The sequence below is a fragment of the Leopardus geoffroyi genome, chromosome C1 (genome assembly GCF_018350155.1).
Source record: "Leopardus geoffroyi isolate Oge1 chromosome C1, O.geoffroyi_Oge1_pat1.0, whole genome shotgun sequence".
Taxonomy (NCBI): Eukaryota; Metazoa; Chordata; class Mammalia; order Carnivora; family Felidae; genus Leopardus; species Leopardus geoffroyi.
This window is the reverse complement of record NC_059328.1, coordinates 129,802,735-129,946,913: the sequence shown is the minus strand read 5'-3', so window position 1 is coordinate 129,946,913 and position 144,179 is coordinate 129,802,735.

Sequence of the window (144,179 nt, the reverse complement as noted above, 5' to 3'; positions counted from 1 at the left end):
TGTTCATTTATGTATAGTGTATAGGTTAAGAAAACAAAACCTTCCTTAGGTGTTTTTTCAGTTAAGGGCAAGAGAAGAGTAAATAGTGAGGAGAAGATTTATCACATCCATTAAAAATACTGAGCTTATAGCAAGTGACCTCTGGACTATGGAGAAGAATATAAGGTTGTTTTACCCGATGGAACAAAGTTGCAGGTTTTTGATTGATTTTTATCATTACTGAAGTATATCTGTCTCCTGTAAAATGTGTCTTGTCTCCAGGATGGGTTATTTTTAAAAAATTCTATCTTTTGGAAAAAGGCAGAGCACAAAAGCAGTATGAGCTGTTTGCAGCAGAGACTCTGTAAATTGGCCATTAGCCAGGTTTCCTCATAGAGATAGGCAGCATGCCTTTGGCCCACCTTGTGTGGGGAATAAGAAAATGAATTAACTTGGACATGCTTTGGATGATTTTCAGCATGAAAACTGATATCCATAGGCTTGAAATGAACTTACTCTCTAAATATTAGCACTCAAAAAAGTTTAAATGAAAATACTCTGTGACAATTCAAAGATAGAACACTGAGAAATAATAAAATTAGAATCATTTCAGAGAATTTAAAAAGACATGTTGAACAAAATAACCTTGGTTGGAAGTGGGCATAGCTATGACTGTGGCAGCTTGAATATACATCTGAGAGACTTTAGCTTATAAAGAAAATTTCCATGTTTGGGGAGAAGTTAGTTTGTTTGTTTTTAATATGCTCATATAGTATAATTTACTTTTTTTGTTCTCTCAAATCAGGAAGAATAAGCATCAAGGAAAAATTTGAAAACTAATATTTCCTAACTTACTAGTAGCAAAAAAAGCCTTAATGCCTTTTACCATTCTGAGTATTGAATACTAAAAAATATAATAAAGACATGAAATCAAGTTCTATATGATTGCAGAGGAGTAGACACACTTTTATTTCTTCTTGGTTTATAACTTGGGTTTAAAACCAAGAAAGAGAGGGGTGCCTGGGTGACTTAGTGGGTTAAGCACCTGACCTTTGATTTTGGCTCAGGTCATCATCTCATGGTTTGTGAGATCAAGCTCTGCATCAGGCTCTGTGCTGACAGTGGGGAGCCTGCTTGGGATTCTCTCTCTCCCTCTTTCTCTCTGCCCCTCCCCAGCTCTCTCTCTCTCTCAAAATAAATAAGCTTTAAAAAAAAACAAAAAAGAGAAAGAGAAAGAAGAGAAGGAGGAGGGAGGAAGGGGAAAGAGGAAGATTTTGATAGAGTTTTCTAATTTTTTTGAAGATTTTCTCTTTTCATTAATTTAGAGAACACGGGCACAATTTATTCTGTGTTGTTCTACTGTGATTCTGATTTTACCTCTATAGGGATACACTGTATCAACTACTATTAGTTTTATCTAGAAGTCTGTTTTTCTCATAATGGGACATTATGTTGATATAACTAATAATGCCCATAAAAGAAACAAATTGTTCCCATAGTAAATGAGATAAAAGTAACTTATCAAATGTTTATACAGTAGTAAGTGTTACAGTTTGTAAAAAACTTTTTATATTTTTAATTATTGATATTTATTTATGAGAATAATTTTCCATTTACCAATTGTCATTAATTCTGACAGCCTTATGGTTTATGTGCTCACTTAGGCATGAGATAATGACTTTAGTTAACAAATTGTAGTATTCCTACTGAATTTTCTAGATTTACCTCAGAAATTTGGCATTATGCAAAGTTATGAACTAGAGGAAAGGATTTTCCTGAGAACATAACTCTTTTTATCCTTTAAAATTTTTTTTTATTTTAATTCCTATACTGGAATTAAACAGTGTTATATTAGTTTCAGGTGTGCAGTATAATGATTCAACAGTTCCATATTTCACCTGGTGCTCATCATGACAAGTGCAATCCTTAATCCCCATCACCCATTTAACCCATCCCCCCACTCTCCTCCTCTTTGGTAACCATCAGTTTGTTCTCTGGGTTTAAGAGTCTGTTTCTTGATTTGTCTGTGGAGAAGAGAACTCTCAACAGCCTAACAGAACTATGACCAAATCATGCATGATCATAAGCCTGTAGACTTGCCATCACTGAGTAGGTAAGTGGGAACCTCAGAGATACAGCTTAAAGGAGTGCTGAGCAGACCATTAGTGAGGACTTTGTTGTCTGGGAGTTTGCAGTTCTAAAGGATAATTAATGTATCTCTTCACTTCACCATAGCCCAGAGCCCTAATCACTAGTGAAAATAATATACTCTATGGATTTGCCAATATTTAACAATATTTCTTAGAATAAGTTTATATGTTTATCAAGAAATACCCATGGGTGCTGCTTAAAAGTACTTATAGTTCTCTTATGAAGTCACTCGGCAAAGACTTGTCATGCTCTGATTAGCTTATTAGTTCATTCTGGATCTGATAGAGAGTTTTGGGGCATTGTCTGTCAACTTGCTAGGAATTAGGACAGCAAATGCCTTTGAATTGTCTTTGCTCATTTAACCATATCTCTACAGATGTTCACTATTTTAATATGTGTTTTATTTGGAAAGGGCACTATTTGTGTAATCAATTAGAGATGTACAATTCTGAATAAATAGAGAAGTTTGTAAGTAGATTAAAATGCTAAAGAAACATACTTCCCCCTCAAATGAGTGTTGACTTGCATATCAACATATGATTAATTCTGAGTGTCAAAAGATCATTTCAGGCTCCCTAGTTAGTTCATGCAGTGATAATAAAAAATTACACAGTGTAGTTTCTGAAGGCAGCCCATAATAATAATTTAGCTAGTACTTAGGTTATGTAAGAATGGAAATATGACAGAGCTGCTTTAAGGTTTGAATTATTTAAAATAATTATGTAGGAACATTAGTGGTACTTTCAAGAAGTGTAATCCAAAACTCAACTTTCATTATTTGTTTTCCCTAACTCCTGTCTACTCTTGTTACTCTTGTTACTTAATGAGTTAGTGAGATACCAATAGACTGCAATAAAAAGACACTACACTTTTGAGATAGATATAGGGCTGCAGCACTGGGTAGCTACAAGTGGTGCCATTCATAAAATAGGTTCTGTGAATGACATTCCCTGGAGCTGTGCAATATACAACATGGGTGACCATACGTAGTAGCTCTGAGGTAGACTAATGTTGGAGACCTGATTAAATAGGGTTGGGCAAAGTTCCTGAGTCTCTTTGAGCCTTTACTTCCTTCTTTATAAAATGTAGATTATTTTACTTACCAGATATAGTTATTTTGTCAATTACAAAAGAATTTACTACCAGGGGGACCTGGGTGGCTCAGTCAGTTAAGCATTCGACTCTTGATTTTGGCTCAGGTCATGATCTCACAGTTGTGAGGTGGAGCCCTTTGTCAGCATGGAGCCTCCTTAAGACTCTCTCCCTCTGCCCCTCCCCATCTTGCACTCCCTCTCTCAAAAAATAAAAAAATTAAATTTAAAAAAATTAAAAGAATTCCCTACCAGACACAGCTCTTTTGTGAAGATGGTGTTTTATAAGGGTTTATTACCATAACAGTACTTAACATAGTACCACTGCATAGTAGGTGCTTAACAACTGTGAACCCAGAAAGTAGGTAAATGAGACAAGGTAAACGTACTTGGCTGTAACATCTCAACAAGTTAATAAGAAGAGTGAAAAAGATGGTATTCACTTAGCGTCTAAAACTTAAAAGAAAGGAAAAATGAAATCAATCTGGAAAAGATGGCATAAGCATTTGTGTGGTACCTGAGGTTTGTTTCAGGTACTGACTGCAGGCCTTAAGAAGGCAAGTGACAGAGAATGGAAATATGCATATTATCAGATGTTTGAAGCCTTCAAATATTTTAAATTAGTTCTGTTTATGTTTCATGGCAAATAGCAAAAGTAAATCAGGGAGTGGTTGGTGCTTTCCATTTTGGGCTTAAAATTCTCTCAGAGTGGGGCACCTGGGTGGCGCAGTCGGTTAAGCGTCCGACTTCAGCCAGGTCACGATCTCGCGGTCCGGGAGTTCGAGCCCCGCGTCAGGCTCTGGGCTGATGGCTCAGAGCCTGGAGCCTGTTTCCGATTCTGTGTCTCCCTCTCTCTCTGCCCCTCCCCCGTTCATGCTCTGTCTCTCTCTGTCCCAAAAATAAATAAACGTTGAAAAAAAAAAATTAAAAAAAAAAAAAATTCTCTCAGAGTAATACACTTTAATATTTCTGTACCAAGCTATTTTTTCTAAATGCTTTAGAAAATACTTTTTAATAATTAGCAATGCCATACACATATGCACATGCATTCACGCACATAAATACGTGTACACACACAGCTTACAAATTTTGGTTACTTAATTGAATAGTGTTAATTTCCATCATATAAATTTTAGACTCTTACAAGAAAATAGAAAGCAGAGATTGGAAATTGTTTTCTAGAAAAACAAAAGACATCACAACAAAGAAAAAAGGTACAAGAAAGTTTGTATAATTCAATATAATAAAAATAAAAGTATAGTAACAATTACTACAGCTATCAATCTTCAATAATTTGTGAAGAATCCAGCCTCAAATGCAATGAAGCTTTATAAGATTTGTGATTACAGAGTGTAAAATATAACAGATGCTACAATATTTAGATGCCTGCTGGCATTTACCTTTTTCTCTGCACAGTTCATTTCAACTATATGAAAATTTTATGTGCTATATAACAGGAGAGAAAAAGATATTTATTTGTAAAATAACCACAAGAGAATTTATAATGTTTCAGCAATGTGGTATTTGATTCTCTTTGACCAGATGAACTATGTGAGAAACTGGAGAACTTGACGATACAGTATTATTTTAAGTTTTCATATAGTGGAAGATGCATGAGTCAAAAAATAACACTGATGTTGAATTCAGTTACTCTCTCTGGGTGTTTGGAGTTGAGTTTTTAAGATGGGAACTTTGCTTTTCTCTGGAAAAATGGTTTTGCTCTGAGGATTGCAGTGGAAGGGTACTGACATTGGCGACTTTAGAGAAATGGACAATAATATTTCCGAGGCAAGAGACTCAGAGTGCAGCATCTTGTTTTTATGTACTTTTGTTTTGGTTTGTTAAATGCTTATACTTATTTATTTAGAGAGTGAGAGACAGAAAGAGAGCATGCACATAAGCTGGGGAAGGCCAGAGAAAGAGAGAGAGAGACAGAAACAGAGACAGAGAGAGGGAGAGAATTCCAAGCAGGCTCCACACTGTCAGCGCAGAGCCCACTGTGAGATCATGACCTGAGCTGAAATCAAGAGCTAGAGGCTTAACTGACTGAGCCACCCACACGTCCTTTGTTTTATTTTTTTATTTAAAATCCAAGTTAGTTAACATATAACGTAGTATTGGTTTCAGGAGTAGAATTTAGTGATTCATCACTTACATAAAACACCCAGTGCTCATCCTAACAAGTGCCCTCCTTAATGCCCATCACCCATTTTAACACTTCCCCACACCTAACACCCCACCAGCAACCACCAGTTTGTTCTCTGTATTTTGCAGATTATCACATTGTCAGTCTTGTTCTTTAAAAAACCTTTTTTTACTATTTTATCTATGATCACGTTGTAAACATGATTTTAAATTCCAGAGAATCTAAAATAAGTTAAAAACCCAATGGCTACTTTTGAAGATTCATGTTCCATCTTTCAAAGGGTTTAATTTTTATTTCCTATTACATCATATATATGAATTTCAGAAAAATATTGAGAAAGTAATGATAGTTTTCTAGACCTGCAAACTAGAAACCTAGAAGTCACTTCTGGACATCTTCATCTCCATTTTTCCCACATCCAATAAATCACCAGTTTCTATCAATTTGATCTTCTAAGTATTCCTTAAATCTATCCACTTCTCTCTGCTACCACTTCTACTTCTCTTACCTGGCCTCTCCCCTGGAATGATGAAAACGTCTTTTAATTATTTTCCTTGGCACCTACACTTTTCAAGCAAATTCATTTTGCATGTTTCAAAATATAAATCAACCTTGTCCTACCTTTATTTACTTCAAGAGATTCCCAGTGATCTTAGAACAAAGGCCTTACATTCTCAGTAGAGTGTGTGAGCACTGAGTGGGCCTTGAAATGATCTACTCAGTTGCATCCCCTGCTCTCCCCTGGTTCCATGGGGTTTGGAGTCCACTTCCAGGTCCAGAAAGCTTTTTTCTTCTTTTTTTAATTAGGAACTTTTCTGACATCAGTGGGACCTTAAACAGAAATGCACATACCGTGGATGTGCATAAAGGTGTGCTGTGCATACTGATAATTTTAAAGGTGAATTTCCAGGGGTGTCTGGGTGGCTCAGTCAGCTGAGTGTATGACTTTGGCTCAGGTCATGAACTTGTGGATTGTGGTTTTGAGCCCCGCATCGGGCTCTGTGCTAACAGCTCAGAGCCTGGAGCCTGTTTCGAATCCAGTGTTTCCTTCTCTCTTTGTTGTTCTCCTGCTTTCTCTCTCTCTCTCTCTCTGTCTCTCTCTCTCTCTCTGTCTCAAAAATAACATAAAGATTAAAAAATTTTTTTTAAAGAGCGAATTTCCAGATCCACTATGTCCATATGGATTTTTCCTGCAAATGATCTGCCTCAAGACCCTTCCTGCAGGTGAAGCATCCTGCTGCTGCTTCCCTCTGTTTTCAAGTTTGCAATCACTCTTTTGCTTTACAAACAAACAAAAGAATGGACTTTTCATTCATTCTCATTCTTACTGTGGAACCCCATTCATCAGATGTTAGATTCTCTGGGGCACCAAAAGAGGAGCAATTCAAAACTATCAGCATCAATGAAGGTTTCTTTAGTTAGGGCAAAGTACCCATTGGATACATATTTCTGTTAAGGGAAAGTGGGTTATTAGAAATGAGGTATTTTGGGGCACCTGGGTGGCTCAGTCAGTTAAGCATCTGACTTCAGCTCAGGCCATGGTCTTACAGTTCATGAGTTCAAGCCCCACATCAGGCTCTGTGCTGACAACCCAGGACCTGGAGGCCTGCTTCAGATTCTGTGTTTCTCTCTCTCTCTCTCTCTCTCTCTCTCTCTCTCTGCCCCTCCCCCACTTGCACTGTGTCTCTCTCTCTCTCAAAAATAAATAAACATTAAAAAAATTTTTTTGGACACAGAACAGATGAACATAAGGGAAGGGAAGCAAAAATAATATAAAAATAGTGAGGGAGACAAAACATAAGAGACTCTTAAATATGGAGAACAAACAGAGGGTTACTGGAGGGGTTGTGGGAGGGGGAATGGGCTAAATGGGTAAGGGTCATTAAGGAATCTATTCCTGAAATCATTGTTGCACTATATGCTAATTTGGATGCAAGTTAAAAAAAATTAAAAGAAAAAATTTTTAAATAAGGTATTTTGGAATTCTGTATTGGAATGTACTGAATTCAGATTTTTGTGGAGTGGGACAGCAGGAGTACTGACTGTTTAATTTTTAACCACCTCACTTATTTTACCCCCAACAGTTGTCAAGAAACATTGCTCTTGAGGGAGGGAGCGTAAAGCCAAGTGAGGGTTGGTAGAGATATCGAAGACATTAGTACTTATTTCATACAGATGGCAAACTAGGGGTGCTTTATGCTTTATCTGTTCATCTTAATTCCTTTCTGATATTATTATCTATCTATGTATCTTAGAATATTCAAATTTTGTAAAAAAGCAGTCTGGGAAATGATCAATTTGCTCTGGATTTCATTTTTTACCAACTTCATTAATAAGAAAGACCCTGGGGATTATTCTTATTCATCTTTTTCGTGGTTTGTGTCTCAATTACACAAATATCTCAACAAGATCCTGTGTTTAGTTCTTTTGGATATATACTCCAAAGTGGAATTTCTGGATCATGTAGTCATTCTATTTTTAACTTTTTGGAGGAGAAAGTCTATACCATTTTCCATAATGGCTGCAACATTTTACAGTCCCACTGGTAGTGCATAAAGGTTCTTTTTTTTTTTTAAGTTTATTTATTTATTTTGAGAGAGACAGAGACAGAGACAGCATGAGCAGGAGAGGGGCAGAAAGAGAGGGGACAGCAAATCTCAAGCAGGCTCCACTGTCAGCACAGAGCCCAATGTGGGGATCAAATTTACGAAACTGAGATTATGATCTGAGCTGATACCGAGAGTCACACACTCAACCGACTGAGCCACCCAGCACCTCAGTGCACAAGGGTTCTAATTTCTCCACATCCTTGCCAACATATGCTATTTAAATTTTTTTCTTATAACTGCCATCCTAACAGGGGTAAGCTGATACCTCATTGTAGTTTTTATTTGCATTTCCCTGATGATTAGTGATACTGAGGATCTTTTCATATTCTCATTGTTATATGTAGATCTTCTTAGAGAAATGTCTACTCAGGTTCTTTTCCCATTTCTTTATTGGGTTATTTGTCTTTTGTGATTGAGCTGTAGGAGTGCCTAATAACCCCTTATCAGATTTAGGGTTTACAAATATTTCTTCCCATTCAACACATCACCTTTTGACTCCATTAGATTGTTTCCTTTGCTACACAGAAACTTTTGAGTTTGATATAGTTCCACTTACATATTTTTGCTTTTGTTTCCTGTGCCTTTGCCTATCTCTGGGAATATTGACGATAGTTTGTGTTTATAAAGTTGTTTTTTTTCTTTTTGCATGGTCTGTTGCTTCAAAGTTGTGTTGTTAGTTCTTTCATTTTAGTCTTTATCTTTCCTATCAAAGGATTTCCTCCACTTGATTATTTGTTCCTATATATATGTGTGTGTGTGTGTGTGTGTGTGTGTGTGTATACATATATGTATATATACATACATACATACATCTTCTTTTAAGATAAGAAAAGTACATTGCCTATCCCCCCTTCTCTCTCATCCTCCCCATCCTTGTGAAAATAAACAAATTAAAAAATATATATCTTTCTGGTACTCTGTGAAGGTTTCAGGTGATGATATAATTATGTATGTGTATGATGAATCTCCTGTCTTTATTTGGAACATAACTGGTCTTTAAAATTCTTGTTTCTGTCATTTTTCAGTGAATAAAAGCATATGTGTGTGTGTACCCAAAATCTGTCACTTTTAAAATATATTTCTGACATTTTTTTAAGAAGACCTTCTTTATACCAAGGTTAAAACAATTCTATTTTTTCTTAAGTCTTTACTCCTTCTGGGACTATAAAATGAGAATTCTAATTTTATTATTTTCATATCAACTGTTTATTAAATAGCTAAGCATCTTCCAACTGATTTATGACATTTGTATGTTAGAAAATTTAAATATATTACATAGATCCATTTTTCGATTTTGTAGCCTAATTTTCTGTTCTTCTGCCCAATAACACTGTTTTTAGTTATTATGGTTTTATGGTATATTTTGATATCTACCCATTTCCAATGGTTGCATAATTGCGTGTTTCTATTAGAGTCGTCCTGCATTGGCTTTGAAATTATAGATTATTTGGTCAAACATGAAAATTTATAACCCAGAATTATTATGAGTTTTTCTTTTATAATTTCATGTCATGATTTGTTTGGTTGTATAAGACCCTCTCCAAAAGTTTTTTGTTTTATTTTTACATATTTTATCCTTCCACTACTGTTGTGAATATGCTAGAACATGGCATAGGAAGAGCTAGAACTTTGCTTTGTCTTTTCTTCAAAGCTTGGGCTCTTTCTCACATATGTCCCAGCCTCATCTATACCAGCAGTTCTTAAACTGGGCTGCTCATAAAAATCATAGGAGATATTTTTAAAATATCCTTGTGTCTAGTCCCATGCCTCAGAAATTCTCATTTGATTAGCCTGGTCTGGGCTGGAGTATTAGTATATTTTTAAAACTCCCCTGCAAAGTCTAATGTTTGAACAAATTTGAGAATCACTGCTCTGTACTAGTAATTCTCAAACTTTGCATACACTGGAATCATTTGGAAAGCTCTTTAAAAATAAAACAAAGAAACAAATGCATGGGCTGCATTCCACAGAAATTAATTTCATATCTTTGGTGTGAGTCCCAGGCAGCAGTATTATAAAAGATCCTTAGTTGATCCCAATGGGCAGCCAAGTGTAAGAACCATTGATCTATATCCTTGCCACTCAGTAGTGGTACATGGACCAGTAAAATCATCATAGCTTGTGAGCTTGTTAGACATGTAGAAGCTCAGTCCCAACCCCAAGTGATTAGTATGCACCCTCAAGTTGATGCACTCTACCCTTCACAACACTATTGATAAATGTGTTCCCAAATTTGTCTGCACATTCAACTTCATTCAGGAGTTTAAAAAAAGTACTGTTGCTAAGCCTTAGACTAGACTAATTGAATTGGTATCTCCAGGAGATGGGGCTCAGGGATAGTTGCATTTTAAGAGTTTAAAATTTTGCATTTAAAAATCACATTTAAAGGTGATTCTAATGTGCAGCCAAGTTACAGCCATTGACGTATATATGAAGACTATCACTTTTCATGTCTTCTCTCATTTAATAAAAGTAACATATAGGTGACTCTTGTCTGAGCAATCAGTCATTTGAAAAGGGTTACTGTGTCCTTAACGTAGTTTCAAATTATTTTTGAACAACGTATCTTTTAAAAAATGAAACGTGGTAGCTTTATCTAGCACACATTCCAAAACTAGGCTTGCTTTACTTCTAGGAGACACAGGCAAATTGAATTAGATTACATGTGACACACATGGAAATAATTCATGAAAGTAACATCTGAAACTCGACTAATGCATGCTGAGATGATTTGCATTTTGAAGGAGTCTACAGGCCACCTTGTGGACTCATATGACCTACTGGAGATCTCATTTTGAGGCGCCCCATGCTAGATTATAGATGCTTCACAAGCAGAAATACTTATTTGATTGCTGTATTTTAATTCATAGAATGGCATTGTTGATTGAGTGCCCTAAGCCAAGTAAATGAGCCACTTATGTTAGGCACTTGTTCACATTCATAAAAACAACAAATAATATTATCTTGATCAAGACCTTCTTAAGAAATAGTGATTAAATGATATTTGGTGTTTGGGTGCATTTCTTTCCAAGAGGTGGAGAAAACTGATTTGCTTTTGATGAACCTGTATTGCCTACAAATTGATGGCCACAAATTTCCTATTTTATTAATTGTCCCAGCAATTTTAGCCAGCAGTGATTTATATGAAATATTCCCTCTTGTTGCAGGCTCTACAGTCAGCTAATTGATTGCTGTATGAATTATGCATCCTAAGCCAAATGCAAGGGTGCATGAAAGATGCAGCCAAGGTCATTTTCCACCAAAGAGAACTACAGTGACTAAATCCTTTTTAAAGACAGGCTTTATGGCTCTAATTTTGCCACTTTTTTCATGTATACATCAAGTCCAGAGTAATGTGCAAACTCTAAAGTTACACTTTTAATTTATAAAAAGATGCAAGCACCTACAGTTCAATGTTCTGCAGCCTGACAAGGGCTGTAATTGAATTAATTTGGTAGAGCTCAGGAAAGAACCAGAAATGGCATACAGGTGCTTTTCATCTGATTCCAAAATATGCCAAGTCCCAACGGATTTTCCTATATAGTTTATTAACGCTCAAAAGTGACTGTTCCAAAAATAAGCACTTTGATTAGATAAGGACATGTTGGGACTAAGTACAAAATATTTGGCATTTCAGCAGATGATGGACAGTTTTGAAAAATTACAATCAGTTGTCATTTATTCATACTAAGAGACATAAATGATGTATACATTCTAGAGGATGTATAAAGGAGAAAGGTGACACTTTACTAAAGCTTTCAGAACTAAGGCAATCAAATCAGAATAATGAAAAGATGTTGATTTCTGATGTCTCACTGGCTTAGTCTGAATTATTGTTTAGCCATTTATTAGTTGTGTGACTTTAGGCTAAAATTTAACTAACCCTTCTAGACCTAGGTATCCTTATGCAAAAATGGGCATAAGACTATTTGCACAGCCATTATAGAGTGTAAAAGTAAGTGAAATCAATAACTTAGCCTTAGACAGTAACTTGTATGCTTATACAATAGAGTGGACTATTGGTTATAGTATTGCCTGAATTAGGAGTTGCATGTGAGGTTTGTAAAGAGATCTTCCAATTTACTACTATAATCATCCCCAAATGGCCATGGGATCACATCACATTGTATGCCCCCTAAACCAAACAAACAGCTTCTGATATGAATGCTTTTATATGCTCAGAGAACTCTTCTCGGGCATTAACAATCCACATAATCACATAAAGTACATGTTTCAGGACAAGCTATAGGTACCAAACCACACTCAGGCTGTCCTGAATAAAATGTGCACTGTGATTACACATTAGGGGTACATGAACCTCACAAGAGAGGAATCAATCACAAACCCTTCAGACCAGTGCTTCATGCCCCAATGCACATAGCAATCAGCTGAGGGTCTTGTTAAAATGCTAATTCTGGTTCAGTAGGTTTGGGTTGGGGCCTGAGATTCTGCAGTTCTAAGAAGCTTTCTGGTGACATAGCACATTTAGTTCATGGACCATAATTTGAGTTGCAAAGCTGAGTGCTTTTTAAACCTGCCTTTACATGAGATTCACCTGAAGATTTTTTTTTAGTTTAAATAGTGATGCCTGGAGTTGTCCTCAGACTAGTAATCTCTGGGGTTGAATCCCTGGTTTAGGAAATTTTTTAAAGCTCCTGAGTGATCTTTATTTGTAGAGCCATAATGAAGAACTAGCATTTTATTTTATTATTATTTTTTAATTATTTATTTTTAAATTCTTTATTTGTAGAGCCAGAGTTAAGAGCTAGTATTTTAGATGTAAGGGCAAGTGCACCTGTCAATTGTATCAGGTGATCTTTTTAAAATCACATGTTGTTAAATCCCATGCTGTAGTACATAAAGAGCCCAAGACCCATGCTTCAGAATGAAACAGAATGTATAGCAAGGCTCCTCCGGGTCACAAGGGCACAGTGGAGTCCTCTGCACATTTTCTACATCCTCAATCAGGAAGAGTGTAGTCATGACAGCTTCTCACCAGGTCATGGGACAGAGTCAACACCCCATCCCTTCCTTTTAAAAATTGCATCACACTGTCCTGTGATTCTGGAGCTGTGCTTTGAAAATGGAGTGGAAAGAAATGCTATATATCATTGAAGGATTATAATAGTCACAGGTTTTACTTACAGAGTAAAAGGTACACCATGATAAGGAAATTTGTTGATATGGAGGATATCAGTTCTACTCATAACTACCACTAATATCATTCCTTTAAATTTGGTAACCACCAGGGCACCTGGGTGGCTCAGTCAGTTAAGTGTCAGACTTCGGCTCAGGTCATGATTTCACGATTTGTGAGTTTGAGCCCCACGTTGGGCTCTGTGCTGACAGCTGAGAGCCTGACACCTGCTTCGGATTCTATGTCTCCCTCTTCCTCTGTACTTGCCTTGCTCACTCTGTCTCTCAAAAAAGGAATAAATGTTAAAAAAAAATTAATTTGGTAACTATCTATATGTTGTCTGCAAGTGAACTGTAGTTTCTGTAAGTTCCCATAGGTTTCCCTTCTTGCTTGCTATAGCTCCAACATTGTAATTTCTATTCAGTATCTGGTTTCTCTGTTTTAGTGGTATCTGCATCAGATCACCTGGACTTTTTTTAAAGACCATATTGTTGTGGCTGTATCTCCCATAGTTCCTCGTTCAGTAGGTCTGAGGTGGGAGCCAAGAAATGGCATTTCTAACACATTCCTTGGACATACTCTTAGATATTGGTCCAGGACTCTCCATCTTCTGAGAACTACCACTTTATTATTTCACAAGCTCAATGGGAGGAAGTATTGTACCTGTATATTCTCCATTCTACCATCATGCCTAGTATGTAGTGGCATGAACAAATATCTTTTGAATAAAAACTGATGACTAAGCCCTATCTCAATCGTAGTGAAAATGCATATGGAATACTGGAAAATGTCATCCTGCCCATTAAGATTAATGCTTGCCAAAGAAACTCAAAAATTAACATTGAATTAGGAATCTCTGCTACTCTGGACTCTAGAGTGCTGGGGGCACTTCCTCTGAAAGTTTTTTCCTGAACCACTACTTTATGGTAATGAAATTGGCATGACATCAACAGGTTGGTTGGCTGTTTGGGCTTCCATTTGAGGTGCCTTGACACAGCAGAACCAACAGAGGCTTCTCCTCCAGGGCCATCTGCTTTCAATTTTGCAGCTGAACATCTTGAAGACTCACCAGGTGCCACAAGAGAAGGAGATTAAAAGTAAAATGTACCATGACAGCAATAATGTTCTTGTTATTATCAAAGTACTATAGGAATTATTCAATATTAGCATTTTCGTACAGCCTAAAATATTAGTGTTTTGGCTCAATATTAATGTTTTGTAATTAAAATATTTTCTTAATATATATTCACACTAATGTTTTAAAGCAGATTTTCTCAGAATAGCTTTTGAAGCAATAAAGAGCTGATATACTAATAACTTACTGTTTTTGACTCTTTGGAACACACATTTATTTAGTTATCATTATTAAATAACTGCTTTTCTGGAGGTTCTCTGATGAGAAAGCTTGATTCTTGCCCTCTGAGAACTCAGTTTTCCTCTAACCTTGGAAAAACTACATGTGAATGTAAGGGCTAGAGAACCATAAAAAATGAAGCCTTGCCATTTGCAACAACATGGATAGATCTTGAGGGCATTATGCTGTGAAATTAGGCAGAGAAGATCAAATGCTGTATAATCTCACTTATATATGGAGTCTAACAAACAAACAAAAACACCTGAGCTCATAGATACAGACTGTTGTTTTGGTGGTTACCAGAAGAGGGGGGAAAAGGGACACCAAAATGGGTGAAGGGGGTTAAAATGTACAAATTTCCATTTATAAAATGGGACTGTAATGTACAGCATGGTGGTTATAGTTAATACTATTGCACCGTATGTTTGAAAGTTACTAAGAGGGTACATCTTAAAAATACTCATTCCAAGAAAAAAAGTTACAACTGTTTGGTGATGGATGTTAACTAGACTTATTGTGGTGATCATTTTGCAGTATACACAAATATTGAATCATTATGTTATATACTTAAAACTGATACAATGTTATATGTCAATTATATCTCTGTTTTAAAAATTAAAAAAAAATCATTGTGAAGTGAATCAGCAAAAAAGTCAACAAACGTGTATTTTGCCTAGGCCTCAACTGACCTGAAGAAAGTATGGATATTAGAGGTTTGGTAACTTTCTGCCTGAAGAAAAGAAAGCCTGGAAGACCAAGAGTGGAAATGTAGAATGTTTTATATAGTAAATTTTAGATTCAGAGCTAGAACTGAAGAGTGGAAGGTATGGGGAGATGGATTTGGTTTAATATATGAAATAATTATCTAAAAAATATTATTTCCTTTATGCCAATAGCTATTCTAAATATTTTGATCATTATTTACTCTGTGTTTTAATACATATTAACTAATTTATAGAAACCCACTTTATACATCACAGGTACATGGCAGAGGAGATTTCTTAGTTTGATATTGTACTAGATGATCATTGATGTCTGTTCTCTTATATCCTATAACCAAATAATCTGGATTTTATGAGTTTTCATCTATTGAACTGTTGATATTATTGTGTTGCTACTTATTTGAGTTTTCCTATATTGTAAACCATGATGCAGCAAATTAAGTTTTAACCTGTTGCTAGAATCCACATTTATGAAGAATACACACTGATTTGATAATATGGAAAATGATTATAGAAACTCTAGTCTTTACAATGGCTATAGTTTCTCCAGGTTGTCATGTATAATCAGAGAAATAGCTTTAGGGAAACCTGAAATCATATTTATAACTAAATTACTTTGTATAATGAAGTCTGGTACTGTCAAACATGATTTGACCAACAATGGGGCAATTTAAAAAGTGTAAGTGAAATAGATTTGCCAATTAGATATAGCACTTTATAAATGTGGGTAACTGATCCTGAGGAACTAATAAGTATCTGGAGAACTCAATAATCACTTTAAAAAGTAATCAAGCCATGTAATTCCATCTGAGTTTTCATATCATGAGGAAAATTGTCTGAATCAAGAGAAAGAACATAGAGATTTCAATTCATCTTTGATATTACTTAATTAAGTTTGTTACCACGTTGCTATAAATATCATACAATTTTCTATAGCCTGTTGATTATCATAATCTTGAAATGTAATCCAGGATTAGGTAAGAGAAATAAGAATAACTTATAGTTTTTTCTTTTAATATAATGCAACTTAAGAATAATTACAAAGGAGTTGAGAAGTTTAACTTATTTGATGTTTTAAATTAGGAGTATAAGAAAGATTATGTGAGCCTGGGTGGTCTTTTGTTAGTAATTCTCGTTATTAACTTGAGAAATCAATCCATAATCCCAACCACAATGACATGCATTCTGTAAGGAACACTACAACAGTGCGAACTAATTAAAACGAAAACTTTTTCTATGAAAGAAGGAATTTATAGTGAATATTTAACCAAGTGTCAAGTAGCGCTAGTGATATGTCTTCGGGCTAATTCTGGTAGCTACAGAGTTAAGTGGGGCCACATTTTCAATCCAAATGAGTCATAAAGTTTAGAATTCAATTTACAAAACTTAAGTTGGTTTTTTATTCTTTCACATGTATCTTTTCTAAACTCAGAATTACCTTACAGTTATCTTGTCTTAGTCTAATAGTTGTACCTTACTACATTTCTGAGGGAAATGAGTATGAAAATAGGTATCCTGATAGAATTCTTAGGGACACATTAGAAAATCATTAAGAGATCTTGTATGCCAATATATATCTTGAAATCATATCTACTCAAGATTTTTTTAGGTTGCTTTTAGTGTCAACCTGAAAATAGAAAAATCAGGTTAGAGCCAAAAATAGAGTTATTGTTGGCCTTTTGATCTTTTTAACAGGTAGTATGTTACAATTTATAGAAGATGCCAAATGGTTTTATAAAAGGATAAAGTGCTATTTAGCAGCTAAAAATTGGGAATATTAGATGCATAAAAAATAGTAAGAATAAATTATCATAGGGGCATCTGGGTGGCTCAGTCAGTTGACTATCCAACTTTTGGTTTCAGCTCAGGTCATGATTCCAGGGTTGTGTATTGAGCCCCACATTGGGCTCTGCACTGACCATAGAGGCTGCTCAAGATTCTCTCTCTCTCTCTCTCTCTCTCTCTCTCTCTCTCTCTCTCTCCTCCTCCTCCTCTACCCCTCTCCCCTGTTCATGCTTTCTGTATATAATTTTTTTTAATTTTTTTAACGTTTATTTATTTTTGAGACAGAGAGAGACAGAGCATTAATGGGGGAGGGTCAGAGAGAGGTAGACACAGAATCTGAAACAGGCTCCAGGCTCTGACCTGTCAGCACAGAGTGCATATAAAATTTAAAAAAAGAATAAATTATCATAAACATAAATGGCCGTATCTTCCAAAATCTGTAGTTCTTAATTTTTAAGAACTTTTTCTAAATGCATGCTGTGTAACAGCAGTCCTTGGAGATGCTACAGTACAAAATAAATTTTGTGGTAAAATAACTTCTAAAGGCACAGCAAAATATATATCTCTCCTTTATATGGGAATGCATATTAGACAAAGTTCAGAGAAATCCTGTCCCCCAAAAATGTTTATTACAGCATTTGCAAAATTTATTTGGTTACAAACTATTCCCCTTCTTTTTTCTTTCACCATACACTCTGTAGAAAAAGGTTAAAGATATTTTAAGTTAAAATATTTAATTATTCTTATCAGTTGTTAATACAACAAATAGGTAGATTTGTTCAAAGGTTGTATGTTGTATCAGAGAATTGGGTAACTTAAAACTTAGTTTCAGGAAACAATATTAAGCTAGATTATTTGAAAACTTCCTCCCTTGAAAACTAACTTAAAACCCTAAATAAAATATTTTTATATATACAGAGAGACATAAAAAAATACCAAAACTGCTTTGGCTTGCTTTTATGTTTCTCCTAAGTTTAGTGTGATGGTCTGGGGGGACAAATGGGAAAAAAATTAAAGCCCAGGTCTGGTAGTAGTTGGGGCATCTTAGAGGAAACACTATTCACAATAAGCTGTGATATCAAAGAACTATAGGCTCAAAGAAAAAGTCAACCTGAAGTAGACCAGGGTTTTTCTGGAATTGCAACAGTCTTCTTCATAGCCCAGGAAACCTTATGCCTTGACATTGTCTCAAGTAAGTCTGTGATTAGTGTAAAGTCCCCCAAGGGCCTGGCAGAGGCAAAGGTAACATCTTTCTAGAGCAAGATGTCTTTATCCAAGGTCACAGATTATTTCCACATTTTTTTCCCTCCAAATGACATGTCCAGCCCTTAATCAAAGATAATTGGGCACAAAAACAAATATATATACCAGAAGAATGTTTTCAGAAAAAAAAATTCGGAATCATGATAAGTCCCAGAAAAATTCTAGGTATTGTAATTGTCATATTGACTAAAAAGCATCTATGCTTATGCTGGTAAAAGGAACAAAAGATGATCATGAAGATACTTTGGAGCCAGTAAACTATGAAAAGTGATTTGAAATAGTAGAATGGAATAGTAGATTTGAAGAATAAGTAAATAAAATATTTATAAATGAAATTTAAATTATCTGGAGTTAAATACAATGGATGCTTTACAGGCAGATTAGCATCTGGGTGGCTCAGTTGTTTAAGCATCCAACTTTCACTCAGGTCATGATCTCATGGTTTGTGGATTCAAGGCCTGGGTCAGGCTGTGTGCTGACAGCTCAGAGCCTGGAGCCTGCTTCAGATTCTGTGTCTCCCTCTCTCTCTGTTCCTCCCCGGCTCATGCTCTGTCTCTCAAAAATAAATAAATGTTAAAAATTTTTTTTAAGAAGCCAGGTATGAAATGGAAAGAGAAAATATTATTTTCAAGGAGTGACAGACTGACAATTGAGTTCTCAAAAAGAATAATGGAAACCAACAAAACGAATCAAAAACAAAAACCCTGTAGGGTGGTATCTTTGAGTAAAAGAAGAAACCATGGCCAATCTAAAATTTAATTCTAAACCTAGATAAAGTAGCTTTCATGAATGAAAATTAACTAAGAGATTCTTAGACAAATACTAAAACAATTCAAAGGAATATAATTCAAGGAGAAGGAATAACGTTTTAAAAACACAGGTCATTAGAATGTCAAAAACAAATCTAAATGCTATTTACAAGAGGCAGAACTAAAACATAATGATACAAGACAATAAAAGTAGAGGATCGGGGTACCTAGGTACCTCGGTTGGTTAAGTGTCCGACTTCAGCTTAGGTCATGATCTCACGGTTCCTGGGTTCAAGCCCCACGTCAGACTCCATACTCTGTCTGCCCCCCCCCCCACTTGTGGTATCTCTCTCTCTCTCTCCCTCTTCTATCTCAAAATAAATAAATAAACTTAAAAAAATAAAAGAAAAGAAAATAATGGAAATATATATACCATGCAAATACTAGCACAAAGGATGCCTAGCAGATCTATATTAATATCACAAATAATAAGGCAAAATCATTACTTTAAGGCAAAATCATTACTATGGATAAAGAATGTTATTTCAGAATGACAAAAAATTTAATTCTTCAAGAATATACACAGATTTTATTTCTGCACTTAGTATCAACATGCATATGAATTTATAGAATTACATGAAGAATTAAGTAGATCCAAAATAAGAGTGAAATATTTTATTATGACTTTCAGTCACTAATAGAACAGGCACATAATAAGATTTGTTTTCAAATACCCACCATCATATTTGAGCATATAGTGAGCAATAAAACAAATCTCAACAAATTTCAAAAGGACTTATATAGAGTATGTTCTCTGATTATAATATAATCAAGGCAGAAGTTGATAAATTGAAAAATAACTAGGAAAAATATCTTTGGAAATTAAGAATTCGCTTTTTAACAGCCCAAGTATTTAAAAAAACTCATACTGAAAAATAGGAATTATATTAACTGAATAATGAAAATACTAATGGTTAAGACTTGCTGGATACAGCTAAGTCAATATTTAGAAGGAAACTTAACCTTTAAGCGAAAGTTTGAAAAATGAATAAAGAATGAAAATTAATGAGCTAAGCATACTTCTAGAGAAACTAGAAATAGAACAACAAAAGAGACTCAAATAAATTAGAAGAATAATAGCAAATGTGAATGAGGAAAAAAGTAAGCATATATTATAGTTAGCAAAGATGCAAGTAGAGTTCTTTGAAAAGCTAACATAAATGATAAATGCATGATGAGAGTGATCAAGGGGGTGAGAAGGAAGAGAGACAGAAAAGGATAGTAAGGAAGAATCTTCCCTGATATCACAGAAAAAGAACATCAACTTAGATACTATTTATGTTAAAAATTAATATTCAGTTACAAAAATTTTATGATAGTAGATAATGTAAACTCACATAGAGAGTATAGGGTGTACTCATGGATAATTGGAAAACACAAGTAGATCTGTACCTTTGAAGAAATTGAATAGTAGGAAAAATTATTGCACAAAGAAATCTGGTGCAGATCATTTCAAGAGACCTCTACAAATACTCATAGGTGAATTAATTCTTTTTTTTTTTAAGTTTTTGTTTTAATTCCAGTTAGTTAACATGTAGTGCAATATTAGTTTCAGGTATACAATATAGTGATTCAACAACTCCATACATCACCTGGTGCTCACCACAAGTGCACTCCTTAATCCCTATCATCTATTTAATCCATCCCCCCACTCCCCAACACACACCTCCCCTCTGGTAACCATCAGTTTATTCTCTATAGTTAAGAATCTGTTTCTTATTTTTTTTCTCTCTCTCTTTTTATTTTTCCCTTTGCTCATTTGTTTTGTTTCTTAACTTCCATATATGAGTGAAATCATGTGGTATTTGTCTTTCTCTGACTGACTTATTTCACTTAGAATTGTACTCTCTAGCTCCATCCATGTTGTTGCAAATGACAAGATTTCATTCTTTCTTATGGAGGAATAATATTCATATATATATATATATATATATATATATATATATATATATATATTAGATATGTGTATATGTATATGTGTATAGATTATATGTGTATGTATATGTGTATACATATACTGGTGTATGTATACATACTGGTGCCCACCAGGTGTGTGTGTGTGTGTGTGTATATATATATATATATATATATATATATATATATATATATATATACACACATATAGATATATGTACACACATACCCATCTTCTTTATCTATTCATCATTCAATGGATACTTAGGCTGCTTCCATAATTTGACTGTTATAATTGCTGCTCTAAACATAGAAGTGAATGTATCTCTTTGTATTAGTGTTTTTATATTGTTTGGGTAAGCACCCAGCAGTGTGATTGCTAGAGACTAGGGTAGTTCTATTTTTAACTTTTTGAAGAACCTCTATACTACTTTCCACAGTGGCTGCACCAGTTTGCATTCTCACCTACAGTACACAAGTGTTTCTTTTTCTCCATATCCTTGCCAGCACCTATTGTTTTTGTGCTGTTCATTTTAGCCATTCTGACAGGTGTAAGGTAATATCTCATTGTAGTTTTGATTTGCATTTTCCTGATGATCAGTGATGATGAGCATCTTTTCATGTATCTGTTGGCCATCTGTATTTCTTCTTTGGGGAAATATCTGTTCATGCCTTCTGTCCATTTTTTTTTAAATGGGTTATTTATTTATTTAGGTGTTGAGTTTTAGAAGTTCTTTATATATTTTGTGTACTAACCCTTTACCAGATATGTCATTTGCAAATATATCTTCCCATTCCATAGTTTGCCTTTTAATTTTGTTGATTGTCTCATTTGCTGTACAGAAGATTTTTATTTTGATGTAGTTCCAATAGTGTATTTTTGTTTTTGTGTCCCTTGCCTCAGGAGACATATCTGGGAAAAAGTTGCAATAACCAATGTCAAAGAAGTTACTGCCTGTGTTCTCTCCTAGGATTTTTATAGTGTCAGGTCTCACATTTAGGTCTTCAACCCATTTTGAATTTATATTTTTGTATGGTGTAAAAAAGTGGTCCAGGTTCTTTTTCATGTTGCTGTCCAGTTTTCCCAACACCATCTGGGGAAGAAGCAACATTTTCCCCACTGGATATTCTTTCTTGCTTTGTCAATGATTAATTGACCATATAGCTGTGCATTTATTTCGAAGTTTTCTTTCCTTTTTAATTAATTTATTTATTTTGAGAGAGAGAGAGAAAGAGAATGTGAGCAGGGGAGGGGCAGAAAGAGAGGGAGAGAGACTCTCCCAAGCAGGCCCTGTGCTGTCAGCGCAGAGCCTGTTGCAGGGCTCAATCCCACAAACTATGAGATCATGACCTGAGCCAAGATCAAGAGTCAGAAGCTCAACCAACTGAGCCACCTAGGCACCCTCTTTCTGGGTTTTCTATTCTGTTCTGTTGATCTATGGGTCTATTTTTGTGCCGGTACCATATTGTTTTGATTACTACAGCTTTATAATATAACTTGAAGTCTGGAATTGTGATGCCTCCAGCTTTGCTTTCATTTTCAACATTGCTTTGGCTACTGGGGATCTCTTGTGGTTCCACACAAATTTTAGGATTATTTGTTCTAGTTCTGTGAAAAATTCTGTGGGCATTTTGATAGGGACTGCATTAAACGTGTAGATTGCTTTGAGTAGTACAGACATTTTAATAGTACTTGTTCCTCCAATCCATGAGCATGGATTTCTTTGTGTCATCTTCAATTTTATTCATCAGTGTTTTATAGTCTTTCACCTATTTGGTTATGTTTATCCCTAGGCGCCTCATAGTTTTTGGTGCAATTATAAATGAGATTGTTTTCTTAATTTCTCTTTCTGCTGCTTCATTATTGATGTATAGAAATGCAGCACATTTCTGTACATTGATTTTGTATCTTATGACTTTACTGAACTCATTTATCAGTTCTAGCAATTTTCTGGTGGTCTTTTGTGTTTCTTATATATAGTACCATGTTATCTGCAAATAGAGTTTTGCTTCTTCCTTACTGATTTGGATAATTTTAGTTCCTTTTGTTGTCAGATTGCTATGGTTAGGACTTCCAACACTATGTTGAATGAAAGTGGTGAGAATGGACATCCTTGCCTTGTTCCTGACCTTAGGGAAATGCTCTCAGTTTTTCCCCATTAAGGATAATGTTAGCCACAGGTTTTTCATAGATGGACTTTATTATATTGAGGTATGTCCGCTCTAAACCTATTTTGTTGAGGGTTTTTGACATGAATAGATGTTCTCCTTCGCCAAATGCTTTTTCTGCATCTACTGAAATGGTCATACGGTTCTTATCCTTTCTCTTAATGATGTGATGTAAACTGTTGATTGATTTGTGAATATTGAACCACCCTTAAAAGCCAGGAATAAGTACACCTTGATCATGGTGAATGGTTGTTTTATATGTATTGTTGGATTCAGCTTGCTAGTATTTTGTGGAGGATTTTTGCATCCATGTTCATCAGGCATATTGGCCTGTAGTTCTCTTTTTTAGTGGAGTCTTTATCTGGTTTTGGTATCAGGATAATGCTGGCCTCAGAATGAATTTGGAAGTTTTCCATACTTTTCTATTTTTTGGAATAGTTTGAGAGGAGTAAGTATTAACTCTTATTTAAATGGTTAGTAGAATTCACTTGTGAAATCATCTGATCTTGATCTTCTGGGTTTTGGGAGTTGTTTTTGTTTGTTTGTTTGTTTTGTTTTTATTACTGATTCAATTTCTTTGCTGGTTATTGGTTGGTTTAAGTTGTATATTTCTTCCTGTTCCAGTTTTGGCAGCCTATGTTATATGTTTCTAGGTATTTATATGTTTGGTAGTTGATGGTATATGTTTCTAGGTATTTATTCATTTCTTCTCAGTTGTCTAATTTGTTGCATATAGTTTTTCATAATATTCTCTTATATTTTTTGTATTTCTGTGGTGTTGGTTGTTATTTCTCCTCTCTCGTTTGTGATTTTATTTATTTGAGTCCTTTCTCTTTTCTTCTTGGTAAGTCTGGCTACAGGTTTATCAATTTTATTAGCTTTTTTCAAAAACCTACCTCCTGGTTTCATTGATATGTCCTATTGTTTTTTTTAGTTTCTGTATCATTTATTTCTGCCTTTACCTTTATTATTTTTTCCTTCTGTTGGCTTTAGGTTATGCGTGGTGTTCTCTTTTAGGTCCTTTAGGTGTAAGGTTAAATTATTTATTTGAGATTTTTCTTGCTTCTTGATGTAGGCTTGGATTACTGCAACCTTTCTTCTTAGGACAACTTTTGCTGCACCCAAAAGGTTTTGGACCATGGTGTTTTCATTTTCATTTGTTTCCATGTACTGTTTTATTTCTTCTTTGATTTCCTGGTGACTCATTCATTGTTTAGTAGCATGTTATTTAACGTCCATGTATTTGTGGTCTTTCCACACTTTTTCTTGTGTTTGAGTTCAAATTTTATGGCATTGTAGTCAGAAAAGATGCATGTTATGGCTTTGATCTTCTTGAATTTGTTGAGACTTGTTTTGTGGTCTACTATCTGATCTGTTCTCAAGACTGTCCCATGTGTACTTGAAGAATGTGTATTTTTCTGTTTTAGAATGGAATGTTCTGGATATATCTATTAAGTCCATCTGGCCCAATGTATCATTCAAAGCCATTGTTTTCTTGTTGATTTTCTGTTTACATGATCTGTCCATTGCTGTAAGTGGGAGTGTTAAAGTCCCCTACTATTATTATATTACTATCAATTGGTTCCTTTATGTTTGTTATTAACTGTTTTATGTATTGGTGCTCACATGTTGGGTGCATAAATAGTTGCAATTATTATATCTTGTTGGATTGTCCCATTTCTTATTATATAGTGTCCTTCTTTGTGTCTTGCTACAGTCTTTGTTTTAAAGTATAATTTTGTTTGATATAGGTATTGTTACTCTGGCTTTCTTTTGACATCCATTTGCATGATACGGTTTCTGTACCCCCTAGGCAATATATCAATGGGTCTTGTTTGTTTGTTTTTTTTTTAATCCATGCTGTCACCCTATGACTTTTGATTCCTGTATTTAGTCCATTTACATTTGAAGCAAGTATTGAGAGATATGTATCATCATTTTAATATTTGTTTTGTGGTTGTTTATGAAGATTTTCTCTGATCCTTTCTTGTCTTTCTCTCTTTCATAGTGTGTTGATTTTCTTTAGTTATATATTTGGATTTCTTTTTCTTTTTTTTTTTATTTAAAAAAAATTTTTTTAACGTTTATTTATTTTTGAGACAGAGAGAGACAGAGCACGAACGGGGGAGGGGCAGAAAGAGAGGGAGACACAGAATCTGAAACAAACTCCAGGCTCTGAGCTGTCAGCACAGAGTCTGACGCGGGACTCGAACTCATGGACTCATGGACCGTGAGATCGTGACCTGAGCTGAAGTCGGACGCTTAACCGACTGAGCCATCCAGGCGCCCCGGATTTCTTTTTCTTTATTCTTTGCATATTTATTAGTGGTTTTGATATGTGGTTACCATTAGGTTTGTACATAATTTCTTTTACATATAGCAGTCTCTATTAAATTAGTAGTCATTTACATTTGAGCCCATTCTTTGTTCCTTTCTTCCCCACATTTTAGGTATATGTTGTCATATTTTACATCCTTTTATTTTATGAGTTCTTTGACTGATGTTTTACAGAAATATTCATTTTTACTGATTTTGTTTTTCCTACCTTCATATTGTCACTTTTTGTTTTTCCTTTCCACTCAGAGAATCCCCTTTAATATTTTTTGCAGGGCTGGTTTAGTGGTCATAAACTCCTTTAGTTTTTGTTGTCTGGGAAACTCTTTATCTCTCCTGTTCTGAATGTTAACTTTGCTGGGTAGAATATTCTTGGCTGTAGATTTTTCCCATCAGCACTTTAAGTATATCATGCCACTCTCTTCTGGCTGATAAAGTTTCTGCAGAAAAATCCCCCTGCTAGCATTTTGAGATTCCTTTATATGTTACTGTCTTCTCTTGTTTTGCTGCTTTAAAATTTTTCTTTATCACTATATTTTGCAAACTCAGTTATAATATGTCATGGTGTGGGTCTCCTTTTGTTGATTTATTTGAGTGTTCTCTGTTCCTCCTGGATATCTGTTTTCATCCCCAGAATAGGGAAGTTTTCAGTTTTTGTTTCTTCAAATAAATCTGCCCTCTTTTCTTTCTCTTCTTCTGAGACTCCTATAATATGAATGTTATTATGTTTGATGGAGTCACTGAATTCCCTAAGTCTATTCTCATTTTCCATATTTCTTTTTTCTCTCTTTTTGTTCAGCTTGATTACTTTCTATTACTCTGTCTTCTGGGTCATTAATTAATTCCTCTGCTTCTTCCAATCCTCTGTTCATTCCATCAAGTTTGTTTCTCATTTTGTTTACTGAGCCCTTTATCCCTCCCATGTTATGCCTTATCTCTGTGTTAAGGGTCTCAGTCGTCTCTTCCTTTTTTTTCTCAAGTCCAGTGAATATCCTTAGGATTATTACTTTAAATTCTGTACTGGGTTGTTACTTATAACTGGTTCACTTAGATCTCTGGCTGTGGCTTTGTCCTGTTCTTTAATTTGGGATAAATTTCTTTGTCTTTTCATTTTGTCTATGTCTCTGTGCCTATTTCTCTGTGTTAGGGAAGTCAGCTACATCTCCTGTTCTTGAGGGTAATGGATTTATGAAGAGGTCCTGTAGTGCCCTGCCATGTGGTATCCCCTGTTCTCTAGGGCCTGGCAATTCCAGGAGTGTTTCCAATATTTGTTGCTTGTGCTTTATTGTTCTGTGCTGACTGCTTTATCCTTCAGGCCAGTCATCTGCCAGATATGCTCTTTGCCTGTTGTAGTAAGTGGTCTCTGGCCTGAACATGGAGTGTTTTGACTGGGTGTGCTTTTGTTGGCTTATGAAATGAGACTGGTTGCCACTGCCACCAGAACTAAAGCCCTACAAAACTCCCAAGTCAAAAGGCATAGTATGAGCATGGGTTTGCCAGGCTTCTGAGGGACAGGGCCTACTGCACTGGGACTGATGCAAGTGAGACCGGTCAGGGTGGTTCCACCAGATCAAGGTGGCATGTGGGGCAGGGCTTGGTAGAAGCAAGTAGATAGTGAATATAGGTGCTGCACTGGTTCCCACGGATGGCACTGTACTTATGCTGAAGGGAAGGGGAGGGAAATGGCACCTGCTAGTTCGTTTGTTCCTGGAGAGGTCTCTCTATGAATGCTGCCTCTCTGGCAAACACTTTGAGATGAACAAATAACCTCCCCACTGTGTGTCCCAGGCACTCTTCATATCGCTGTTTCCACACTGTATGTCCAAAGGTTGTTTACCTGATTTCTGTCCAAGAGCATCACAATACCTTCTTGGCTGTATCCCAGCCAAGACATCTGACCTTCAAAACTACAGGCTTTAAGTTCTGCTGGTTGCCAGAAGTCACAAAATTCATCCCCCTCACTTCCTAAGACAATTACTATGGGGATTCATTTTCCTTATGTGCTCCTCTGTGTGTCAGTCTATATGTTGCTTTTCTCTGCAACTGCGCTTCTTCCCCACCACAGTGGTCAGGAGCTGTTTTTCTCCCAAACCACATCTGCATACTTCTTACCTTCTTTGATGTGGCCTCTTCTCTTCCTTTAGCTATGGAATTTGTTCTGTCAGTCTTTGGATCAATTTTGGGTTATTTAGGATGATTTGATAGTTTCCAAGTTGTATTCTTAGAAGGAAGTGAACTTAGGGTCCTCCTACCCTGCTGCTATCTTCCCCACTTACTCAGATGAATTAATTCTAATTATAACTAACTCTTCCAAAGGAAATAAAATCATGGGATATTCCACATCTCATTTTATAAAGCTAGCATATCTTCAAAACACATAAAGACAGTGTAAGAAAGGATAATTACAAGACAATCATATAGATAGTTAGATATTTACTTAAAACAATTTTAGCAGACTAAATCGAAAAACATTTCATAAAAAGTGGCTTTTATTCCAGGAATGAAAAAATGGCTCAGCATTTGAAAATAAATCAAAATAATTTATTACATTAATTGACTATCCTAATAAATGCAGAATAATGTTTGACAGAACTTAACATGCATTCATGATTAAAGCTCTTTGCAAAGTAGGAATACAAAGAAACTCCTTTAATTTGATAGGAATATCTAAAAAAGGGGGGACAGAGGGTGTTTCAAAATAAATAAAGCAATATTATTCTTTATAATAAACATTGTTAACTTTCTATTTGATAGTGTTCATGAGAAAAGAATTTCCACTATAACCAATTCTATGCTGTTTCTTACTGAATGTCTTACCCAGAATATTAAGTCATAAAATGGAACTAAATTATTGAATAGAAAGAAAAAAACCAGAATTCATGGAATGCAGTATATATAGAAAATCAAAGTTTTTAGAATTATTAACATTAATATGTTATTTTGCAACAAAGCTGCTCTATTAAAAGTATAGAAAAAAATTTATTTTTATATAACCACAACCAGAATATATAATTTTAAAATGTCTCCTTTTATAATATCTTCAGAAACATCATATTCATAGGAATAAGTCAAATGTAAGTTATGCAAGATCTGTATATAGAAATGTGTTGAACGACTTTAAAGAAGACCTAAATAAATAGAGCTATGTACCATAATAATGGATGGAATGATGTCAATGCTTCCCAAAAAATGAGGTCTTTATAGAAAAAAAAACAGTGAGTGTAAATGAATAAACTAGGGTTCCTATGTGTAAGAGCTCCTGAGTAAAGTATAGAGTTGTCTCAAGCCACTGGTTTGGTAGTAAACAGAATATATCATGTGTGTGCTTACAAATCCACATTTACTCATGATCTACTTGAGTCCATTGCTGCATGGAAAGAGTATTTAAGCATAAAAAATGCACAAATATTTTGAAAGTAAGTATAAAGGATAAGTACAGAAATTGTTTACAGATGCAATATACCTAACAAAGTTTGAATTTAGTTTTGTTTCAGCGTTTCAAATGATATTCTGATTACTTTGACACCAAAAATGTTTTTATGCTAATGGAAAGGAAAACAATCATTTTAACTTGACTATTTGGAAACCTCTGATTTAACAAAATATCGTTCCATTTTGTTAATGTAACCAGATATTAAAACCAAACTGCCTTATTATTAGTTTTAGCTGAATCTCTAAGATTTCAGAATCTCTAAGATTTCAGAACACTTTTACATTCAAAAGTGAGAATTCTCTGTATAGAACTTGGAAAAAGATGGTTGAAAACTATATTTTCATCTCTTAAATGCTTAGCCACATGAAGGGTCTAGAGTACCAAAAGGTCCGAGGAAAGAGTACACTTTTTGGAGAGCACTGCTGGTATCTTGTGAGACCCAACACATCTTCATTAGAGAGTGATAGGGAAATTGTTCCTAAATTAAATACAAGAGAAGGGAACCTCATGAGTCAACTCCAGGAGCTCAATATACGTTCCTGGGGAGCTTAGAAGGTGTAGTAAGCTGGTATCTCACTTAGGTCTCTCAAATCTGGTAGATAGAGGCTATGCCTAACTAGCCGCTCTAAACAGAGTACAGTTAGTGTACTGCATCTTGCAAAGGATTGCACAGAGTTTATGAGAGTATTGATGCCTGAATATTTTCCAAGAACCAGATGTGGGAAAATGTGAGAGAAAGAACCAGAACCATGGATGACCCTGTTCAAAAGGACTGCCTGGAAGAATGTGGTTTCCACAATAAAGATAGTGGACCAGCTTGTTCCCAGGAGCTGAGAAAGGAGATGCTGGTCAAGGGAAGACAGTTGAGAGAACCCAGGGTGAGAGTGGGAGGTATCTATAAAGAATGTACAAAAGCATCCCTTGAGAGGAAGATCCTTGAAGCCCAGGGAGTGCTATTACCAGCTCATGGCAGTATCAATGTGCTAGGCTAGGACCTGGAGGAGAAGTAGGCACTTTCCCTTTGTATTACAGCCAGCCAGCCCAAGTCCAGCCTGAGCTGATTGAGAGACGAAGCCTTAACTTTGTATGGACTTGGATGTTTGGACAATTTGAAATCTTGAAAGAAGACTATTTTGTGGCTTGAAATGACCCGAGAATTTATTTTCTAGGATATAGCAGAAGAATCATAACTACTACTCTTATAATCATCCAAGGAACTGGGGAAGAATTATCCACTTGCTAATTTTACCTGTCACTTGGCTGGACTATAGTGCCCAGTTGTTTGACCAAACACCTAGATGTTGCTGTGAAGGTACTTTTTAGATGTGATTAACATTTAAATCAGCAAATTTCCCTCCACATGTGGGTGGGCCTCATTCAATCAGTAAAAGGCCTTAAGACCAAAGACAGGTTTCCTAAAGAAAGAATTTGGCCTCAAAGCTGCAGAATAGAAACCGTGTCTGAATTTGGAGCCTGCCTAGCCTGTCCTGAGGATTTCAGAGTCAAGAATCTTATCTGAATTCCAGCCTGCTGGCTTTTCCTATGGATTTTGGACTCACCAGTCCGCACAGTCACATGAATCAGTTCCTTAAAATAAATCTCCCTCCTTCCTTCCTTCTTCCCTCTGCCTTTCTCCTTCTCTCTCAACCTCTCTGTATACAGACATAGATATATAAATATATACATATATTTCTCTTTATATACAGAAGGGGGTTAAATCAACAATGGGAGGAAAAAAGTTAAATTGTTTTATGATTATAAACTTCATCTTGTTTAACATTTCCGTTTTAGTATCTTTTTATCCTAGTGAGTGCTTTTGAATGGGTGGATACATTTAGAAATCTACAGGCCATTAGTTTTTGTTAAAATTTAATGTTACATGCTGCCCCTACCCCTTTCCTGTTCTTGCTCTGAAATAAGCCCATGTAAACTCCTACATGTGAGCTCTAGCACTCACATGTTTATTGATTCATTAAGAGGTCATCTGACATCTGATTCTTTAGCCCTGTCTGGTTGTGAGTTCAGTATACATTGACCCAGTGGAAATAATATCTCAGTTGCCTAGTATTTATATTCTTGGTTTTAGTTAACTGATGTGTATATGTATGCATATGTGTGTGTGCATGTGTGTGTTTTCCCCCAGATAGTTTATTTTTTTATTTTTATTTTTTAATATGAAATTTATTGTCAAACTGGTTTCCATACAACACCCAGTGCTCATCCCAACAGGTGCCCTCAATGCCCATCACCCATTCTCCCCTCCCTCCCACCCCCCAACAACACTCAGTTTATTCTGTTTTTAAGAGTCTCTTATGGTTTAGCTCCCTCCCTCTGTAACTTTTTTTTTCCTTCCCCTCCCCCCATGGTCTTCTGTTAAGTTTCTTAGGATCCACATAAGAGTGAAAACATATGGTATCTGTCTTTCTCTGTATGACTTATTTCACTTAGCATCACACTCTCCAGTTCCATCCACGTTGCTACAAAGGGCTGTATTTCATTCTTTCTCATTGCCAAGTAGTATTCCATTGTCTATATAAACCACAACTTCTTTATCCATTTATCAGTTGATGGACATTTAGGCTCTTTCCATAATTTGGCTATTGTTGAAAGTGCTGTTATAAACATTGGGGTACAAGTGCCCCTATGCATCAACACTCCTATATTCCTTGGGTAAATTCCTAGCAGTGCTATTGCTGGGTCATAGGGTAGATCTATTTTTAATTTTTTGAGGAATCTCCACAGTTTTCCAGAGCGGCTGCACCAGTTTGCATTCCCACCAACAGTGCAAGAGGTTTCCTGTTTCTCCACATCCTCTCCAGCATCTATAGTCTCTTGATTTGCTCCTTTTAGCCACTCTGACTGGTGTGAGGTGGTATCTCAGTGTGGTTTTGATTTGTATTTCCCTGATGGGGAGTGACATTGAGCATCTTTTCATGTGCCTGTTGGCCATCTGGAGGTCTTCTTTAGAGAAGTGTCTATTCATGTTTTCTGCCCATTTCTTCATTGGATTATTTGTTTTTCCAGTGTGGAGTTTGGTAGTTCTTTATAGATTTTGGATACTAGCCCTTTGTCCTATATGTCATTTGCAACTATCGTTTCCCATTCTGTCAGTTGCCTTTTAGTTTTGTTCGTTGTTTTCTTTGCAGTGCAGATGCTTTTTATCTTCATGAGGTTCCAATAGTTCATTTTTTATTTTAATTCCTTTGCCTTTGGGGATGTGTCAAGTAAGAAATTGCTACAGCTGAAGTCAGAGAGGTCTTTTCCTGCTTTTTCATCTATAGTTTTGATGGTTTCCTGTCTCACATTCAGGTCCTTCATCCATTTTGAGTTTACTTTTGTGAATAGTGTAAGAAAGTGGTCTAGTTTCATTCTTCTGCATGTTGCTGTCCAGTTCTGCCAGCACCATTTGTTAAAGAGACTGTCTTTTTTCCATTGGATATTCTTTCCTGCTTTGTCAAAGATTAGTTGGCCATACTTTTGTGGGTCCAATTCTGGAGTCTCTATTCTATTCCACTGATCTATGTGTCTGTTTTTGTGCCAATAGCATGCTGTCTTGATGATGACAGCTTTGTAGTAGAGGCTAAAGTCTGGGATTGTGATGCTTCCCACTTTGGTCTTCTTCTTCAATATTACTTTGGCTATTCGGGGTCTTTTGTGGTTCCATACAAATTTTAGAATTGCTTGTTCTAGCTTCGAGGAGAATGCTGGTGCAATTTTGATTGGGATGGCATTGAATGTGTAGATTGTTTTGGGTAGTATTGACATTTTAACAATATTTATTCTTCCAATCCATGAGCACAGAATGTTTTTTTTTTAATGTTTATGTATTTTTGACAAAGAGAGAGCGCGAGAGAGAGCATGAGTGGGGGAGGGTCAGAGAGAGAGGGAGACACAGAATCTGAAACAGGCTCCAGGCTCTAAGCGGTCAGCAGAGAGCTCGACGTGGGGCTCGAAATCACGGAGTGTGAGCTCATGACCTGAGCTGAAGTTGGACGCTAAACCCACTGAGCCACCCAGGCGCCCCTAGCACGGAATGTTTTTCATATCTTTGTATCTTCTTCAATTTCCTTCATAAGCTTTCTATAGTTTTCAGCATACAGATCTTTTACATCTTTGGTTAGGTTTATTCCTGGGTATTTTATGATTCTTGGTGAAATTGTGAATGGGATCATTTTCTTTATTTGCCTTTCTGCTGCTTCATTATTAGTGTATAAGAATGCAACTGAGGGAGGGAGGGAAGATGGCAGCTTAGGAGGATGCTGGGCTCACCGCGCGTCCTGCTGATCACTTAGATTCCACCTACACCTGCCTAAATAACCCAGAAGACCGCCAGAGGATTAGCAGAACGGAGTCTCCGGAACAAAGCGCAGACCAGAGGCCCACAGAAGAGGGTAGGAAGGGCAGAGAGGCGGTGCACGCTCCACAGACTGGCGGGAGGGAGCCGGGGAGGAGGGGCAGCCTGCCAGCCAAGCAGAGCCCCCGAGTCTGGCTTGCAAAAGTGGAGGGGCCGGTGGAGTGTGTTCCGACAGCAAGTGGGACTTAGCATCTGGGAGGTCATAAGTTAACAGCTCTGCTCGGAAAGTGGGAAGGCTGGAGGACAACGGGAGGGAGAGTTGTTGAGCCCCGGACAACAGAGCTCAGCTTGGCGGGGAACAAAGGCGCTCGCCAGCGCCATCTCCCTCGCCCATCCCCCAGCCAAAATCCCAAAGGGAACCAGTTCCTGCCAGGGAACTTGCTCACTCCGCGCAAACACCCAACGCTGTGCTTCTGCGGAGCCAACCCTCTGGCAGTGGTTCTGACTCTCTCCCGCTGCCACAGAGCCCCTCCTGAAGTGGATCACCTAAGGAGAAGCAAGCTAAGCCTGTCCCTCCTGCCCCCGTGCACCTTGCCTACCCACCCCAGCTAATACTCCAGATCCCCAGCACCACAAGCCTGGCAGTGTGCAAGTACCCCAGACGGGCCACACTACCCCACAGTGAATCCCACCCCTAGGAGAGGGGAAGAGAAGGCACACACCAGTCTGACTGTGGCCCCAGCGGTGGGCTGGGGGCAGACATCAGGTCTGACTGCAGCTCCGCCCACCAACTCCAGTTATACACCACAGCACAGGGGAAGTGCCCTGCAGGTCTGCACGACTCCAGGCACTATCCAAAATGACCAAACGGAAGAATTCCCCTCAAAAGAATCTCCAGGAAATAACAACAGCTAATGAATTGATCAAAAAGGATTTAAATAATATAACAGAAAGTGAATTTAGAATAATAGTCATAAAATTAATCGCCGGGCTTGAAAACAGTATAGAGGACAGCAGAGAATCTCTTGCTACAGAGATCAAGGGACTAAGGAACAGTCAGGAGGAGCTGAAAAACGCTTTAAACGAAATGCAAAACAAAATGGAAATGAGGATGGCTCGGACTGAAGAGGAGAGGAGAGAATAGGTGAACTAGAAAATAAAGTTATGGAAAAAGAGGAAGCTGAGAAAAAGAGAGATAAAAAAATCCAGGAGTATGAGGGGAAAATTAGAGAACTAAGTGATACACTAAAAAGAAATAATATACGCATAATTGGTATCCCAGAGGAGGAAGAGAGAGGGAAAGGTGCTGAAGGGGTACTTGAAGAAATAATAGCTGAGAACTTCCCTGAACTGGGGAAGGAAAAAGGCATTGAAATCCAAGAGGCACAGTGAACTCCCTTCAGACGTAACTTGAATCGATCTTCTGCACGACATACCATAGTGAAACTGGCAAAATACAAGGACAAAGAGAAAATTCTGAAAGCAGCAAGGGATAAACGTGCCCTAACATATAAAGGGAGAACTATAAGACTCGTGACTGATCTCTCTTTCGAAACTTGGCAACCCAGAAAGGATTGGCACGAGATCTTCAATGTGCTGAACAGAAAAAAATATGCAGCCGAGAATCCTTTATCCAGCAAGTCTGTCATTTAGAATAGAAGGAGAGATAAAGGTCTTCCCAAACAAACAAAAACTGAAGGAATTTGTCACTACTAAACCAGCCCTACAAGAGATCCTAAGGGGGATCCTGTGAGACAAAGTACCAGAGACATCACTACAAGCATAAATCATACAGACATCACAATGACTCTAAACCTGTATCTTTCTATAATAACACTGAATGTAAATGGATTAAATGTGCCAACCAAAAGACATAGGGTATCAGAATGGATAAAAAAACAAGACCCATCTATTTGCTGTCTACAAGAGACTGATTTTAGATCTGAGGATACCTTTAGATTGAGAGTGAGGGGATGGAGAACTATTTATCATGCTACTGGAAGCCAAAAGAAAGCTGGAGTAGCCATACTTATATCAGACAAACTAGACTTTAAATTAAAGTCTGTTAACAAGAGATGAAGAAGGGCATTATATAATAGTTACAGGGTCTATACACCAGGAAGAGCTAACAATTATAAATGTCTATGCACCGAATATCGGAGCCCCCAAATATATAAAACAATTACTCATAAACATAAGCAACCTTATTGATAAGAATGTGGTAATTGCAGGGGACTTTAACACCCCACTTACAGAAATGGATAGATCATCTAGACACATGGTCAATAAAGAAACAAGGGCCCTGAATGATACATTGGATCAGATGGACTTGACAGATATATTTAGAACTCTGCATCCCGAAGCAACAGAATATACTTTCTTCTCGAGTGCACATGGAACATTCTCCAAGATAGATCATATACTGGGTCACAAAACAGCCCTTCATAAATATACAAGAATTGAAATTATACCATGCATACTTTCAGACCACAGTGCTATGAAGCTTGAAATCAACCACAGGAAAAAGTCTGGAAAACCTCCAAAAGCATGGAGGTTAAAGAACACCCTACTAACGAATGAGTGGGTCAACCAGGCAATTAGAGAAGAAATTAAAAAATATATGGAAACAAACGAAAATGAAAATACAACAATCCAAACACTTTGGGATGCAGCGAAGGCAGTCCTGAGAGGAAAGTACATCGCAATCCAGGCCTATCTCAAGAAACAAGAAAAATCCCAAATACAAAATCTAACAGCACACCTAAAGGAAATTGAAGCAGAACAGCCAAGGCAGCCTAAACCCAGCAGAAGAAGAGAAATAATAAAGATCAGAGCAGAAATAAACAATATAGAATCTAAAAAAACTGTAGAGCAGATCAACGAAACCAAGAGTTGGTTTTTTGAAAAAATAAACAAAATCGACAAACCTCTAGCCAGGCTTCTCAAAAAGAAAAGGGAGATGACCCAAATAGATAAAATCATGAATGAAAATGGAATTATTACAACCAATCCCTCAGAGATGCAAACAATTATCAAGGAATACTATGAAAAATTATATGCCAACAAATTGGACAACCTAGAAGAAATGGAAAAATTTCTAAACACCCACAATCTTCCAAAACCCAATCAAGAGGAAATAGAAAGCTTGAACAGACCCATAACCAGCGAAGAAATTGAATCGGTTATCAAAAATCTCCCAACAAATAAGAGTCCAGGACCAGATGGCTTTCCAGGGGAGTTCTACCAGACGTTTAAAGCAGAGATAATACCTATCCTTCTCAAGCTATTCCAAGAAATAGAAAGGGAAGGAAAACTTCCAGACTCATTCTATGAAGCCAGTATTACTTTGATTCCTAAACCAGACAGAGACCCAGTAAAAAACGTGAACTACAGGCCAATATCCCTGATGAATATGGATGCAAAAATTCTCAATAAGATACTAGCAAATCGAATTCAACAGCATATAAAAAGAATTATTCACCATGATCAAGTGGGATTCATTCCTGGGATGCAGGGCTGGTTCAACATTCGCAAATCAATCAACATGATACATCACATTAATAAAAGAAAAGAGAAGAACCATATGATCCTGTCAATCGATGCAGAAAAGGCCTTTGACAAAATCCAGCACCCTTTCTTAATAAAAACCCTTGAGAAAGTCGGGATAGAAGGAACATACTTAAACATCATAAAAGCCATTTATGAAAAGCCTACAGCTAACATCATCTTCAATGGGGAAAAACTGAGAGCTTTTTCCCTGAGATCAGGAACACGACAGGGATGCCCACTCTCACCGCTGTTGTTTAACATAGTGTTGGAAGTTCTGGCATCAGCAATCAGACAACAAAAGGAAATCAAAGGCATCAAAATTGGCAAAGATGAAGTCAAGCTTTCGCTTTTTGCAGATGACATGATATTATACATGGAAAATCCAATAGACTCCACCAAAAGTCTGCTAGAACTGATACATGAATTCAGCAAAGTTGCAGGATACAAAATCAATGTACAGAAATCAGTTGCATTCTTATACACTAACAATGAAGCAACAGAAAGACAAATAAAGAAACTGATCCCATTCACAATTGCACCAAGAAGCATAAAATACCTAGGAATAAATCTAACCAAAGATGTAAAAGATCTGTAAGCTGAAAACTATAGAAAGCGTATGAAGGTAATTGAAGAAGATACAAAGAAATGGAAAGACATTCCTTGCTCATGGATTGGAAGAATAAATATTGTCAAAATGTCAATACTACCCAAAGCTATCTACACATTCAATGCAATCCCAATCAAAATTGCACCAGCATTCTTCTCGAAACTAGAACAAGCAATTCTAAAATTTGTATGGAACCACAAAAGACCCCGAATAACCAAAGTAATTTTGAAGAAGAAGACCAAAGCAGGAGGCATCACAATCCCAGACTTTAGCCTCTACTACAAAGCCGTCATCATCAAGAAAGCATGCTATTGGCACAAAAACAGACACATAGATCAATGGAATAGAATAGAAACCCCAGAACTAGACCCACAAAAGTATGGCCAACTAATCTTTGACAAAGCAGGAAAGAATATCCAATGGAAAAAAGACAGTCTCTTTAACAAATGGTGCTGGCAGAACTTGACAGCCACATGCAGAAGGTTGAAACTAGACCACTTTCTCACACCATTCACAAAAATAAACTCAAAACGGATAAAGGACCTGAATGTGAGAAAGGAAACCATCAAAACCCTAGAGGAAAAAGCAGGAAAAGACCTCTCTGAACTCAGCCGTAGCAATCTCTTACTCGACACATCCCCAAAGGCAAGGGAATTAAAAGCAAAAGTGAATTACTGGGACCTTATGAAGATAAAAAGCATCTGCACAGCAAAGGAAACAACCAACAAAACTAAAAGGCAACCAACGGAATGGGAAAAGATAGTTGCAAATGACATATCGGACAAAGGGCTAGTATCCAAAATCTATAAAGAGCTCACCAAACTCCACACCTGAAAAACAAATAACCCAGTGAAGAAATGGGCAGAAAACATGAATAGACACTTCTCTAAAGAAGACATCCGGATGGCCTACAGGCACATGTAAAGATGCTCAACGTCGCTCCTTATCAGGGAAATACAAATCAAAACCACACTCAGATATCACCTCACGCCAGTCAGAGTGGCCAAAATGAACAAATCAGGGGACTATAGATGTTGGAGAGGATGTGGAGAAACGGGAACCCTCTTGCACTGTTGGTGGGAATGCAAATTGGTGCAGCCACTCTGGAAAGCAGTGTGGAGGTTCCTCAGAAAATTAAAAATAGATCTACCCTATGACCCAGCGATAGCACTGCTACGAATTTATCCAAGGGATACAGGAGTACTGATGCATAGGGGCACTTGTACCCCAATGTTTATAACAGCACTCTCAACAATAGCCAAATAATGGAAAGAGCCTAAATGTCCATCAACTGATGAATGGATAAAGAAATTGTGGTTTATATACACAATGGAGTACTACATGGCAATGAGAAAGATCGAAATATGGCCCTTTGTAGCAACGTGGATGGAACTGGAGAGTATTATGCTAAGTGAAATAAGCCATACAGAGAAAGACAGATACCATATGTTTTCACTCTTATGTGGATCCTGAGAAACTTAACAGAAACCCATGGAGGAGGGGAAGGAAAAAAAAAAGAGGTTAGAGTGGGAGAGAGCCAAATCATAAGAGACTCTTAAAAACTGAGAACAAACTGAGGGTTGATGGGGGGTGGGAGGGAGGGGAGGGTGGGTGATGGGTATTGAGGAGGGCACCTTTTGGGATGAGCACTGGGTGTTGTATGGAAACCAATTTGACAATAAATTTCATATATTGAAAAGTAAAAAAAAAAAGAATGCAACTGATTTCTGTACATTAATTTTGTATCCTGCGACTTTGCTGAATTCATGTATCAGTTCTAGCAGACTCTAGGAGTCTATCGGGTTTTCCGTGTATAATATCATGTCATCTGCAAAAAGTGAAAGCTTGACTTCATCTTTGCCAATTTTTATGCCTTTGATTTCCTTTTGTTGTCTGATTGCTGATGCTAGAACTTCCAACCCTATGTTAAACAACAGCGGTGAGAGTGGGCATCCCTGTTGTGTTCCTGATCTTGAGCTTCATAGGTCAGGAAACTTGCACTCAGAAAAGTTAGGTATTTGCTCAAGATCTCATAATGGGAGTTTGTGTTTCTAATTGTTCTTTGTGGTATATAGTATATATGAATTTAATTTTTCTGTATACCTTGTGCCTATGACCTTACGTAATTCATTTATTATTTCTAGTAGTATTTTTGTAGATTCATTAGAATTTATAAGATAATGTCATATGCAAATAAAAAGTTTTACCTCTTCCTTCCCAGTCTAGATGGCTTCTATTTTTCTTGCCATATTGTCCTAACTAGAGCTTCCAATACAATGTTGAATAGAAGTGGCAAAAGTAGATATCTTGTCTTATTCCTTTATGATCTTATAGAAAAAGTCTTTAGTCTTTCACCCTCGTCTTTGGTGTTAGTGGTAAGTTTTTGGTAGATATTCTTTTTCAGATTGAGGAAATTCTCTTATATTCCTATTTCTTAGAGTTTTTATAATGTTTGTGTGTTTATCAAATTCATTTTCTGCATCTATATTCTCCCTTTTTTCTGTTAATGTGGTAATGTAACAATTTTTTTAAATTAGTGTTTATTTTTGAGAGAGAGAGACAGAGTGATAGCAGGGGAGGGCCAGAGAGAGAGGGAGACACAGAACCTGAAGCAGACTTCAGGCTCTGAGCTATCAGCACAGAGCCCTACATGGGGCTTGAACCCATGAACCACAAGATCATGACCCGAGCAGAAGTCAGACGCCAACCGACTGAGCCACCCAGGCACCCCAGCATTTTTAAAAATATTAAGCTAACCTAGTATTCCTGAAATAAATTCACTTGGTGCTGATGTGTAGTGATTTCTGTACCTTAGAACTGGTTGAGTGTTTAATATCTAGAATCCCCTGGGGTATGATTGATTGGCCCAGCCCCAATTGAGGGTATTCTGATGGTCATCTCTGATGATGTCCTCATTTCTTCTGATGACTGGGCAGTCATTAGCTCTTGTTGGATGCAGATTCTTCTGAGTCTCTGCCATGTTGATCATATTGTTCATGGACCAAGCAGTCCATTTCTTGACTTAAATAAATTTTTTTATGTTAATTTATTTTCTTTGAGAGAGAAAGAGGGGGAAAGAGAGAGCGGGAGCAGGGGAGGAGCAGAGAGAGAAGGAGATGCAGAACTGAAAGCAGGCTTCAGGGTCTGAGCTGTCAGCACAGCATAGACCATGAGATCATGACCTGAGCAGAAGTGGGATGCTCAACTGACTGAGCCACCCAGGTGCCCCTATTTCTTGACTTTAGTATTAATACCAGCCCTATTGCTAGTCTGACAGACGTTAAACTCACATTTCCCACCAAATGAAACCAAGTGTCTAAAATTTTTGTTCTGCATGTTGATGCTGAGAGGAGGCAAGAAAATATGTCTGAATAGAGATAAAATTGGTCTATTATCTACCTTATCTACATACACTCAGCTTTCTTTCCCCCCATAATGCTCCAAGGCCAGGAAACTTTTCTTCTTTCTTATAAATTAAGCAATGAATGATCTCTCTATATATCTTTCTTCATCAGTCCTACACAATACCATAACCAAGTAGACATTTCTTGTTAAATGTTTGATATTTATCATTCCAGACTTTTGTCTGTTTTTAAACATATCTGTTTATCTATCTACTTCTCCATCTATCCATCTTTCTTCCTATTTATATTTGGTGTATTTGCTGTTGATCTTTGTAATTAGAAATTAGATGGCATGGACGTTGTTTGGCAAATTGCTTATTTGTATATTTTATGCCAAAATACTGTTTTATTACCTTTCCAAGTGAACTTAGAATTTGCTTTTAAGCCTTTCCATCTGCTATCTAGAAATAATTGCTTGGAAACTTCAACATTTATTTAGTTCATGGTTTTGCTTATATCAATAATTTGTTCCTTTTTATTGTTGAGTGATATTCCATTATATGTATATACAACAAATTGTTGATCCATTTACCAGTTGACAGACATTTGGGTTCTTTGCACATTTTGGCTAATATAAAGTTGCTATGAAGATGCATGTATATGTCTGTTTTGGATGGACATATGTTCATAGTTCACTTAGGTACTTGCCTTGAAGCATAAGTACTCAGCTGTATGGTAAGTATACTTTATAATGAAATGTTAAACATTTCACCAAAGCAATTATACTAGTGTAATACCAACAATGTATGAGAGTTCCAGTTACTCCACATTTCCAGCAGTACTTGGTATTGTCAATCTCAGAAATTTTAGCCATTTTAGTGCATATGCAGTATTATGTTACTGTTTTTAGTTTCATTTCCCTGATGACTCACTGTTTTGTGAACATAAACACATGTTTATGAAAATGCATTATTTAGAACTTTATCAAGAGAATTATTGGAAGGCTTTTCTTTTTTTAAGATTTTCATTTGCTTCTGCCAATTAGCTTGGGGCTCTATTGATTTCAACCACTTTTAATTTTCCACTTGATGATTCTCAAGTGAAACAGGTATTGTAAATTCAAGCCACAAAATGATGAGCAAATAAAACATTTCAGGCAACATGTTTTGCCCCCTCCATTAGCACCAATGTCAAGTCAGGCAAGTGTCTTCCTGTGAAGTCTGTGAAGTAAGCTGATTTCTTGTTCACAGTGATCCATTTAGATTTTCAGCTTTATGCAGAGGCCTATTGCATTACCTATCTTTCATAAGTCCAGGGATCAGATGCCTTCTCCAGTAGCTTGTTTGATCATCAAAACAGAAATTCAGGTTAACTAGTATTTATCATTTTCCCTCAGAGCAAAAGCTGTGTCCAATTCTTTGTATCTCTAGAGTTCTATTTTCAGTCTTTTTCAAAGTCCTTCTGGGTTTTTTTAAACCAGCTTGGTTATTTATTTAAAAGCAAATTTTTGGAATTTTTTTTTTAAAGAGGGTAATCATTCAGGCTATCTGATCCATCATATTGCCATACATGGAAATCTTTTTCTATTTATTAAAACATATTGATATTACTCATCATAATTTTAAGTATTTCTTTAATATATAATTTCTGTATATTAAATGCCAATCTTTTGTCAATGCATTTCAACCATTTTGTTGCTACTAATAATAAGATCTTTTCTTTATTGTATATATTTTATATATAGGAAAATTGTTGACATTTTTGTAAACTAGTGATTATCTTGATGCTATATGTAATGAAATGTAATCTTAAAATAATTTTTATTTTTCACTCATCCTTTCAAGAGTTCACACTTCTCATTTACTTGTATTATCTAATCAACATTGGATAGAACTTCCAGAATATTGTAAAGTAGTGACTTTAGTGCAAATGACTCCAATATGTTATCATAAGACATGATGCTGCTATTACCATTTATTTCTACTTTGAAAGTTTAAAAATTATGGTAAGATGTTAAAATTTGGTAAACACAGTTCTGGCTTCAGTTGAGGTACTCACTATTTTATTTTCTCCTTTGATTTAGTAATGGTGATTTCCTGTATTTGCTTGTACTAAACGGTCTGTTATTAAAACATAATTTCAGTGAGATCCATTCTAGTAATATCCTACTTTTAGGGGTGGCTGGGTGGCTCAGTCAGTTGAGCATCTGACTCTTGGTTTCAGCTCAGGTCATGAGTTCAGAGTTTGTGAGTTTGAGATGCACTGTGGGCTCTATGCTCTTGAGATTCTCTCTCTCCCCCCTCTCTCTGCCCCTAGTCTACTTGTGCTCTCTCTCTCTCTCAAAATAAATAAACTTAAAAAAATTAAAACAAAACCAAAAAGCTTACACTTAAAAAAATTCTACTTTTATATTCTCTAAAATTTTTCGTTAGCATTTATAAAAGTGTATATTAATATATCATCATTGTTTCTACTATTGTTACTTTATTGTTAGATTATTTTTGCTATAATAATTGAATAAGTTTTTTCTATCTCTACCAAATTTTACTATCATATAATTAATTCAGTTGTGGAATTATTACTTAAAGGTCTAAAACTTTGAAATGTGAAATTTCTGAACCCAACATCATGACAAGAAGCATAAGGAGTGGGCAAGGGCAAGAGAGTGGGCAAGTTTCTTCCATGGTTGCTGTTCTGTTTATATTTTTAAATTTATTTTACTTATTAAAGATAGCTTGTATTTGAGTATAAAAAGAATCTGCTGGAATGACTAATTTATTTTTCCCAAAAAGACCAACACTAAGAAATTGAAGACAAAATATTTTAATGCTTTCCCTTAAGAAAGAAAATTTATGCCACACATGTAGTGGAGAGTTATAAATAAAATGAATTGATAGATAACAAGGTAATCACAGTATTAGTGTGAACATTGCAACAGGGATGATGCATTAGTTTCATAGGGCTGCCATAACACATCACTACAAGCTAAGTGTCTTAAAATAACACAAATTTATTCTTTTACAGTTCTGGAGTTCAGAAGTCCAAAATTCAGCAGAGCTTGTGATCCCTCCAAAGGCTCTAGGGAAGAATCTTTCCCTTTCTCTTCTAGCTTCTTATGAAGATAATTGTCAGTGAATTTAGAGGGTCAATGCATTTAATCTAGGATGACCTCATCTCAGAATCCATCATTTAATTACATCTATAAAGCCCCTTCTGCCAACTGAGGTCACATATATGCATTTGGGGTGTTAGGACATGGACGTATCTTTCAGGGGGCACCATTTAACCCACTACAAGTGATATAATTAAATTTTGTACGATCATCATATTCAAACTAATACAATTTATTATAACAAGAAGGAAAATCAAACCTTACAATAATTATAATCCCCAGGTTAAGGATAGTATACAAAAGCTTTGGCAATAAATTGTTTATAGTTAAAAACTAGAATATCAAAACCTTGCTCTTCTAAAAGTTAATGTAGGCATGTACTCAATCTTGTGATGCCAAGATACAGAATATATAGAAATATAACTTAAATAGATAAAATATTCTCTCTTCTTTTTCATATATATTCTCACTTTTAATTTATCATTGCTTTTGACTGCATTGCTTTTGATTGTGTCTTTATCATAGCTGGTTTTATTATACTTATAATAAAAAATAAAGACTATTCTAGACTTTATATTCTAAGAAGCAAGTGAGTTAGCAATTTCCTTTTCTTCCCAAGGCTTTTATTGAATAAAATTGTGATGTCTGTCCTATGTTTTTAATTAACATTTTAAATAAGCTTGAGCAAAATTTTTAAAGTTTTAGGCTTTTATTTTCACATAAGGTCATTTTTGATCATTTAAATTCTATTAGAGAACTCCTCTATTTCAACCACATAGTCAAATTTATTTGCAAAAAAAAAAAAAAAAAAAAAGAGAGAGAGCGAAAACGAAGTACTGACATATGACTCCTTTATTTTTCTCTGTATTTTTGGATATTTCCCCAGTATCATTGCTATTGTGAGGTATTTGTATGGGTTTTTTCTTTTCTTGTGTGGTTTGAATCATTTAGCCAATGATTTATGTAAATTCACTAATTTTCAAAAAAAACCCCACTTCTTTAGCAATGTTATTGTTTTTACTTTACATTTATTTCTGCTTTTGCTTTAGTTTTATTCTTCTGAGTTTACTTGTTTTTTAATTTTAATTTATATTTGGTAGCTGCAGGTGGCTAGTCCCTACTACTTTTGATACTGCTGCTTAGATAAAAGCAACATTGCTATAGCATTAATGGGTTGAATTGTCAAAAATCTCTATTACAATAGAATATCAGGAAAAGTCCTAAGAGTCTAAGTAAAACCACTGCAAATAATAAATGAATTTTTAAAAATCACAATATATAGGGAGACTTGGGTGGCTCAGTTGGTTCAGGGGCTGACTTTAGCTCGGGTTATGATTTCACAGTTGGTGGGTTCGAGCCCCGCATGGGGTTCTGTGCTGATGGCTCAGAGCCTGGAGCCTCCGTCGGATTCTGTGTCTCCCTCTCTCTCCGCTCCTCTCCTGCTTGTGCTGTGTCTCTCTCTGTCTCAAATAATTAAATGTTAAAAATTTTTAAAGGAAAAAAATAAAAATCACAATATATAAAACTAACAGTCAAAAATTAGTCACTTCAAATATGTAAACAAATGTTAGAAGATATAAAGGAAGAGAAGATTCCATTTAAAATAGGAAAATATGAAATAAATAATTTAAGCATAAATATACAAAAATTTATTGACAAACATTTAAAAGTTTCATCATATAATGTGCTATTAAGTGAGGAAATAAGCACACATATATTTCGTATCCACTGAGTCAAATTTAGCAATATCTAGTAAAATTTCACATCCTTTTACCCTTTGACCCATCCATCACACTTCTAGAAACCTATCCCCAAAGAACCGGCAAAGATATTAAATGGCCTATGTGTATAGGTCACTATCTTTTCATAATCCCCCAAAGCAACTTGTTTTATAACAAAGCTAGAATTCTTTCTTAAAGCCAAATTCATTCTGAGGGTTTTTCCTAAGCTATTACCTTAATTTGGTTATCAGAGGTCTTTAAACAATTTCAAAAACTCACCGACTAAAATGAATCCATGTAATACTACAGTTTGTAGACCTGCTATGTCCAGGTCCAGATATAGATCTATAATATTACCTACAGGAGTTGTTTAACTTGGGTCTTTATGAAAACAACAAAAATAATTCATTAGAAATGGCTAACAATTAATAATGGACATAAAATTAATTTACCTTAATGTGAAAAAATTGTAAATGCCCAGTGTTCTTATACTAATTTTAATTTCTTTATCCTTAAGGGAATGGTAGGAACTTTTAGCTAACAGAACCAATTCTCTGCTCCTGTGCTGTCTATAATCTTCATCCTTTTTTTCCATTTTAATGTCCACTGACTTACCCTTTGTGTGCCATTCTATCCTTACACTAGTCTGTTGTTATTTGGACACTAATTCTTTGTGTAAGAGTCCTTATGACTATTCCAAATGGTCTCTCTGTGAATGCTCAAAGTTCACTTTAAAATACCAGAGTTGTCCTATGAAGATTTGCTGTCTCCAATGCTCTGCAAAATGTCTGTGGCTAATAATGTGGTTACATTATGTTTTAAGTGTTACACCAGGATATAATTGATAAGAAATTCTGATGTAAGGTGCTCAACCAAATTGAGTTGAGAAATCTAAAGAATGAGTTTGTGAAACTTTTAGAGAATACAAAAAAAAAAAAAAAAAAAAAAAAAAAAGGAGAGTGGATATCGAAGGGAATGATCTGAGAAGTTTCTCCGGTATGGGTTGATCAGAAGTAGCAAATGAATATACAGGATACCCTGTTACATTTGAGTAGCAGAAAAACAACAAATACTCAATATATGTCCCCAATACAGCGCTTGCGTAGGACATACCTATACTAAAAATGTATTTGTCGTTTACCCGAAATTCAAACGTAACTGGGCATCCTTCATTTTATCAGGTAATAGGACTTGGGAGAGCACACACCAGGCTTTATGTTCTGCCACCTACCCACCCAAAGGCAAGGAGTGCTGCCTACTTATTTCAGGTCCATAATGAGGAGCTTCCGCAGGATCAAATGGAGAACCAGTTAGGAAAATGGCAGACTCAACAGACTGGTTGACATCTGCCCAGGAAATCTAGAGGGCAAGAGAAACCAGCAAGCTGCTTTGACAGCAAAGAAGTAATTGTTTTGAAATTTGTATCCACTCCCAGAACTTATCAAAGTAAAGGATCTAAGAGTATTTCTGTGAACCTGATGTGGACCAAATGGTAGAGAAACTAAGACCACAATGGTTTTGATTTTTATCCAGGAGGATCACTTGGGAAGTCACTGGGACTCTAATAGAGTGAGCCTTAGAAGGGCAGGTCACCTGCAACCTGGGCCAGAAAGGGGCAAGACCAGAGGGAGAGAATATATTGCCAAATACCTGAAAGCCCCAGTCAGAAAGGGATGCATAAGTGCCTCTAAGAAATCGAGAAAAGCACCCACAAGATAAAGAGGTATGTTTAAGCATTACGTGGATCAACGAGTGTGAAGGTAACATATGGTATGTTTGTAAGGTATGTTTCCCCTCCTCTCCCTTCCTCCCTTCTTGTGCTTCAAACCTGGAAGTGTCTGCAGCAAGAGCTGAGAAATAAGGTAACTAAGAAAGAAAGAAGCTTCTATACAGTCTTTCCCATTGACAATGGGGCCTAGATGGGGAAGTGGCAGACTTATGGAGAAGTCCTGCTTTTGAATGAAGACTGAAGTATTTATTATAATTTTGCATTTTATATTTTGTAATATATAACATTGCATATCATATAATATATAGTAATATAAGTATATGCTATATAATTGTATCTTTAATATATTGGTCTGGGCTTTTTAGATTACTAAGACTGTGTGCAATGCTTTTACTATTAAAGAGTGGCCAGAAAAGGCACAAGGCTTTCCAGAGTTCAGTTGCAGGGGATAAATCTTAGCCAACTGCATAAATTGTTAAGGGAAGGTGAGAGACAAGAAGAAAGGTATTTTGATTACACACTAGGGGTTCTATTAGCTCTAAATACTAGTTATTACTATTATTGTTCTTAATCTATAGCTTCTGTTACCATTTCATTGATCCTACAGCTTTGTTCCTCAGAGTGCTCTCTGTTTCATATTTTGTAGTGCTCCAAGATAATGGGGTAGGGAAAATTTATTCTACTACCTTTTTGATGGGGAGATTAGATCAACTTCCTGATTTGAGTTGGAAACCAAAACTCATATTTCCCTCGCTTACTTCTGACAAATGTTGCTTCTTAGATCAAGCAATTGAGCTCTAACCGGAACTCTCCCTTTGAGCCCTCTTTTGCACTAAGCCTCAACCTTGGCCTATAAAGACTTGAACAAACACTAACATACTTTCTAATAGCTCAGGACTGCATTCTTAGGATGACCCTTGCTCCTGCTGATAATGACCCCCTGAGAAAACTCAAGGCTGGTAAAAGAATTTACTGTCTGTTTCAGTCAACACCTGAAGATAGGGCCCCATGTGTCTTGGGCTTTCTGGGAGGCTAGGAACTTAACGTTAATGAGCACCAGTTAGCTGGGGTTTCACATGGGTTTCACAGATGGGTTTCACATGGACCAACCCCTTCCTACTTTTTGTCGTTTTTCCTTTCCTGACTCTACTGAGTCCCTGGTCACACACATCCTCCTCCCTTTAAAACACCCAATCACCTCTGTACCTTTTCCCTAATGCAAAAATGTATTACTGATTAAAATCTATCCTTACTACTCTAGTTAGTGTCTTTAACTTGGACACTTTTGACATCTTAAAATATTTTGTGTGTTTGCACCAGAACAGAATAGAATTTTACAGTTTGACCCATTTGTTCCAAACAAGTGTTATTTGAAAAGCTTTTCTGGCAAAATTATTATTACATTTATAAGAGAAAAAAATTCCTTTGCAAAGAAGTTTGTTTATTAAATAAAATCTAAACCCTGTTTTTATTAACTTTTTCACCTTTTTAAATTAAGTTTTTTATTATAATTCCAGTATAGTTAACATACAGTGTTATACTAGTTTCAGGTGTACAATATGGTGATTGAACAATTCTATACATTACTCAGTGCTTATCATGCTAAGTGAACTCCTTAATCTCCATCATTTTTTTCACTTGTGCCCCCAACCCTTTTCCCTCTGGTAACCATCAGTTTGTTCTCTATAGTTAAGAGTCAGTTTCTTGTAAACCCTGCTTTTAAATTGAGGAAATTTTCGGGGGCCCCTAATGTGCTAATGTGCTTTGAGAAGCAAACTTCTGAATAGATTTGGAGTGCAGCATTTTCTTAACATATATAACAACAGAATCCTGTGTTTTTAGGACACTAATCCCTGAACATACCAGAACTAATGTTCTAAGGGAACTACTTTTTTGGAAATAGTGGCTTAAATATTTCAAATCCACCATCTGCTAATTACACTGTAGCTTCTTTGTCCTGCAAGCTATGAAAATAGCTTGATCACGGCCAATTTCCTAAAAGTGTGGACTTTTACCATCTTATCAGAATCATCTCTGTGTACTTGTTAAAAATGTAAATTACAGGGCCATGCCCCAGGTCTGTTGAATTGGTATCAGTGGGAACTCTAATGGGAGGTGGGACATGGAATCAGAATTTTCAGTGTCAGATGTTAGATTGTTATCTACACTAAAGCCCAAGAACTCTGCTAGGAATCTTTTGTCTGGCTGCCCTTTCAGAATTCACTGCTGAAATCATTCCCAAAAGTTTGCAGTTTCTTTGGAGTCTCTATTTTCCTTTCCAAGCAAGAAGCTGAAGGAAGAAGTAGAAAGCTACTTAGACTCTTTCTACATGGAGAAAAAGAAAAAAAAAGTTTAGTGATTAATTTTTCCCACTTAGCAGGTGCTAACTTTCTGCTGTGCTCTTAAAGAAGAAACATTTCTTCCTCCCAAGTGATATTTCCAGGGGTGTTTCCTGGCTGTGTTACTTGAAAATTAAAAATAGTGACTCCCTCTAGCCACTCCTTAAAAATTTGTAACCATTACAAATTGACTCTTTAATCAGTAGTAGTAAAAACCTATTTCTAAAAGAATATAGGGGCATCTGGGTGGCTTAGTTGGTTAAGTGTCCCACTCTTGATTTCAGCTCGGGTCATGATCTCATGGTTCATGAGATCCAGCCCACGTTGGGCTCTGTGCTGACAGCACAAAGCCTGCTTGAGACTCTCTCTCTCCCTCTGTCTGCCCCTACCCTGCTCATGTGTACTAAGTAAATAAACCTAAAAAAAAAAAAAAAAAAGAATATAAAAAACTTCTTTGATCATGTTTTTGAGATTTAGACTTAAATTTATTTTATTTAATATTTCTGGATTTAGAGAGAGAACAGTCCAACCATTTTAATTTTTTTTAAATCTAGAGTAGTTTGTTTTCTATAACCTTTTCAAATAAGATGCGGTGTTTTTTCTCTTTTAGTATCTTCTTTTATTTTTGTGAAGCTTCTCAAGTTTAATTTTCTTCCCAGTATAGAAAATGAGATATGTATTGTTACCTATGCATATGATAATGAAACCTACTTAAATGTCTTTTGAAATCTTTTATTTCTATATTTTGCAAAATGTTCTGTTCCTCATTAGGGATATGGGCTATTCAAGGAAATGATTCTCAAGATTCTAGAACAGAGGCAGTTAGGGGCTGAAGCTAAAAGAACAGATTATTTGAGGGGGAGTAGTTTTATGTGTAGGTCATGGGTTTTAAATAATTGATAAAAGAGGAAGAAAAACAATAAGAAGCTGAGTAGAGAAGTACCATTTTCTTTATGGAAAAAAACTAACCAAGTCAATAGTTCTGACTTGAGTGTGCATCAAAATTCCCTGAAAAGCTTCTTAACACAGATTGCTGGGCCCACCCCCAGGTTCCTGATCCAACAGAACTGGGGTTGGGCCAGTGATTGAAACCTCTAGCAAGCTCCTGGGTGGTGCTGATGCTGCTGGTCAAGGGACTACACATTAGGCTTCCAAGTGAACAAATGCTTTCTATCTCTTCCAAGTGACCTGAAGGAAGGAAAGAACACAGTGGAAGAAGGTAAAACCTGTGAGGAAGCATGTAATCAGCATCTTGAAAAGTTGGTAGTCGCAGACTTAATTCCTCAGAGGTATTATCTATTGTGGCTCATTTCAAGGAGAGTACTGATCCCGGTGTAGGATTCAATCTACCAGGATGCATTTTTTTAAATATATATTATAAATAGGTTGCTATAGCTAAGAAATAGTTAAGGATTGGTGAGGAAAGTAGCAGAGGTTATTTAAAGTTGCTCTAAAACATGATTTTAGGGGCACCTGGGTGGCGCAGTCGGTTAAGCGTCCGACTTCAGCCAGGTCACGATCTCGAGGTCGGTGAGTTCCAGCCCCGCGTCAGGCTCTGGGCTGATGGCTCAGAGCCTGGAGCCTGTTTCCGATTCTGTGTCTCCCTCTCTCTCTGCCCCTCCCCCGTTCATGCTCTGTCTCTCTCTGTCCCAAAAATAAATAAACGTTGAAAAAAAAAATAAAAATAAAAAAAATAAAACATGATTTTAAATGAATCGGTAACATGTTCTCTAATATTAAATAACTTTATATTAATAACGGATGGAAAATACATGTTGGAAGATCTGTGGAATGTTGAAGAAAAATACTTATCTAAATTGTATTCTATAATTTATAGGGCAATCTCTGGATTAATTTTTTGGAAGATGTATCCCATACATTTTATGGGTTACAACTCTTGAGCCCAAAACTACTAAGTAACAACAAACATCAACAAGATATTTGAAAAATTTTTGTTATAACATAATGTATATTCCTTCTAAAATTCCTCCCAAATACAGATGAGTGCCCCTCTCTGCCCAAATCCTATGCTCTCACCCAGTGATGACTATTTTAGCAGCTTTCTGTAAAATGGGACTCACCTTGCTGACTTCCTCAGTTGGTGGCCAATACATCAGGCTTCTTTTCACCTTGCTCTAGGTCTAAGTAGTATTCTCCCTCCTGCGTTTGAATTATTCATCTTTGAATTCGAAAAATTCGTTTAGGACTTTCAAACTAAAAAAGAGTTAAACTCCGAACATTAAGGTATAATGAAAGAGCCTACAGGATAATTTAAATACACCATTAACTGGCTAATACGACAAGAAATTCCAATCAACCTTTATCAGCTGCATCTCTCTTCAATGACCCTTCAACCCACTTTCCTTTAAACTACTTTGAGCTGTAGAACTACTTTGCAAATTCTCCCGAGGAATGTAAATGGCTTGCATTTTCAGTCACCCCCTGACAATTTTCATTCACTATTTAACAGGCAATTATCTGACCATCCAGAGTTACAAATAACTCTCCAGGAGAATGGAGTGTCCTTTGAGTTCACTGAAGAGGTGCGAATCCATATGCCAATAATAGCCATGATTTTAATCCTTTTCTCTTTTCTCCTTCAAGCCTCTTCACTTTCACTTTCTCTCCTGATCTTCTGAGTGTGACAAATATATTAATAAATAGAACATCTCCCAAGAATTGATAAATCATAAGTTGTTTGAGAAAGGTATTAAATACTTTGTATCTCTAAGTCATCACTTAATAAAATTATGCATGCTGCACCTTATAACCATGGAATGAATTTCTTATGCTCTGAAGGATAGCATAGTAAGAGTATAAATTACTTTCTTAATATTTAATTCAATTAACCAAATATTTACTATGCACCTGTACTTTTCTGGGTCTCTTTCAGAAGCAAGCAGCCTACAAAGGTAAATAAGATGGCGACTTTAAATACATACAATTAAAAGGGAAAATGGAAATACTCATATTCACAATGGAGGTGATATCATAGTTGTTACGGTTAAAGTCTAAAAGAGGTTTGGACAATGTACATGGGAGAATAGAGGAGGGGATACCAGAAAGAAATAATTTCTAAATAGCTTCTTCATGTTCCATTTAGCTATGGTCAACTACCAGTAAATCAGCACATTTAGCTTATTCTTTTAATTGAAAGTTTTTCTGATATTTAAATAAGAATGAAGAAAAATGTATCAAGTAATCACTAACTTAATTCATCTTCAGTTATATACAATTATATACATGTAGATATATAATCTCTTGAATCCCCAAAACAGTTCTGAGAATATGTATTTTTTATCTCAACTCCTGAATTTTTTTTCTATGCCTTCACTTATCCCATATCTACTTTTTTTCTCTCTCTGATTTATTTAAATGATAAGGATTGCAACGTTGCTGTTTACCTATATACCTAGAGAGTAAAGTCTGGGAATCCAGGGAGAGATTAGTGGATGACAGATTAATAAAAAGATAAAAGAGCAGTTAAAAAACAACAACAACAACAAAACTCCATATCAGAAATTATGTGGAAGGAAGCCTGCTCATTTCTGTTCTTTATGATTGTACTTACCAGGACTCACCCACTGCCTGCTTCGTTCCTCTACCCTGAATCAGTCAGTCATCTCTCTTTTTCACACACACACTCCACCACTCCACCACCTCCGGCCCCACCCACAGATCGACTCAGTACATTTATTAAGAACTGCTAAAGAAAGTTTTATTCAAAGTTTGAATTCTAACATTTGAATGCAGCTACTAGGTGATAGTCTAAGGAATATCGGGACTCTTTTATGTGAGAATGAAAATAAAAATGGTTGAATTTGAATGGAATTTTTAAGTTTCCCCCAAATCTACATAAAAATAACAGATTTCTAACTTCTAAAAACGCCCATCAATTCTGGAATTCAATTGCTGATATTTTGTGTGTTCACCTGATTCTTTATCTTTCATCAAATTACTTTTGCCATCCAAGTGTTCCAATTTCGCCTCCTGCTTTTTACCTTCCTTTTCTCCATGGTCCTAAGATACACTTTTACTTGGTTCTTGGAGGTATTCTGAAAAAGTTAAATTTAACTCCATGATTTGACTGATGAAAATAAATTACCACCAATTCTGTTTTAAGGTTGAGTTTTTATTTTTGTAAACCAGGCTGTACTAACTCTATGAAGTACATTGAGGGCTTTTCATCAGTGTAAGTGTCATCAGAGATACTGGGAATATTTATAAGAAATAATAAATGGGCAGACTATAAAAAAAAAGCTGTTTCTACTTTTAACTCCTATAGCTCATCTTTTGTGTTCTAATTAGGTGTCTGAGGATTAAAAATGCAATAGCAGGGTTTAAATGACAAAACATTTTTGGTTTTGTAAGCCTCTAAAAGCCCTACAGATTCTTCCCAGAACTGTTTCTTAGTTGATATAGCCTATTATATTTCATTAATGTATTCCCTTCTGATGCTAACGAGTCAGTTGATTAGAAGCCCCATTCCCAAAAAGAGTTGCATTAGGACCTTCCTGGGCCTTAGGCACTTTGCCCTATGGGTACCTTACTCCATCAAAACCCAAATATTCGTATATATCATATGTACGTATTACACACAAATGTAAAATTAAAATATGCTTAATATATATTAAAAGTATATTTTATGATTTGTTTTGATATAAAGATAACTACACTCCAGTCTGTGTTAAAAATTTAAACATTTTCCTCAATATTAACCATTCATTTTTTTACTTCTGATCCAAACAAACAAACAAACAAACAAAAAACGTAGGGGCGCCTGGTAGCTCAGTCAGTCTAGCAACCAATGGTTGATTTCAGCTCAGGTCATGATCTCAGGGTCCTGGGATGGACCCTGAGTTGGCTCCGTGCTCAGTGTGGAGATTCTCTCTCTCTCCCTCTTCTCCTTCCCCTCTCACACGTGTACACCTTCGAGCTCTCTCTCTCAAATAATTTCTTTACAAAGTAAAATACTTTTGTAGGCTCCCCAAAGTATGGTGAGTCCTAGGCAGTGTGGCTGCTGTGCCTACTGGGTAAGTTGGCGACTGCTCCCAGAAATCTCCAAGGCATTTCCTTATGTCTTTCAAGTCTTTGCTTCATTGACACCAACCTTGAGCACATTATTTAAAATTACAGCTTCCCCTTGCCCCAACACTTCCATTCTTCCTTATCTTGCTTTTTTTTTTTCATATCACATGATACCTTATATGGTATTATATTCTAATATTGGTGTGTTATGTTTGTCTTTTCCAACTAGAATGTAAACTCCATGAGGTCGCTGATATATCCCTACATCCCTGATCAGTGCATGACATTGAGTAAGGACTGAATAATTTTCTTTTGTGTAACAGGGAGGAAATGAGCCTTTGACTATCTTTTTCTTTTGTGTTTTCAAAAATTCTATTTTTTTTATGGCCCCAGAAACTAAAGGAAGAATGTTTTCACATACCAACGAATAAATGTATTATATGGGGGTAGTTTTAAAGGATGCACTAAAAATGAGCTATTGCTTTAAAAACTTAAGAATTAATAAAAATTTCTGAATCAGTTGTCAGCCTTGATGCCTTTCTCCAAGGTTTTCATTATTTCAAATTTTCTCTGAAAGGCTACAATTATATTTGAAGGTATCAGGCCCTTTTCAGAATGTAAGTATAGTTTTAACCAAGCCAAGCCAAATCACATCACAATATTTAGAAAACAGAAGTAAATATGAATATTCTCATTTAATGTTACATTGGTGAGGGGAAGAAAGAAAAAAAAAGGAAAGCTTTATTTTTTTTCAGACCTATTATGTGGTAGATGCTGTTAGGCCCTTTATATATAATCTCTTGAATCTTCAAAACAATACTGTGAAATAGGTATTAGCATCTCTTACTAGTATGTTGCAGTGTGCCTGTTTGTATGCCTTAAAAACATGGAAGTATGTTCAGATTCTATTCTATGTTACAGAATTTTCCCGAGAGCACACAATTGGCAAAGATGAACTGGGATTTAAACCAATATCCATTTGGGCTTTTTACAGCTTGAGTACTTTCAATTACAACTTGTCACAAAGAGCATTGTAAGTCTTGTTTAAAAAGAATGGGGGGTTGCTTGGGAGGTTCAGTCAGTTAAGCATCGGACTTTGGCTCAGAGCATGATCTCACAGGTTGTGAGTTCAAGCCCTGCATTGGGCTCTCTGCTGTGAGCACAGAGCCTGTTTCAGATCTGTCTCCCTCTCTCTGCCCCTCTCCTGCTTGTTCCCTCTCTCTCTCAATCTCTCTCTCAAATACATACATACATACATACATACATACATACATACATAAAACTAAAACTAAAACTAAAACTAAAAAAATGGAAAGGATCGTGGGGGAAAATGAGAGGCTGTGAAGGACTGCTACATTTGGTATATCATTGTGTATGATAGGGCATCACTCATTCTTGTAGTGAAGAATAACATAACAAATGGTTATAAGCAAATGTGACAACTTGACTGGGTATTGTCAGTAGACTTTTTAGTTTATTTTATGGAAAAAAGTCTCTGTTTACTGATTTTATCATGAAACTTTATTTATTAATCCTATTGATATGACCCAAATCAGCTATGACTGATATTGGCTTCAATGTATTGAGACAAGTCTACTGCTAGTAATTTATTTCTCGTAAGCATATTTGTGTCATCTGCCTCTATTTAGATAACTAGACTCCATGTAAGGAAAGACAGTGGATTATTTGAAATCATCACATCTCAATTGATTACAGCTATTTCCATTAGGGCCAGAAATTGGATATTTCCTCAAACTTAATTTTTTCAGATAACATCTAATTTACTAATTTCTTGTGACTTGAGCTTTACCAGATTAGGTTTATTTGTTGGGTACACTGGAAACCATGGCAGGTTAGCATAATTAGACTGAAACAGTTTAAAAATGAGTTTAAAAACTATGTTAGTTTCATGTAGAAACAGAAGGTAAATAGTTAGGGATCATTTACATGTAGTATTAGTATTGTGGCCATCAGTATTGAGTTAATCTTGACATTAGGAGGAAGCTTAGTGCCCACCCAGTGAATACTATTTAATTTATTCATTCATTGATATGTTCATTTAACAAGCGTTTATGGAATATCAGACCTGCGTAACACCTATTTTAAAGGTAATGTCCATAGAGGCTGAATAACTTGCTCCAAATAGAAACCAGTCAGGACCAGAGAGAGTACAGTGTCCATTGCATCTCCATAGGCATCTGTGAACAGTTCACTCCATTTTTCCAAAGGGAAGTAACTCACAGAATTCTGTCTCCTTCCTTTACTAAGAGACACCTATTTTTATAGTTGTTAAACTTGGTGTTTTAGAAGAATTACAGGTGTGGAGTAAGGAATTCCTCAATTTGATCACTTTTCCAGCACTTACTAGCTGTATAAGCTCATATTTGGTAAGTCTACATGAGGTTTTATTTGACAAATAGGGTAAAAATTACCGATAGTATTATTATAAGAAATTAAAATTAATTCATATAAAGAAATAATATAGAGTATGAATCATAGTAAGTGCTAAAAAGTTAACAACTATTAATTTTACTATCCATTTGATTCAATTCCACAGTTGGTTTCTAAGTTCCACATCAGATCATTCATTCTTTCATTATATTCTTTATAGAAAAACTTCAGAAAACAAAAGACAAGTAAAAATAACAAAATAGCAATCTGTTTAATTGAATATATAGAAAGAAAAGGAGGCAATTTCTACTGAGTATAATTTATAAATGTCTATTCTTAATTATCCCCAATAGCAGCAGCAGATACTCATGTTACCAAGAGTGAGATGGAAAAGGAAAGACGCCTTAGTACTTTCCGCTGCCACAGTAAAGAATTATAGGGAAGCCTAACAAAGTAAAGAAGAGGAGTTTTGTTAAACTACACTCCAGGGAGGAGCAGGCCACTCAAGAGAGACATCTAATGGCCCCTGGAAACTCTGGGGTGTGAGTTCATATAATTTTTTTTCTTTTGGGTAGGTCCTAGGGTCTCAACATTTGAGTGACAGGCCTGGGTTGTATAATAACTAGCCAACTATGCATGTCCTTTTCCAAGATGTATTCACAACGCCTGCATGGGGTAGGAAACCACAACATTATTTGTATTCTAGAGACATAGGTCAAATAAGGACAAACCGCTGCTTCTGCTGCTTTCTGTGCAAGTGCAACAATCACAACAAGCTTAACTCTTGCTCTGCTGGGATGTTGTAACCGCCAACCAACTGCTAGATGGATGGAATGGGGTGGTCCCTGGGTGGTCCTCAGTTGGGACTCTCTATCAGGACATCTAAGGTCCATCCTCCTGTCGCTCATGTCTAGCTTTCTAACACATGTCTAGCTGCCTAACACTTCATTTCTCAATATGTCAAAAATTTACTGAGAGCCTGTATGAGCCATGTTTAGGATTGTGAATACAAGAGAATTCATCCTTGTGCTTTAATGGGTGCATTCTATCAGCTTGAGCAAAACAATTCAAGATAAAATATGGCATGATGTAAATTTTGCTCATATGTGTGCTGTTAAGAAGAAAATAAAACAGGTTGATGGTTGCATGGGGAGAGAGGGTACCTTGGAAACCTTCTCAGAGATGGGGACATTTGAGTAGTCATAAAGAAAGTGATATCCGCAAGATGCAATAAGTGGGAAAGAGTGTTCCTGGCAGAGGAAATATCAAATGCAAAAGTCCAAGGGAATGGAATGGCAGGAGAAGAATCAGAGAACGGGGATCAAGAGCCAAACCGTTTCTCATGTGCATGCTGGCCCAGGATGTTGAGTCGGAGTTCATGTCATCTCAATTGGGCTTGACACCGTAACAGTCTCCCAAAACACTATGTTCTCAAAGTTAACTACTCTGGAAAAACATCCCAATTGTAAAGACAGTGGGAAGACATATCAAACATGCAAAATACTTGAGGGGAAATATGACAAAAAAAGGAGGAAAACAGCATGCAAGGAACAAACACCTAGCCTGAAAGAAAATATCCAAAGGAATAGAAGGAAATTCTTCACATGTTACTATGGATATGGATCCATTTAAAACAAACAAAATGAGATTAAGGGGGATTAGAATTGGGAAAAAACAAACACTGATGTAGAAATAATAAATAAAAGAGGAAAAGCAAGGAAAAAAATAGAGATAAAACTGAAAATAATGACACAGAGGAAGGATTAGGAATAGATTTAATGCAGGGAGAAGACAGGGAGGACAGAAGAGAAGAGAAATATTTTAAAGCCAGTAGAGAAAAGCCATGAACAAGAGAAAGATGAGCTAACAGCAGTGTCCCTGAAAAAGAGAATTTCACAAATGGAACAGGAAAAAGAAATAGCCTCCAAAATTTTAAACAGAAATTTTTCATTAAATGAAGAAAGAACTGATTCAGCAAATTGAGAGAAGGCACTAAGTTTCAGGAAAATATTAAAAGACACTCAATGTTGAATTATGTTCTGATAATGTTGTTTAACATCAACAATAAAGAAAAAATGCACTCATTCAGCTACAAAAAGCCTTGAAACAATGGGAGTTCAGGCTAACATGAGCCTTGTGCTCAGCAGCATTCAATGCCAGAAAATAATAGAACAATATCTCAAAAATTCAAAGCAATATGTCAGAGTTCTAAAGAAAAATGAAATATCCATGTGTATTAAAAAAATAGACAAACATATTTTAAATGGAAGAATACAAAGAAATGTAACACCCCTGAACTCTTTTTTTTTTTTAATTTTTTTTAATGTTTATTTATTTTTGAGACAGAGAGAGACAGAGCGTGAATAGGGGAGGGGCAGATAGAGAGAGACACAGAATCTGAAACAGGTTCCAGGGTCTGAGCTGTCAGCACAGAGCCCAACGCGGGGCTCGAACTCATGGACCCCAAGATCATGTCCTGAGCTAAAGTCGGACCCTTAACTGACTGAGCCACCCAGGCGCTCCCCTGAGCTCTTCTTGAAAACAGCACTTGAAATCTAGCAAAGATGAAAACAGAGCTCAGAAATAAAAGAGCCACGATTAAAGAATTGAAGGTGGGTACTGATTTAAAAAATAGAACAAATCTAGACAATTATGAGTTATAGAATAGAATTTAAGTAATTTGAGTTTGGGCAGTATAAATAAAAATAATTAAGTTTGAGAGAGGGAGGAGATGTAAAAACGTGAGATTGCTATTTTCTTCATTTTTTTATAGTGGTGAGTAAAAATATTCTTTATAATGGAAATGTAGTGTTTTGAAAAAAAAAAAAACCTGATGGCAGCCCTTTACAGTTTTTCAAAATAAATATTCCCAACCTTATGACCTTGAAGGAAATATTTTCTTTGATGAAGGAGTGGTTTCTAAAGCCTAGCAATGTTTTCCATTTTATTTCGCTGTGTTTTTCCTCAATTAGATTCAAGCAAAGAAGAATTCAGTATTTTGACTTCAATACTTATATATTGCCATTTTTATATAACAGTATTTTATTTCTTCTATCTGGAGATGCAAAAAAATAGTATCTGGAATTTTGTTGAACTAGGGTTAATATATGTTATTTCTGATGGTGGAATTTGGGATTGTCTTGTCCTTTCAAAGTGCTTTTCTTAATTGCCTATGTTCTTTGTAATTAGGCTTCACTTTTGTAAGGGGAATAGTGACATAAATAAAAGAATCCCACATACATATACACATACACCCTTTAATTCTATATCAGTGAATTGCCCATTTAAACCTTTTGCACATTTCTCTATTGAATGTTTCCTCCATGTATAGGACATTTTTTTATGTTTGCTGCAATAACTCATTTTCAATCATAATGTGTTGTTAATTTTCTTCCTATTCTTATTTTTAATGGTATCTGTTATATATAAATATATTTGCAGTTAGAATGAAATTTGTATTATTTACCCTTTGGTACCAAATATTTATTACATTTAAATATATTGTGGAGAGTATATTTATTTCCTTTATGTTTCTGAAATTCCCATCTTGTCTAAGGAGGTTTCCTACAGAAAGTCATATAAAATCCTCCTGTACATTCTTATGCTATTTTAGTATTTATATTACCAGTTGTATCAAATATATTTTTTTGTAAAATGAAAGGTGAAGTAGCTATTTTCTTCTAGACAAGTAACCATCTATGCCAGCACATTAAAAAAAAATTCCATTGAACTACAATTGCCAACTTTGATTATTCCACATAATTCTGGCTTATATTTTTTGTTTTTCTAGCCTATATGCCTATCTCAGTGCTTTATTGTGGCTTCATAGTAACTTTTAATACCTGGAAAGCAAGCTCCTCTTTGGTATCCTTCTTTTTTATTGTTTTTATTATTCTCAGAACTTCATTCCATCATCTACACTTTAAAATAATTTCATCTAGTGCCCCAAATAAGACAAAAGAAAACATTAAACATTAAGATTCATGTGGGATTATATCCCACTTAATAATATTATCTTATTTTATATTTGTTTATATTTAATAAGTTTCTTTATATTGGCTCTGTCTTTTCAATAAATGCATTTCTAAACAATTAGAAGGCTAGTAATTCCATTTTCCATCTCTGTACTGATAACAAAGAGAAAGCTATTAAATTTTCTGTATTTATGATACATTAATATAATCATTTTTTTAAATCTTTATTTTATCCTTGCATATTCATGCCATTGTAAAACATGATAGGTATCATTCCTTATCTATCAGACTGATAAAAGTTTTAAGTAATTGTAACATCATCTAGAACATCCAGTTTTAGTGAGTATTTAAGGAAACAGGCACTATTGTATATTGCTAGTAGCCTTATGAATTACTCAAGAAGTTTGAGCTTTAGTTGTCGAAATCATTCTGGCTTTAGTTATAAAAATTAAAAATTAAATTTATGGGATGTTAGTGTTATTTTGCTGAAAGCCCAAAGTAGTTGAATAAAGCAAGACAAAAATAAATGGCATAAAAATTAAAAAATGAAAATGAAAAATTAAATTATGTTCATTTATAGATGGCATAATTGTTTACATAGTAAATCTTAAGGAATTCACAAAAACATACCAAAACTAGTAAATGTATTTAGCAAGATCACATGATATACAGAATACACAGAATGTAAACTAGCAATTAAGTATTAGCAATGATATTTAAGATTTTCATTAGCATCAAAGTATATCAAATGCCAAGAAATAAATCTAATCAGTCATATGCAAAAACTTTACATTGAAAACTACAAAATATTGCCAAGGAAAATGTAAAAGATTTAAATAAATGGAGAGATATGTCCATTGTGGATTGGAAACTCAAAATTTCTTTTTAAATGTCCATTCTCTCCAAATTGATCTATACATTCAATGTGGTCCTAGTGAAAACTCAATAGGCTGTGTATAGAAATGCACAAACCAATTATGAAATTTGTATAGAAGTACAAAGGACCTAGAATAGACAAAACATTCTTGAAAAACAAAATGGGAAATCTTATACAAGCTGATTTCAAGACTTATGATAAACTGAAGATAATCAAGATAGTGTAGTATTGTGGTAAGGGCCAACTAATAATAGAACTAAATAAAGAATCCAAAATATACCTACATATAAATTACCAATTGATTATTTTTTTACAAATGTGCCAAGATAATTCAATGAGCAAAGGACAGTCTTTTCAAGAGATGGTTCTTGAACACCTTGGTTGTTACATGGAAAAAAAATGAACCTCAACTTTTATCTCACATGATATACAAAATTAAGTTAGAGTGAATCATAGAGGTAAATATAGACACTATAAAACTTCTAGAGGAGAACACAAAAACAAGTGTTCATGACCAATGGTAGGTAAAGATATCTTAAATAGGACATAAGAAACATGAAACAGAAAAGAAAAACTGAAGCCCCCAAATTTGGACATTATCAAAATTACACATTATTTTTGAAAGATGCCATTTTAAAAAATAAATAGGTAAGACACAAACAGGGAAAGAATAATTAGAATAACTATCTGACAAGGGACATATATCCAGAATGTATATTTAATATATATATATATTTATATTTAATTTCTATATATTTACACTAAATATATATATTTATAGATATATGCATACATACATATATATGTATGATTGCCTGGGGGGAGGATTAAATCAGAAGAGCATGATAAAACTTGTAATGTTCTATATCTTGCGTTGTGTGGTAGTTGTATAGCCATAAAAATTGTCAAAATGTAGAAATTGAAACTTATGATCTGTATACTTTAGATCTGTGTATTTATTGCATATAAGTTATACCTGAATTAAGAAACAACAAAAATAATAGGAAAAAAAGGAAACTTGTGTTCTATCTACATGTAAATTTGGAAGGTAAGTCCCTTTTGCTGCTATAGCCCTGATAGAGGGCTTGGACCTGTGTGATACAGAAATAAGCTTAGCATGGCATCTTAGTGCTGTCTGTAAGGCTCAAATTCTTTTAGTGAGTCATTTTATTTTATTTACATTGACTATGCTTTGCCCTTTGTTTCACGTTCTAAGTTGAGACATTTTAGAAACTGCTATGGCAGGAATTATGAGGTCTTCATAATTATGTTATTATAATTCTTCTATCAAACAAACTTTAATGAAGAGTTGAGCTTCACCTGGAGACACTGTTGACTTTACAATGCTCTGCTCATGGGACTCAGGAAATTTTTTGTTTCTGGCCTCTTGGACAGGTGTTAAGAGAAGAGAATTGGAAGGAGTCCAATCAAATCTATTCCTGGATGGGGACAGGGTGTGTTGGGTGGGGGGAGAATAGATTTCAAAACGACTTACCTACTTTTGGTGAAAGGGCCACTGAGAAGGTAAATGGCTGACCCTGTTTACTTCATTCCTTTTCTCCTTGATTTCCTCCAAACAACAATTACATGACTATGGGGGGAAAGTATGTGGCAGTAAGCTACAAGGCTAGATTTACTTCTCTTAAAAGAGATGGACCATTCTGTAAATCATAATTCAATACATAGAATTCCAAAGTGGAGTTGTTTGTCATTTCATTTCTGGAATCCCATAGATTGTCATCTGGAGGAACATTCAGAGCAGTAAAAGTGGCTCCTTCTGATTTAGAAATGTAGAGCCTTTAAAATTTATTTTCTGTAACCAGTGTTTCATCATATTGGCATTCCACACAGTTGCAGTGTCCTGCTGAGCAGTGACTTAACACAGCCCTGGAGCTGGATTAGATCATACATTTGGATTCATCACAGCACAACAATTCATATGTAGTTTTCCCAAATGAAACATCAGTGAAAATCAGTTCAGAAATAAACTGGGTAATTCTCTGGAATTGAGATTGATGCCCTAGATTTCAAATTATCCTGATAGCAAACATCCTGTATACAGCAGTTTGAATACAGGGGTTTCTAAAACAGTTGACTGATTTAAGATATTGGTATAAGGCTGAATTGTCAGTTTGTGATGGATTATAAAAACTCATGATCAATAAAATTGTTTAGGAACACCTTGATGTAATGAGAAAGTCCCAATATTCTGTAATTCCTGACTTTTGAGATGCCCATGGTAACTGAGATGTATTCTGTAGTGTGTATCCAACAAAATCCATCTGGACCTTGTGTTTGGCTCTTTCCTGTCAGTCATAGGTGTTATAATTCCCCTTTAATAGACTCAATAGCTATTAACACTAACAAAATAGAAATGGTTTACACCATCACTCTGAGTTCACTAAGTCTCTAAGTGAGTACCTGACACACAAAAAATACACATAGATTCCTCTTGATATTACTGAATGAATAAATGAATGAAGCAGTTAATCCACACTATATAGTTTAGTAGTTAGTTGGATATTGCTTTTTATGATTTTCTAGTGGTTTCTTCTATACTGATTTCATTTCCTAAAGATTTCATTTTAATATCCTAGAGGACAATTTTTTTTCTGAACACATCTATAATCTTTTGTGGATAGCATAATGCTATGGCCACACCAGGTACTTAGGAAATAATGGTTGATTAATTACACATTGTTGTCAGTATCAAAATGTCATTGAGTAGTTTTATGGTTTCCTTAATCCTTTAGTTGAGCTGCATCACTAAACATTTAGTGTGGTCTGCACTAATGCTCTTTCATCAGTTTCTAACCATGCCTTTATATCTGGTAATGAACTTCCTCCATCCCTATTCCTCTTGAACTCCCAATCCTGCATTTGGAAATAGTTGGTTTATTCTTGTGCTTTATTCCTGGGTTCTCCTCTCCCTCAATCCATCCTCTCCATCACCTACCTTTCAGAACAATGAGGTAAATTTTATTTCAGTTCAGACAGCCTTTCATTGCTCACCAACAATATGCCAGGCATTGTGCTAAGCATGAAGGATCTGATGAAGACATGGGTCTTCTACTCAGAGGTTTTGTAGTCTGGTGAAAGACAAACACCATTTTCAGAGAGAAATTATAGAAGCAGGTGCACATGCTATTATTAGAACACAGGCTACCTACTTTAGCCTAGTGCAAGGATATATTCTGTGTCAAGGAACATGGAATGGACAGGAGTTCGGTAATTTCGCAAGAGTAAGGCTAATGAAGTCTTTTTCTCACACAAAGAGATTGTTCAGGTCTACAAACGTGTAGAGTTGAGAAGTGATGGTGGGTGCATAGAACAGAGGAAAAGGACGATTAAAGTTGGCAAAGTGAGGAAGAGAATCAGCAGATATAAGATGTACAAATATGGAAATGCAATGACAAAGGCAGCCAGACAAGATCGTAGAACAAAAAGTTTCAGAATGAGTAAGTGTTAGAGCTGATGGGGCAAGAAAGTTCAACATGCAGAGACTTATGGTCATTGCTGGTTTCCATAATGTGAGTGGAAGGGTCAGGTGAGCAGAGAGGACAATGGATAAGGTAGACACAGGCTGAATCTAGGACTAGAAACTATCTTGAAGAAGAGTACTTTGGAACTTCAAAGAGAGGATCCTTTCTACTATATAGTATTTGCACTTTCATGTATACAGTCATGCTTGGAATACCTGTGGAATAAATTGCATACAATTTTATTTAGGGTGAATTATACATTTATAATGAATCATTTTGAGGTATTTCTGAACTAAGTTACTTGCCTCTAATATCTGATATTGTCAGGTAGAGATGCAATAGATTATTAACACACTAAAGTTTAGAAGCCAGGGGCCTGGATCTATCTGCCTTGGTTTCAGTTAAATTTTTCTCCACAATTTCTATCTACCTATCTATCTATCTATCTATCTATCTATCATCTATCATCTATCTATTTATTTATTTGTAAATTTTTAATTGAGTAGTTGACATGTAATATATTAATTTCAAGTGTACAATATAGTGATTTGACCATTAGAAACATTACAAAATGTTCACCATGGGAGGGAGTTAAGATGGCAGAGGAGTAGGTGGAAACTAGGCATGTCTTATCTGTTGAATGCAACTAGATAGTTATCAAATCATTCTGAACACCCAAGAAATTAGTTGGAGGTATGAGAGAATAAAAACTGCAAGTCTACAAATAGAAAAGCTACCACCTTCCGGAAGGTAGGAGGTGTGGAGAGTTGACTTGGGGGAGACAGATAGCTGTGGGTGTGACAGTGGGGAAGGAGCCTGCTTACAGAGGCTACTGCAAAGTATTATAAACAGAGGAACACAAAATCTGAACTTTTAGAAGTCTGCTACAGTGGGGGATGTGCCCGGCTTAAAGGTGCTCAGATGGAGAAGCAGGGCAGAATCTCAGGAGTGACAACATGGTCTGATGATCCCCTGGGTTGCAAGAAGGGCAGATGGTGCCAATGCAATGCACTGTTTCCAGGGATAGGAGTGGGGACTCAGGCTGAGGGCAGTAAGCAAGCAGGGGTGCCAGCTTTCTGCTCTGTTTTGACATAAAATCTGAACTGCTGTGCAATCGTGTGACTGCTTTCCTTGCATGGGCCAGCAAAAGCACGGTGGGACCCTCCCCCAGAGGAACAGAGTAGGTCCAAGCCACAGGAGTCCCTAAAATTTGGAGTTTTGAAACTCGGTCACACACCTGAGCTAAAAAAGCTCAGACATAGGCGGGGTGAATGCAGGGTTCTGACGGAAACCAGGGACAAAGGAGGGGCGATTGATAACTCTTCTGTGAGGGTTCCCTGAAGAGTAGGGCGTGCAATCTTTCAGCTCCAGGCCCTAGACAGGGGCTTGCTGCCATATTCAATCCACCCATTAGCGCTGAAAGCCTTGGTGGAGCAAAACAGCGCCACCTAGTGGAGGCTGGAGCTACTTATACCAAGCCCCACCCCTCTGTGCCCTGGAGGCGCATTTTAATGAAACAAGTCAGCTTGAGACTCAGCACAAGCTCCTGCCCCAGAAAACCAACACAAATAACTGGTTTGCACTAAGTCTACTGATCATAGAGCACTACAAAGCTTTAGCTCTAGGGGAAATAGGATCTAGATTCCTGTTTACTTTTATTATTTTTTATTACTATTTTTCTATTTATTTTCTTATTTTTTCAACTCATTTAAATATTTTTTTATTATTTATTATTTCCATACATATTTTATACATTTTTAAATTTGATTTAATTTAATTTTAATTTTTGGATCCAGATTATTTTAATGAACAGACTGAAACACACTGAACATCTAGTTTTTTTGTGTTTTGTTTTTGGGTTTTTTTTTTTTTTTCAACGTTTATTTATTTTTGGGACAGAGAGAGACAGAGCATGAACGGGGGAGGGGCAGAGAGAGAGGGAGACACAGAATCGGAAACAGGCTCCAGGCTCTGAGCCATCAGCCCAGAGCCCGACGCGGGGCTCGAACTCACGGACCGTGAGATCGTGACCTGGCTGAAGTCGGACGCTTAACCGACTGCGCCACCCAGGCGCCCCTGGGTTTTTTTTGTTTTTTTTTGGTTTTTTTTTTTGCTTGCTTTTTGTTGTTTATTTGTTTGTTTCTTCTTCTCTGGACAAAGTGATGAGATGGAGAGACTCACCCCAAAAGAAAGATCAAGAAGTAGAATTCATGACCACAGATTTAATCAGTACAGATATATGTAAGATGTCTGAACCAGAATTAAAAAGAATGATGATAAGGATACTAACTGTGCCTGAAAAAAGCATAGAAGATACAGAGAATACCGTTCTGCAGAGAATAAAGAATTAAAATCTAGTCAGGCCAAATTAAAAATGCTATAACCGAGATTCAAACCCAAATGGATGCCATGACAGAGAGGATGGGAGAGGCAGAGGAGCAAATTAACAACACAGAAGATAAATTTATGAAAAATAATGAAGCTGAAAAGAAAAGGGAAATGAAGGTCATTGATTACAAAGTCTTATGAAAGTCAGAGACTTACTAAGATATAATAACATTTGTATCATAAGAATCACAGAAGATGAAGAGAGAGAAAAGCAGGCAGGTTTATTCAAAGAAATTATAGCTGAAAACTTGCCTAATCTGGGGAAGGACACAGTCATAAAACTCCAAGAACTCCCAATTAAATTCAACAGAAGCCAACCATCACCAAGGCATATCATAGTCAAATTCACAAAATACACAGACAAGGAAAGGGTCATGAAATAGCAAGGGAAAAAAAGTTTCCTTAACATATGAGGGAAGACATATCAGGTTTGTAGCAGATCTGTCCACAGAAACTTGGCAGACCAGAAGGGAGTTGCAGAATGTATTCAGTATGCTGAATGGGAATAATATGCAGCTAAAATTCTTTATTCACCAAGGCTGTCGTTCACAATAGTTTCCCAGAAAAAAACAAAACTAAAGGAGTTCATGACCACGAAAACCAGCCCTTCAAGAAATTTTAAGGGGGACTCTTTGAGTGGAGGTAAAAAAAGACCAGAAGGAACAAAGACTAGAAAGGACCAGTTTCATAAGAAGCACCAACTCTATAGGTAACACAACGGCACTAATTTATATCATTCAATAATCACTCTGAATGTAAGTGGACTAAATATTCCAATCAAAAAACATAGGTATCAGTATAGATTAAAAAAAACAAAACAAAACAAAAAAACAAGATCCATCTATATGTTGCCTATAAGAGACTCATTTTAGACCTAAAGACACCTGCAGATTGAAAGTGAGGGGATGGAGAACCATCTATCATACTAATGGAAATAAAAGAAAGCCAGGGTAGTCATACTTATATCAGACAAACTCGATTTTAAACTAGATTGTACAACAGATAACGAAGGGCATTATATCATAATTAAGATATCCATCAAGATCTAACCATTACAAATATTTATGTCCCCAACTTGGAGAGTCCCAAATATATAAATTAATTAATCACAAACTTAAAGAAACTTGTTGAGGGGCACCTGGGTGGCTCAGTTGGTTAAGCGTTTAACTTCATTTCAGGTCATGATCTCTCAGTCCATGAGTTCAAGCCCAGCATTGGGTTCTGTGCTGATAGCTCAGATCCTGAAGCCTGTCTCAGATTCTGTAACTCCCTCTCTCTGTGCCCCTCCCCTGCTGGCGCTCTGTCACTCAAAAATACATGATAAACATTAAAAAAAAATTAAAAACCATCATTGATAATAATACAATAATAGTAGGGGACTTTAATACCCCACTTACCTCAATGAATGGAATCATATAAGTAGAAAATCAACAAGGAAACATGACTTTGAATGGCAGACTGGACCAAATGGACTTAACAAATAAATCCAGAACATTTCATTCTAAAGCAGCAGAATACACATTCTTTTTGAGTGCTCATGAAACATTCTCCAGAATAGAACACATATTGGGTCACACATCAGCTCTCAACAGTACAAAAATATCGAGATCATACCATGCATATTTTCAGACCATAAGTATTATGAAACTTGAAATCAACCAGAAGAAAAAAATTGGAAAGCCCTCAAATACATGGAGGTTTAGTAACATCCTACTGAAGAATGAATGAGTTAACCAGGAAATTAAAGAAGAAATTAAAAAATACATGAAGCAAATGAAAATGAAAACATGACAGTCCAAAACCTTTGAAATGCAGCAAAAGTAGTCCTAAGAAGGAAGTATATTGCAATCCAGTCCTATTTCATGAAGCAAAAAAGTCCTGAATACACAGCCTAACCTTACACTGAAAAGAGCTAGAAAAGGAGCATCAAATAAAGCCTAAAGCCAGAAGAAGAAGGGAAATAATAAAGATGAAAGCAGAAATAAATGATATAGAAACAAAAAGCCAAGTAGAACAGATCAACAAAACTAAAACTGGTTCTTTGAATTAACAAAATTGATAAACTCCTAGCTAGACTTATCAAAAAGAAAAGAGAAAGAACCCAAACACATAAATCATGAATGAAAGAGATCACAACCAACACCACAAAAATACAAACAATTATGAGAGAATACAATGAAAAATTATATGCAAACAAACTGGGCAATCTGGAAGAAATGGACAAATTCCTAGAAACTCACAAACTACCAAAACTGAAACAGGAAGAAATATATAATTTAAACAGACCCATAACCAGCAAAGAAATTTCATTGGTAATGAAAAATCTCCCAACAAAAGAGTCCTGGGCCATATTGGTTCCCAGGGGAATTCTACCAGACATTTAAAAAAAAAGTTAATACAATTCTTTTCAAATTGTTCAAAAAAAAAAAAAAAAAACAGAAATGGAAAGAAAACTTCCAAACTCATTCTATGAAGCCAGCATTACTTTGATTCCAAAACCAGAAAAAGACCTCACTAAAAAAGAGAATTACAGGCCAATATCCTTGATGAGCATACATGCAAAAATTCTCAACAGTATACTAGCAAATCAAATCCAACAAACAGTACATTAAAAAAATTATTCACCATAATCAAGTGGGATTTATTCCTGGGCTACAGGTCTTGTTCAATATTCACAAATCAATGTGATACAGCACAATAATTTTTAAAAAAGGATAAGAACCATATGATCCTGTCAATAGATACAGAAAAAGCTTTTGACAAAATACAGCATCTGTTCTTGATAAAAACCCTCAACAAAGTAGGGATAGATGGAGCAACACTCAACATCATTAAGGTCATATACAAAAGACCCACAGCTAATATCCTCAATGGGGAAAAACTGAGAGCCCTCCCCCTACAGTCAGGAACAAGACAAGGATGTTCACTGTTACCATTACTATTTAACATAGTACTAGAAGTCTTAGCCTCAGCAATCAGACAACAAAAATAAATGAAAGGCATCTAAATAGGTAAGGAAGATGTCAACTTTATTATTTCCAGACAACAAATACTACTCTATGTAGAAAACCTGAAAGACTTCACCCAAAAATTTCTAGAACAAATACATGAATTCAGCAATCACAGGATATAAAATCAACATGCAGAAAACTGTTGCATTTCTATACACCAATAATGAAGGTCCATGGATGGACCCAAAGGGTATTATGCTAAGCAAACTAAGTCAATCAAAGAAAGACAGATACCATATTCACTCATAAGAAACAAAACATATGAACATATGGGAAGGGGAGGAAGAAGAGAGAGAAAAATAAACCACAAGACACTATAATGATAGAGAGCAATCTGAGAGTTGATGGAGGAAAGTGGGTAGGAGATGGGCTGGATGGGTGATGGATATTAAGGAGGGCACTTGTTGAGCACTGGATGTTGTATGTAAGTGATGAATCACTGAATTCAACTCCTGAAACCAATATTGCACTGTATGCTAACTAAAATTTAAACAAAACAAAAACAAAAAAAACAGAAAAAAAAATCCAAAACGCTCACCGCAATAAGTGTAGTTACCATCTGTCACCATACAAAATTATTGTAATACTATTGACTGTATTCCCAAAGCTGTACTTTTCATCACTGTGACTTATTTACTTTGTTACTGGAAGTTTGTGACTCTAAATCCCCTTCGCTATTTCAGCTATTTTCCCACTTCCTTCCCCTCTGACAGTCACTAGTTTGTACTACATTTATTTACGAGTCTGTTTCTGTTTTATTTATTAATTGATTGATTTTTTCATGTTGTTTGTTTTTTTAGATTTCTTTTAGGTTCCACATATAAGTGAAATCATGCAGCATCTGTCTTTGTCTTATTTCACTTAGCACAATAACCTCTAGGTCCATCCATGTTGTTGCAAATGGCAAGATTTCATTCTTTTTTTTTTATGACTGAGTAATATTCCAATGAATATGTATACCACATCTTCTTTATCTATCCATCTATTTATGGGCAGTTAGGTTGTTTTCCTAACTTGGCTATTGGAAATAATGCTGCGATAAACATAGAGGTGCATATATGTATATTTTTTTGAATTAGTGTTTTTGTTTTCTTTGGGTAAATACCCAGAAGTTGAATTACTGGATCATATGGTATTTTTCTTTCTTTCTTTTTTTATTTAATTTATTATTATTTTTAAAAATTTACATCCAGGGGCGCCTGGGTGGCGCAGTCGGTTGAGCGTCCGACTTCAGCCAGGTCACGATCTCGCAGTCCGTGAGTTCGAGCCCCGCGTCGGGCTCTGGGCTGATGGCTCAGAGCCTGGAGCCTGTTTCCGATTCTGTGTCTCCCTCTCTCTCTGCCCCTCCCCCGTTCATGCTCTGTCTCTCTCTGTCCCAAAAATAAATAAAAGTTGAAAAAAAAAATTTACATCCAAATTAGTTAGCATATAGTGCAACAATGATATCAGGAATAGATTCCTTAATGCCCCTTACCCATTTAGCCCATCCCCCCTCCCACAACCCCTCCAGTAACTCTCTGTTCATTCTCCATATTTTAGAGTGAGTCTCTTATGTTTTATCCCCCTCCCTGTTTTTATATTATTTTTGCTTCCCTTCCCTTATATTCACCTGTTTTTTATCTTGAAGTCCTCATATTAGTGGAGTCTTATGATATTTGTCTTTCACTGAGTGACTAATTTCTCTTAGCATAATACCCTCTAGTTCCATCCACATAGTTGCAAATGACAAGATTTCATCCTTTTTGATTGCCAAGTAATACTCCATTGTGTGTGTGTGGGTATATATATATGTATATATGTGTGTATATATATATGTATATATGTGTGTATCTATATCTATATCTATATCTATATCTATATCTATATCTATATCTATATATCTCTATCTCTATCTATCTCTATCTATCTATATCTATATATATATACGACATCTTCTTTATCCATTCATCCATCGAAGTATGGCTCTTTCTATACTTTGGCTATTGTCAATAGTGCTACTATAAACATGGGGGTGCATGTGCTCCTTTGAAACAGCATACCTGTGTCCCTTGGATAAATACCTAGTAGTGCAATTGCTGGGTTGTAGGGTAGTTCCATTTTTAATTTTTTGAGGAACCTCCATACTGTTTTCCAGAGTGGCTGCACCAGCTTGTATTCCCACCAGCAGTGCAAAAGAGATCCTCTTTCTCCACATTCTCGCAAACATCTGTTGTTGCCTGAGTTGCTAATGTGAGCCATTCTGACAGGTGGGAGGGGGTATCTCATTGTGGTTTTGATTTGTATTTCCCTGATGATGAGTGATGTTGAGCATTTTTTCATGTGTTGGTTGGCCATCTGGATGTCTTCTTTGGAGAAGTGTCTATTCATGTCTTTTGCCCATGTCTTCACTGGATTATTTGTTTTTTGGGTGTTGAGTTTGATAAGTTATTTATAGATTTGGATACTAACCCTTTATCTGATATGTCATTTGCAAACATCTCCCATTCTGTCAGTTGCCTTTTAGTTTTTGCTGATTGTTTCCTTCGCTGTGCAGAAGTTTTTATTTTGATGAGGACCCAGTAGTTCATTTTTGCTTTTGTTTCCCTTGCCTCCAGAGACGTGTTGAGTAAGAAGTTGCTGCGGCCAAGATTGAAGAGATTTTTGCCTGATTTCTCCTTGAGGGTTTTGATGGCTTCCTGTCTTACATTTAGGTCTCTCATCCATGTTGAGTTTATTTTTGTGTATGGTGTAGGAAAGTGATCCAGGTTCATTTTTCTGCATGTCACTGTCCAGTTTTCCCAGCGCCACTTGCTGAAGAGACTGTCTTTATTCCACTGGATAGTCTTTCCTGCTTCTTCAGAGATCAGTTGGCCATAAATTTGTGTGTCCATTTCTGGGTTCTCTTTTCTGTTCTATTGATCTGAGTGTCTGTTCTTGTGCCAGTACCATACTGTCTTGATGATTACAGCTTTGTAATACAGTTTGAAGTCTGGGATTGTGATGCCTCCTGCTTTGGTTTTCTTTTTCAAGATTGCTTTGTCTATTCAGGGTCTTTTCTGATTCCATACAATTTTAGGATTATTTGTTCTATCTCTGTGAAGAATGCTGGTGTTACTTTGATAGGGATTGCATTGAATATGTGGTATTGACATTTTAACAAACTTGTTCTTCCTATCCAAGAGCATGGAATCTGTTTCCATTTTTTTGTGTCTTCTTCAATTTCTTTCATAAGCTTTCTATAGTTTTCAGTGTATAGATTTTTCACCTCTTTGGTTAGATTTATTCCTAGGTATTTTATGAGTTTTGGTGCAATTGTAAATGGGATCAATTCCTCTATTTCTTTTTCTGTTGCTTTATTATTGGTATATAGGAATGCAACAATTTCTGTGCACTAATTTTATATCCTGCAACTTTGCTGAATTCATGGATCAGTTCTAGCAGTTTTTTTGGTGGAATCTTGTGGGTTTTCCATACAGAGTATCACCTGTCACCTGTGAAGAGTGAATCCTTGACCTCCTCCTGGCTGATTTGGATGCCTTTTATTTCTTTGTGTTGTCTGATTGCAGAGGCTAAGACTTCCAATACTATGTTGAATAACAGTGGTGAGAGTGGACATCGCTGTCTTGTTCCTGACCTTAGGAGGAAAGCTCTCAGTTTTGCCCCATTGAGGATGATGTTAGTGTTGGGTGTTTCATATATGGCTTTTATGATCTTGAGGTATGATCCTTCTATCCTTACTTTCTTAAGAGTTTTTATCAAGAAAGGATGCTTTATTTTGACAAATGCTTTCTCTGCATGTATTCAGAGTGGTTCTTGTCCTTCCTTTTATTGATGTGATGAATCGCAACGATTGTTTTGTGGATATTCAACCAGGTATAAATCCCACTTGGTCGTGGTGAATAATGTTTTTAATGTATTGTTGGATCTGATAATATCTTGTTGAGGATTTTTGCATCCAGTTTCATCAGGGAAATTGGTTCTCCTTTTTAGTGGGGTCTTTGTCTGGTTTTGGAATCAAGGCAATGCTGGCTTCATAGAAAGAGTTTGGACGTTGGACGTTTTCCTTCCATTTCTAATTTTCGTAACAGCTTTGAGAGAAGAGGTGTTAACTCTTCCTTAAATGTTTGTTACAATTCCTCTAGAAAGCCATCTGGCCCTGGGACTCTTGTTTTTTGGGAGATTTTTGATTACTAATTTGATTTCTTTACTGGTTATGGGTCTGTTCAAATTTTCTATTTCTTCCTGTTTCAGTTTTGATAGTTTATATGTTTCTCAGAATTTGTCCATTTCTTCCAGATTGCCCATTTTATTGGCATATAATTGCTCATGATATTCTCTTATTGTTGTTTTTATTTCTGCTATATTGGTTGTGATCTTTCCTGTTTCATTCTTTGTTTTATTTCTTTGGGTCCTTTCCTTTTTCTTTTTGATCAAACTGGCTAGTGGTTTATCAATTGTGTTAATTCTTTCAAAAACCAGCTTCTGGTTTCATTGATCTGTTCTACTGGGTTTTTTGTTTGCTTGTTTGTTTTGTTTTTTTTGTTTGTTTGGTTGGTTGGTTGGTTTCAATAGCATTGATTTCTGCCCTAATCTTTATTATTTCCTGTCTTCTCCTGGTTTGGTGTTCTTTTCCAGCTCTTTAAGGTGTAATATTAGGTTGTGTATCTGAGATCTTTCTTCCTTCTTTAGGAATGCCTAGATTGCTATATACTTCCGTCTTATGACCGCCTTTGTTGCATCCCAGAGGCTTGGGGTTGTGGTATTATCATTTTCATTGGCTTCCATGTACTTTATAATTCCCTCTTTAACTTCTTGGTTAGTCCATTCATTCTTTAGTAGGATGTTCTTTAGTCTCCAAGTATTTATTATCTTTCCAAATTTTTTCTTACAGTTGATTTCAAGTTTCATAGCATTGTGGTCTGAAAATATGCACAGTATGATTTCCATCGTTTTGTATTTGTTGAGGGCTGATTTGTGTCCCAGTATGTGATCTATTCTGGAGAACATTCCGTGTGCACTGGAGAAGAATGTGTATTCTGCTGCTTCAGGATGAAATGATCTGAATATATCTTGTTAAATCCATCTTGTCCAGTGTGTCATTCAAAGCCATTGTTTCCTTTTTTGATTTTCTGTTTAGATAATCTGTCCATTGTTGCAAGTGGGGTGTTTAAGTCCCCTACTATTATGGTATTATTATCAATGAGTTTCTTTCATTGATGTATATATTTGGGTGCTCTCTCATTTGGTGCATAAATGTTTACAGGTGTTCAGTCTTCTTGGTGGATAGACCCCTTAATTAAGATATAATGCCCTTCTTCATCTCTTGTTACAGTCTTTATTTTAAAGTCTAGATTGTCTGATATAAGTATGGCTACTCTGGCTTTCTTTTGTCGACCTTAGCATGATAGATGGTTCTACATCCCCTTACTTTCAAAAGTGGGTTCTTTAAACAGCATGTAGATGGATCTTGTTTTCTTATCCATTGGTACCCCTGTGTCTTTTGATTGGAACATTTATTCCATTGATGTTTAGAGTGAGTACTGAAAGATATGAGTTTATTGCCATTATATTGCTTGTAGAGTTGGAGTTTCTGGTGGTGTTCTCTGGGCCTTTCTAGTCTTTGTTGCTTTTGTTTTTTGTTTTTTTTGTTTTTCATCTTTTCTCTCCTCAGAGATTTCCATGTAAAATTTCTTGCAGTGTTGGTTTAGTGGTCACGAACTCTTCTACTTTTTGTTTGTCTGGGAAACTTTTAATTTCTCCTTCTTTTTTGAATGACAGTCTTGCTGGATAAAGAATTCTTTGATGCATGTTTTTCTGATTCAGCACATTGAATATATCCTGCCACTCCTTTCTGGCCTGCCAAGTTTCTGTGGCTAGGTCTGCTGCAAACCTGATCTGTCTTCTCTTGGAGGTTAAAGACTTTTTTTTCCCTTGTTGCTTTCATGACTCTTTCCTTGCCTGAGTATTTTGTGAATTTGACTGTGATATGCCTTGTTGATGGTTTTTGTTGAATCTTATGGGAGTCCTCTGTGTTTCCTGGATTTTGATGTTTGTGTCTTTCCCCAGGTTATGAAAGTTTTCCACTATGGTTTGCTCACATAACCCTTCCACCCTTGTTTCTCTCTCTTCATCTTCTGGGACCTCTATGATTCTCATTTTCCTTTTTAATGAGCCACTGATTTCTATCATTTTTAAATCGTGCTCTTTTGCCTTAGTGTCCGTCTGTTTTTCTGCTTCATTATTCTCCATAAGTTTGTCCTCTATCGCTGATTCACTGCTCTGCCTCATCCATCCTTGCCACCATGGCAGCTATTTGAGATTGCAGCTCAGTGAAAACATTTTTTATTTCATCCTGACTAGCTTTTACTTCTTTTATCTCTGCAGAGAGGGATTCTAATGTATTTTCCACCCCAGCTAGGATTCTTATCATCTCACTTCTGAGTCTTTGACGTGCTCAGACCCTCTGTGCGAGCATCTCACCAAGCAATGACTGGGTGCTGACTGCACCCAGGAACGTTCACAGAACTGTGCTACTGCTGATGCCCAGAGACTGTGGCTGGGTGCCAGCCCACCCCAGAAAAAGTTCATGCAATCATGTAGCAGCAGCGTTTCAGGGATTATGGAAAATCACAACCTACATCTGGTACCAGTCTTCACCCTTAACAACCTTGTTCCAGCACCAGCGAATGTGGTTGTTCTCTTGGGTCTCCTGGAACTAGGTGGCCGCACAGCCTATACCAAATGTCCTTCCAGCAGGAGAACCGCCTCTCCCCATGTGGCCTGAGGATTCCCAGACCTCACTCTGCTCCTGGGGATTTGCCCTTCCCACCAGAGCACAGCCAGGTATTGAGCTGTGGAGTTTCAGACTCTGCGCTCCCACTGTTTATAGAGTCTTAATGGAATTTAAGCCCTTTCCTTACTTCCTTTCTTCCTTTTTAGTTCAGTCCCTGTGGCTGTTTACACTTTTCTATTTTCTCTCCAGCTGCTTTTGGGGGGGGGGCGCTTTTCCCATACTCTCCCCCAGTCTCTGACCTCTCTTTGCAAGCAAATACAGTGCCCTGTCTTCTGCAGCTTCTCTCTCCCCCTGTTCACCCCTCCATGCCACGTACCTGCTGAGTTCTATTGTTCAGGTTGTGCAGATTGTTGTGTTAATCCTCAAATAAGTTTTCTAGGTGTGTGGGATGGTTTGGCATTGATCTGCCATCTTGGCTCCTCCTGGATCATATGGTATTTCTAATCTCAGTTTTGTGAAGAAACTCCATACTTCTTTTGCTTAATTTGAGGCTTTTTAAAGGCTAAATTCTATGGGAAGATCAACAAAGGGAGGCCTAGCCAAATCTCTTAGATTCTCTGATGAAAGCAATGTGAAACCATATAGGAAGTGTCATAGTAAACAACTTGTTTCCTTGAGTTGATTTCAAAAGGGGAGAATCCCGAGTGAGAATATTAAAAAGCATAAGCAACATCACAACTCTGTAAAGTTAAAGTGGTCCTTTGGATAGATATGAATAGAGCATTATTTATGCAACTCTGAGAGCACTGGAATTAGACAGGTAGGAGTGAGGTAGATTTGGCACAAAATGACTTTTGACACATGCCATGTATTGTTTGCCAGAAAATTCTACCGCATGCATTAATATGACAGGCATAGTCACTTGGTTAACGGAAGCCAATTGGTCAGTACATATAGTGAAATTTGGTTCAGATGTTTTGGGGTATGTGTGAAGAGAAGATGACAGTAAGACGCTCAAACAGCTGCCTCCCAAACAGAAGATATTTTCTGAAGTGAGGTGAGAGTGGGGAGAGATGGGAAGTGAGAGACAAGCAACAAGTTCTCAAGAACATGAATCCAAATTGATAGGCCATGGACCATTCTCACTAGATCAGATAACAGTTTATTTCTTAGCAGCCTTTTATCATTACTGCTGGCTCTTCTTGCTCTACCAATAAAATAAAGAAATAATTTCATCTGTCTTTACCTCAGAAAAGTTCACTGATGATAAAATAAGAGGAGAGAAGGAAAATGCTTTGAGGCATTTGGAAGAAAGAATTCTATTAGAAGGAACCTAATGTGGAATTATCATTTACTCTTTGAGATGGATTTATTCTCCTTATACTTCCTGCTCTGGCCTTATTTATACAAACCTTATTTGGACCCACAACCTTATGGTTTTTCATGAGGACAACTCCGTGCTTTGTTCTCAGTTTGGGAAACCTCTGAAAGTGGTCTCCATGTCCCAGTCTAAAAAATTGATTTGATTATCCTCTGTCTTTTCTTATAGCCTCATGTCTCCCCTGGGACAGCTTACCATACAAATGAAATATGAAATAAGCCTACAGTTTTTACAGTGACAGAGCCAAAGCCTTTTTCTCTTATCATTTGTGTAGTCCATGGGGAAATATCAGAATGGGGATTGATTTTGGCAAAGATAATCCACAGAGGGGGTTGAGTTTAATAAATCTCTTCTACAAAAGACTCATATTTAAGTTCCAGCAAGTCTCAGAGCTCATTCCACCAGGGTTATCTAATCCTCAGTTACAAATTAAATTTGCCTTTGTCACTATTTCTGTGGAGTCTATTTCAGATGAGTTAGAAGATGAGGGTCCTCTATGAGCCCATTCCCTGTGTTAAAGAAAGCTGAATCCCTTAAGCTAATTACTTTGATATGTGTGCCAGAGAAAGTGATGGTTTGGAAATAAATATAACTTAGCTTGGGTGATGCTACCTTTCAAGGATCATGGAAGATCTATCATTCGTTGCTTATTCTTCCCAGACTTCTTAAGAGAATTCATTTTACTCATGAGGTTCAAGGAAGAAGAGATACAAAAATAGATCAAGCAGTCCTTTTGGCAAATGATGCCTTAGAATCAAATGTACTTGGTTCTAATATAATACAATTGACTGATGGTTCTGAAAATAATTTGCTAGCGATTAAATATCTGTATATTTACCTACTCACATATATATGCAAAAATATATAAATATGCATAGTTATATATAATATATAGATTTATATACATTGTACATTTGATAATGTATTTATATATTTTATATATGTATATAACTATGCATGAATATACATGTACACATATATGTTTAAGATTAATTATATGATAAATTATCCTATGACATTAAACTCTTTTGGTCTTGGTATTCACAACTTTTAAAAGACCAATTTGTACTAGATGACCTTTTAGTTCTTAAATTTTATGATAAGTAACTTCAGGTCAATACTTTGTTATATAATGGTTACGTTAGCTCCCAAACAGAAATTTGGAGGTCACCCAACCTCATAGCAACTCCATTGTAAACCTTTTCTCTGGGACGCAGAAAGAAAAATAAACAGGACTTTTGAATTGAGCTTATGACCTCTCCCACTGTTCCTTGTTTGTTTTGTGTTGTTGTAATTAGACATGTAAATCACCCAGTAGATTATGATTTATTATGGGGACAGAATCCAATCTTCTTCGTTTGTGAGTCCAAGAGCAGGAACTTGCACACAATTGGCATTCATCAAAAGTAAACGGCCAAATTGTTAAACAGCTTAGATGAGTTCTCAATCGTCATTATGTTGGCTTTTATTAATAGCATTGTCACTGGACCATTCTAACACCTACACATGCTGACATCTCTCCATGCAAGCAGTGCTTTTCTTATCTCCTGTGTTAATATTGTGTGGCATGGGGCAGCAGCCCTGGTCACCTCAAAAGAATTCTTGGTATGGATTTATATTTATGGTATTTGATTTAGTAACAATGCACCTGAGGCCTTAGGCTTTGTATGCATACATAATTCATACATAGTCAACATTTTAAACTCTACCTGGGGTTTACTTTTAAAAGTCACATTGATTTTGATTTAAAACCCTTAAGATAAGCAGAACCAAGCTGCTATGTTTTTTTAATTAATAATATTTCAATCTTTACCACCAGTTAAGATGGTAATGATGACAAAGCCCATGCTGAGCCTTCTGCTCACTGTCCCAATATAGGTCTTCATGAGAGTTGTGTTCTAAGAGTAATCACACCATTGAGGTGGTAACTTTTGGGTTTCTTTATAATTTGGAAATAAATAGATGTTCTTTAAAAGGATTAGCAATTTACTCCCACTCACTAATTTGGAAAATCCATCCCAACGACTAGTCTGACACTTTTATGGGGTACTGAACACAGTATCTTGAATAAAATTTTATTACGTACTGCCAGGCAGGACTGTCAGAAGGCAGAGAGGCCAGGAACACAATGTCTTTTACTTTGGTCCCCAAATTCTTTCTTTTCAGGAAGCTGGAATGCAAATAATATGCTATGGGTGTATTCTGTTCTCACTTTAGAGATATTTAAAAAGGAAAAAAAAAACAACCTCTAGAATACAAGGAGGGAACTATTGCTCTTACCCTTGTCTAAATATGTCTTTGTTTTGAGCCACCTTTATTATCTGCAGAGTGAGGATGATCTTTGAGACCTATTTCTGTTCTGTTGTTCTCTTTCCTCTTAGCTCCTAATTTAGGCTACAAAGAAAGGGACTGGAGACCACTCTTAAACTAGGGAATTACTGGGAAGTGGGTTTTCAAATATAGATTTACGTTTCAGCCCCCAGGGAAAAGGTTGCAGGGTAGTTTGCCTTAAACTAATTGCTCAGAGAAATGTTCTTTAGCACTCCTTAGTTAGCTGAAGGGACCTAGGGACCTTTACACTCAACAGATGACTTTGGGGAATAGGTATGACTGTGGTGAGTAGATCCACTTGGATAGATACATATGTAAATATTCTGCTTATCATTTGAACTTAGCTATTTCCTAGCCTTACTGGTAATAATGTATGTGTTTTTGAGGTGGTGGGTGGTTGTATTCCCCAAGCACACCCTCTTGGAATAGTTAAAGGAAAGTTTTTGTATCAATGACCATTCACATACCCAATGCTATTGTACCCAGGCCTGTCTACTAGCACTTTCTGATGACATTTTAACTCTGCATGTCCAGTATGATGCTCCTTTTCTTCTTCTCACACTTTTTTTTCCTCCCTGAGTGTTCCAGTCACACTCAAGTGCCCCACTCTCCAATCAGTTGCACAAGAGAAAATTTAAGAGGTCACTCTAGCACATTGCTCTTCTTTGGCCCCTGAATCCCATGCATCTACAAGTCCCTTGAATTTAACCCCTAAGTGTCTCTCAGATCTGTAGACTCCTTCCATCTCTGCACACACCACCCTCACACACCTACCATCAGGCCTCATTGGGATTACTCTCACATCTTCCTGGCACCCCACTCCAGTTTATTCTCCATAGTGCTTCCGAAGGGAGCTTTTTAACACGAGGGCATCTTTGATAAAAGTCTCTGTAGAGTTTTCATTATTCTTAGGATAAGAAGACAATGTCTAACATGGCCCACAAGACCCTACATAGTTTGGCCCAGGCCAGCCTCTTCAGATTCATCTTACACTATTCTCCTCAACTCCTCATCTCAGTGCACCAGCCAAAGTGGACTCAAATGAGTTTCTGCTTCAGAGATTCAACCTACAGTGCCTCCTTGCCACAATTTTCTCTCCCATCTCTTTGCCTGGTTAATTTTCACTTGTTTTTCATGTTACAATTCCAATGTCACTTCCCTGGGGAAGTCTGATGTTATGGATTGAATGATTGTGTGCCCCCAGAATTCATATTTTGAAGCCCTTACCCCTAAGCTCCAGTAGTAGGAGCTGGGGTCTTTGGGAGGTAATTTAGGTAAGGTCATGAGGCATTAGTGTCTTTATGAGAAGAGGAAGAGGCCAGAGCTTCCTCTCTTGGCCATGTGAGGAAACAGCCAAAAGGCAGCCATCTGCAAACCAGGACAAAGGCCTTTGTGAGGAACCAAATCTGTAGGCTCCTTGATGTTGGACAGCCTCCAGAATTATGAGAAATTAACTCAGTGTACATGGTATTTTGTCATAGCAGCCTGAATTGACTGAGATCCCTTCCTTAAACCCCGTGGTTGAACTATACGTACGTATTTTGTTGTCTCATGGCTTTTTGTGGATTTTCTTCATAACACCTCTCACAGTGAATACCTTGCGTGACTACTCAATGTCTCCTTCCTCTAAGATCAAGGATTGGAGGTTGTCCTTGTTCATTGTTATAGCATCTAGCATGATGCCCAGTTCACAATCAGTAAATACCTACTTAATTTAAATAAGTTCTAGGTAAATCAATTGATTCATTGGATGTTTAGAGTGAAAATGTCTATTTCTGTAGATAATTCTGAATTGTAGGAAATAGACTTGCTAACATTTTATAAAAGAACCTATTACTATTTCATTAAAAATCTTCTTTCAAGTAAATAGGTATCCCCCGTTTTACCCCAGAAGAGGAGATTTTTCCCCAAATAGTTAAGTCAATAGCTCAATTTGGATGTAACCAAAATGATTCCATAACTTGGGTTTTTCCTTTAATGACATAAAAAAATAGAAAATTAGTTTTACCCATAAGCATACCTCTTCAAGGGTGAAGAGATCTAGAAACCATGTCCTGTTGGAAAGTGGCTTAAGGAAATAGATGCAAGAGGATCAATAAAAAATATGGGATAGACTTCAAATGTTTATAAAGCTCTGGGATAGAGAATAAGCAATTTTGTTTGAAAGAAAAGCAAAACTAAGCCAAAAGAGTAAAAAATTATGTAAATCTAGGTTTATTTTAATTAAAAAAGAGCTTTTTAACATCGTACAATGCATGCTCATCAATGAAATGGGCCATTTCCTGACGAAATCAGAGATGCTGTAAAAATGATTCTTACATTGGTCTCTATGCTATCAACATAGAGACTCCTCCCTAGCTTGGGATTATAGACGGGGAATAGCTTATCCAGGGCTTTATTTGATACCTAACAGGTTTTCCTCTCATAAATCCAAATTTGCTTGAAGGACTCTGCTTAATTGACAAAATTCAGTTTCTGTATAGATTGAATCCATGTCTGTGGAAATAGCTAACTCTTAAATGTCTTTGAAAAAAAGAGAATGCAAGTTAAAAAAATTTTAAAAGAAACTTTTTTCAGTTCAATTTAAGGAACATGAGTAATAGTAAAATACATGACATTTTAGAAAAACTGACTATTTTACAATTAATTGTTAATATTTCAGATAGGCACTATATTTCCTATCTAGTTATTTTGCCAATATTTGATTATGGTGAAACAATTTATAGACAGTTTAGCTTGCTGTTTTTAATGAGCTGGATGTGCTCTCTAATGGAATTGCTAAATTGGTGCTAAATTGTAGCTTGGGGACTACTTATTGCGAGATTCTATCTTCTTTTTGTTAGTTTTCTTCAACATGGAGAAGAGACTTAAATTGGCTTCAGGTAGAATAGTGAATAATAATTGTTGGTTTTTGTAGGAATTACCCTATATTATTGACTTAATTTAACCTTTATCAGATACTTAGTCTGTGCAGGACATAAAGACTCCTTTACTTTCTATTTTCACTATTGAGTCTAAATTATCTTAACATTTTGAGTCATATTTATGGTCTTAATCACACATGTCTTATCTTTTAGTTTGTGGTAGAACTTAAGATATCAGCTCAATATTAATAATAAGACCTATCACATTTAAAATTTCCTCTATATCACATAAGACTCCTCTGGGCCCCAACTCTCTGCTTAGTGGGAGGTTCAAATTCTGTTGAGTTTGGTTACCCCTCCTCACTTCAATGTGATGGAAGGGAACTTTATGTGGTCTACCTAGAGACCAAAGGAGGAATCTCTTCAGTAGCATATATGGATTGGCTGGTTGCTTCTTAAGTTGGAAAACCAACCATATCATTGAGAATTTGGGGCATTTTATAGTGCCAGAAAATCAGGAAGTAGCTACGTCTTTAGTTCATGGTGAAGGCATCTTCACCACTGCTGTCTCTGCTACGTGATGCTGGCGTTCATGTGGATCTTTCATCATCTACTGTCTGTGCTGTTGGGGGCACACCTGGGGACACCCTTGAGGATGTGTTAGCCCTCTGACCACATACTCATTTACAGAGACTGTAGCCACTGGTCTTAAGGCCCCTGTGTATGATGACAGCCTATACCTGCATGTTGAAGTAATCACCCACTTTAGGGGATTTTTCAGTTGCAGAAACTTTTCAAATACAGATATATTTTTTTAGACTTAATCTTTATTGTTTTTTAAGTTTACTTTTTATTTTGATAGATAATGAGAGTGAGAAGGGGAGGGGCAGAGAGAGAGGGAGAGATTGGATCCCAAACAGGCTCCATGCTGCCAGTGTAGTGCCTGACATGGGGCTTAAACTCATGAGATCATGACCTGAGCAGAAACCAAGAGTTGGCTGCTTAACTGACTGAGCCATCCAAGCACCCCTAGACTTAACCTTTAATACATATACGACTCCCCAGCCCTTTTGGCTCCTTTGGCAATTTGCTCTGTCTCATCCAAATTCTTCCCTAAACAGACTTGAATTTAAAAGCTGTTTACTTCTTCCCCACTGATAAGGATGAAAGATAGCATATATAGTGCCCCCTTCTTCCCCATGTATGGTTATAGGAAGCTATTTTTTAAATAATTCTTTTGTCATAGTTTTTGTGTACATTTTAATAATACATCCTGTCACATTTAGGATATGTTTATAAGTCTCATTTACTCATTCATGTATGCAGATTAGCCACTTGGTCAGGTATAGGCGTGTGCTTTACTTTATGTTCTTACTGGATTCTAAGTTTCTTAAAAAAAAGGGTCGCATCTAATACATCACTGTGTCTGCCCCCAAAGCCAGTACAGGGTCTTGCATATTGCAGGTTCAATAAACACTAATTGAATAAATTAATTATTTGTCCATGAGGATCCATGTCTCCTTTCTTCCAGGCATTTGTTTGATGCTACAGTACTGAATAGAAGGCAAAACTGTCAGTGTAACTAGGAACTTACACAGAATGCAAGGAATTACAGACTGCATGAGTGGAGTGTGCATAAGTGTGTGTGTGTGTGTGTGTATGTCTCAAGTAGTTAAGTGCATGAATGAGTACGCAAAAATCATTACATATATTTGAAGGATATTAAATTAATTACTAGATCCTCTACATCCCTTCTATCTTCCATTTACCTGAACTCAATTGAGTCAACCAATGTTCAATACATCTGTTGGATTAGAAGAATTTAGTCCAAAAGTTGTAGTGTTGTGGATGAATGTTTAACCATTGTTCTGGATTGGAGTAGGGGAGATGGTTTTATTCACCATCCCCAAATTCAGGTGTAGGAACTTCCTTCCTCAATAAGCAATTAAAAGTTCTCAGTCCTACCTCTGCTTTCCTTAAGCTCATTGCTCTTAAGGGACATTAGGTGTGTGTCTAAGAGTTTATATAGATGTGTATGTGGGTGTTGGGGGAAGTACTTTACAAAAAGACAGATGGAACCCTAGGAGCCTTGGGTACTTAACTTGCAATAAAGTATATCAAATCAACAAGTTGTACAGCTTAAACTTACACAAAGTTAAATGCCAATTATGTCTCAATATGTCAGTTATATTTCTGCCCCAGACTGTGGTGTGAAGGATAGCTGGTGTACCTGCATGAAAACCAAGACTGCTGCCTACAGAGACTCAGCTTCCATCAGCAGAAACAATACCTCTCGTATTGTCCCTTTATTGAGCTGTCCTTCACTCTTGTCCTCATGGCCCTCATGCACAGACCTTCTCTCAAGGGTATAGCCAAACCACCCACTCATCTTTGTTCTTCCATATTCATTTTGAAATTTTCTATTCATCAGATTAAGTCTCTTCATCTCTCTCTCTCTCTCTGCATGTTCCTCATTTCCCAAGCTCTCCTTCAACTTTAAAACCAAACTCCGAGACCCTGGGCATAACCCCTTAAACTGGCAGGCTTTTTTGGAAACACAAGCAGGGAAGATTCAGCTGTATTATTTTTTATTAGCCAAATATGGGGGAAGGGAAATATTACTTGAGTTAATATCTCAAAAATATGACCTTGCCATGTGACACTGGAAATATATGGGTTTTTTTTCCACATTACTCTTTAGCAATGAAATACTTTTCATTGGATAAACTACTACATTATGTGGAAGTGCATAGTACCTTACAAAAAGCCCAAGATTCCCCTACCCCACCCCCAATATTTGTATTATCATAAAGAAGTCCTCACAGTCCCACCGGAAGCCATAATATGCTGGCAGAGAGTAAATAAAATTCATTACATGTGTCCACACTATAATCCCATTGCATACCAGCTATGTTCCTCTTCATACGCCCTCATGAAGAGAAGAAAAGGGGGCTTCATTTGAGATGGCAGCATTCAAAACCCATGTAGATGGCCACCCCAAGGAGCATAATCATAATCCATGTGTGTGTTTGTAGTGGCAGAAACTGCTTTTTGATGTGTATGAAAGTGATTCATTGCACTATAACTGCTAAAACACAAGGGAAAAATCAAACTTAATAAAAGAAAGTAATTTTGAAATGTACACTCATATAAAGATAGTTTTCTCATTTTGAGGAAAAGATGGACACCTTTTGTGAGGAAGGTAGATTTGGAAGATGCCAATCAGAATCATGGAAAAAGATTTTCCAGGATAATATCAGGAAAAAGCAGTTACTCGGATGGTAGCTTATTTTGCTATTTTTCTTTAAACTTTTCTTCTTTTTCAGTGATCTCTTTTTCCTTCTCTTTTCTATTTTCACTTTTTTTGTTCTATTATATCCTTATCATTTCCTCCTTCAACATCCATGTTTTGCTCCTTTCCTTATTGGGATTTAATTCCAGAGACCACTTATCAACTTGGTAACCCACCTCTATCCTTATCCATATCTTTAATAACTCACCTCTATTCATCCATATTCTCTAACTTTTAAAACTGCTATCTTAGAATTAATGATTAATTTTATGAAATCATTGGCAACCTTTTAGATGTTAAAAAATGCATCTATTTCTGGAATATCAAGAAGTGTTTTCCAGAGAATGTGATGCATTTTAATCTGTTGTGTCACTGCATTACAGAATTTTGAAATACACCTTAGCAAACATTTTTGTGAGAGGAGTAGGGGATACAGAGAACGTGTTCAAAGGCACTCACCTGGAAACACCACATTTTATTAATAGCAGGCCTTTGTGAATCTCTATGGATATTAATTGGATCCATTTGTCTGTCCCACAGCCAATCAGGTGGCCAATGGCCGAGGAAGCACTCATTATTTGATCTGCATATCAAACATGCATATGGACAGGCTGAGAACAGAGTGTGCTTCAACCCATATGGATACATTGCACAAGTGAATTTCTCAGCCACTCACAATCCCAAGTGAGAAAGAATGTGCTCCTAGTATGTGTCCACTCTGACAGCTATTGGAAAGCAACCAGGTTATAGTCATTTCTCCCAGAAGCTTAGAGTTGACCTGTAAAGACTAAAATGGTTTCTATAAAAGAGAGAACCATTTACAAACATTATAGTGAACTTAGCTAACAGGTGTGGTGGTGATGGTTGCTGCTAACATTGTCTGTGCTCAGACAAAAGAGAGATTTCTTGGGACTCTGACATTTATCTCTGTATAGACAAAGAATATTTTAGTTGGTATGTTCATTTTAAGTTTTTAGTAAATACATTTTGAAATCCTAAATAGGGTGATGGATTTTATATTTTGTAAATGATAATCTCTTACATTTATATTGTTTGTTATACAATTTTATTTGATTCTCACAATTCCTAGGTTAAGAAAGGAAGCTATTATTGCCCCCATTACACAAATGAGGAACCCAATTGATTGATTTGTCCCAATACAAAGTTTTACTTGTTAGAGAACCAAACTAAAAGCAGATTTTCTGACCCATAAGTTGAAAAACAAAAAAGTGTTTCTCCATAATGACAGACTGTGAGATGGGTGTCTTCACTGGGGAACTAAGGCTACATGCACACATATGCCCTGATCATAAGAGTGCATACACTGAGATCTTGCTAAATTTACATTCTGTTAAAAGTTAATATTTAATCACAGAAGACAAGTTAATAAGCAGGAGTTACTTAAAAACATTGGAGATAATTCTTCATTCACTAAAATACTCAAAAAGACTATGTAAGTTTTATCTATCCATGCTAAATTTTGACTCATTCACTTACCAAAAATTATATAAATATAAAATATAGATCTTAATAATCTATGTAAACAAAAACCCTACCTAAATTAAAATACTTCTGAAAACAGAGACTGTTGACTCTGCTAATTTAGCATCAACTTTCTGTAAGCTCTTTGGCTGAATTTCAAAATTCCAATTCATACTACATTAAAAAAAATGCCTTGCTATAATAAATGTCATGTGACTGTCATCAATGTGATGAAGATTTTTTGTTTCATTTTTCTTCCTAAGAAGGGTATCCTTTATTTTGGGGACCTTTCTATACTTTATACATATTAACAGCTTTTAAAGTCAGGCTTTGTTTATTTTATAGCCCATAAACAGAAGCCTGGTTTTATTTTATGTAATTTAAGTTTCTACACTTTTATTGTTGTTGCATATGTTAATGTTTTGGCTTCAAAAATAAAGTATTATGTAGGTAAGCAATTAACTTCCTTCTGTAATTTTTCTTCAATATGGAGAATAATTGAGCAATTTTCATTGAGTAAGTAATATAGATAAAGATAAATTATATTTTTCTTTTGGATGCTCAGAAGATATGATGTGATTAATGACCGTAATGCAATGTACTCTGAGGTACTGGACAGGATATGAGCTCTTAGAGATGACCCAAATGAACTATATGTTAGAGGCTCATATCCTCACTTCTGCCTGTGGTAAAGATTGAAGTGTAAGGCTCACAGAGTTTACTTTACAGTCACAGCCAGTGGACAATTAAAGCAGAATCAATTTATTTTGCATGAATAATAATTTCCATCAGAATAAGAGAATTACAGAAATTCTGATAAATGAATACATGTTTCTACTAAATAAATCCAACCTATGTGGATTAGGCAGCTAAGAAGTCTCTGTTGTATTAAAAAAATCTTTGGGGTTTGGATTTGTTTTTTGTTTTAATCTTTCAAAGGTAGAGATAATATTGAATTTGTGTTTTCTAATCTGTTCTGTATACTCCAGAGACAAATATGAGACTATGTTCTCTGGGGCTTATATGATTCTTTTCCTGGTGCTTCTATGCAAATAGCAAGTACACTAAGCAAGTACACTAAGTCATAGCCTTCCTATAACCCAACCAAAGAGCCAAGAGCTTGCTTTCAGAATCTGCACTTATTTCTTTGGAGGGAAATTTCTGACTTTTAGTGTTTTGGCACAGAGAAGGTTATACATTTATAGACTCTTTTATGGACCTGGCTAGCAGTCCATTTTTATGCGGTAGAAACATGTGCAAGGAACTACATGTTGAGGAGCTGAATTTGATGTGTTGTACTGGAAAGAGCAATGGAGCCAGAAGACCTGAGTCTAGCCTTGGTCCTCCTACTTGGGCTAGAATCTTAATTCTTCTTGTGTAAATTCTTCATCTGAAAAGTGATACTTTTATCTGTACTATCTAATTCAGCAAAAGGTTATAAGAATAAAATTAGCTTACAAATGGAAAGATTTTCAAAAGATTTTAAAATATGCAACAGATATAATACACTTTGTAAACTTAGATTATTGAAAAAATGAGATGTGTTTTCCTGTTTTAGTGGCTGAAATGATTGGTCTACACTCAATTACTGAATAGTTATTGAGTGCCTTGCAAGGATGATTCAAATAAGTATTAGATACCTACCTCTAAGAAGTTATACTATAATTGAAGAGGTTAGGCATAAATACATGCAAAGTTAAAATTAAAACACAAGAGCTAAAAATCTTAAATATAGAAAAATTACATGACATCACAAAACAGCTCAGGGTTAACTTTCAAATGGAAGACTATATATGCTAAATACAGAAAAAAGGAGGTGTCTTGGGTACTGGAGTGGTCTATGATGGATGGGGCGCAGGGACACTGGATCTTTGCCATAAAGAAAGGTAGGACTTAAATGAGTTAGGCAGTGAAACTAACATGAGAGATAAGAAAACAAAGTGTGATAGATTTTGGTAATGACATTTCAGTCAGTTTGCCTAAAGAGAAAATTTCCTGAATGGGGGATAAATTCATTCTTGAGCAAGGGTTAGTTACTATGTCTTGTCTATATATAAGAGCAATAATAAAACATTAAGAGTCCTAATAGAATTCCCCATGTCTTCTGGACCAATGCTCTCCATCAGTCCTAATGCTTAGCCTTGTCCTACCTGTCATCTGCCTGCTTGATTGATGAGCAGAGACTCCCTGTCTGGTGGTCACATGAACAGAGATTCCTTGCTCATATGATGGCTGTGGGGGTGGCATGGATGAGAGAGAAGCCATACATTTCACCAACATTCCAGTTAATTTTATAGCAATCAGGAGCCTGAAGAGAAAGGCCACCATGAGAACTAAAGGAAGCAGAGGCTAAAGGAGTAGAAATAGCTTCCTAGTTGTAGTGATTTGAAATGCTGCCAATTCTTCCATTATCTTTGTTCCTTTGTTCCTTGTTCCTTATTTGAAGTATATAAAGCTTGAGCTAGAAGGAATTTGAGAAAAGTCATCTACTTCACTCTTCTGTTCATTCATTTATTCTTCCGTCCGTCTATCCATCCATCCATCCATCCATCAATCCATCCCACATATATTTATTTAGTGTTTGTGTTCAAACACCTCAAAGATGAACATAAACACGTCTCTCCAGGAATGTGAAGGGTTGGAGAGACATATATGTACATAAAACTAGGACTGACAATGTTTTAAGTACAGTGATGAAGCCATTTGGTTATTTTGTGAGGCCCAGGAAGTGGCATATATCTTTTCTTAGTTGAGTGTAGAGAAACTTCTTATAAGAAGTAATACTTAAAATAATACTCATAGGCTTAAAATAATAGAAATCAGCAGTAAATAAGTGGGGATGGGGAGAGGCCAGGAGAGAGATTAAGGAGCATTTCACAGGGGGAACACACCATGTATGAAGTTATGACAATAGCATGAGGCCTACACATTCATTTTTCAGAATGGAAAATTGAAGCTCAGAAGTTATGGCTTGTTAAGGTTTAACCATGTTGGTGGCACACCTAAAGAGGAAACATTGAGTCCTATCTCCCTTTGAGCACATACAACATGCATGTATGTCTCAGAATTAAAGATCAGTTTTCCACAAAAGAGCCTGATACAGGCAAGCATATAATAACTAGGGAGAACTATGATATTGGAATGAGTTAAGCTCCATAGTTTTCAGATAGAGAAAAAAGTTCTAAGTGAATAGAATCCAGGACAGATGAATGGAAAAGAGAAAATGTTCAGAAAGAAAGAGAGTATCATTCTTTCATTTGATGAAAGAGAATATGATAAGGAAACAATGGAGAATAACTATTTTCCCTAAAAAAAAAAAAAAATTGGCCCCTTAAGTTGTTTTCAAGGTACTAGGGATTCTAGTACCATTACTGTCCATAAAATAAAGACATATGAAATCTAAGTAGATCCCATACACACATATTAGTCGTTGGGATAAACGCAAAAGTCATTCCTCGTGGTGTGGGTCAGCCTGTGCTGATTTACCTTCTACTTCTTTTGGGTAGAAGTAATGTGTAGACTTTATGTATGAGCACCTGACAACAATATTAGTTATAATTAAGTACCTTGAACAACTGGACCAGTAAAATAAGAGTCTGATGCTCCTCAGATTATTGAAAGATAGTCTTAATATGGCAGGAACAGACTTGATAATCACTTTTACTGGGGGCTAAAGTATTGTCTAATGTATTAGGAATATTTATTTCCATCCTTCAGTCATAGAGATGGCTTCTGCCTCTTTAATAGTAGATCCTAAATATTATGGGGATATAATTTTTCAAAGACTGGCAATTGGGTAAATTTCTAATACTGAAGCCAATTGATTGAAAAAAAAACTTACTCTAATAAGAAATTACCATTTATTGAACAATTTATAGATGCCAGGAGTAGTACTAGTTGCTTTGCATTTAATATAGATAATTTTCATTATTACTTGTGCGTTCATTTTTGTGCTCAAGTTCACCTCTCCTCCTATGTAGATGGAAGGATAGCACTTCAAAGTGAGGCATGGTGGAAATATGAACAGAAATTACCCTCTGCTGAACTGAGGCAAAAAAAACTGATTTATGAAGAGAGAGAAATGGATGGTATTAAATATTTTTTCAAGCATCTCAGTCAGGCTCAGAACTGGCTTTACTGGTTTAACCACTCTCCACCTATAATGTTGTTTCACCTAAGGTAAGTCCTCAGTGGCTTTGAGTAAACACATGTAAAAAGAATGATAAAATTGGCTAAATAAATTTTGTTGAATAACACACTTAACAGTTCTAGACTGAAATACTCTAGACAGAAAAAAAAACATATTATGATAATTTTAAAAAGAAATTAAAAAGTACATATTTACTGATGAGTCTTTTAGCTTTGCTTTTTGAAATACATTTGCTTCAGTACTTAGCTACCTGTTATGTTCAAGATGCCTACTACCAAAATAAATAATAAAATAATCCCATTAAATTTCCTGTTATTCAAAATCTAGCAAACAAAAATGGTTTCTTCTTGTCAAGGGATTCATAAGTGAGGTGATATAGCAGAGATTTCGTACTTGCCCTTAAGATGAGGAAAGTGGTTTGGTATTTGTAGCAAGTGCAGTTAACAGTGCTAGTGAGTGATGGCTGTGCTTAGGCAGACTGCTGATGCAGGAATACAAAACCGGAGAGATATCAAGTAGTCTGATTTAGGGCTCAGAGACAGTGGGGAGCGGTGAGATTGATAGCCCAGAAAAGAATCTTTTGGTAGAGGTCCATGGCCCGCATCAGAGCTTTTGGGATTGATAGCATACCGTGCTATCAATCTCAGTACTGTAAATGGGACTACTATTCTCTATGAAAAATGGGTCATATTAAATACTCTGACATTGACTAGATTGAGAACTGCAGAATGACTAAGGAAGAACACATGTTTGCAGGGATTTGCTGTGCCATTTTGTTTTACAGTTTGTTGAAGAAGGGGAATGAAACCCAATTCTAGTTATACATATCTTAAAGAAGTGATCATGTTGATGGTACTGTTATTCTTAAATTGAAATTAAAATTGAGGAGAGCATAACATAGCAGTAACTGAGACCTTGCAATCTTTGAAAGGATGTTAATGGCAGAATTATAATCAGTCAGTAATAATTCAGTAGAATGGAAGCAAAGGAACATATGGCTAGCTGAACTGATAAATAATAAAAATTGACCCTCAGTTTATGAAATGAAAGATTTAAAAGAACGGGTGTAATTTTATCTCCAAGTTTTCCTGAGAAAAAGTGTTGTGAATTAAATGTTTCTTGAATTGAAGGCAATTTTGTTCCAGTAAGATCTGGCATAAAACCTGCTCAGCTGTGAAAGAGATTTGGTCATTGCCATTCACAATCACTCTAATTGATTACTTCTCTGCAGTTAACATTACTCAATATCATGTAGAGGATGACAGCCAATTAAAGCTGAAAAAATTAAAACATTATGGAACTTCATAATCATCTTATCTTATATAATATCTACACTTCAAACAGTATGCCACTGCTGGAACCATTTGAAGAAAACAAGTCAAATGGTAGTATGTCCATCTTCTATGTTGATAGTGTACACATTTTCTATCCTCTAAAAGAATTTGGAAAAATATGTATTCCCCTTGCATATTTTTAAGGTAATACTTAAAATATTCTTTCTTGAGTTTAAATAATGGAATTTTGGGCCTGCTGTGTATAATAAAATTTAAAGACAAAACTTGCACTTTAAGACTCTTATTTTTAAAATGCCTAAGTGTGATAATGACTTGAAACCCAAATCATCACTGAAACAGGCCACTCTTATGTAACAGCAGAAATGTTACATTTTCCTTTATCTTTGAACTTTATTTTTTAATCCACTTCCTTGACATGTCTTATTATAACTCAATATATTTTATGCTTGAAAATTATTTATTGGTTAGCCTGCTATAATTCTCTGAAATTAAAAGAATTTAAAGTTATTACCATCAAAAATATTCCCTGGATCTTCTGGGTTGAATTATCATAACATAATAGGGATACCACTGATCAAAATAACAAGTATATTTATAATTTTACAAATAATTATTTAATATAAAAAGTAAACAATTTTAACAGGAAGCGCATCTCAGTGCAATGTGTGGGATTCACTTTACATTAATGTAGTCTTCAGTAAATATTACTTACTGGTAAGAATTAAATAGAGTTCAGTATCAATTCTTTTTTTTAATAAGTTTATTTATTTATTTTTGCGAGAGAGAGAGAGAAGGCGGGGCAGAGAGAGAGGGAGAGAGAGAATCCCAAGCACGTTCTGTGTTGTCGGTGCAAAGCCTGACATGGGGCTTGAACTCACAAACTGCGAGATCATGACCTGAGCCAAAATCAAGAGTTGGATGCCTAACCAACTTGAGCCACCCAGATGCCCCAGAATTCAGTATCAATTCTATTCCAGTTTTTAATTTTGTAGGTGATGAATCATTTCACTTCAGGTCAAATTTGTTTATGTAAGTAAATATAGAGTATTGGATATTGTTCATTTTACAATTGTTTTTCCATTGGCAGTGAAAACCTATGGTTTGTGATGAATTTCAGTTTTCATAGTTACATTTTTACTGACTCAGAAAAAGTGTAAAAAATTAATAGGAAGGAGGACACTTAAGAAATATCAAAATATTTTAAAAGATAAGTCATTTTATTTCATGGTTGAATGATACTAAATTTATAATTTGTATACTGGGTAATATTAAAATGATATATCAACATCTGAGTGATCTTAATGAAATGAAGCTAAATTTTCAAAGTTCAAGATATGTTCCAAATTGCATTTGGAATACATTTGTTCTTCACCCATACAGAAGAAGCTATTCTGCTTAAAGAGTGTAGTTAATTTACTCTGGGGGAATTATAAGCCTAAATAAATGGATGGTATTAGACCTCTAGTAAGTGCAAGCTTATCAGTGATGTACTGATGACAATTGTTTATACATTATTTATCATGGAATCCACCATATTGTCCCGTTAAGTTAATATAAGCCTAATAAATGCAAGGTGGAGACAAATGCATGAGCAGAAAAATGGTTGATGAGTGATAGAAAGCAGGACAGTTACCCCAAATTAAAATACAAACATGGATTTGTAATATTTAATTATTGCTTGAGGAAAACTCAAATATTTCTCCTCAAAGTCTGAGTATCCTGGAAATAACAATCATTTATTTTGGTATATGCTCCTTTTTTTCAAAGATGTAATATTGATCTAGTATAAGTAAACATACTTTTCATCTGTTCTCTTTAAAATGATGCCAAAAAGGATTGCCTGGGTGGCTCAGTCAGTTAGGTGTCCAACTCTTGATTTTGCCTTAGGTCATGATCTCACAGTTCATGGGATCAAACCCAGTGTGGGGCTCTGCACTAACAGTGCAGAGGCTGCCTGGGATTTTCTTTCTGTCTGTCTGTCTGTCTGTCTCTCTCTCTCAGAATAAATAAATAAACTTTAAAAAAAAAAGGATTAAAAAATAAATAAAATGATGCCAAGTGAAATCACATTGATACATGGGAGAAAATGTTCACCAAGCCATTCTCATTATTAAGAATGCTAGGGGAATATGGTTTGCATGGCTTGCTTGGGGTTGTGGGTTCAAGCCCTATATTGGGTGTAGAGATTACTAAAAAATAAAATCTGAAAAAAAAAGAATGCTAAAAATGTAAAGACCCATTTCTCATTTCATAGCAGACTGATATTTTTTTTTTATTAGGCTATTTACAAATCTTGAATATTCTAATCCTAAGGACAGATAGACAGGTAGATTGGTAGGTAATTAGGTAGGTAGGTAGATACATAGATGATGGATAGATAGATAGATAGATAGATAGATAGATAGATAAAATAGTCATGTAGTCTTGCTTGGATGAAGCAAGGCTGTTGCAGCTCTGAGTACCTTTTATTTTTTTAATGTTTATTTATTTATTTTGAGAGAGAGAGAGTGAGCGGGGGAGAGGCAGAGAGAGAGGGAGAGAGAGAATCCCAAACAGGCTCCATTCTGTCAGCATGGAGCTTGACACAGGGCTCAATCTCAAGGGCCTCAGGTGAGATCATGACCTGGGCCAAAATCAAGAGTAGGATGCTTAACTCACTGAGCCACTCGGGCACCCTGTGAGTACTGTTTTTTTTTTTTGAAAAAAATTTTTTTTAATGTTTATTTATTTTTGAGAGAGAGAGAGAGGCAGAGCATGAGCAGGGGAGGGGCAGAGAGAGAGGGAGACACAGAATCCAAAGCAGGCTCCAGGCTTTGAGCTGTCAGGACAGAGCCTGACACAGGACTCAAACCTACGAACCATGAGATCATGACCTGAGCTAAGGTCTGGCACTTACTCGACTGAGCCACCCAGGTGCCCCATCCCCTGAGTACCTTTTACCTATGCTTCAAATGCTTTGTTTTCCTGATATCCTATCTTTGGATGTGAGGCATTATTTAACAAAGTTATGTGAAGGAAGAGGTAAGGTTGTTAAAAGTATCATCATTCCTCAAACCCTTCCCCTTCTCCCACATAAACTGGATCTAAAAACTACCAACATGGGCTAATGTTGTTGCCTCTGAATGAAATATTTAAAATAAGGAGGGATAGGAGATAGGGCACCTTCTTCTGGTCTATGGTGGCGTATAGAAGGCTTTGTTGATACTAGTATTTTATATTGAAACTTTTGTGCCTCCATGAATTTTCTACTTTCAGGACAATGCAGCATACTAGTACTGGGCTTGGTGAAAACCGTATTTTTTCTTTAAAATTGGAAAAAAGCAATGTGAAAGGGGAGATGGAAAGAGAACCTGCATGATGCCTTGACAGCAGACACCTTCTCAGGTTCATCTACCTTGAAACGGATCAGAGGTGCTTTACTTAAACCTATCCAACACCCTCATGATTCTTGGACAGTTTTCATATATCCTAGTACACAAAGATCACTGTTGTAGACAGGGAAATTGAGAGCAGAAACATTAAATGACATATCCAAGTGTCTCTAGTTGCTGTTTGTAGAGTAAGGATGACAATTAAAACCAAAATGTATAAAATAGGAGGTCTTGTTGGGGTTCCTGAGTGGCTCAGTCAGTTAACTGTCTGACTTTGGCTTAGGTCATGAGCTCATGGTTTGTGGGTTTGAGCCCCACGTTGGGCTCTGTGCTGACAGCTTCAGCATTCTTCAGATTCTGCTGTGTCTCTCTCTGTCCCTTCCTTGCTTGTGCTCTGTTTCTCTCAAAATAAGTAAGTAAATAAATAAATAAATAAACATTAAATAAATGTTTAAAAATAAATAAATAGATATTATAAATATTTATAAATAAAATAAATAAACATTAAAAAGAATTTTTAAAAATAATAGGAAGTCTTGCAATTTATGGATTAAAATTTCCCCATGCATTATGTTTTCCATATGAAATACTCAATAAGAAATCAAGATGACCCCCATGGGCTCATTTAGGGAAAGCTTGGAGCTGATGATCATTGTAAAATGGTTATGTGTTATCTCTATTTTGTATTATAAAAGTAAGACAATATTTGTGAACTATTATGTAGTCTGAAATGAATACATAGCCAATTCTATCAAAAAACTCTAAGGTATTGTTTACATTTTGCTATTGCTCAGAAATTTTATGTTGACATTGTCTAGAATAAGTGCACCAGGGATATGAGCTTTTAAAAGTTTTCCATAGAGAGATTTCTATAATAGAGACTCCAATTTGATCTATATAGTGTGCTAATTTTAATAGGGAAGTAGAAAATGTGCAGATACAGACTCAGGCTGCCAAAATATGGAACTATTGAATTAATTGGGTTGACAGTGCAAAAGGAATTTGAATTGATACTGCTAAAAATTATTTGGAATGTTTCCCCTTGAAGTTAGCAAGCTGTGTCCAGGAAAAGCACAGTAAAAATTTAGCTGTAACTTGTCTTGATGGCAGTTTTGAAAAGATGTGAAGAGAAATAGACATACATACAATATTCTATATCCTTCCCTAAATAAACAATGAAGTTGTTATAGAGATAGGGGAAAAAGTAAATCTAAATTGAGGTTAACAGACTATGTCACCCACGCAAATCAACAATAATGAACATTAGAATAAATACCTGGAAAAAAGCTAAATGAGAAAACAAAGGTAATTCAGAGACAGTCAATAATTTGGTTATTATTATGTTTTGAAGAGTCTGGTGTTTTTACTCCATGGGTAATGGCAATTCAAAAAATCCATAACAAGCAGGAAATTATATTCAGTAAGAACCTACATTCTATAGTTCCAGATGAGGGATATTGCCATACTCATTGCATAGTTTAATATTTGACAATCTACACTGCCTATGGGTTACTTGAATTAAATGTGATTTGGTATATAGATACTTCAATAATCAGATTACAGGTACACATTCTGGAGAGATGAATATGAAAGATTTTTTTCTTGATAGAAAACAAAAATGATGACTAAAGATCAAATTATTATAATGTGCTTTGAGTATGTGTGTGTGTTGAGGGATAGATGAAAAATATGATAAATTAGAATTCAAGCTGATATCTTACATTTCACAGTAAGATTATCATGTAAAAGTTATCAATAAACTGAGAGATTAAAGTAGCTATTAGAAAGTATCCACAGAGTTATATACAATTTTACGTTTTCATTTTCAGCACATATCCAAGTGGAACATAGTTAGTTTGGCATGTGATCATACAGTCAGATAACACCTCCAGGAAGATTGTATCGACCTAAGATTATTCATCACTTCATTACTTCCCAAAGTAACTGGGTGTTTCTGACGCTATACAGAAGCATCTAGGTGAATACAAAATAGGAAGGTTCTAAATTCCTCCACTACTCTCCACATTTTGGAGCAGAGAGAATGCAAATTACTTGACCTTCAAAAGCCTTTGACCAGGCCCAACAGTTGTTCTTAAAATTAAATCAGATTTGGAAAAAAAAAAAAAAAGTCACAAAAAAAGATGTATCCCTATGGTCTGAGTTTCTACCCATGAAACAAAGAATAAGAATAAACAGATCTAGATACAGGGAATATAGACTGAGAAATCCTTTAAGGATTGGTCTCAGAGAACATTTTTAGATCTGATCTGGAAGATGGAGTGCACAGTGACATCTCCAAATTTGCTGATGACACTAGCTCTTCCCGATAGTGAAATGCCAGAGTGACATGAATAAATTGCAGGGACATCTTGAGAGACTGTGGGAGTAAGCCAAAAAATAGTAGCTGAGCTTCAGTTTCAGAAAGTGTTAAGGAAGTGTGTTAAATTCAGGAAAAATAATCTAAAATGTATTTATTGGATGAGTCGTTCACTCTTCATGTAAGTATTTGTAATGTTCTGGAAAGAATGTTTGTATACTCCCCAAATTCATATGATGAAGTCCCAACCTCCAATGTGGATGGTATTTGGAGATGGGGCCTTTGGGAAGTAATTAGCCCTGGATGAAATCATGGGCGGGGGGAGTCCCTCAAGACAGGCTTGCTGTCCTTGTAAGTAGAGGAAGAGAGATCAGAGCTCACTCGCTGTGTCTCCTCTCTCTCTGGGCCATGTGAGGACATGGCAAGAAAGCAGCTGGCTGTCTGTAAAACAAGAAGAGGGCCCTTGTGGGGAACAGAGGAAGGTTCCCTGGACTTCCCAGTCTTCAGCCTTCAGAAATAAATACCTGTTGTTTAAGCTACCCAGTCTATGATATTTGTTATAGCAGCCTGAATTTACTAAGATAGGAGATAAGCTGAAAAATAGTAACACTTTCAGTTTCAGAAACTGTAAGGCAATGTGTTAGATTTAGGGAAAACAATCTAAACTTTACTTATTGGATGAACCATTCATTCTTTATGCAAATAATTTGTTGAGTACCTAGTATGCCCTCAGCATAGTGCCAGGCACTAGGAGTAGTGAGATAAAGAGGGCATGGTTGTTGGCCTACTGGGGGAGACAGTGCCATATAACTTAGAATGCTGGGTGACGTGTGCTATTTCAGAAACAATAATAAAGAGCTCTGGAAACACAGAAAATGGAGCCTGAGGGAACCAGGAAGGCATCTCAAAGTAGGTGACATTTGAGCTACATCTAAAAGGCCAAAGGGGCGCCTGGGTGGCTCAGTCGGTTAAGCGTCCGACTTCAGCTCAGGTCACGATCTCACGGTCTGTGAGTTCGAGCCCCGCGTCGGGCTCTGAGCTGATGATGGCCCAGAGCCTGGAGCCTGCTTCCGATTCTGTGTCTCCCTCTCTCTCTGACCCTCCCCCATTCATGCTCTGCCTCTCTCTGTCTCAAAAATAAATAAATGTTAAAAAAAAAAAATTATATAAAAAAAAAATAAATAAAAGGCCAGGAAGGGAAAGGGGTGGTTTTCTATGAAAGGAGAAAGGCAGGGGAACACAGGGCTTGGTCTGGTCTGCTTAGACTTATTTTTTTGAAACTTTCCTTTATTTCTAAATAAAATTCTACCCAAAAACCTAACATAAGACAGATCAACGCAGCCTTTTAACCTGGACTTGCTCCCCAATCTTCACCTCTCCCCAGCTCTGATGTCTTCCCAAGACATACCACAGATCAAGAGGACTCTTGAAACATCCCATGAACACTGATGTGGCCTCTCTTTAATTTTACAGACAGATGAGGAAAGATGGGGCCTGTATATTTTAATTTACTAGTCCAAGGTCTCAAAGAAAGTGAGAAAGATAATTCTGTATCTTGATTTATGACTCAGTAAGCAAACAGTTAGAAAACTTATTGGAGAATGTTTTTCTTGCAAAATTAGCTGTATCTATTATGGTAACCGAGTGGCAAGCAAAGCTGTGGGACATTATCAGCGAGGGAGCATGTTGAAAGGAAAAGAAGAGTCTTCCACCCCAGACCCCTTAATAGCCATGGTTTTCCTGCAGTGAGACAGTGAAGCAATAATCTGCCAGAGCTGGAAAATCCCTGTGTGCTAAGTAGGGGAAGTGGCTGAGATAGGTGACAGAGCTGGGTCAGGGTTTAAAAGGAAAATCATGGAGACAGTCTAAAAAAAATCAGTGATAAAACTGGAGGACCCATATATGGAGAAAGAAAAGCAAATGCTAACGGACAGACCAAATATAAGGACTATCAAATCAGAAATGAGACTGGAAAGGAAGATTCTAGAACATGAAATTAATCTCAGACACAAATGAGAGATGGATTGATTATATCAGACTAGGTCTTGGCAGTGAAACTAGAAAAGAATCAATTGTCCACATACAGATGTGCAAAGCAGTTGCTTTCAATGTGTTGGGAGTAAGGGGGGCCCTCTGAGCTGCTGACTTTGTTTTAAAGGTGCATTACCTCGGGGTGCCTCGGTGGCTCAGTCGGTTGAGCATCTGACTTCGCTCAGGTCATGATCTTGCGTTCTGTGAGTTCGAGCCCCGCGTCAGGCTCTGTGCGGACAGCTCAGAGCCTGGAGCCTGCTTCAGATTCTGCGTCTCCCTCTTCATGCCCCTACCCCGCTCATGCTGTCTCTCTCTCTGTCAAAAATAAATAAACATTAAAAAAAAGGTACATTACCTCTTCTGTTACAGGGACTGTAGGCTTCTTTGATTCCTTATGAAGATACATTAAGATCTTTAAGCTGCATGCATGGACAGTGGTACAGTTAGCAGACCCCAGATTTTGATGCCAGAGGGACTCTTGTGTACAATCTTGATTCTGCCACTGGCTACCTGTCAGGTTTTGGGAAAGTTACATAACCTTTCAGTGCCTGAGGTATTTCACCTAAAAATGGGAACTATAATATATATACTTGCCACAATGGTTTTACTAATATAAAATACACACAAAACATTTAGCACATTCCCTCACACATAGTGGGTGATTAATACGTGGTAGCTGTGAGAATGTTGATGCTAATTACAAGCATGAGCTTGGTGAAGACTTTATTATGTAAGCCAAAAAAAGAAAAAGGGAAAAACATATACAGAATAAACAAATGTTGATGAAATCCTGGAATAGAGGCAAAGAATACTTTGCAAAGAGATAAATTTAGGTGAAACAAAAATAGTAATACTAATAAAATAGTAAGTCAGTCAAGTTTAAATTGCTTCTAAAAATTGGTATGAAGGGGCGCCTAAGTGGCTCAGTCGGTTGAGCGTCCGACTTCAGCTCAGGTCATGATCTCAGGGCTTGTGGGTTCGGGCCCCGCGGCAGGATCTGTGCTGGCAGCTCAGAGCCTGGAGCCTTCTTCAGATTCTGTGTCCCTCTCTTGCTCTGTCCCTCCCTTGCTCATGCTCTGTCTCTCTCAAGAATAACTAAAAAAAAAAAAAACATTTAAAAAAGTGATATGTATGGCTATTAGGCTACAATTAAACAAGATGAAAATCTTTGACAAATAGACTTTATAAATAATAGAGGGCTGACCATCAATCAATCAATAAATCAATCTTTATAAAATAAAAAAAATATCAAATTATCTAAAATGGTTTGGAAACACAAATCAGTCAGATGTCTTTATTATAGGTCTTCTCAGTGCCTTTAATATGCTATTAGGAATCGTGATACTCCAAGTTTGGGACTATAGTACATATCATTTCCCTCATGCCAATGTCTATACACCTTTTATTTTTCATAGGAAATCTCAAAAAGGCTAGTCTCTATGTGATACATCTTAGGAAATGGCAATGGCCAAGTAAGACACATCTCAGATGTAAGTAGATCACACTTAGAACCTAGGTGTCCTGACACTCAGCTTAGTTGCTCTTTCTAGCAAAATATTACTATTTCTTCTCATTGTATGCATATAACATTATGGAGAGCAACCATTTTCTCCCACAAAATACTATCTGCTACTGTTCTAACACAGTTGGCTGGGGGTGGTAATTACTGTGTTCGTACAGCACTAAATGAATTTGTTTGCTGTTTTTTAACTTTCATCTAGTTTTATTATTTCCATGTGTACCAAGCTCATGTTTCCTTTCCGAAGCCCTCAGAGGCTATGACTCAAGTGCTATGTTAATTTTAAAATGTGAAGGAATGAAACATCTGTTACCATGACAGGCCCTCAGGACTTTCATTTTTGAATGAGTAGGGTGAGAAATAGATTTAGAAGTGAGGGAAGATAAAAAGACCTAGGTGATATTCGTTTAACACAATCCCCAGATACTGGGAAAAACATCTCAGCTATGAGTCAAGCTCACAGAAATATCTTGTCTCTCTCTATGTGTTATAAAGTAACCTCTGGCTGGCTGATCTATGTCTCACCTTGACTCTTCAATGCTATGTCACCTGAACCAACTGCAATCTTAACTTCAGAGGATATATCTCTTTGCTAAGTGGGAGATGACACTCTCAGCTGGGAAATTAAGTTTTCTGTTTTTTTGTTTTTGTTTTTTAATGTAAAATCTGGGTTACCATTATCTGGTCACCTCCCCCAAATTAGGATGGAGTACAGGGAAACACAGTTTGGGGACCAGCAGAGAGTGGAGAGGAGAGTCCCTGGACACCAGTGCAAGATAGTGGAGTTGGTAAGCAGCCTCCTGGATAGAAATCCACATGAAAACAAGTCATAATGTTAAAAGAAGCAGACACCTCCATCGAGTGCTAAGAGTGGAACACACATACAAGTGCAATATAACTGGGGAGAAAACAGGAGCGAATGAGAAGTTTCAAAATGGAAGATGGTGCTTACATTCTGGAAAATGTCCATCAGACTCAAACACAGCAATGGCATATTTTTCAGAGGGTGTGGTGGCCTCTGACAGGCATAAAGAAACATCCAATGAGAGCTATTACCTAGCTGGAAAGTGATCATCTTTTACATTGTCAACACTGTAATCAATAGAAATTTTCAGGGGCACCTGGGTGGCTCAGTCGGTTAAGCGTCCGACTTCGACTCAGGTCACGATCTTTCGGTTTGGGAGTTCGAGCCCTGCTTTGGGCCCTGTGCTGACAGCTCAGAGCCTGGAGACTGCTTCGGATTCTGTGTCTCCTTCTCTTTCTGCCCCTCCCCCACTTGTGCCCTGTCTCTCTCTGCCTATGAAAAATAAATAAATGTAAAAAAAATTTTTTTTAAATAGAAATTTTCATGTAATCTGACTGAGTAGACCATCCTGGGAAAAGAGCAAAAGTCACAATCTAATTTTGAAAAGAGTTGGCCATCCTTATTATCTTTATTTTTCCTCCATTTTTTGAATACCTCTTATGTATTCTGTGAAAAACACATTATTCACTGTACTGAATTTCATCTTCAGAACAAACCTATAGAGTGTTTTATTCTCATTTGATTGATGAAGAAACCATGTCCCATAGAGTTAAGGAACTTGCCCTTGGTCATACTTGTCTTAGTTGTAATTGCAGACTAATATGTTCTGTTTCTAATGTCATTATACCAAGGTGGGTGGGGCACTCATAATCTTCTTTCTCCCTGTGCTCATTTAAGACATTACTGATCAGTCATGGATCTCCTTCCCACTGAACATGGTTTCAGAATCCTTCTCAGCATATTAGAGGAATCCACTACAAATTGAGCAGTGAATACTTCTGAGGTAAAACCAATTTCCTACCCCTGCTCTACACCAATTTGCATCCTTCTATTATGCAGGCAACCAGGAGTAGACAGAGTAGGCTAGCAAAATAGAATGAAGATCAGAGCCCAGATAAACAAGGGGATATCTGATTTAGAGAAGAAAAGACAGGTGCCTTGGTGTCTCATCCGGTTAAATGTCTGGTTCTTGATTTTGGCTCAGGTCATGACCTCACGTTTCATGAGATCGAGCCCCCCCCCATCTGCTTTGTGATGAGTGTGGAGCCTCCTTAAGACTCTCTCCCTCTCTCTCTGCTCCCCATCGCTTGTGTGTGTGCACACACGTGCTTGTTCTCTCTGTCTCAAAATAAATGAACATTTTAAAAATAATAAGTAAAAAAATTAGGCAAAAAATTGAGTCCAGGAAAATCAACTAAAACAAGGAAGGACTGGAAGTTCTCTAGGTCCTGGTTCAGATTAGGGGGTCAAAGAGTGGTGTTAGTGAGTGGTAGAAAAGGTGAACTGAGATTTCAGGGATTAAGTTCTTTAATCTTGGACTTATTTTATGCTACTTCTTGAGTGTGGGCAACATTGGGACTAGAAGTTTTTGCTGTAGTCATAGGAAAATAAAATAAGACAGAAGTAATAGATCTGAGATATTCCAGATGGGGCTTGCAAAGATTTAGTTGGCTTGTGGAAATCTGAAAGCGCAAATATCTGGCATGGATGGATGAGTCATACATTGGAAACAACAAGTTCGTTGGATTTTTCTCTTCGTTGAATTAACTAAGTCAGCCAATTAAAATTAACATCTCTAGTCAAACAAATATTTGACTCAACGGGGAAAAATATGTAAAAAAATAGCTCTTTGGAAGTAGAAAGAACAGTTGTTATACTTATTAGTTCATATTTTAACCAAATGACACAGGATATGTCCATGTCTAATTTGCTGGAATTATTTTTAAGGTCTACAAAATCACGTATATTAATACGTATAACATCATAGCTCTACACAGAATGTGAGAGCTTACAAAGACTTTACAAACTCAGGATGTAATGGTAGATACTGAGCCCTAGAAACTTACATCTCGTTAGAGACAAAAGACCTGTAAATAAACAGATGAAGTTTTGATATATGTAGTGATAAAACAATATAAAGAAGTATTATGCCTCTTGGGGGTAGCAGAGAATGGTTTTGCACAGAGGCTGATAACAAGCCCAGAATCTGGTGAAGCAGACAAGTTGAAGATGAGGGAAATGGAGACAAAGAGACCATTAGGCAGAGGGAACAGTACTTACAAAGGGATAGAACAAATTCTACAAAAGTAAAAAAGAAAAAAAAAAGAACTCCAGTGACAGGAAAATTACAAATAGCAGAGAATGGCTCTACTATGAAGTGCAAGCCCATGGGAGATGAAGGGTGGGAGCTGAGCCTGAACAGGCAGGGAGAGATAGGGCTGCCAAGGGCTGTATTTCATGCTAAAGGGTCCCAGTGATGAGAGAGTGTTGGAGTTTTTAGGTAGTTTTGCATTTTGGGCAAATCAGTGTGTGCAAGCTGAGTGGAGGAGGCACTTGAGAATGGTGAGATGGGCTCCACAAAGATTTGTGAACAGGAAAAAGTGAGTAAGACATGAACTAAGGTGGTGGCAAAGGAGGTAGAGGAATAAGTTCCTTAGACACTGAGCACCAATATAACTTAGCTGCTGTGTTGGGGGGCGGGGGGAGCATAGAAGTATACATTCAAGGATGACCCAGGAGCAGGCACACAATGGACCAAGGGCATAAAAGTAAGAGATTTTAGAAGTGGTCAGCTTGAAGTTTATAATTAAGAACAGAGCTATTAAGGTACATGTAGTGGAAAATATTTCAATAATTTTTTTATTAGAGGCATAAGAATAGCTTTGGTAGAGAATTTGGAGTATGTGAAAATGTACAAAGATTTTTTAAAAGTGTTATTCATAATCCCACTTTGCAGAGATAAACTATTGGTAACATTTTAGTATACTTGTAGATGATTTTCAAAATTTAAAATCATATCAATTAAAATTTTTTGTCTTGCTTTTCCTATTTAGCATTGAGAAAATATTTCTCATATTACTAAAAGTTCTTCAAAAAAACATGATGTCTACTCAACACATCACATTCAATCATATAATGAACTGTTGGACATTTCACCATTCCCATTTTTGGGGGCAAATAGTTCAGTATGACTACATCAAAAATACGGGGCGCCTGGGTGGCTTGGTTGGTTAAGCGTCTGACTTCAGCTCAGGTCATGATCTCACAGTCCGTGAGTTCAAGCCCCGCGTCAGGCTCTGTGCTGACAGCTCAGGGCCTGGAGCCTGTTTCAGATTCTGTGTCTCCCTCTCTCTCTGCCCCTCCCCTGTTCATGCTCTGTCTCTCTCTGTCTCAAAAATAAATAAACGTTAAAAAAAAATACAAGGAAGTCTTCCAAATTTCTGTTCATATATCTTTTTCATAATTTCTGATTGTTTCCTTAGGATAGGTTGATGCATTTGTAAGTTTCACATCTACTTTAGTAGTACAGATGGTTCAGTGTAAAACGGGGATGAACTTACATGCCTTCTCAGTATGGCTGAATTCTATTCCTCCCTGGTTCTGGCACTTTCTACATTTTATGTATGTAATGCTCACCAGGTATTAATACTTATTAATAGTTATATTTAAAATGCTAATTTTTGTCTGAATTCAAACAGTTTGCATGTGTAGGGAATTTACATGTCTGAAAACAAACACTTGAACATATAATATTGAGGGAGTTTTACTTTAAAATTAAATGGATTTATCATTATCAAACCATGACTTCAATATCCCACGTACATAATACAATCCAAAATCGTTCAGAAATTTTGACATAAATTATCATTTGTAAAGTTTATTTTTTTCTCTTAAAACGTATTCTACATGACACTGCTATTTTCACACCTGACAAAAAGAATTTAATGAACTAATTTAAATTTTAGATGACATGGTGAAAGTATCATCAATTCCTCATGTTGACCCGCATAATCAAACAAGCTCAATTAACATTTTTGAGATGTTATGTCATTTTGAGGCCATCCAGTCTCTTGAGAAACCATTTTGTTTTTCTTGTGTTTAGCTTAAATGACTTAACGTTTTCACAATGCTAAACTAAGCACAAGAAGAGTAAAAATTCATTCAAATCAACCTATTTCTCATCATAAGATAATGATCAAATAAATGCTTATCTCCAAGGTTATTTCAATGCATTAAACCTACTTTTATTTATTTTTTTCCACTAAATTTTGTGAATGTTTTATATTTATTTCTTGTTAGTCATCTTGGGTCCATTGGAATTTATCCCCTTTTGAAAGTTTTCTAGAGAAGTAGATTTTATGACCAACACTTCTATATGAAGAGCTCATACTTCAGAGCTCTTCCCTTATGTTTGTAGGAATTACGTCATGCTCGGGTGTGCAGACACATGAACATATGACAAGTGAGCCAGAGGGAGTTCATCTTCAATTCACCAGAGCCTTAAGAATATCCTTAGCTGTTACTAGTGATTTGCATCTGGTTGGCAGGCAGGTGAGAGGCCAGAGTCTCCAGAAAACTTGTGAGAACCTATTAAAAATACATACATAAAAACTCATATATGTGGCAAAGGGAGCTGCTGTCTGGACCCACCAACTCCTCACATTCATTTTCATTGTCATTGTCACTAAGGCTCGAAGGCCAAGGTGGTGAGCCCCCTAATGCTGCCAAGTCCATTGCTCTGTGTTGCACTCTTTGTGTCTAACTCCATTTAACAATGTTTAAGGAATTTGTATTTGTTGCATCTTTCTATCCATTGTGACACGGTCATTGTGTACAATCTAATTTCTAATTTTAACAGGTCAGAGCATCTTTTCTTCTGTCCTTCGTAATGCCATCTTTGTATGAAGTTCCTCAACGGGCTCCTAAAATCTGAGCTTCATATTTAAGTCTAATGGTATTTAATCCAGCTAACTCTGCGAAGGAATCAATTTCTCCTTAACAAATTCTTGCTTGGTATTCAACCATCTTCAGTTTTGCTATCATGTGATCTGTGAGTCAGAAGCACTGATGATGTGAGGTCTGTGTCATTCACCTGCAGACAGAGCAAAGGCTCTGGAAGGAGTTGGAAATAGCTGGGCAGTATTGCCACTTATCAGCATAAAAGGTTGTTCAAATAGAACAGGAGAGCAAGAGAGTTGAGAGGCACCACATTTACAAACATCTGCAGTGGTTGTAGGTCACTCTGCACACTAGAAAAGATGAATCACGTGGGGGGAAATTAAGAAAGCAAATGAAAATGTCATTTCTCTTAGAAAGTGCAAAAGAAAAGAGCATACCTTTAATCTTAGTACTTCCTGGGAAGAAGCTGGGGCAGCTTTTTCTTTCCTTTTTTACCCAATTTTGATGCTTTAAGGGCGACTTTAACTCTTATTTTCTCACAGTATTTCATTATAAAGAACCAACTTAGCCCACCTTAAATTCTACCTCTTTTCTGTTTTTGTTGTTGTTTGCTTTTATTTTTGAACTTCTGAGGAAACATTGACTTGGATGCTTATTTTAGTTACTGTAGGAAACCCACAACTCCCTGGGCCTTTCTACCCAAGAACAGAAGATTAAGAGAAACTAAGCTATAAATTAGGACATGTCCTCAAGTTCCTAGTCCCTGAGCAGGGACAGCTTCCTAAATTCAATCGTATGGTAAGTTTTTATAGACTCTTACCAACCTTACAAACCTATGCTCTTTTTTTTCAATGTTTATTTTTTTTGAGAGAGAGCGGGGGTGAGGGAGAAAGGGCAGAGAGAGGTGGAGACACAGAATCCAAAGCAGGCTCCAGGCTCTGAGCTGTCATCACATGGGGCTTGGACATGGGGCTTGGACTCACAAACCACAAGTCATGACCTGAGCCGAAGTCAGACACTTAACAAACTGAGCCACCCAAGTGCCCCAACCCTATGTTCTAATCATGAATCAAGGGTTAGGGCTGAAGGGGGTAGAATTCCCTTGGCATAAGTAATCTATTAAGGAAAGCACATTCCTCAATAAATCATCATCACACAATAATGTTGACAAAATAAGGTCCTGTCCTCCAAAGCCATGAGCTTTGTCCTTGCATAACTACATGTAAATGGGAAATGATTACCTTGCCCATAGATCTGGAGTATTCCAGCCAACAGTCATCATTAGGCTGTGTTCTCAGAGCAGAACAAACAGGATGGCGAACACTGAAAACACAAACATATAGAAGGAATTTGCAAATAGTAGTTTTCCCATTAAGATGTATCGTACCGATTGCACAGAGGAGAATTCTGGTCCTAATTTAGTGCAGGTTTGTATTTGGCACATGTTACCTGTAGAGTATTTGGGTAGATTACTGATGTCAGTTGTATTTCTCCTGGAGACGAGGGAAATAGGTTATTGGCACAATAAAACATCCAGAGGCATTTAAAATGTCAGTCTAATCGCAAGAACCAGTAAGGCTTTTAATTACCTTCTGTGCAATTTTTTTTAATTGCTCCGATGGCTGTAGCGCTTGGTAAGTTCCTGACAGAGCAGCTGCAACAAACTTAATTTAAACATTTTTTTTTTCCTAGAGCTCTCTGAAAAAAAAAAAAAAAAAAACCCAGAATTTGAGACGCAGGGTAAAGGTTGGGAGTCTTTTGTTCCAGGCTCTCTTTAGGAACTCTTGTTGTTCGGCCACTGATAAAACCCTACCTCTATTGTTCATCCAACTACCTGACAGTTTTTATTCACTGATGACATTCTTTGGACAGGGTATGTGTTTGTCATCACCCTCCCTCTCAGAACATTCTGAATCGGACAGTCCATGGTATTAGACCATCACCAATTCCAATTCCATATACTCTTTGGTGCTTGTTTAATGTCAGATTTGAAAAAAGGAGGATGCACAATTCCTTTCTTGAGATTGACATCAGGGAGACTTCTGTTTTCTACGTGATTTCATCCACTTTAGCTCTACCTGCCACCTTGATAGAGAGCTATTCTCCATTTGTTTGCAGATACTCTCTATTCTTCAGACCTTAATTCTCTAAGAACTAGTCTTTTATTAAGGGGACATGCGGTGTGGCCTAATGTCTGGGACTGAATCCAAATTTGCTCTATACTATGTCTATTTAACCTTAGTTTCACATCCAGTAGAGTTTTGAGGGTTCAACAAAGTAATGTATAAAGAGTGGCTGGCAGCGAGTAGGTTTTCAGTGAGAGTTAGTTCCAGGGCAATTTCTGCCTCCATCTCTATCTCCAATGCTAGATCGCTCAGGTACATGTATGTAATCACACATGGCGTTGCTAACTTTGTCCTGACACATGGCACGTTATGCCTCAATTAGACTATGGGTAGCTAGGAGTAGGCCTGAGACTTGTTTCCTGCATTAAGGTATCTAGTACAATGCCCTTATCAATTAATGTTTTAAATTGATGTGCCAACAGATTGAACAATATTCAGGGAACTTAAACATGTTAGGAGGTGAGTTGCTAATTAGCTTGGATGTGAGGATAAATTTTCCGAAGGTGTTTTATACCTTATAAAGGATAAGAACTAATTAAGTTGAGTCACAGAGTGTTGAAGCTGGGAGGAAACTGGTATCATGTAGTTCAACCTGCTATTTAATACAGAAGGCAAAAGAGACTAATACGACAAAACTGGTTAATGTCTGATTTGACTAAGAATTCTTCCGGTCCATATTTTCCATTTCTGGGTTGTTTTCACCATGCCACATCCCTCCATCCCGTTGGTGTTGCTGCTGAGCTCCTGACATCTACAAAGTCTATTCTGCATACTCCATTTAACTACAGGGTATTGGGATTTCTTCTCAGCTGAGCTAGTGATGCAGCCATTAATATTAAGAACATGCTACCTACCATATTCTTTGGATTCTCAGGAAAAGAGTAAAGTGGGTATATAGAGAAAGCAAGGGAAAAAGGACAGAAATAGTTAAGCAGATAGAGTGAAAAATTTTTCAAAGACAAGTAAGAAATAAAGAAACAAATGAGATAATACTTATTTAAAACTTAGAATATGTCATGTGCTTAGTAGATGTTAAGCACTTTATGTGCATTATCTAGTAAGCCAAAATACCCCAGGAATATGAATATCCTTTCCCTCATCTTTCTAACTAGTTATATTGCATCTTCTACCCAATCAGCTGAACATAAATCCCCATGCCTGTATCCATGGATTCAAACCAAATCTACCCAGTTCTAAAGCCTGAGCCTTTATTCATTAAACTCCAGTGCTTCTGCAAACACAACCTGATAAAAATATTGGGCTAAGAGGATTTTCAAGGAGAAGTAGAGGACTTATGAAAATAAGGCAGGGTAGAGAATTTGGTTTATGGGGAGAAAGAAATAAGATCCTGGACCACAGTATTAAGAAGTAGAAATACATGATTAAAAGCAAAGATGCCTGAGAATTTTGACATAGTTCTCCTGGCCTTGGTGGTTAATGTTAATATAGCTATGAGAATGGGCAACAAATGTTGCCCCTTAGTATTGCATCTGCAGCCTATTTCTGCATTCACTAAAATCTCTTTGTTTCCATGCTATTGGGGGAAGGTGGGGGTGGGGGGGGTTGTCCTGAGGAGCATGAAGGTCAATCCTGTTTCTCTAGGAAGAGTCAAATGTGGTGCTACAAATGGAGAGAAATATGATGTGGAATGGGAAGGGAGAGGAGAAATGAAGTGAAGTGAAAGGGTTAAACACAATTGCAGAGCAGGCGCGATGTGTGGAAGAGGGTGGGCCTCCTATACAGCCTTGGGGAAGGTTGGACCTCTATACTCTGGGCTGGGAAATAATCCAGGAAACATCCTTTTGGTCAGATGAACCTTAACTCACACCTTGTTCTGAGGCAGCCACTTCACACTATCTTTGATATTGTATAACATAGTTTTCCTCTCTTTTGTATGGTTATATACTTGCCACATTCGTAAAGCATATGCATAAAGCGCTTTTGAGGCACTGAAGCTACAGATTATATTTAACATAGACATATGGGAAGTTTTTGAGTTCAAGTTCCCAACAGAAGTCATCTTAGCAGGTCTTGTTTTCTCTTTTTAAGCTATAGTTCTGGGTTACAGGACCTCCCAGTTGGTGGACACTTTTAGCTTTGAGGTCTGTCCTTGCTTTCCCTGGTGGCTCTCAGTGACAGGCCACGGAGGTTATACAGGAAAAGGGGCCCCGACAAGTTGCCCTTGACAAGTTGAGGAATAGAATACCAGGGACTGAAAAGAACGATCGAAGGGGAATATTGGTCTAAAGGAAGAACATGATATTGGATCAGAAGTTCCTGATAGCAGAGTTTCAACATCCTGGAGGGTGATGCTGAAACTCCTTTGTGTTTTCATTTTCATATGCTCCTTCCACACTTCCCGATGTTCCAGGCTTCTTAGAATGGGAGGTATATCTACAAGTTGCCTACCCCTGCTTCTGCACACATACTGTTTCTACTGTCCTAGCATTATTAATTGCTACCTTTCAGTGATATAGTAAACATTTAAAAAATCTCATTTCAAACATATTATATTAATACACCTATGTAAAACAAATGGTATGCGTAATATCTCCTTATTCTTATAAAAATGTTCCAATATTCCAATTTTACATATGAAAAACATTTCAAATGGTGCTAAGAGGTGGCAAATTTGAGATTCAAATTCAGGTATATAAGACCTGAAAGTCCCAAATATTTTTACTATACTTAATTTTCTTTTATTTTGTTCAGGAATAAAAAAGGGCACCTGGTGGAAACTTTAATGTTTGAAAGTCTAGTTAGGAGAAGATGCACTTCTTGAGGAGTGATGTTTAACATAAGGGCTATGTCACGGGGCACCTGGGCAACTCAGTTGGTTGAGCATCTGGTTTTGGCTCAGGTCATGATTGCACAGTTTGTGAGTTCGAGCCCCACATCAGGCTCACTGCTATCAGCGGGAAGGCTGCTTCGAATCCTCTGTCCTCTTCTCTCTCTACCCCTCCCCTGCTTGTGCCCTCAAGAATAAATAAAACATTTAAAAAAATAATAAGGTCATGTCAGAATCTCCTGGAAATTTTTGAAAATCTTTCTTTAAAATCCATTAATTCCAAAATACCCCGCTCACCTAAGAATCATTGGCATGGTGAAAGAAAATTACTCATGGAAGGATCAACTACCCTTTAACAGCAAAAGGTTGAGAACTCCTGATTTTGGCATCTCCACATACAACACTTTTTCTATCCACAGCACATGATTCTGTGTGTGTGTGTGTGTGTGTGTGTGTGTGTGTGTGTGTGTACCTAATGCAGTAAATGCTTGAAAAATGCTGGAATTTATATATTTATCATATGACTTATAATTAATGGAATTAATTATATTGATGTGTATTCTCATGCATGTGCATGCTCCTGTCCCCTGCTTTCCCATGACACACATACCCATCATACCTATAAGGCCTACGGGAAGAAATCTGCCCCTTTGTTAATATCTCAGTGAGGATCCTGGTAGGAAATAATTGGCACATTCAAACTGGGAATAACTGAGGGAGGAGTTTTACAAAGCTGTGGTTAGGAAACCAATAAAGTGCAGTGCCATAGGACATAGTAACCACAGAGAGCCTTTATCACTCACAGTCTGCAGGAACAAGGGGACCAAGAATTTATTGGAATCAAGAATGAGCCTGTATAAAGAGATTCAATTGCCAGCTGTTGGAACCTTTAACAGAGGGGATATAGCCAGTCTGTGATGATCCAGAAAGGAGTTTATGGGTCATAGATACCATGACCTCACTTCCTCCCCTCCTCTGATTTCCTGTTTCTCCCTCCCATTGGCCAACCCAATAGGGAACTAGAGGGCACAAGAGTCCACTAAAGCAGGAGATGTGGGTCAGGTTCCAGGGAGACAGAGTAGGGTGAAAAAAGGTAGTATGTGAATCTATTAGGGCAAACAGAAGACATCAAGCAAGGTCAATTTATAGGCATAACTAGAAATTGCGAGAAGGGTTTACCAAAGCTTGGGAAAATAAGTATCACAGCAATGCAAATTCTAAATTACCTCTGAATCCTCTTGGATTATTATTTAATGAAGGCTTACTGTTTGCCAGGCACTGTGTCAGACACTTTAAATATACTGTGTCTTCATTCATCACAATAACCATTAGGAGGTAGGTACCATTCTGTCTTACAGGCAAGAATACTGAATTGTCAGGCTCTCAGAAACTTGTCAGGGCATACAGATAATAAATCATAGACCTTATATTTGAAGTTCGGCCTGACCCCCAAAGCTACTCTTCCTTAACATTACAGTTTACCACAGACTAAATGAAACAACAATCTAAGCAATCGCTTGTGGAAAATCTAGGCCTTATGTGTAATGCTAGTAATACTCACAGAAAGCAACAGAATTTGAGCCAGGGTTAAGTTCTACCACTTAGTTTAAATGAAAGGTATTTAACATTTTCATCCTTCAATGTATGAATGTAGCAGATATTGTCAGTGCCCTATCTGTATCCCGTAGCTGCTATCATTTCAAGTTGCTCTGGATGATTTTCAGTTCCCAGTGTCTACATCCAGAAGTACAGAGGGCCATGTTGCCCTTGTGTGTGGCAAGCCATAAGGACCTGAAAAACAATGTGAATAAAGCCCTCAATCAACAACTCTTAGAAATTGGTATAAAAATGTCCCAGTTCCCTTGCCACTTGTGCAGGATAATTATTTTCCCCAGAGTTTTCCCACAGGATTAAGGCCCAGTTTCCCATTTCTGGTTAATAATGGGAAGGCTTAATAATGCACCACTGTTTGGCTTTCTTCTCTTCCCTGTGCCACTTTCCCACTTCCCTAGTGGTGTCCCCTGCACCCAAATCTTGCTGGGACCAATTAAACTAGAAGAAGTTCTGCCAGAATTTTCTATACCATTTTTCCTAAGAAGAAGCTCTTCAAGAAGTGATTCTAAAATGGAATCACTTGCTGGCCATATGGCCAAAAAGAGACCATTGCTGGTGGAAGTGCAGTGGTGATAACGTAGGGCAAGCTATAGCACCACAGGTACTAAGATTCTCATCTGTAGTGGTAGAAGTAGAAGTGGCAGAGGTAGACGTGGTTCACGTGCCTCCTGCAGTATCTCAAGTAATGAGAAAATGGCTGCAATCATAATTACAAAGAGCATGGATTGCGTTGGTGCCAAAATTTAGCACAGTGATGGCTAAGAATGACTTGTTCAAGGAAACCAACTACCAATTCAGAAGGATGATGTGAAAACTAGAAGGTATCTATGGTTAAAGAGACTCTTACCTCCTTCAGCCATAGGGTAGAAACTCCTAGCCTTTGTGAAATAATTATCAGCAAGCACAAAATGTCATGACTTTTGAGGAAAGGTAAAGATGCTAAAACGTTTGGAAAACGGAATGATGAAATCCCTGTTTTCCCTAAATATTTGAATGTACCTAGACTTGGGCAGACACTCTTCTTGTGGGCAAATTCATCAGGAAAATATGAACTCTGCAAAGCTGTGAAGAACATGTATTTTGGTTGAGAGTTTGGGGAGCTAAGTTTCCATGTCTTCTCTTTAATGAGACATTGAATTATTCCAAGCAGCCAGCACTCTCTTCCTGAGAATGGCATAAAAACAAAGCATGCTGTTATGCCACTTGGGATAAACAATTACTCTGAAAACTGAGACAGCCAATCAATTAAATAAATAAGACACTCTAGGCAAATAGCTATCTGCAAATGAAGTGTACAGTTGGTGGCAAAGATGCTGAATAAATGAAATTTAATCTGTAGTTATGACTTAACACAAATCTTCTAATCAAGGGTCAGAATTTCCAGGCATTTGATGGAGGTGGAAAGCTGGCCCAGAAGATTCCCCTGAAGGAGAATTTTCCCCAGGAAAACAGGCAGGGGCGAGTAGGGAGCTGAAGGCAATTCTCCTTCATGCCTAGAGATGGTTCTCCTGGTAAGGGTTCCCTGTGAGAACTCTGGTTGGGATTGATATCCATGAAGAATGTCCTGGGTGTCCATGAAGGAAAGTACCAACGAAAAAAGCATGGTTGCCCTGATGGGGTTATTATTATTTGAGAAAGAGAGAGAGACAGAGAGAGAGAGAGAGAGAGAGAGAGAGAGAGAGCACATGAGCTGGGGAGGGGCAGAGGGAGAGAGAGAGAGAGAGAGAGAGAGAGAGAGAGAGAGAGAGAGAATCCCAAGGAGGATCCACACTCAGAGGGGAGCCCAACATGGGGCTCAATCCCATGACCCTGAGATCATGACTTGAGCTGAAATCAAGAGTTGGATGCTCAGCCAACTGAACTACCCAGGCATCCCCCCAGTGGGGTTATTAATAGCCCCCTTTCCCTTTCATAAATGCCCCAATTTTGTATGTTGCAACCTAAGAAATGTGCTATTCACAACACTGCTCATTATCTCAGGAACTGGGTGTTTTACTCTCTACCTCAGTCAGTCTGAATAGTGGGAAGCATGTGGGATACAGAGTCAAATGACCTGAATTTGAGCTCTCTGTTCATACCTTATTAATTATGTTAACTAGGTTTCTTTGTCTAGAAAATTAGGACGGCAGTATTTTCTTTGTGGTGGTGATGTGAGTATACAAAGCAGCTTACCAGTGTTAGATATTATTATTATTATTATTACTCCTTTGAGTCGAAATGATTAGGATTTGGGATGAGCCACATGTGACCCATGTTTTGTGGTATAACCCAAGGTCTAATTTTAAGATTATGGCAATCAAGAGAATGCAGCTTTCAGATTTCCAATAGCAAGGATATTAATTGTTGAGGGCTTCAGCTGCTGCTCCCTGAAACCCAATGCTGGTTTTGCACAGAGGCCATGTTTCCTGCGGGCTGCTCCCAGACAATAATTCAGCGCAAGGGGATGATATTAAGGCAGACCTATCATGGGAGGCAGAGGACTTCTCTGAAGCTTGAGGATTCTCTGAATGCTCCACCAAACTCTCCTTAGAACTGTACTTCAGCCTGAGATACTTCTACCCAGTCTTCCTTCCTCCCTCCCTTCCTCCCTTCCTTCTTCCCTCCCTTCCTTCCTTCCTTCTTTCTCTCAGGGTCAGCCTTGCATCACAGTCTGACAGTTCTTCCAGCCTCTCTCAGCTCCCTCCCTCTTCTCTCATAGGTATTTTTCCTAATAAATTTCTTGCATGTCTAATCCCATTTTATTTAGCCTCTGCTTCTCGAAGGACTAACACAAAGATAAAATATTGTAAAGTTGTGAGGATATCGCTACTTTTCAAATATACATAGGTGTTGCTATTGTTGTGGGTAAATAACAGTGCCACATATTTATATTTTTCTGTGGTGTAAGAACACATACTTTTCATCCCTAGTATTCAGTGTAGCTATTTTCACGTTAAATGGGAGGTGGGGACAAAAGCCATTTTTTATGGCATTGGACTTTATGAAAACAGGTTAACCAACACTCCTCTCTGGTCACTGTCCCCAGAATGGGTCCTGTCTCCAAACTTCTCTCATGTCCTTTCATTAGTGGACATTATTTTGCTCTTCATTTAATTGGACTCTTCTTCAGCCTCAACATCCAACTCAGGTGTCCCCCTAAGAAACTTCTCAGACAACTCTAAAGCACACTGATTTTTTCACCTCTACCACCTGATTCAGTACATTAAAGTGATAACAACCTGGCTTTGTTAAATTGATATTTCTTGATTTATGAAAAAAAATTAATTTGATGAGAAAGATTAGAGGACAGATATCTTCAGAAAGTTTGCTTAAAAATACTTAATGAAATAGTTTTCAAGCTCTCTAACAAATATTTGCTAATACATTAATTATGACTGACTCTTAGCCACTTACTACAGTAGATTCAGCAGGAGTTCCACTGGGGAACATTTATGGCCTTGAGTGGGCCTCTGGATGTGATGCCCTAAAGGAACTACACTTCTTCAGAAATACTCAGTAGTATACCAGCTCTCTGACATATACCAGCTAGTCCTATTTACTGTTTGGTTTTAAATGTTTATTCATGAAGAATTTCTTTGAGGCAAATGAGGAAATTGGTGTAACTTTATAAGAGAATAATTGAGGAGAAATCAGATCTAGAATAGGGACCAAGGACTTAAGTCTGAAATAAAGGTAGGGGTGCCTGTGTGGCTCAGTCTAAGCATCTCTTAATTTCGGCTCAGGTCATGATTTCACAGTTTTGTGAGTTCGAGTCCTGCATGGGCTCTGCGCTGATAGCATGGAGCCTGCTTGAGATTCTTCCTCTTTCTCTGCCCCTTCCCTGTTCACACACTGTCTCAAAAATAAATAGATAAACATTAAAAAAATGAAATAAAGGTAAAGACTTGATTTCATAATATCCTCTGGTACCATCTGTCCAGCCTGACTTTTTTCTTACTAAACTACAAGCCCTTGAAGGGCAGGGACTCTATCTAATAAGTGCTTAAGAACTTATTTGAGTGGGCCTATGGCTGGAGGGATAAAATGCACTGGAAATTCATGAGAAAGTTTGCACTGCTGGATTTGATTGTGGGTCTCTCTCCCCTAGGATTGGCTGCCAGCAAAATTATGTGGTAGACATAGCTGTCCTCCATGCTGTCTTCCCTGTCTCTCTTCCTCTAGGATGGAGTAGTGACCAGTCTGTCTGATGTTGTTTTGCAGAGGACAGCCCACCTGGAGAGTGCTAGGCCAGTCCTGTTTGTCTCCTCTGTCCCCAGTCTGCCAGTGAAATAGCACACTAATCAGCTGAGGCCACTAGTCAGGCACCCAATTTATATTTACATTTAACCAAGGACTTCCAGAGTCCAGTGAAATCATGTAACTCACTCAAGGTCATAGCAGCAGTTCAAACTGGGTATGTGAAAGCCATGTTTTCTGACACCTGGCTTGTTGCTTTATCTATTAGAGGAGGCTATTTTGTATCTGTTCTGTGTTGTGAGGGAGTCCAACATTGCCCTATATTTTCGCTTAGAAGGTATGAATTTTCTCTAAGTTTTACCTGCCTTCAATTTTCTACACTTCCATTCTCATTTTATTTGCAAGACCCAATGGACTAAGGAAAGCCACGGTAGGGCAGGGCTCTCTTTTCCTGAGGAAAGTGTATCCTTCCTTCCTCTTTAGTGTAGTGTACCTGGCATTGCAGTTACATGCAGGTGCTTTTGCCCCTGACAGCAACAGCATCTTCTGATCTTGAGGCAAAGGCCATGGAGTTTAAAGTGGTTTGAACTGAGATGCATAATTCAAGGTGCCTTTCCATCCAAGCATAGCCTGAATATTCCAGGAGCAGTTGAGTTTTGTGGCAAAAAAAAAAAAAAAAATCCAGAAGTGAATTTTCAGGCAAAGTAGCATAATTTGTGATTAAGGTTATCGGTAATATCTAACCTTTAGTAAATGCCAGCTGCATAATGATGGCTAGCGTGCTTTCTACAGATACTGCACTGCAGTCAGTTCAGCCAGGCCGTAAGAATCTATTTAATAGAACCCTAATGGGAAATGACCAGGATCTGACTACAGAAGATTAAAAGTGACAATGCTAATTGACTGCAGAGGTATCTACATGAAGAGGGGCCAGAAAAATCATTTAAGTCTAAATGAAATTGGACTGATTTGATATTTGAGAAAAGTATTACCTTCCTACTGTGTTTAGCAGGGGGAATTAACTACTTCATGTTTCTTAGAGAGGAGTCTTTGTGGAACAATGGGATACAGTTGTTGGGAAAAGAACTTTTCTCAGCTGCTTAGAAAAAAGAATTGCTGCTTAGAGGTTTCAGGGCTCCTGCGATCTCAGTGCTTAATAATCAGTGAACAGTGCTGGGATGGAAGTTTGAGAGGGCCTCAGAATAGTGAAGGTAGTCCAATGCTCACCCCCACTGAATAGCAAAGAGGTGCAGCTGGTGATGGGGAAGGTAATTTCATTCTTTATTTAGGAGGTGGTTTTTTTTTGTTTTAATTTAGGAAGGGTACAAACTAATGAAACTTTAAAGTCAATATTATCTCTTTTTCTATTTTGTTTAATCCTTCGGACCTTCTCTAATTTTTATAGAATTAATGTACAGCTTTCTTGTCCATCAACTCTGTCACGCTCCCAATCACATCAGGGAATTGGCACACACTCTTCTCCCAGGGAATTCCTATCCATTGCTCAGATCTCAGTTTCAATGGTTTGTTTTTTCTCCAGGGACATCTTCCTGAACATCCAGACCAGGTAGATATGCACTGTATCCCTGTGTTTAAGAACACAAAAGGCTTGCATGAAAACTGGCATGCCAATGGGTAGCTTTGTGTCCTTTGGCAAGTTACTAATCCTCACATTGTCTCAAATTCTTCAGCTATTAAATAGAAATGATCGTGACTGCATTTGCTTTGTAGGCTTGTTGTAAAAAATAAATATAAGGAAGGGCGCCTGGGTGGCTCAGTCGATTAGGCGTCCGACTTTGGCTCAGGTCATGATCTCATGGTTCATGGGTTCTGGCCCCACATCGTGCTCTGTGCTGACAGCCCAGAGCCTGGAACCTGCTTTGGATTCTGTGTCTCCCTCTCTTTCTGCCCCTCCCCCGCTTGCACTCTCTGTCTCTCTCAAAAATAAACATTAAAAAAATAAAAATAAATAAACATAAGGAGTTGCTATTATTGTTATCAGCTCTCATAGCCCTATGTACTTTTCCTTCATTACTCTCTTCATATTAGTACTTTCATATTAATACATGTATTGGTGTGATTATTTGGTAAGTACCTGCCTCTCCCACTACAATATAGGTGCCATAATGTTAGAGAGTTTATTGTTAGATCTACTAATGCCTAGGACAATGCTAGTTCATATTAGACGCTGATTAAATATTTTAAATGTTTGATTGAATAAGTGAATGAATAGTGGCTTCTGTTGGTGGAAGCTTACAACTTCCTATACTGTGGGCAATGGCAGCCATTTCTACCTATAACTTTCCACAATTGTGCTTCTCATCGCCTGTATCTCTTCTATGTTAACTTAGCTATTAGATTCTTCAAACTACTTCTGAATGACTCTTGCTTAGCTTCTGGCTGTGCATACACCTGAGACTAGCAGTTCTCAAACCTAGTACGCAGTGAGGTAGAGAGTGTTCTTTAAAGTTCTGTGATGCTGTTTTCATATTTGAAGGAAAAGTCACCTCCTCCAGTCTTTGCTAACTTCCTTCCACTCCACTGTGTCCAAACTCATTTTTTTGCTCCAACAGTATGCTGTAACTTCTATGGAAAACTGAACTTCTACAAAGGGTCTCTCAACCATGGGTGATTGTCTAAGACAATGTTTTCTAGGGGCTCCCGAGGCATGGCTGAGAGAGAGAGGCTGCAGCCAGTTCATAGGCCACTGTAGGGTCCACAGCCTGGACCAAGGTCTGTCTGCCTATTTCCCTGCACACAAGAGGGCAAGACTCCTCCAGATCCCTTGGCATATGTCGGATTCCACAGGTCCTTCAAAAGAATTTTTGTCTGTGGATGGATGCTGAATTTTTGTTGTTGGGGGGAACAAAAATTAGAGATGTCTTATGCTGCCATGATGCTGATATCACTTGTGTTCTGACTTCTAACACCATACATTAGTTTGCTTGTTCTTGAACTTTATAAAAGTACAGTGATATTTTGTATATAACTTTTAGTTTTTAATATAACAATTTTGAGGGGCGTCTGAGTGGCTCAGTTGGTTAAGCGTCCGACTTTGGCTCAGGTCATGATCTCACGGTTCATGAGTTTGAGCCCCACGTTGGGCTCTAGGGCTGACAGCTCAGAGCCTGGAGCCCACTTCAGATTCTGCTGTCTCCCTCTGTCTGCCCGTCCGCTGCTTGCACTCTGTTTTTTGCATTGTCTCAAAAATAAATAATCATTATATGAAAATTTTAGTAGCTATATGTTCTTCCCAATAACTGTTGTCAGTATTAGTATTAGCCTCCTAGTGAGTGTGAAATGGTATCTCATTTTTTAAAATTGTTTTCCAGATGACTAAGAATGTAAAGAACTATTTCATGCTCTTATTGGCCATGCCTATATCTGTTTGTGAGGTGTCTGTTCAAGTATTTTGCCCATTTTTTTATTGGATATTTGATTTCAATTATTGATTTGTATCTGGATACAAGATCTTTGTCAGATATATGTAAGATAAATATTCTTTTTCAGTTTATCTTGCACTTACCTTTTCTTAATGGGATATTTTGGCAATAGAAGTTTTACATTTTGATAAAGTCCAATTAATTATCTTTGTTGTTGATTTACAGTTAGTGCTTTTTGTTTAGTAAGTAATCTTTTCCTCCCCTAACATGCTTTAAGATTCTTCCACATTTTCTGCTATGTTCTTAAAAGTTTCATGTTTGATTCCACCAACTTTGTATTTTTTAAAGATTGTTTTTGGCTATTGTAGGTCTTTGCAATTCCATGTAAATTTTAGAATCATGTAGTCAATTTATACAAAAATATTTGATGAGTTTTTAATTGAGATTGCATTAAACCTATAGATTGATTTGAAGAAACAAAGTATTGTAACAATATTAAGTTTTTATAATCCATGAACAAGGTTTATCTCTCCATTTCATTAATTTTCACTATTTTTTATTTTTCACTTCACTCACTTCTGTCAGCAATAATTTGCAGTTTTTAGTTTAGAGATCTTACACATCTTTCATAAATTTAAGATTTCATTAACATTTTTTCCATTAGTTCTGTCACTTTTTGTTTAACTTCTTTTCGAAGGACATCTATCAAAATTTTAATAAACAGTGCAGTGAATCTGTCATACTTTATTAGTTTGTTATGAGCATTTATTGTTATGCTGTTTTATATTAGAGTACAAAACAAGACTGGATGCCCATCAGGCATGCTCAGTTGTTAATGTTTCTGCTATTTTTCTAAAACCTCCTTCTTTTCCACCTATAGACATGTCAGTTTATAGAAGTCCCTCCCCGTACTCCACCTGTAAGTAATCTCTTTGAATATGTTTGACAATAATATTGGCTTACTAAGGAAAAGGATAATTAGGATTATTGAGTAAGTAATTTTGATTTTATAGCCATACAAAGACAATAGAATAGTAAAGGTATGTGGACTTTGTGACTTTTTTGTTCATTGTAGAGTACAACATTTAGAACAATTATTTCTTGGTAAAGCATGTTTGTGAATTGATTGTTTGATGTAATGCTCACCTCAACATATATTATAATATAACATATAAATATTATACATATATTACATTATATATACTTTGTATCTAAGTGAAAAATAAAACCAAAATTACAGTTTTCAAAATTGTTACTTCTTATAAATAGTAACAATAATGTCAAAAGAAAAAAAAGTAGAACAGATGTTAATATGTTCATGCCAAGATGGGCATCCTTAACATGTCATTTAAAAAAAATCTAACTTGAACCACATATCAGATTCTAGAGAATATTCACAATTCCAGTGACATAAAAATAATATTCTTTCCCATTTATGTGCTCAGTGTGAAACTGGAGATAGATTACAGTAATTGGAAGGAAACCAAATTTCAGTGCACATTAACAATAGGTCATCTTAATTTTCACATCTTAGCACAGGAACTTTTTTGAGGGAACACTAAAATATGTCCCCAGATCAATCTAAGAAAAGTATAGTGGAATTAACTGGATATTATTCCCTAGAATGATGGTGACCTACAGTAAAATAAATCTGTGGAGTCTGAACCCAAATCTGAAAACTCCACAAAGGGGATGGGTGCATTAGGCAGAACCCCAAAGAACACTGTGTGTTCATGTACCCAGCTTACTAATCAGGCCAGAAGGTGGCAAATGAGTGTTTTATTCAATATAGCTTTTGACATTGGGGAATACTTTAATTAATGATCTGTCTAGCTCCCCTGGATCCCTCTTGTGTGTCTGTACCACAGTCTCTATGTGTCACCTGTTCGCACCTCATACTGCAACATTCTTCACAGGATTGCTCTTGGACCCTTAGGAACCACTTTCCTGGAAACACCTTAGAGTTTACATAGTCCCTGGGGAGGTCTATAGACAATGATGGAGAGAAGACATGGTACAAAAGTCTGATCCCTTGCCTGCAGGGGGAAAATATTCTGTAGACTTCAATTTTCATAGCTCCCCATGGGATCAGGCCGAGGATGACACCTGAACTGCACTCTTGCTTAGTTTCTTCCTTCTGCCTACTCGATGTCTCCCACTCCCTTACCTGTTTCTCCTGGGAGCATCTCCTAACAACACGTTTGTACACAAATGCTTGTCTAAGCATCTGCTTTTGGGAACCCTGACTTAAGATAACTTAATGTTCATATCTGCTTTTCTAATGCTTTCCATTGAAGTATCAAAAAAATGTTAATAACCTGCAGAGTGCTAATTGTAAAATAACTGAAAAAATTCATGGTATTAGGAAGGGGCAAGAATCTTTAGTTCTGACTGTCATCCTCATTGAGGGGTCTGAAGACCATTGTCAGAACTAAGAGGTAGCAAGAAGAGAAGGGGGGGACAGGTTCATAAAATAGAGAAAGAATTCCGGCCATGATTCAATAAACAACTTTTGAGCATCATCAATATATCAGACTTTCTTTCGAGCCACAAGGGGTGTGATTCCTGACCATGGAGTTTATATTTTAGTTGGAAAAGAGAAAACTACAAAACTCTTGTTGAGGGAAGAAGGAGGTGTTTGTTCCTGGTGGGTGCGTGTTTCTTCCAGTGTTGCTTGTTGCTTGTTCGTCCAAGCACATATTTTATGTTCTCTCAATTAAATGCAATATGAATGCTGACCATCTATGACTTCATCAAGGTTTGGATTCAGCTCAACCACAACATAGACAACCAACGCCCATTCTGAATGTTTACTTCTTACACTCCCATTGAGACACCACTTCCATATAAACAATGGACACCGGTCTGCTTTGTCTCTTCCTCATTTATAAATCTGATCTTAATCACTTGCCACTTTGTATATTCTCTTTCCTAGAGGTTCTTACATATTAAGTGTTCTCTAAAAATATTTGTGCTGTGTAGAAGGAATTGCAGGAATCATTGAGCCAGTTAAGGGTGGACTCTTTCATTAAATCTCAGCCTCTTCCTCACTCCCAACTTCATAGCATGTGCTCTGACTGCATGTAATATTAGTTTAACATTCAAAAATCTTCTCCATGGACATTTCATAAAAGCCTATTTTTCAGAGGTGATTGGATCAGTAACTGGTCTTTAATAATAACAAAAGATTAAATTTGGCTTATAAAACATTGCAAATACACCTTAAACAATTTAAAACACTTAACATATAATGCAAATTCATATGGTAATTCTTTGATATAGGACCAATGGCTTTTCTTTGACTAAGATCCATGATTAGAGTTCTATTTCTTGCTTAAACTATATCCATAAAGTATTTTCCATAATTTCCAGTTCCACATTTTTAAAATGAAAAAATAAAGCTAAAGATATTTGTCAAAGCAATCAGAGTTCAAAAATTGTTTTAATTTTTGTAAATTATTTTTGCTCTTATCTATTCCAATCTGATTTTCTTATGACCAGCAGTTATTCAGTCCGTGGAAAACATTCAATTTATTGTCTATGGGCACTACAAAACTCTTTTTACTTTCATATTTGCATACTATTTTATTTTAGTCATTTTCCAAGTTTGCATACCCTCTAATTAAATTCATAATTATATTAACAAGTAAAAGTGGTATATAAGGTTTGGGAACCAACAATTAAGTTGATGATAAAATAATTGTTTGGTCATTCTAAGGATTATCCTGGGAATTCAGTGATCCATGGGAATCAGTTTCCTTTACAGAAGGAATTGGGAAGGTCAGTTATTTTGAAAAATTGCTTATAGGGAGATAAGAAAGATTGTATGGAATATGCTCCTGCCTTTGGAAAATAATGAGGTGAATAACACTAGGAATGGGTAGATAGAAAGAAGTAGAACAGAACTTCTAGGTGCAACATCCTCTTGGAAAAAGCAAGTAATTACTGGGAGAGTCCAACTAAAACATCCAAAAAAACCAAAGCTATTCCAGTTGCCCTGATCACAAGTTCCAGTTCAAACAAAAAATATGAATCCAACACTATTGTTTCTTTATAAGTTTATGAAAACCATCTCAGAGAAAGACTTATCATTGTATCTTGAGTTTAAAGCTCTAGAAAGTTTCTCCCCAAGTTATTTCTTAAATCCTAGAGATAACGAGTTATGCATTGTCTTCGTTGTCTTTCTTCTTGGGCTCTTTTGTTAATTTCTAATTATTCTTATCATTATAGCACATTAAATCCCTAAGCATCTACCCTAAAAGAATTTATCAGATTTCCTTTATGAAAAGGGCTACAATAGTATGAGAATATTAAGTGACTCTGTGTGTGTTGGGCGGTGAGTAATAGGAAAGAAGATCTGGAGAAGAGCTTAGAAAAGAAAAGATGGAAAACCTGAAGCATAATTTTATCTCTTTCCTAATTTTCTTCAGTGTTGCCTAATTCCCCAGCCATTTGTTCCTATGCCAGCCAATGAACCACTAGAGACTGATGACTTTTAGATAGTCCTGATTTCAATCTTCTATCATGGAGAATATCCAATCAAATAAAAATGAAACAAGTCAGAGTCAACTTTTAAAAAAAATTATCTGTGATTTTGATGAAAAATACACTTCTCCAACAAATAATCCAATAAAAAATGGGCAGAAGACATGAACAGGCATTTCTCCAATAAAGACATACAGATGGCCAACCGACATAGGAAAAAATGCTCAACATCACTCATCATCAAGGAAATGCAAATCAAAACTATAATGAGATATCACCTCACACCTCTCAGAATGGCTAAAATAAGAAACACAAGAAACACAAGAAACACATCCTTGGTGAGGATGTGGAGAAAAAGGAGCACTTGTGTACTGTTGGTTGGATGTAAACTGGTATAGCCACTGTGGAAAAACAGTATGGTGATTCCTCAAAAGTATCCAATGATCCAACAATTGCACTACTGGATATTTACCCAAATAATAAAAAAAGCACTATGTAATGGAATATTATTCAGTCATAAAGATGAATGAAATCTTGCCATTTGCAATGACAAGGATAGAGCTAGAGAGTGTAAAGCTAAGCAAAGTAAGTCAGTCAGAGAAAGACAAATACCATATAATTTCACTCATAGGTGGAATTTAAGGAGCAAAACAAATGAGCAAAGAGAAAATAAGAGAGCGATCCAAACCAAGAAAGAAACTCTTAACTGTAGAGAACAAACTGATGGTTACCAGAAGGGAGGTGGGTGGGTGGATTAAACAGGTAAAGAGGGTTAAGGACTACACTTGTGATGATCACTGAGTAACATATAGAACTATTGAATTACTATATTGTACACCTGAAACTAATATAACTCTGTATGTTAACTAACTGTAATCAAAATAAAAACTTAAAACAAAAATACATTTTTTTCATTAAAACTTTATTCACTGTTTTTTAAGTTGTCAGTATGGATATACACCATTTATAAACCAACACACCTGAGTTATTCATTCATCATCACTACCAGATATAAAAGTTGCTGTAGTTTTTTTTTTCTTTTCATCAACTTACTATTTTGACATGTAAAGAAGAGTCATTTTGTAAAATTCTAAACTTTTACAAAGGTAAGAAATGGTGAAATAATAACAACATTTGTCTTCTGTCAGGAAGTATTGACACAGTATTACTATAGCAAAATTGGTTTGTGTTCTGAAGTGTGTCTCATAGATAAATCAGATTTTAGATTTTTAAAAAAATAACCTAAATTGTTCTTTTTATATTAATGCCTATAAAAACGTTAGGGTATATAAGTGTGGAAAAAATACTCTATGAAGTAGGCATAAAATTTGGATAGAAACCATGAAATTCCCTGAACACTCATTGTCCATATTTGACATTGATACAAGGTCGTTTTCAAAGTATAATGTGGCATATTTCATATTTCATTAGTCTCTAAATTATGGACTTCTTGGTCAAACAAAGCCCTTTGTAAATGTCAAGGAAATGTCTGTTTACTCTCTTTGCAAGATTCTATCCAGAGAATTGAGGAAAGAGAGGGTGCACTATGTGAATGAAAGCATAAGAATTTATATAGCAAATTCATGTAATGGAGAAAAGCCCAGAATAATTAAAACATTGGCAGCAAAATCTCTTAGCAATGAAAGTGGACTATAGTCAACTAGTCAACGATGTCTGACCGTGGAAATCTATTTCACTTCTTACTTTTTATCCATGCCCATCAACCACATGCCAGAATTGAATACCTAGTGCCATATGTCTAATCAAACAAGTAAAACAACAGGGCATGAAAATGCAGACGAGGATGCCTTTTATATTTTTAACAGCTTTATTTTTATATTAAGAAGAAAAAAGTGAGTCATAAGCCAAATGTTACTTAATTTAATTGGCTTTTACATTGTTTATCTGAGAAATAGTAATATTTCAACTCATTTTCTTTCAAATTGATAACAAAAAATTAAAATTCAACTCATATTTATTAAACACTTATAATATTCATGGCATGTTCTAGGCAAAGTGAAGGGACACAGATGAGTAGCAGGGAGTAAGTATTATGCACTGTATGCTCACTGGCTGCTGTAGCCCCATGGGTTTGGGATCCTGGAAGAGCTACTATCCTAAGAGATGAGGCCTGCAGAGTAAGTATAGGTCAGTTGAAGAAGACCTTGAATAGGAAGGTCAGCAATACTCTCTCTGTGTTAACAGTCCTATAGGTAAGGAGATGCCACCAATGGTTTTTAATGAAGGAAATCAGCCACTTAGGGATATTCAGTTTGATTCAACCTTTATAAGAATAGTTATATATACAACGCTTTACTCCATTCATATTTCCTAAGGGAGGGAGACATAAGAGAAAGAAGAAAGGGACAAAGGCATAAAGAGTGAATATTAGAGAAGTAGGAAAAAGAAAAACATTCTAAGGAAGGGAAAAATATGAGAAAAAAGATTAAATAGGAAATGTAAGTAAGTTTTGAGTTGGGAATTAGGTTCAGGATATAATCTGCTATTTCTTTAGGATGTCAGCTTCTGAGAATTCACCCATCATTTTCTAAACTAGAAGTTAAACTGGTTGCCTACAGTCTATGTGGAATTTAAGAAACAAAACAGATGAACACAGGGGAAAGGAAGGAAAAACACAATAAAGACAGAGAGGGAGGCAAACCATAAGAGACTCTTAAATACAGAGAACAAACTGAGGGTTGCTGGAGGAGGTGGGTAGGGGGATGGGCTAAATGGGTGATGGGCATTAAGGAGGGCACTTGTTGGGATGAGCACTGGGTGTTATATGTAAATGATGAATCCCTAAATTCTATTCCTGAAGCCATTACTACACTATATGTTAACTAACTTGGATTTAAATAAAATTTTTAAAAAAAGAAAAGAAAAAAAAGACTTTATCACTGAAAATTAGTAAAAGTATTTGCGTTTATTCATTCCTTAAAATTAAAAAAAATAATATTAAAACACACATGTTCAGAAATTTGGGGAGATACATTTTATGCTCACATCCAGCATTTCCAAAGAGAACAGTGGGCTCCTTGGAGAAATGTATCAGATACTGTCAAAGTGCCTGTCATGGTTTATCAGCAGCCATTAGAAGAGCATCTGCTACAACTATTCAGCCTCTGTGATGTTTATATATAGTCTTTTGTACCACTTTGGGCAGGAATCATTTGGTCAAATCCCAGTTTTGCTCATTTCCTTTTCTCTGGCTTCAAAAGTAGTGTATTTCTTTTCTGCTTCTTTTTTATTTTTTGAAAAAAAAATGATAGGAAGCAATAAGTATTATTGAATTGTACAGTATAGGATATTTTTGGTTTTTGTCATGATTGCTTATCTGTAAACAATAGCTTTGCTATTGGTCCAATTATCATTAAATATATTGCCAACTGCATTGCTCTCCCACTTATTTTCATCCAGATCTATGCCAAATACCTACAGTTATTTTCTTCTAAATGTTAAGGGCATATAACTCTTCTTCCATTCTTACCAGGAAGAATGCACATATTTATCTATGTGAGCTTAAGGTAGAAAAAGACATAAATAATTATGATGATTCCACATGTTACTATTGAGTGAGGCATTGCAAACATCTAAGGTCTAAAAATTTCATAAAATTTTACACTTACAAAAAAGTTGGATTTTATTGTACATGAATAATGCTATAATAAGAACATAGTTTTTAAAGTAAAAGATATAAAGAACTGGATAAGCATGACAGAGAACACATGCATTTACATCTGCTTCCACTTCAAATCCTACCAAAATAAAGGTAAAGAAACAAACAAAAGTTATAAATCCATAAGGGCAAACTGACCAGGAGTGGAAAACCACCTAATTAAGGATAAATGCCTACATAATTTAGAATAACAGAAATAAAAGGGAAGAATCTCAATCTTAAATGCCTACAGAGTGGGTACAAACAAGTAGTCAATCACAGGCCCTCAGATAATCACAAAAGTTCTCAGAAAATAGTCTTGGGTACTCCAAATGGGGGACTTGAGTACAGAGCTGAAAACAGAGTGATCAAGTTATGCCAAAAGGGGCCAGCCTGGTTTTGAAGATTGGTGAGAATGACAACTCAAACTTGGTTCAAGATTGCTTTTGCATTGGTACTAATAGTAAGCAAGCTTTATCAAGATACTCTCAAAAGAAGGATACAAAAGTATTTCCCAGCTGTCAATGATTTTGTATTTTCCTCACAAAGGTACATTTGAATTGTAGTAAAATGGCTTCATATGCAAGAAATCCCCAGATCAGAAGGTTCTAAAGCAACAGGCTTTACACCATTATAAAAGGTAATAGACCCCATTATTCTTCAAAGATCTGCTTAACACCCTGTGGTGTTTTTCTTTTCTTTTTTTTTTTTTCTTTTTTTTTTTTTTAGTAAGGTCTAAGCCCAATGTGGGGCTTGAAATCATGACCCTGAGATGGAATTGCATGCTCTACCAACTGAACAAGCCAGGTGCCCCTGTGGTGTTAACTTTTGTGTGTCAACTTAACTGGGCTAAGAAATTCCCAGATGTTTGGTAAAGCATTATCTCTGGATGTGTTTGCGAGGGTGTCTCCAGAAGAGATTAGCATTTGAATTTCAGCAAAAAAGATCATACTCACCCATGCAGGGGAACATCATCTATTCCACTGAGGGCCTGAAAAGAACAAAAAGGCAGGTGAAAAATGCATTATTCGTTCTGCTTGAGCTGGGACATCCATATTATCCATGGACATTAAGAAGTCCTAGTTCTTGGGCCTTTGGACTCAGACTGAAGTACATCACCAGCTTTCTTGGTTTTCTAGATAGAAGATGGCACATTGTAGGTCTTCTTGGCCTCCTTAATCACATAAGCCAATTCCTATATCTCTTCTATCTATATCTATCATCTATTTTTATCTCTGTTTGGTTCTCTTTCTCCAGAGAACCCTGACTAATATTTACCCTATGAATACATTTTTTTGCCATGCTCATAGCTCTATCCTTTTGAGTTCTGTAAAGACCTACAAGAGGTATGGTCATGGCCCAGTTCAGAGTGAACGTCTGATCTTCGGGGGGCAGTTGGGCCTCCAGAATCCCAGTTGTATCCTGATAGCTCAGTGACTACCTCTTCCATCCTTATGGGAGAATAGAGGTTGACTCTCTGCATAAATTGAGCAAAGTGGGCTCTGGATACAGGATACTTGACACAATAGAAAATGAGAACATAGAGTTGAATTTAAAACAGAGGAGTTGAGGGGCGCTTGGGTGGCTCAGTCGGTTAAGCATTCGACTTCAGTTCAGGTCATGATCTCACAGTTCATGGGTTCAAGCCCTGCATCGGGCTCTGTGCTGACAGCTCAGAGCTTGGAGCCTGCTTCGGATTCTGTGTCCCTCTCTCTCTCTGCCCCTCCCCTGCTCATGCTCTGTCTCTCTCTCTCTCTGTCTCTCAAAAATAAATAAATGTTAAAAAAAAAAAGTTAAAAAGAAGAATGTTAAAGAAAAAACAGAGGAGTAAAAATGTACAGAAAATACATAACAATAGGATCTTAAGCTCCTTCTCAGAAGAAGAAAAGCAGAGACTAAAAACCTTTCACTGGACAGTGTCTATGAGACTAACATTTAGGGATTTATCAAGGAAAGAGCTGTAGCCCTTACATCAAAGCCCACTCATCCTCAGGTCATTTCCAAGCACACAGAGAAAACACTTAGTTTCTAGGTGCTTCATTCTTTAATGTGAATGCTCAGGTCAGGATCACCATATATTTGTAAGAACTTCTAGTATCAAAAGTCAGGTTCAAAGTCAATAAACACTAAAAATAAACTCAGAGAAAATTGCAGAGAACAGAAGTGCGTGTGTGTGTGTGTGTGTGTGTGTACACAAAAATATATTTATAGATAGATATATTAGGTGAGCCATATAAAACTGCTATTTTTGTAGATCAAATGATCAAACAGTGGCAATTTCATGCAGCTCAACAAGAGTGTAAATATAGATTTTGATGTATATTTTAAATTCTTTTACAGATCAATAATGATATGCAACTTTAAAATAATAATAAGATCCCATAAACACAGAAGAAATAAAAGAAGAATATAAAGTCTTTGGAACTTAAAAATTACACTGGAAATTTTTTAAAATTTTTATTTATTTTAAATGTTTATTCATTTTTGAGAGACAGAGAAAGACAAAGCATTAGTGGAGGAGGGGCAGAGAGAGAGGGAGACACAGAGTTCAAAGGAGGCTCCAGGTTCCAAGCTGTCAGCACAGAGCCTGACTTGGGACTTGAACCCATGAGCAGTGAGATCATGACCTGAGCCAAAGTTGGTCACTTAACTGACTGAGTTAGTGTCCAGGTGCCCCTGGGGATTTTTTAAAAGGTAGAAATGTTGAGAGATAGAGATTTCTTCCTGAAAGCAAGGAAAAAATAATTGAAAAACATAAGACACAAAATATAAGAAAATTAAAGGGCCAGTATTGACCTAATATGCTATTAATATACATTTCAAAAAAAAAAAGAAGAAGAAAAAAAGCATAGTTTTTGGGGGGAATGGAGCATATCAAAGAAAAAGTGGCAGACAGTTTCACAGAACCAAGGATATAATTCTCTTGATTAAAAGGTGCTCAGGGAAATTAATGTAATAAGGTACATCATTGCAAAACTTTGAAACATAAAGAAGAGGGGTGGGTGGCACCTGGGTGGTTCAGTTAGTTAAGCGTCTGACTTCAGCTCAGTTCATGATCTCCCAGTTCCTGAGTTTAACCCCTGAGTCGGGCTTTGTGCTGACCACTCAGAGCCTGGAGCCTGTTTCCAATTCTATGTCTCCCTCTCTCTCTGCCCTCCCCTACTTGCACTCTCTCTTTCTCTCAAAAATAAATAAACATTAAAAAAAAATTTAAATAAAGAAGAGGGAAAAGATGCTAAAAATATTCCAGGTAGAAAAATGGTCACCCAAAATAAAAATTATATAAGGATATTGGTTATCTCAGTGACAACACTGGAAGCTGAAAAGCAATGGACAATGCTTTTATAATGCAGAGTAAGAAATATTTTCAAGTAGTAATTCTATCCCAGCTGAACTGGGTGAAAGAAATAATTTTCATACTTGCAAAGAATAAAATTATGTAGTCTCCTCCTTCTGCACTTATCTCAGGAATATACTGGAGGATAAGTGAAATAAGGGTGAAAGAGGACAGCATGGGAGATCAGATCCTGATCCAGGAGGGAAGTGAAAGGAATTCCCAAAACAAGAGCAATGGGAATGCAGCTGTGCACTGACCAGGAGGGCAAGTTTCCCAGAGCAGGAGGAGGCAGGCTCCATCAGGAGTTCCCAGTATAAATAGAAATGATAGCTCATCTAGTACATTTTCCCATTTGCAAAATGATATTGATAGGCTGTTGGATGGTGAGAGAGAATTATTTGTAGGTCTACAGAAGAATAAACAAATGGAAAAAGTGAGGCAACTATTAAAAAAAAGTTAGATAAAATTAGATACCCATTATTAGGTTCAATGATCTATGTTTATATTTGAAAATAATGTAAATAGTGAATAGTGATATAATTCCAAAATCAACACATAACTTTGTTGGGGAGAGAAAACAATGAATAGGGACAAATTGTACAAACGAACTAAATCTTAGCTACCAAATAAGATGTCAAAAGATAATGCCTAATGAATATTCATAGTAGCTTTATTTTAATAGCAAGATGTCCATCAATAGTTGAATGGATAAGGAAATAGAGGTATATCCTATCAATAGAATACTACTCAGTCATGAAAAGGAACGAACTGTTCCTGCTCAATATGAATGAATATCAAAATAATTCTGCTGAATGAAAAATGCCAGATAAAAGTACATACTACATGATTTAATTTGTATAAAACTCTAAAAATAAACTAATCTGTAGTGACAGGAAACAGATGAATGGTTGCCTGGGGATGGGGAGGAGAGAGGTATGGAAAGAAGAATAATTTCAAAGGGACATGAAGAGACCTTTGGGAGTGACAGGAATGTTCATTATCTCTATTGTGTGATCTTTTCATGAGTGTGTGTGTGTGTGTGTGTGTGTGTGTGTGTGGTTCAAATGTTATGAAATTGTAAACTAAAAGTATCTAGTTTATTATGTACCAATTATATCTTAATAAATGTGCAAGCATTTTAAAATGCTTAATATTGATGAAATAAGAAATATTAATGAAAAACATATTTTAGAAATAGCAGAGTGGAAAATAGCCTATAACAAGCAGGATTGGAGAAGAGGCAGGTATTCCTTCTTTTTAATGTAAGTTTAATAGTACAATTTGATTTTTTTTTTATTTTTATTTTTATTTTTTTTAATGTTTATTTTTGACAGAGAGAAAGACAGAGCATGAGCAGGGGAGGGGCAGAGAGAGAGAGGGAGACACAGAATCTGAAGCAGGCTCCAGGCTCTGAGCTGTCAGCACAGAGCCCGACGCAAGGCTCAAACACACAGACCGCGAGAATATGACCTGAGCCGAAGTTGGACACTCAACCGACCGAGCCACCCAGGCTCCCCTACAGTTTGATTCTTTAAACTATATACATGCATTATTTTTACAAAATATAATGAAATCTTAGGTCCATTTTGTAAGTTACACATACTCACATATATGCTTATACATAGTGGTGATGCTTTCACCAAAGTAGACAAGAATGTGTTTATGAGAGGTTGACATTAGTGTTCAGCGTTTGTTGCTGAGTAAATATTTAGGAAATGGGTGACCAGGGTTCACATTTACTCACCTGAAAGTGGAGGTCTAGGAAGAAAATCCTTCACTTGCCTTTTGAGACTATCTGATTATATTCCTTCCTAGACTGCCACTCAACTGCAAAGATGGAGAATGCTATAATTGAGAGAGTCTAAGAAAGAGAGGTTTGGGAGAATTAGGCAAATAAATCTGAGTCTCGAACTAGTTCTCCAAACTTGGAAAGCTTTTGTGTCTGGTTTTCCAATGGCCAGTTACTATAAGTGTGGAACACTCCTGCAATGAAAGGTTCTGGTCAATATGTATGATAAATTGGCTACTATGGTCTCCAGTATGTCCACATAATCAGATAGCATGAGTTAAAGGTACAGATTTTAGAAAAAAAAAGTTTTCATAATGAATATCCATTTAAATAAGTAAGAGTAAATATATGAACAAATACTTAATAATAACACTTAACAACAATACTTAACTCTGTGGTCTAACCAGTAGTTAAACCACAGTGTGTAAGTGACGGAAGTAAAGCACAGCTAAGTCTAGTGCAGGTAATGTTGCTGTCACACTGCCCATTCATAACTGCCCAAGTTTTCTTGGCTTGTTACGACTGTGAACTGAGACTTGCATAAGAAGTTTCTTTATAAATAATCAAACTTGTATAGTGATAATTTATGATTAATTATACTTCGGCTTTATAACTGCATGTGTCATGGAGTCTTGTTGTGAATACTCAGAATAGTACACTTTGTAGTAACTTTAAAGAACTTCTGAAACTTGGTCCTAATCTTGACCATTGTAGCATCACCTCTGCATCTGATTTTGATAATAGAATTTATTAGCAACCTATTAAAAATGTAAATGCCTTGTTAAGTAACTCTATCAGATGAGCCTTCCTCAGGTGGAAAGACTCTTAAATGGCTGTTTTAAATAACAAAGAAGATCAGCCACCTGGACTTGATGACTTTATTGCTTTATAGGAACAGTCTGTGCTCCTTTCAAAGTCATCAGAACAGGGGTGGAAAACCCTGCCTGTCTTACAAATACTTCTTAATGAGTTCACAAGTTGTCTTTTTTTTTTTTTTTCCTTTTTCTCCCAATTAGTACAAAACTGTATAAGTCAATATTTCATTACCCACACTTTTTTTCAAAACACTTTGGTACTTTGCCTAAAACTGAAGGGACCTATACTGCTAGTGTGTTTGCCCTATAACATAATACCATAAACTAGGTGACTTATAAACAACAGAAATGTATTTCTAGCAGTTTTAGAGGCTGGGAAGTCCAAGATCAAGGCACTGGCACAGATGTAGTTCTGGTGAAAGGCCACTTTCTAGTTCATAGAGGGTGCCTTTTTGGTTTTTGCTGTCCTTACATGGTGGAAGGAACCAGAGAGCTTTCTGGGGTCCATTTTCTAAGAGCACCAATCCCATTCATAAAGGCTCCACTCTCATTACCTAATTCACCTCGTAAAGGCCCTACCTCCTAACAGCATTACCTCAGGGGTTAGGATTTCAATGTATGAATTTAGGGGGACACAAACATTCAGACCATAGTGCTTCCTGAAAAAAAAACACCACCAAAGACCTAGGTCAAAGAAAAATTAGAACAGTGTGCATGGAGATAACTATCAGAAAGTTGATTGAATCTGTAAGTGTATTCGAATCTGGTCAGATGAATCCTCTTCACTTTTCTTTATCAGTATCTCTTTAAAATACTTCACCTTTCCCGACACCCCCCACCATGGACACAGACAAACACAGGTGGAAATTAAAGCTTAGAAGATTCATCATTAAACTTAGTTTTTATTCATTGTCAACAGAAATTTGTTTCATAGAGAGAGATAAGCAATTTCCAGAAGAGAAAGATGTGATTTTTTTATTACTGATATAAAAATCAATGATAAAGATATGAGGGGGGAACACAAAACCTCATGTACAACTCTTCACTGACATTTTTTTTTTCCTTTCAGTGGGAATGGTAGGAGGGAGTGCAGGTCTGGAAAAGGAAGTGAAGAACTTGAAAATATCAATATGAATGAAAACATTATAAACTTTTCAGGTGACTGGCCATGAACATGAATTATAATATGTCAGCCTATATTAGCAGTGAAAGAAAGCAGAAGGTCCAACTCTTTACTAGCTAAATAGAAAAACAAATAGTCATGTACTGAGGTTTAACATTTATAAACAAAAACCAGAACAATTAAAGAGATTACTACTCATTAATTTCAAGTTATAATCATTTTCTAATTAGATTTGCAAGTAGGCAACAAGCTCCAACAGTACTGAATCCTTGGCTGTCTTCTGCATTTTATGTTTGTTTATTTATTTTGAGAGAGACAGACAGAGTGAGCAGGGGAGGGGCAGAGAGAGACGGAGACAGAGAATCCCAAGCAGGCTCTGTACTGTCAGGGCAGAGCCCCACGCGGGGCTCGAACTCATGAATTTAGATCATAACCCGAGCCAAAAGCAAGAGTCAGATGCTTAACTGACTGAACCACCTAGGGACCAAGTTTGAAACATGGAGAAATTCTTTTGCTTCACTGGTTTAGAAGGATAGGGCTAATGATACTAAAGCTGGTGTGGCATCAGGCATTTTACAATTCAAGTCAGTGAGGTTCCAGAGAGCCCAAGTGACCTATTAGTACATTCAAAACCATGTAATAAGAACCCAATTCTCCCCACCCCCAGATCTTCTAAGCAATAAAAATCTCAGGTGCTACAGCAGGAACATGGTATGTAGAGATACTGATCATGTTGGGAGATGATGAGCATAGAATTTGGGATCAGAAGTGCTTGGTTTAAGTAGATTCCCTACCACTTGCTTGGTAACTGTGCAAACTGGAACAAGCCTCTTGATATGTTTCTTTAGTTAAAGCCTGGGCATCAATATGCCTGCCATGCCTTCCCAGGGTAGTTATGTAGAGATCAAATAACATATAAAACTGTCATACTTTACACAGTGTGATACAAATGTAATGCATTATTTTTCTTTCTTAAGTAAAACTGAAAAAGGATCATGTATAGGATGATCTGAAAACTTTTTAACCTAAGCAGGTATAATAAGATCCTCTTGTATCAATTACTATGGAAAAGCAAATTTTATTTACTGTCATTAAATGTTTTCTTTATAGTGGTGTTCTGAATAAAATCCAATCTGTTATTGGCTGTGGAGAGATCCAGTTTTTAGTGAAGTGATTTTAAGATCTTATCTTCACCCTTTTGGTTGGATGGTGGCCAATTTTAATGATGGTAGGACCAAACATATATGTTTTAAAATACATAATTACAAATATCCACCTAGAGTTTTAAAATTAATAAAGTAATATCAATTCCGCAACCTCATTTAATATTTACACAACCTAAGTTTTACATGATAATGACTGCCCTTGCCTATAGCACAAATTCCAAGGGCAGAACCAGTAATAACGTGCAGACTCTTTGATAGGAAGGCCTGGGTCCACAGTCATCACACCAGGCTGCTTAGCAATGGGATGACACCCAAACAGCAGCTGCATGTAAGGCCCAACTATGGCTCAATGTCAAGAACAACACTGCAACAACCTGAGCTCCCATATCCAAGCATTAGCTGATATGCCACTCGGACATATTGGTCCAGATGGTTTCATAGTTCCTTTCAAACCTCTCAAACCTACAGTGCCCGGCCTTGCCTTACATTGCCTTACATTGTAAATGCTTCCAGTTTAGAGACAATGTATTTTCTAAAGAACATACAAGTCTGTACACATAATAAGAAATTAGTTTCCATGGACTATATTACCTTAAGCCAGTAAGTTTTGGCTTCAGCTCCCTCACTGGAAAGATAGTATGTTGAGCCCTTTCTGTCTTGTAAATGTATATGTGAAAGTAGGAGTATTCTACAAATACCTGGTGATCTTAGTAAATTCATTGCTGGAATTACAGCCTCCTGATTCTGACCTGGCCTTTCCATCAAGTGATGCAGTCTGACGTGGTATCATTTCACAGCACTCGGAGCACTTGAATATTTCATAAGATGGGCTACCAGCCCCAGCCAAAACATTTTCTTTCCAACAATCATGAAGTTGCCACTTCATTCCCAAGCAGGGCTCTGAAACGGTTTATATTCAAAGGCGTATCATCCCAAATGTGAAGGACTTCGCCTATCCTAGCTCCTCACTGTAGGCCAGTACAGTAGCTCCTCTACTTAAGGAGCTTTCTTGCTGTCTTTAAAAAAATTTTTTTTAACGTTTATTTGTTTTTGAGATAGAGAGAGACAGAGCATGAATGGGGGAGGGTCAGAGAGAGAGAGAGGGAGACACAGAATCCAAAACAGGCTCCAGGCTCTAAGCTGTCAGCACAGAGCCCAACGTGGGGCTCGAACTCATGGACTGCGAGATGATGACCTGAGCCAAAGTCAGACGCTTAACCGACTGAGCCACCCAGGCACCCTTCTTGCTGTCTTTAGATCAGCAAGAAAACAAGCAAAAGAGTTAATTCCCTCTTCTAGGTTTCCAGAGAATCAATGATGTCAACATACCCACAGACATGATTCAGACAGCCTTTATTGTAAAGTCATAATATGTCCTGAATATATAAATATCATTAGTTGGTTGTCTCTTGAAGTGAAGTGCACTGAGGGTGCATTGCCATGGCTGCCACTGGTGTTCCTCCAAGTTCCCTTTAGCTCTGACAGTCAGGATTCTTAGCCAGGTCCTGGGAATACCAGCAGAGGGAGCTGGCAAACTCACAGCACAATTGGAATAGTACAATCAAATTAAAAGACAGGAATAGGCTTTACTTAGGCTTTCGAGTTATTGCATTCAGTCTGAGTAAATTAGATATATTTTCTGCACAGACTTTAGTCCTTTAACAGGCAAAGAGAAACAACAACAAATTCTTGCATGCTTTTCCTGGTTATCTTTTCTTGTTGTTATTTATTTGAAGAACGAATGATGTTTATATTCACATTCAAATCTTTTAAAATCTAAATTGAGGCCTGAATTAGCTCTTAAAGTCTTAACAAAGTAGTTAGATACCTTATGAAATTTTATTTCATTATTACTACTATAAAATACCATTATGAGATGAAGCCACATATGTAAAGGAGAAACCTAGAGACATCACGGGAGTATTGTCCAATGAAAAGAGTAGATCATGTATTTTTTTTATTAGAGAGTCAGAGTCTAAAAATCACACTTTTGGTAGGTATAAAGTTCCAATGTGGTATCCACGTCAATCAAAATATAGTGTCAAATCTCAGTTACTGCCTGTGCTTTCTTCTTGTTATATATATGCACACATGCATGCGGTTGCAGCTGAATTAGACCTGGGTCTATAGCACAATTAAACTTGTGATAGGTGCCCAGGGAAGCACTCAGTCAGGACAGATTCAGCTATTCCCATGCAGCCTTGACCCCAGTAGTTTCAATAGTTCGTTATAAGCATTATTTTATAAGTGTCGTCACTGGCTGTGCTATTATCAGTTGGACACTTACATCAGAAATGGATCAAGTCAGATGTACTTGCTCTTGGCATCTTGGGAGACACATATACAACACTGGAAGAAACTCATTCCATGCCAACTATGAAATAAAGAATATTCTTAGGGAAATAGATGTAAAGGCTTTGGGAAGCTTCAGAAAAAATGTTTTTGTGCATTTCAAGAGATATGTATTTTCTTCTATTTTTTGTTGATACCATTTTCATGAATAAAGGTCTTCATCTAGTTGCAAAAGATACAAAGAAAACCCTTTTTATATCACAGTGAGAACAACCTTGATGTAGTTCCCCGGCTTTGAATTATAATGTATGTCATCAGTAATGTAAGTTGTTATAATTTACTTCTGACATTAAGATGTTGCTTTAGGGCATATTGTTGCAAATGTATCCTATTCACTTTCTTGCCTTCTAAATGCCCTTCATGTTTCAGTAAAACAATCCAATCAAAACTAAAGACCAAAAACACTGTAAAACAAATCAAGCATATAAACAGTTCCTAAGCATTCCTGTTACATTTTAGCCCTTTAGCCAGAGGCTCTTAAATGTCTTAAGCTGTATATAGTAGTTTAACTTAGCAAACTGACCACAGAAAATGTTATCAGTGCACGCTGTTTTTAGTCAGGTTCTTCAGGATTGTACCCTCAAAAAACCCTGGAGGATACTGGAATTATTTGGAGGACCAGAAGCTGCTCCAGGTAGAACTCTCTTAGAGCATATCCAAGGTTAATTAACCATGCCCCTTCCTCTTGTGCCAGCGTGGGGCAGGAGCCCTGAGTCTGTGACCTCATTCTGGAGCCAGCAAGCAAGAGCTCCACTGTACCTTCTCTCCACTGAGATGTTCCCAGTAAGATAAAGATTGCTTTGGAAGTATTTGTATTGTTTGTGGTTGGTGGCAGAAGCATTAATTCAAAGTTGTTAAGAATTCTTCTAGCTGCATAGTCTCTGGAGTAAGAATTTTTACTATTGTTGCTAATAGTGATAAATTAAATTTCTGGAGCAGGATATGAATTCACTATAAAAGAATATTGCCAGACATTTACTGCAAAAATATCAGGTCACTATGGGGGAAGTAGCGAAAAAAGTTTTTTTCTATTGTGATACTTTATTTCCAGGGCCCAAAAGACGGATTTTAATATTATCAAATTGAATGATTTAATATTAATTCTTAAATACCCTACTATCAGACAATTTAGAGACAGAACGTGTGTGTGTGTATTTAATGTATATTTTTCACATTACAAAATGACATCAGAGCTTGAGTCCTTTTAAGTAACATCTTCCCAAATTTCTGATTATTCCATGTGTTTCATAATGTGTATCAAGTACCCACTTAGTACAAAGCATGGTACTCTATTAGGTACTGGGGATTGGCATAGACGTGGTCCCTGGCCTCATGAAGCTGGCATTCTACTTGGAGTGGGCAGATAATGTACAAGAGATAAACAATACACTTTCCGATGGTGATAAATACTATGAAGAAAACTAATAGCCTGATGTAATTCAGAGTGACTGTACTTAAATGTTGGTGTTTTCAGCCTCAGAAGGACTTCTTTAAAGAAATATTATGTGAACTGAGATGCAAACAGCCAAATAAATTTTTTCAGAGTTAAGTGCAAAGTCATGGGGAGGGAACAACTTTGGCTTAAATGAGAAATAAAGGGGGGAAAGGGTTGTGATGTCCAGGGACTAAAAGGAAGATGATGCAATAGATAAGCAGGGGCAGACAATGCAGAGGCTTGTAGGCTGTGGGAAGAAGTGTGGATTTTGCTCTGAATGCAATAGGACACCACTAAAGATTTAAGTGAAATAAATAGCATCAAGCATCATCTTGTGTACATTTTTTTAAGGTACATCTTATGACACTGATTTGCACATTGCCTAACTCAGTCTTTTTTTAAATAAGTTTGTTTTATTTATTTTGAGAGAGAGAAATAGAGAGCAAGCAGGGGAGGGGCAGAGAGAGAGACAGGGAGACAGAATCCCAAGCAGGCTCTGTTCTGTCAGCACAGAGCCTGACGTGAGGCTCAAACTTACCAACTATCAGATCACGACCTGAGCCAAAGTCAAGAATCAGACGTTTAAACGACTGAGCCACCCAGGCACCCCTTGTGTACATTTTTTAAAGGTTACTCTGGTTAGTCTTAGATAATTGTCTAGGGAGCAAAAGTGGAAGAAAAGAGACCAGGAGACTATCAGAATAGAGGAAAAATGGTAGTGGCATGGTCTGGGTTGGTGGC